At 37.5% G+C, this 144,179-nt stretch overlaps 1 protein-coding gene across 1 annotated transcript; it reads left to right on the forward strand.

Moving 5' to 3' along the window:
• The first annotated feature begins 17,851 nt into the window (after nt 1-17,851).
• On the forward strand, nt 17,852-114,463 carry LOC149244714 (alpha-dioxygenase PIOX-like). The gene is made up of 10 exons (XM_089368053.1): nt 17,852-18,104; nt 64,961-65,224; nt 65,462-65,611; nt 66,188-66,321; nt 66,419-66,632; nt 66,713-66,858; nt 112,762-112,989; nt 113,290-113,492; nt 113,591-113,834; nt 113,952-114,463. Exons 1-10 carry the CDS (start codon nt 17,994-17,996, stop codon nt 114,178-114,180), a joined length of 1,923 nt encoding a protein of 640 aa, XP_089224179.1. The 5' UTR covers nt 17,852-17,993; the 3' UTR covers nt 114,181-114,463.
• Nucleotides 114,464-144,179: the final 29,716 nt, after the last annotated feature.

Here is a 144,179-nt window from a genome sequence, read left to right on the forward strand (position 1 = left end):
AAGAGTTGAATTTCATGACCTGAGTGGTCAAAAAGTCATTTTTTAGTAGAGAGGGTTGGATCTCTCGAAGATGAGTTCTACTTCATTATTGTAATAGCTAGGAAATTATCTTATTTTAGACTAAGGCTAAGTTGTTAGCATAGGTGTGTAATAGAGCTTAAAGATAGAGATTTGATTGTTAGACTAATCAAAATAGAGATCGAGTTGTTAGTGCAGTTAGAATAGAGTATGACTCATAAAAGAAAGAAAATGTAATGGAAAAGGAATTAGCAAAGCTGAGATGATAGAGGTTTCAGTGAGAAGCGAGAGTTTGAGAGTTAGAGAGGGTTTAATATTGAAACAGAGGTCAATACATTGTTGTAATTGAGTTGAGAGGGCCAAGACTCGGTAACAGATATTATATTAATGAAATTGAATCAGTGTGTATTTGTATTGTAATCTTGGTGCAAACTCTTGTTTCTTTCAGCGTGTTTGCATCCAGACAGTTAACCGACTATTTTCTGTAATTTCACATTTAACGCAAATCTCAGTGGTTGTGGGATTTTTTTGTATTAGTAGTAAATCGAGGTCAATTAGCATTAAGGGTTAATTTCATGATTAAGCACTAAAATCAGTCATTAAGGGCTTTGCTTAATTATTAAATTAATGCACGTGGTTATATCCAAGAGCGGGTTTTAAACAGTGAAAGTGGTATTTTGAGCAGACAAAAAGTTGTAAGCTGTATTTCAAGGAAGGCCTCCGATTCCACTAACTACAAGACATGTAGCACTCGGGTGGAGAGAGAAAACCACTTTTTCAGGTGGGTACTCTCTGTGCAAGTTGTGCATCTGAAATCCTTGTGAACCATTGGATCTAGTGCGAGTTGATCGACGATGGAGGATCAACAGACTGTTTTGATTTTTCAAAGTGAATATTTATTATTGGATCTTACAATAAGAGATCTAGAGTGTGGATCAAAGCGTTGTTTGTAAAGCAAAGCCAATGTGGGACTGAAGTTTTAAAATAATAAGTGGGGACCTACGTGTAAGGCTAGCCACCAATAGAATCTACTGCATCCTTTTTTTGGTATTAGAGCATAGAGATAAAGATTGATTGCAGTAAACATGACGCCAAGGAGAGGAGTTGGCAGTGGTCGAGGAAGACCTGAAGCAAATGCAGTTCTACTGGAAGAGATCCAAAGTCTATGTACGAGAATGGAAACAATTGAGACTGTTCAGAGAAGAACACCTGATGAAGGAGCTGACAGTGCTAAAGAAGAATCTTCTGAGGAAGAAGAAGAGGAGGAAAATGAAACTACCGGAGTTATCAAGACGTTGGCGAAAGTAGGAGGAAAACCAAAGATAGAAATTCCTACGTATGAAGGGAGTCTCAATGCAGAAGAGCTAATGGATTGGATCAGCATTGGACAAATATTTTGACTATGAAGAGGAAGTTGACGAGAAAAAGAAGGTGAAATTTGCAGTTACAAGATTGAAGGGTCATGTAGCTATTTGGTGGGATGAATTATAAACATCCAGAACAAGAAAAGGAAAGTCCAAGATTGAGAAATGGGATAAAATGGTGAGTAAAATGAAAGCTAAATTTATGCCTAAAGATTATCAGTTAAATCTTTTCAAACAATTGCAGAATTTAAGGAAAAAAGGAATGTCTATTAAATAATTTATAGAAGAGTTTTATAGATTGAGTCTTAGAGCAGGACATGTAGAGGATGACATGGAGAAGGTAGCTAGATATATCAATGGCTTAAGGTATGACATCCAGGATGAGATCAGCATGTTGAGTCTGAAGGCTATTGAAGATTCCTATCAAGCAGGTTTGAAGGTAGAAGAGAAGATGTTGAGAAAATAGAATGAGAGGAATAGAGGAAGAAGTTCAATAAGAGGTAGAGGAACTACCAGACCCAGAGGTCAGCAACATCAACATGAAGCAGGAAGTTCAAGTAGTAGACCACCACAGAGAGGAGATTTTAATAGAGGAAGTTTTTCACCAAGAGGAAGAGGTCGAGGAAGAGATATTCGGTGTTACATATGTGGAGAATGGGGACATTTATCATGGGACTGTCCGCATAACAAAACAACAAGTCAAAGGAATGTGAATGTGGCTAAGGAAAAGGAAGAAAAACCTCAAGTCGCACATAAGGAAGAATCACCTGAAGTAGGATAATCCTTGTTGTTGAAAGGGGCATTGCTTAAAGCTAAGAAAAAGATTGGAGAACCAGCTCAGAGGAAGAGTTTGTTCAAAACTACATGAAAATCTAAAGGTAAATGTTGTAAAGTGATAATTGACAGTGGAAGCATTGATAACCTTATTTCTACAGAGATGGTGGACAATATAGGATTGGTAAAGACATTACACTCTACTCCTTACAAAGTGTCATGGTTGTAGAAAGGACATCAGATCATTATGATAGAATAATGCAAGGTAGAGATATAGATTGGTACTTATAAAGATGTGATATTGTGTGATGTAATGCCAATGGATTTATGCCATGTATTGTTGGGAAGACCTTGGCAATTTGATTGGAGACCTATTCATGATGGGAGGAGAAATACTTATACTCTAAAGAAGGATGGAAATAAAAATACATTGCTGCCATTGAAGGATGAAGTTGACAAGGGATCACTTGAAAACAGTTTTATGCTGATGAGTGGGAAGGTGTTGTTACAAGAGGTTGAAAAAGGTGAAGAAATGTATTTTGTTGTCATAGGGAGACCTAAGGTAATTTTGACTTCCACGAACTTAGACGATTTACCTGAAGAAATCAAAACTTTGTTGAATGATTTTGCTGATATTTTTGTTGATGAATTTCCAAATGCATTGCCACCAATCAGAAGAATAAATCATCATATTGATCTAATACCAGGAACAAGTTTTCCAAGCAAAGCAACAAAAAGACTAACTCCTCAAAGGAATGCAGAATTTGGAAGACAAGTGCAAGAATTGATGGATAAGGGACTAATCAGAGAGAGTCTTAGTCCATGTGATGTACCAACAGTACTTTGTCCAAATAAAGGAGGTGAATGGTGACTGTGTACAAATTCCAGAGCCATAAACAAGATCTCTATTAGGTATAGATTTCCTTTACCACACATGGATGATTTGATGGATTGTTTGAGTGGATCAAAGTATTTTACTAAAATAGATCTAAAGAGTGGATATCATCAAATAAGAATTAGAGAAGGAGATGAATGGAAGACTGCATTTAAAACAAATAGTGGGTTGTATGAGTGGTTAGTGATGCCTTTTGGACTCACTAATGCACCTACCACATTCATGAGATTGATGAATGAAGTTTTGAAGGAATATGCAGGCAATTATGTTATTGTGTATCTTGATGATATTCTAGTCTTTAGTAGAAGTAAATAAGAATATATGGAGCATCTTAAGTTGGTTCTAAGAACTCTGCAGAAAGAGAAACTACCGATAAATCTTAATAAATGTAGTTTCATGAAGGAAGAATTAATTTACTTGGGATTTTTAGTTTCTAAAGAAGGATTGAAAATGTATCTAGAGAAAGTCCAAGTAATTTGGAACTGGTCTATTCCAAGGAATATATTCGAGGTAAGAAGCTTTCATGGTCTTGCAAGTTTTTATAAGAAATTTATCAGAGTTTTTAGTCAGATTTGTGCACTAATTCTTGAAACAATCAAGGATACTAATCAATCATTCAAGTGGATAGAAGCAGTAGACAATAATTTTAAGTTGCTGAAGGAGAAAATCACAAAGAAACCAGTTTTGGCTTTACCTGATTTTGAAAAGGTATTTCAAGTTGAAACAGATGCTAGTGGAGTTGCAATTGGAGTAGTTTTGAGTCAGGAACAGAGACCAATAGCATACTTTAGTGAGAAACTAAATGAAGCTAAGAAAAATTATTCTTCTTATGATAAAGAATTTTATGCTATTGTACAAGCCTTAAAGAAATGGAGACATTATTTGCTAGCAAAGGAGTTTATATTGTATTCTGACAATCATGCATCGCAGTTCATAAATAACCAGCCAAAATTGAACTAGAAACATGCCAAGTGGGTAGAGTTTTTGCAGAGCTTTAATTTTGTGATAAAGCACACAAGTGGTAAGTTGAACAAAGTTGTTGATGCTTTAAGCAGGGTAAGTTTTATTGTGCAAGAATTCAAAGTTGGTGTTGTAGGATTTGAAGAAATGGTTGAAATGTATAAAGATGATGCAGATTTCAAAGATATCTATATAGAAGTTCAAAATCCAATAGTTCATAACATAAGTCAGTGGTTAGATTATCTTATCCAAGGAGGGTTATTGTTTAAAGGTAACAAGTTGTGCATTCCCAATTGTTCTGTGAGGGAAAACATAATAAAGGAGAAACATAGTGGGGGATTATTTGTTCACTTTGGACAAGACAAAACCTTTGCACAGGTAAATGCTTTTTACTATTGGCCAAAGATGTAGACTGATATTAATAGATTTTTTGAGATGTGCAGGATATGTCAGCATGCTAAAGGGAGAAACCAGAATACAAGATTGTACTAGCCATTGCCAATACCAAACCGACCATGGGATGCAATTAGCATGGATTTTGTTTTGAGCTTACCTAAAACTCAAAGGGGGAATGATTCTATTTATGTTGTGGTAGATAGATTTTCTAAGATGACACATTTCATTGCATGTAAGAAGACTAGTGATGCAACACATATTGCTAATCTATTTTTTTCAGAAATTGTAAGATTACATGGATTGCCTATAAGTATTGTGTCTGATAGAGATACAAAGTTTGTAGGGAATTTTTGGAGAACTCTTTGGAAGAAATTGGGAGTTAACCTTAGTTTCAGTTCATCATACCATCCTCAAATAGATGGACAAACAGAGGTAGTAAACAAAATCTTGGGGAACATATTAGAAGTTTGGTGTATCAAAGTCCTAAATAATGCGATTTAGCACTAGCTCAGGCTGAGTTTTCTTATAATGACACTCCAAACTGAAGTATTGGTATGAGTCCATTTCAGATTGTTTTTGGGATGAATCCAATAGATGTGTATGAGCTCAGAGATTTGGGTAAACAGGAGATCAAAAGTGTAAAAGCTGAAGAGTTTACAGAGTAGATGCAGAGACTACAAGAAGATGTCAAAGGAAAATTACAGGAAAGTAGTGGAAAATATAAACAGAGAACAAATATGAAAAGAAGAGAGAATGAATTCCAAGTGGGAGATTTAGTGATGGTGTATTTGAGAAAAGAAAGATTTCTACTAAGACTTACAATAAAATGAAAAAGAAAAAGATAGGACCATGCAGAATTATAAGAAAGTTTTCAAGTAATGCTCATGAAATTGAATTGCCAGAAGGGATTGGGATATCACCTATATTCAATGTTGTAGATTTGTATCCATACAAGGAGACAGAGACAAAGCTATAGGAGGAAACTACAGAAGATGAAGTTCAAAATTTGAACTGGGAAGAACAAATGCCAAAGACAGCTAAGAAAGAGGTGGAAGTTGTTTTGGAACAAAGAGTTACCAAAAGAACCAAAGGACAGGTTTATTTTCAATATCTATTCAAATGGAAAGGCTAATCAGTGGAGGATGCCAGTTGGTTGACAACATCAGAGTTGCAGAAGTATGGAGTAAACCCTGAAAGTTTGAGGGATAATTCTTTTCTTCCTCGAGAGTCTGATGTAGGAGCATCTGGACTTAGCCAGCAATGTGATTGTTTGTTCACATGTTGTGGTTAAAAGAGTTGAATTTCATGACCTAAGTGGTCAAAAAGTCAATTTTTAGTAGAGAGGGTTGGATCTCTTGAAGATGAGTTTTACTTCATTATTGTAATAGTTAGGAAATTCTCTTATTTTAGATTAAGGCTTGTTAGCATAGGTGTGTAATAGAGCTTAAAAATAGATATTTGATTGTTAGACTAATCAAAATAGAGATCGAGTTGTTAGTGCAGTTAGAATAGAGTATGACTCATAAAAGAAAGAAAATGTAATGGAAAAGGATTAGCAAAGTTGAGATGATAGAGGTTTGAGTGAGAAGTGAGAGTTTGAGAGTTAGAGAGGGTTTGAGATTGAAACAGAGGTCAATACATTGTTGTAATTGAGCTGAGAGGGCCAAGACTCTGTAATAGATATTATATTAATGAAATTGATCCAGTGTGTATTTGTATTGTAATCTTAGTGCAAACTCTTGTTTCTTTTGGCGTGTCCGTGTCTAGATAGTTAACTTGGTATTTTTTGTAATTTCACATTTAACACAAATCTCAGTGGTTGTGGGTTTTATATGTATTAATAGTAAACCAGGGTCAATTAGCATTAAGGGTTAATTTCATGATTAAGCACTAAAATTAGTCATTAAGGGATTTTCTTAATTATTAAATTAACACATGTGGTTATTATTTCTGGGTTTATTTGCATTGTCTTATATTTTCATATCAGATCTATAGTATTTCCGGGTTATATCTATAACAAGTGGTATCAGAGCATTTTCTTGGGCAAAAAAGTGGAGGATTTTAGAGATGAGGCGGCCACATGGTGGGGATTACTTAACCAAACGAAGTGTTACAACCTGCCTCATGAAGAATTTGAAAAATTCCTTTTAGACCGATGGTCTCATACTAGAAAACAAGATAAGGAGAAACATATGGGGTTATTTCCTACTGGTATATCTTTATTGCAGGTTCATGGATTGATTCAGAAGGAGAAAATCGCTGTGTCTATAAATCCTAGTTGCAAGCAAAATCTTATAAGTGTTAATTTGGCAAAAAGATTGCAAGTTCCAGCAAAACACATTGAAACTGCACAAATTGATAATGAGGATGTTCAATTGTATAAGGATTTGAAGATTTCTATGGATAAGTATGTGTTACATGGTGATTTTTATACTTCAGAGATGGATAATATGGATGTTGTTTTGGGATATCCTTGGATGGAATCTGTGGGTACTATCAATATTAATGTACAGAAGAAATTCCTAAAGCTCTGGTATAAAAAGAAGAAAATTATATTACAAGATATTTCCATTAATAAACAGGTAGAGTCCACGGAGGCTGAAGCAGAAGATGTTCCAGGGTCTGACATATTAGATGATGAGTCAGTGATGATAGACAATCAAACACAAACAGAGGCTGAAGCAGAAAAGGTTACAGGTGCTGATACATCAGAGGAGGGCTCAGTGGTTGAAGTCATATTGGAAAAGAAGACACCACAACAGGCACCACAGCAGGGTGAATTAAAGAAAAGGACACCGTGGGTTAAAACTTCAAAATATCATCACCCACATCACCCCGCAAGAAAACAACCAACAAGATGGCAACCAATTAGCCACAAGGACAACAACCCCCGTATGAAGGATAGCGAGGAGCGAAGATCCACCTACTACACATCAACACAGAAGAGCTGCCATGGTAAACTTCCATCTCAAGCGAGCGAGGCACCAGCGAGATCGAGGGTTCACCTTTCTCTTGGATGGCTAGATGCACGTGCATGGTACCAGTGGACTACTCTTTTGAGTAGATCTTATTATTTGTGTTCTTCCCATGTTTCGGGGACGAAACATGCTAAGGGGGGTGGAGTGTTATATACCTAGGGGGGATAATATGGGGTACCAAGGGAGGTACCCAAGGTAATAATGTAATAATGGGATGGGCCATAGTAATAAATAAGGTGGTTAACCCATATCATGTAAGGGACCACAAGTAGTTAATAATAATGTAATGGGCCCATGGTATTAGTTTGATGGTATGAGGGAACCATGGTAATGATCCATGGTATTGTATGTATGAGGCCTATATAGAGGCTAGAGACTCCACATGGAGAGATAGTCAAGGAATATTGTATGAACAGGCATATGGCTTGTGGAGTGTTCTCCTTCCTTAAGGAGTGAATGTATGGTGTTGCCCTACCTTAAGGGTTTGATATCAATAAAGAAGCATTTCTATCTATTTCTCTCTTATTGTTTCTGGGTTTATTTCCATTATCATATATTTCCAGGTTAGATATATAACAAGTGGTATCAGAGCTACAACAATATCCAACAGCGGGTTTTAAACAGTGAAAGTGGTATTTTGGGCGAACAAAATGCTATAAGCTGTATTTCAAGGAAGACCTCCAATTCCACTAACTATAGGACACGTAGCACTCAGGTGGAGAGAGAAAACCACTTTTTCGGGCGGGTACTCTCCGTGCAAGTTGTGCATCTGAAATCCTTGTGAATCGTTGGATCTAGCGTGAGTTGATCGATGGTGGAGGATCAACGGACTATTTTGATTTTTCAAAGTGAATATTGTTCGTTGGATCTGACAGTAAGAGATCTACAATGTGGATCGAAGCGCTATTTGTAAAGAGAAGTCAACGTGGGACCGGAGTTTTAAAATAATAAGTGCGGACCTCTGTGTAAGGCTAGCCACCAATAGAATCTGTTGCGTCAAGATTTGATTCTTTATGATCAGAAATTCAACACTAAACAAATAGAAAACATTCTAACTAGTAGAGGAAATATAATTTTTAGACAAAATATTTCAATACAATTTTGAGGAAGATATATATGTTTTGTTGATTAAAATGCACTTTTGAATGCATAAATGGATTCACTGCCCTAAGAAACTCTAGAAGCACTCAAAATTTGTAGATTTAAAAAAAACTTATTCCAATTATTCAAACAATTAGATCAATTACTATATAAGAAGAAAAATCAATTTCATTGTAAAATAATGTCATGTTATATGAAAAATGGTTTCCAATGCATGGAGTAGATAGTCCTATGGAATTCTTTCCATATAATCTCTATATATACTATACTTAAATGGTCCAAATGAATTTCCTCCACCATATGATTTCTATGTATACTATACTTAAATGGTTCCATATAATTTTGATATAGACTATACTTAAATAGTCCAAGTGAATTTCTTCTACCATACGATTTCTATGTATACTATACTTAAATGGTCCAATTGAATTTATGTATGTCATATATAGAGTGAAAGTAAATAGTCCTATTAAATTACCCATATAATTCCTATATAGATTCCATTATTTGTTAATCAATGTCATCCATCTCTACTCAAATGCACTTAGAGCTTTGGTTTATAAATAAAAAATTACACAATAAGCATGAAATTTTATATTAATTTTCACTTCCATATAAAATTGATATTTTATTTTAACTTTTAATTAATGATGATGATGATGATGGTTAACGTACACTGAGACCAAACTTTGGTCTATGGGACCTAAAGAAATGAATTATTTAGTTTGATTTAAGATTTTATTTCTATGCTCGAAAAGCTTGGAGAGAAGCCTCCCGAGCTCACTATAATTTTGACATCGTAAAAGGCTAAGAAGGTCAGTATTGCAACAAAGATTTTGAAACTGAGATCTAATGTGGTTGTACGTGAGGCACTCTAAGAGGAAGTGATTTTCATCCTCGATGTTCGTATTCTCATAGAGATGGCAAAACCTTTGCATCCATGGTGTTTTAGGAACTGCCCAACGACCCATTTCACTATGGAGCTCATGAGAGTTTGTTCTAATCTTGGCTATATTAATTTTCTTCATTGAGCTAGTTAAAACAGAGAGATACTTTTGATCTTCTAGGGTGGGGTTAATGACCTCCTTATAATATCTTAATTTTCTTTTCGCTGCTAAATCTTTCTCATGCCACATTTTTTCTTTGAACTTAGAAGTAACAATATTTTTAATGTTATTAATGTTTTGCAATGAAACATTCTCGTCGATCTCCCATTGGTTTAACCAGGTCCTGGTGTCTTTATACCAACCTTGTTTGAGCCTTAGGTTGCTTTTGCTGGAGTTTAAAGCTAGCTTAGAAAGTCTATGGTATCCTATGTTATTAAGTTTATGCTTGTACAAGAGAAGCCTAGTCATAGTTAGGCTCTCGATAGGGGAAAGACCCACTTCTATAAGGAAATAGGATAGGGTGTTTTTCTTTTAATTTTGAGGTTATACATTATAAAACGCTTCTAGATTTGCTCAATCTTTCTCCAAGATTCTCTAGAGATGCTACAACCCCAGACCTCACATCCATATAAGATAACCAGAGTGACTAAAGTTTCAAAGAGGAACTTCTTTCTATCCCACATTACGAGGTTTGTCGTTTTACAAATATTTTCAAGACCAAATTAAGCTTTCCATCCCCCATTAATACTTTTCTCAATGCTATAGTTCCAGTTGAGCTTATGATGAATATCAATTCCTAGGTACTTGTAGGAAAACACTTCCTCCAAGTTACTATTGTCATACATAAAATTAGCGTAAGTGTCCTTCTTGGATTTGATTATCATAACTTTTGTTTTGTCAGTGTTAACAATCATACCCATGGTAGAGCAGAAACCTTTAAGAAGTATAAGTTCCTTATCAAGATCAGATGGGCACCTTGCGAGAAGAACAATATCGTCAGCGTAGAGAATAAGGATGATGACTATCCCAGCTAAGATCATGCCAGCACATCCTGCTTCCTCTAAACAACCTTCTAGCTTGTCGATGTAAATTCCAAACAGGGTAGGGGAGAGGGTGCAACCTTGTTTAACTCCGATATTACACTTAATATCTTTCAGCCACCCCTCATTGCTCTTTAACTTAGCAATTACGTTCTCATATAACCTTATAGCAGCAGCTCACAACTCAAAAGGAACCTTTAGCTCTTCTAATCTGTTCCAAAGGTTGTTTCTAGGAACCGTATCGAAAGCCTTTCTAAAGTCCACAAAGAAACAAAAGAGATTGGACTTATCATTGCAGCATTCCTCCACAGTGATCCTAAGTGTAATGAGGTGGTATGTTGTTGAGTGCTTCTTTCTAAAACCCGCTTGTCCTTTAGCCAACTTACCTTCACTTTCAAGCCATATGTTCAACTTCCTTTCCAAAATAATACCATATAACTTGGCTAGGAGAGGGCTGATCATAATTGTCTGATAATTAGAGGGGTTATTTGTATCCCCACTTTTAAAAATAGGGATAATGAGGCTTTGATTCCATGGTTTAGGGAACCCTTGCTTGACTGCTTGATTGAAAAGCTTGTGAATTTGGGGGATGAGGACAGGACCTCCAATTTTTTAGATTTCCGCTTGGTAACCTTCAATGTCCTTAGCTTTCCCATTAGCCAAGCGATTAACCCCAAAATCAATGTCTTCTAATGAGAAAACTTCTTTCGTTGTGAGTAGGGTTTCAAAGTTATCCATGACATTTGGAGATTCATACAGCTTTTTAAGATAGGAATTCTAGTCATGTAAAGCAATTTTATTATTATCTTTAGTTTTCCTAGTTAGAATCTACCTCCAGAATTTCTTAGGAGCTACCTTAGAGAGGTGTAAGAGATTCTCTTATCTTTTACGAATATACTACCCTTTTTCCTTTTAGTTAGGGATTTGTATACTTTTATCTTGCCAATTTTAAGAGATCCATCAACAACTTCATTAATTGCTCTCCTCCCACTTTTACAGTCTTTGTCATACCATGGGTTGGTTTTTCTATTTTGTTTATTACTTGAAACTTCAATTGAGAACTTGCTAATAGAATATGAGAGGGTTGTAGTAAAATTATGATCGAGATCTTCTATGTTGTCTATACTAGATAAAGGAAGGAAATTAGTTTTTAATTCATTTGGAAAGAGATCTTTTTTATTTCTATCAAAGATTAACTTCTTTTGGCTATAAGAATTATCTTCTATGGGATCTCTATGCATGAAAAAATTAAGAGTTATAAGTAAAGGCCTATGATCAGAGTCAGGCTCGCGGTCGTTTAAGATTTCAAAATTTGTTATTTCATTGTATAGAGGGAGATCGGAGATAACTTAGACTACCACGTTGCTACCAAGCCCATGGATGCAGGTCATCTCGCTAGAATTGGGCCACTTCTTTAGACCGTTGCAAATTATGAGATCCTGAGCACTACAAAGCTTCACTAGCTCCGACCCAAAAAAATTCTCCCTGAGGTCTTCAGAGTTCCTTTTTTACCAGCTAGCCAGAGGAAGGTCTTCGTCTAACCAAAGAGGATTAGGGTTGGAATGATTGCTTAGAAGAATAGCTTGGTTGCTTGAAGTTCAAGCATTAAAGTCACCCATTAAAAGGATATTGCCTTCATTCCTTAGGCTAGAAATATCATTCAAATTATTAAATAGCCAAAATGAAATTAGCCTTTCAAATTGAAATGTAACTCTTTTTTTGAAATTTAATCCAAAATATTCTCATAATGTCATTATGACTAACTTATTTGATCCACGGTGTTATTATCACCAACCTAAAATAAACCAGCATAGATCCATCTTAGCCATGAATCTAACACGACCAACATAGATCCATCTTAACCACGAATCTAACATGAGCCGAGAGGGGCCAAATTTTTTAATGTTATAGAGATTACATAACATTTGCATCGAGTCAATAACAAGAGCAACATAGATCCATCTTAACCACAAATCTAACAAGAGCCAAGAGGAGCCAAATTTTTTAATGTTATAGAGATTACTTAACATGTGCATTGAGTCATTTTATGAGTGCACATTAAACTCATTTTTCTCATTATTGATATATTTTTAAGTGTACGTCAAAATTAATTCATATTAAAATATTTTATTCATAACTTATATTAGATATTTTATTCTATACAACATTAAAATATTTTCTTTTAATATTTTTTTCTATATTTAAATATATATGAAGTTGATATATATATATATATATATATATATATATATATATATATAATTTACTTGACATGAAATTATATTTATATTAGGTTTTATGGACAGTTAACTACTTCTATAGATATATTGTTATAGTCAACATTACTTTTTTATTTGGAAAATATTTTATTTTTATTTTTATTTTAAAAGCAATAGACATACACATCAACCACCTCACTTTCATAATAAACTGTAAAATAGACCTCTCAACTTAATCCTGTGTTCTTACTATAAAACATTATCACTAAATTAAAATAATCACTAAATTAAAATAACAAACCATGTAAGTTATGCCATTATCACTAAGTTAAAATAAGAACCGCGTGCGTTATGCCACTGTGAATTGACCAAGGAAAACGACGACGTTAGTTGGGCCATTATCACAACGAATCACGTGTTCTTATATTAATTAGAAGGAAAACTCCGAGTGAAAGACCATTTTTAAATTAACAGGATAAGGATCAAAGAGATAAAGAGATTATATTAATTAGAGAGACCACTTTAAATTAACACGATAAGGGTCAAAGGGATTAAGAGATTAGAAGTAAATGCAACGTTCATGATCTCCCCAGCCCTATATTAATGCCTCCATGATTCATCTCTAAGGTACTACCTCTGCCCGTATTCCAATTATTCAAACAATTAGATCAATTACTATATAAGAAGAAAAATCAATTTCATTGTAAAATAATGTCATGTTATATGAAAAATGGTTTCCAATGCATGGAGTAGATAGTCCTACGGAATTCTTTCCATATAATCTCTATATATACTATACTTAAATGGTCCAAATGAATTTCCTCCACTATATGATTTCTATGTATGCGGTTTCATATAATTTTGATATAGACTATACTTAAATAGTCCAAGTGAATTTCTTCTACCATACGATTTCTATGTATATTATACTTAAATGGTCCAATTGAATTTATGTATGTCATATATAGAGTGAAAGTAAATAGTCCTATTAAATTACCCATATAATTCCTATATAGATTCCATTATTTGTTAATTAATGTCATCCATCTCTACTCAAATGCACTTAGAGCTTTGGTTTATAAATAAAAAATTACACAATAAGCATGAAATTTTAAATTAATTTTCACTTCCACATAAAATTGATATTTTATTTTAACTTTTAATTGATGATGATGATGATGATGGTTAACGTCCACTGAGACCAAACTTTGGTCTATCGGACCTAAAGAAATGAATTATTTAGTTTGATTTAAGATTTTATTTCTATGCTCGAAAAGCTTGGAGAGAAGCCTCCCGAGCTCACTATAATTTTGACATCGTAAAATGCTAAGAAGGTTAGTATTGCAACAAAGATTTTGGAACTGAGATCTAATGTGGTTGTACGTGAGGCACTCTAAGAGGAAGTGATTTTCATCCTCGATGTTCGTATTCTCACAAAAATGGCAAAACCTTTGCATCCATGGTGTGTTAGGAACTGCCCAACGACCCATTTCACTATGGAGCTCATGAGAGTTTGTTCTAATCTTGGCTATATTAATTTTCTTCTTTGAGCTAGTTAAAACAGAGAGATACTTTTGATCTTCTAGGGTGGGGTTAATGACCTCCTTATAATATCTTAAATTTTCTTTTAGCTGCTAAATCTTTCTCACACCACATTTTTTCTTTGAACTTAGAAGTAACAATATTTTAAATGTTATTAATGTTTTGTAATGCAACATTCTCGTCGATCTCCCATTGGTTTAACCAGGCCCTGGTGTCTTTATACCAACCTCGTTTGAGCCTTAGGTGGTTTTTGCTGGAGTTTAAAGCTAGCTTAGAAAGTCTATGGTATCCTATGTTATTGAGTTTATGCTTGTACAAGAGAAGCCTAGTCATAGTTAGGCTCTCGATAGGGGAAAGACTCACTTCTATAAGGAAATAGGATAGGGTGTTTTTCTTTTAATTTTGAGGTTATACGTTATAAACCGCTTCTAGATTTGCTCAATCTTTCTCCAAGATTCTCTAGAGATGCTACAACCCCAGACCTCACATCCATATAAGATAATCGGAGTGACTAAAGTTTCAAAGAGGAACTTCTTTCTATCCCACATTACGAGGTTTGTCATTTTACAAATATTTTCAAGACCAAAATAAGCTTTCCATCCCCCATTAATCCTTTTCTCAATGCTATAGTTCCAGTTGAGCTTATGATGAATATCAATTCCTAGGTACTTGTAGGAAAACACTTCCTCCAAGTTACTATTGTCATACATAAAATTAGCATAAGTGTCCTTCTTGGATTTGATTATCATAACTTTTGTTTTGTCAGTGTTAACAATCATACCCATGGTAGAGCAGAAACCCTTAAGAAGTATAAGTTTCTTATGAAGATCAGATGGGCACCTTGTGAGAAGAACAATATCGTCAGTGTAGAGAAGAAGGATGATGACTATCCCAGCTATGATCATGCGAGCACATCCTGCTTCCTCTAAACAACCTTCTAGCTTGTCGATGTAAATTCCAAATAGGGTAGGGGAGAGGGGGCAACCTTGTTTAACTCCGATATTACACTTAATATCTTTCGACCACCCCTCATTTCTCTTTAACTTAGCAATTACATTCTCGTATAACCTTATAGCGGCCGCTCTCAACTCAAAAGGAACCTTTAGCTCTTCTAATCTATTCCAAAGGTTGTTTCTAGGAACCGTATCGAAAGCCTTTCTAAAGTCCACAAAGAAAAAAAAGAGATTGGACTTATCATTGTAGCATTCCTCCACAGTGATCCTAAGCGTAACGAGGTGGTATGTTGTTGAGTGCTTCTTTCTAAAACCCGCCTGTCATTTAGCCAACTTACCTTCACTTTCAAACCATATGCTCAACTTCCTTTCCAAAATAATACCATATAACTTGGCTAGGAGAGGGCTGATCATAATTGTCTAATAATTAGAGGGGTTATTTGTATCCCCACTTTTAAAAATAGGGATAATGAGGCTTTGATTCCATGGTTTAGGGAACCCTTGCTTGACTTCTTGATTCAAAAGCTTGTGAATTTGGGGGATGAGGACAGGACCTCCAATTTTTTAGATTTCCACCTGGTAACCTTCAATGTCCTTAGCTTTCCCATTAGCCAAGCGATTAACCCCAAAATCAATGTCTTCTAATGAGAAAACTTCTTTCGTTGTGAGCAGGGTTTCAAAGTTATCCATGGCATTTGGAGATTCATAAAGATTTTTAAGATAGGAATTCCAGTCGTGTAAAGCAATTTTATTATTATCTTTAGTTTTCCTAGTTAGAATCTGCCTCCAGAATTTCTTAGGAGCTACCTTAGAGAGGTGTAAGAGATTCTCTTATCTTTTACGAATATACTACCCTTTTTCCTTTTAGTTAGGGATTTGTATATTTTTATCTTGCTAATTTTAAGAGATTCATCAACGACTTCATTAATTGCTCTCCTCGCACTTTTACAATCTTTGTCATACCATGGGTTGGTTTTGCTATTTCTTTTATTACTTGAAACTTCAATTGAGAACTTGCTAATAGAATATGAGAGGGTTGTAGTAAAATTATGATAGAGATCTTCTATGTTGTCTATACTAGATAAAGGAAGGAAATTACTTTTTAATTCATTTAGAAAGAGATCTTTTTTATTTCTATCAAAGATTAACTTCTTTTGGCTATAAGGATTATCTTCTATGGGATCTCTATGCATGAAAAAATAGAGAGTTATAAGTAAAGGCCTATGATCAGAGTCAGGCTCGTGGTCGTTTAAGATTTCAAAATTTGTTATTTTGTTGTATAGAGGGAGATCGGAGATAAATTAGTCTACCACGTTGCTACCAAGCCCATGGATGCAGGTCATCTAGCTAGAATTGGGCCACTTCTTTAGACCGTTGCAAATTATGAGATCTTGAGCACTACAAAGCTTCACTAGCTCTGACCCAAACAAATTCTCCCTGAGGTCTTCAGAGTTCCTTTTTTACCGGCTAGCCAGAGGAAGGTCTTCGTCTAGCCAAAGAGGATTAGAGTTGGAATGATTGCTTAGAAGAATAACTTGGTTGCTTGAAGTTCGAGCATTAAAGTCACCCATTAAAAGGATATTGCCTTCATTCCTTAGGCTAGAAATATCATTCAAAATAGCCAAAATGAAATTAGCCTTTCAAATTGAAATGTAACTCTTTTTTTGAAATTTAATTCAAAATATTCTCATAATGTCATTATGACTAACTTATTTGATCCACGGCGTTATTATCACCAACCTAAAATAAACCAACATAGATCCATCTTAACCTTGAATCTAACACGACCAACATAGATCCATCTTAACCACGAATCTAACATGAGCCTTGAGGGGCCAAATTTTTTAATGTTATAGAGATTACATAACATTTGCATCGAGTCAATAACATGAGCAACATAGATCCATCTTAACCACAAATCTAACAAGAGCCAAGAGGAGCCAAATTTTTTAATGTTATAGAGATTACATAACATGTGCATTGAGTCATTTTACGAATGCACATTAAACTCATTTTTTTTTATTATTGATATATTTTTAAGTGTACGGTCAAAATTAATTCATATTAAAATATTTTATTCATAACTTATATTGGATATTTTATTCTATACAACATTAAAATATTTTCTTTTAACATTTTTTTCTATATTTAAATATATATGAATTATATATATATATATATATATATATATATATATATATATATGATTTACTTAACATGAAATTATATTTATATTAGATTTTATGTACAGTTAACTATTTCTATAGATATATTGTTATAGTCAACATTTCTATAGATATATTGTTATAGTCAACATTACCTTTTTATTTAGAAAATATTTTATTTTTATTTTTATTTTAAAAGCAATAGACATACACATCAACCTCACTTTCATAATAGACCTCTCAACTTAATCCTTTGTCATTACTATAAAACATTATCACTAAATTAAAATAACAAACCATGTAAGTTATGCCATTATCACTAAGTTAAAATAAGAACCGCGTGCGTTATGCCACTGTGACTTGACAAAGGAAAACGACGACGTTAGTTGGGCCATTATCACAACGAATCACGTGTTCTTATATTAATTAGAGGGAAAACTCCGAGTGAGAGACCATTTTTAAATTAACAGGAGAGGGATCAAAGAGATAAAGAGATTATATTAATTAGAGAGACCACTTTAAATTAACAGGATAAGGATCAAAGAGATTAAGAGATTAGAAGTAAATGCAACGTTCATGATCTCCCCAGCCCTATATTAATGCCTCCATGATTCATCTCTAACGTACTACCTCTGCCCGTATAATCGTAAGGCACATTCATTGCAGTCTGTGACTCTGTATTGATACTGTTTGCAACATTCATGGGTCTGCTCGATTCATTGAAGAATGTATTTTTGCTGCATCAAGTCATCGATAAGAGTCTCTTCGCTACATACTCCAGGATGACTTTGATAGACAAGTTCCTCTTTCTCGTAAGTGTACATTCCATATCTGATGATTATGAACTGTCTAAGAATTTTAATTCTGATATTCACCTCTCATCACAATCTTCATAAGAGATTAACCAACTCTTTCTTTCACAATTGCACTTTATTTCGCATACAAGAGAATAAGGGTAAATTCTAACAAATTGATTCCAAAAAAACATGCTAAGTTGATCGTGATTTCCAATTGTTGTCACCATTCGCTGCAGTGAATTTCTTTTCTCTTTATTATTGAAGTGCAAACTTCGTTATTGCCTTGACTTGGTAGAATTGCTGGTAACTAGTTTTATTTTTTATAGCCATTCTTCTCATTCATCTTATCTTGATTTGCTGCGTTTGTGTTTAATGTTAGCTCATCTTCCTCAGCTTGATCTACCAAGTTTGTCTGAGGGCATTGCCACAAGAGATCTCAAATATAGGTTCGCTAGTAGTTTATTCCTCTTTTCGGAGGGTACGTCTTTCTAATATTTTGGATCCTATACTTATTGCAAAGAAGGTAGGTTTTTATTTTCCAGGGAAAAGGATCATTAACTTCCTACAGGGATTATTAATTTCCTCCAAAAACCATTTTATATGCAGCTTTGGATGAATGTAAAACCACGGGTTGTTTCCTGATAATGCATTGATGTTTTACTTTTGCATCAACCTATTATATAGGTTTCCATTGAAACTTAGTAGATTCATCTATCTCAGAAACATTTAGAGGATAGGTTGCAAAATGCCATATTTCATAAAAAGCTCTAGAATGAAAAATAACCTATTTATAGATCAATTTTTTATTAAATTTGTTTTAAAGAATATCTTTTGCATATTTCTATTTTCGTACATATTCAAGCATATATTATGATGCTGCAATATATTGATTATGTACTTCTTTTTCTTAAATAAAAGTTATAGGAAAAATTTTCAATGACTAGAAGTTTGACCCAGCCCCAAACATTGTAACTCACAATAGTACCAAGAAAGTAAATCAGTCATTTCAAAAGGAGTCGTTTATGGTTTCAGGCATAAATCCAAAATTATGTCATTGAAAGAGGAGTCTAGGAGTCAAGGATTTTGTACATAACTCCAAGTTATCCCATATGTTTAAAATCAAACCTGATATTTACAAAATTAAAATCAACTGTGAAGATCTTCTTAACCCCTTTAAAAAGAGGATAATAATAGACGCTTTTGTCCTTTCATTATTCCAAGCGTTCCAAATCAATTTGTGTAGATCCACTAAGCAAAACCATAAGCCAAACCACACGCACACCAGACGATTCTAGTTGTATAAGACAATTTGATCTACTTGTTGCAGATAATGGAGAATATGTACACTAGCATTTGCACCTTATGTTGCAAAGGAAACGCCGTAAGGCATAGAGTGGGGAAGAATAGAGACATGTATAGAGTGGGGAAGAATAGCATAGAGTGGGGAAGAATAGGGACATGTGAATGGACATTGTTGAAAGCAAGGGTGGATGATACTGAGTTACAATTGCAATAGTTAGTTATGTGTATTCTGAAAATGAATATTTTGTAAATAATAATAGTTTGTGGAAGAATTTATAAAAAGTATGCCATCAACTACACAATTGATATCTACAAAAATAGAAGGCTAGAAAATAAGAATTTTAATTTATAAGATCCAATTTACATGGTTGGTCAACATGTAGAAATCCCTTGTGTCATCGCTCTGTCCAAGTGGGGAATAATAATATGACAGTCGAATCACTATTGTGATAGATTGTTGTTGGCTGAATGACTTGCAATTGGCTTTCAAGCTACTGGTTCACCACAAGTTGGATCTACAAAATATTAGTTTTATTTGAAGAACAAATAAAGCTAGGATAAAAGGTCCAAATTTATGAAATTACTAGTTTCTTTCTTCCCCACCTTTCCATTGTTGTTATTATTATTATAATACTAATAAAATATTATTATTATTACCAGATAGCTCCCTGGATGTCGTCAAACAATTAATATTTATTTTATTAGAACAAATCAAGGTACGGATAGAAAGCTAGAATTTCTGAAATTATTAGTTTCTTCCTTCCCCTCTTTTTCACTCTTAGCATTATGACACTTCCTTTCACATCCTACAGTGGATTGAACTTGCAAGAAAATTCGAGGTGAACCTTATACCTCTGCCTCTTCTATTCATTTTTGTACAAAAGGAGGTACATACATCTTCAGTGCATATTTCTAGCCATTATCAACACCTAGTACATGCTTTTGTATACAGGGAATTAAATTTTCATCATGTTTGAACTCAACTATTTGCCTTCCAAGCTTGGCTAAAATGGTTGTTGGGCTGAGGGCCTCCACTGCAAATATTTTTATTGACAATGGCCCTTACAGAGAGTTTATTTTCAAGAATTTTCAAGTGGCTTCTGTGGATGAAGAAAGTGCAGCAGTGGTTCTAATAAGTTGATCAGTCTATAAAAGAAATTCCCATCTGAAGCCCTGAGCAGGTTATGAGTGAGACTTTTTGCCTCTACATAAGAGTTCATTAGATATTGTGTTCTACAAACCCCTCTCACATAGTCAATTGCATGACTGCCCTATTCAAGAAGCCAGCGATTCTAATAAGCATGTGAATGAAAATCACCTATATTTTATCTTGATTTAAGTATATTTCCAGTAACAGTTCACCAAACCATAGTCAAGCTATGTGATGAAACAATATCACCAAAAGTTCAAACTAAGCATGTTACCAATAAAACTGTTGGCTAAACCTATAAACAATCTTAATCATCCACTTCTACCTGCCTTCTTAGTATTAGGCCTTTACCAACAGGTGTGTGATTAAGTTGTTTCTCATCTTTTATCAGCTACCAGGTTTGACAGAAAAGAAGTGAAAATTTCCTGCCTCCACTATCTAATAGATCTGCTAATTTCTAAATCATTCAAAACTTGAACAGGGCCAATATATTGAAATAACATTTCCTTTGCTCAAAATTGTTTCAATCTATGATTGTTTATATAATCGTCTGACAACTTGTATATTTTTATAGAGGAGTGTGGTTTCCTAGCATGCTTATGTATGAAATTAGGTCCAAGATAAATGGTAGGAATTTGATTGATTTTAACGTTTGAGCATTTTCAAAGCTTTTCAGGTTCAGCTAAATAAAATACTTAGCTTGTTGTTTGTCTACTTTACAGTTTCCAGCAGCAAACATAATTTACTTTTATACTGGAGTCTAGCCTTGAACTCTTAAATAGAACTCTACACATGTATCCTTTCTATTAAGAGTGCTGATTTTTGTTCGTTCATTTTCTTTTCGACTATGACTGATGCTTGTTCAAAACAATGTTGTCAGACTCTTTTTGAACTCCTGAATCTTGCCAAGTCCACTGAGTCGCCACTGAAAGGAGTAACTCCTAGACACTCTTCTGTCATAATCCCCACTTGCCAGACTCCTCTGAAACTTGCAAACACATATTCTGAGTATTTTTTTTTTCTCTTTGCCAAGTCTGAAAGATTCTGTTGAGTCTTCTTGAGTCACAGCCCAGCCGAGTCTTAGAAGAGTCCAAGTCTGACAACATTGGTTTGAAACAATTTCTTTTTCAAGTCAGGTCAGCACATCTTCCTGTCCTTCCCACAATATTTATGTATGTGTCCATGTGTGTAGGATGTGTATGTGGATCTATTGCCCACTTTATTTCGTTTGAGTGAATCAATCATTGTTAAGACGAACTTTACAACAAACCAGTTTGTAAGTGAGGTGTCATGAACATACCTCTCCACAAAAACGCTGAACTCTTGTGAAATACAAAAGTTGATTCATCTATGGAATGAAAATTTTGTTTGATACTACCAGAGTCAAACTGGATCGAGAGAAGTTTTTGTCCAATGTTTATTGAGAGTAAAATTAGTCTTTTAACTAGATGTTTTGTATAGGCAATTGTTAAAAATGGTCAACTAAGGTCAAATTCCACTATGGACGGCTCCTTTGTATGAGATGATGATGGCATTGGATTCCTCTTCTCGAGAGGACGAATTTTGACCTAAAGTACGATGGATTCTCACAGGAAAAAATGTATATTTGAAGTCAAACCCACAATGTTGGTTTTGGTCAAGGTCAGCCCCACAGTCATGTACGCTCATGAAGCCCAAAAGGCATGACCTTTGACCCACATTGAATTGTATAAATATAAGATGAGTTCACTCCATTTTGGCATCAGCACACATGATTTTCTCTTTCCTCTCATGATGGATTCAACTTTCTTTGAGAAACTATCTCTCTCCCATACGTGCAAATTTCTGGAGGACGGATTTCCTATGATTTTCTGCGGTTGACTTTCCTAGTACACAGAGCAGCATTGACTAGGCACTTTGACCAACTGTTTGACTGCGACTTTGATGGATTATTACTCTGCCAGCTAGGTCGCACTTGTGAGCAAAGGAACCGATCACAAACTGAGGTGTTTGACCACAGGTCTGAGGCAGGTTTAACTGCAGACTGTTGACCAAGTTTTGACCAGACTTTTGAAGGCTACCTTGACTGCATTTTGACTACCTAGAGAGGGTGAATTTCTCTCTCCTTTTACCAAATAGATTGGGCTGATTTGACTGAGCTGTTAACCGTTGACTGCTGATTGGTTAGGATAGCTTTGACTGTTGTTGACTTCTGCATATGTGACTTTGACTTTTGGACATTTGATTGGGATCATCTATGCCAAGTCAATATATTGAGTTTGACTAATGTATCATTGTACTTATGGATTTCTCTCTCTATGAACATTTGATATTATCAAGAAGAAAAGATCTGCGGGTTTTCCCCCTTGTCGGGTTTTGCCCTAGCTTTAAGTTTAAATCATGGTGTCCTCTTGTCTTGGCTTGTCTTTTGCATTTATGTTTGATGTTTTTTCATCAGTTACTGTCATGTGATAATGGTCAACGTGATTGCTAATGGATTAATGGAATTAATAATGGGCTAATGGATTAATGAAGTAACTGACCTCTGACCTAAGCAAAGAACATGTTAACTCAAAAATTAACATGGTATTAGAGCTAGCTGAGGTCAAGCCCAAGCAAGAGGAGGAATGCAATCTCAAGAGATGAAGCAGTGGACTGTTAATGTATTTGAAGTATCTTGTTGCAAGCCTTAGAAATCATGAGAGGTCTCGAAAAATAATACAAGTCTAGGTATATGCAAGAGCTGGGCTAAATAGCTCATGAAGGCCATTAATCAAATCTGAAGATGTTAAAGTCCTCCTTTAGTAGCTAAACCATGTGTCATGATAAGAAGTCAATGAAGAGTTTTGTTTTAAGAATTTGTTGATCTGAGTCCAATCTTCTCACTGGATAAAGCAGTCAACAATATGTTTGAAGATCTGATCCCTTTGGCACCTCTGCATCAGAATTCTGAAGCTAGCAGTCCTTCCATCCAGTGACCTGTGCTCACATAAGTTCAAGTCTTGTAAACAAAGATGTCCAACAAGCAAAGTTATTGAGGATCAAACAAGTGACTCTAGGGATACATATATTTATTTGGATTTGATCAATGAATTAAAGAGAGTCCTATGGAGCAATGAAGAACCAAGTTGTTGGCCTAGTTCTCTGAACCATTAAGAAGGAGCCAAGTGTTCCTATTGTTCTGAGCATAAGAAACAATAAAGGTCTGCTATGCAATGGAGCTATCTCTCTTTTACATTCTGGGCATAAGTATGCTTTTGGATAAGTCTTTTGAAAATAACTTTATTCTCCTAAGAGGCCAAGAAAAGTGCAAGAACACAAGAATATGCCAAAGGTCATTTCATGAAGCCAACCTTGGAGAAAGGATTACTCTGTTCTCGATCTTGTGGTATGGAGGCAAAAATTTTATGGCTCGATGAACTCTGTCTTAAATTCTCTCTCGCTCTTCAATTCAAACAGTGAATCCGACCTATTCATGCCTCTTTGTTCTCTGAGTTCCTGAAGAGAAAAAGTTTTGTTAATGTCGATTGTTTTATCTAAGAAGATTCCTACTTATTCCTTGTGCTTGTAATAAGGCCAAGAAGCCTATGTCACATAAAGCACTGCTATATACTATCATGCTCTGTGAATTTGGCCGACCAGTATAGGTCATTGGGGCTGTGATTTCTTGATCTCCGGGCTATAAAAGAAGAAAGGTGGTGGACTTCTCATTCCACATATTTGTAAGGAAGCGGAGAATCTTTTAAAGGACAATTCTAAGGCCCTTCATAATTTAAGGAAGTTGAGATTCTGTATGCAGATATTTGCAAGCCTTGAAAAGACAATCAGTGGGCATCCTATGTCATCTATATTAGTAAAATCAAGGAACCCTATTTGTGTATTGAAGAAAAGGCCAAGTCCTTATCAATGTTACAAGCGCATATATATATCTATATATATATATATATATATACACACACACACAAGTGTTAAAAGCCTGTTCCATTCAAGCCAACTTGCAAATCAATAAGGAATATATATTCATGTCTTTGAAACCTTCATAAGAGGTGCCTTGAAGCCAATAAAAATAGAGGATGCAGTTATGAGAAGGAATGGTCCCTTTAGACATCAATCTGAAAATGATTTTTGAAGAATAGTAAAAGCCCTCCATAATGTCATTATCTAGCAGTTGATGTGATTTTGTTGAGAAGGTTTAGTGGCAACACTCCATGTGATCCTAGTTTTGTCTAGCAGTTGAAGCAAAGGAAGTTCATCCAAGAAAAGTATGCAGCTCCTTTGTGTTGGCACCATTGGATAAGGGTGACAGTACCCTTGGAAGTCTGGAAGATAGAAGAAGTGTGAGGCACTTTGGAGCAGACCCCTGTAGTAGCCTGTATGAACATAAAATCAGAGGTATGGTATCTCTAAGGGTGCCTCATGAAGAACACATTGGAACAAGGATGTGCATGGCTGATCCTATGTCTTGGCGAGCACGATGAGCAGAGGGAACTGTGAGGACCCTGATTTTGGCATCTTGATTAGGGCATTGGGCAATTTGATGCGTTGAGCTAGGATCTTATGAAAGACGGTCTTATGAATATGGATGCCTAGATGCAAAGGACCCCTCCTCATCATGGATTAGGTAATTTAATGCATATTACCCATTTAATGCAGTAATTTAATTTTTTTAGGTACTTTTGATATGCTATTTGCGGAGGTAATATTTCAATGTTCTTACAATAGGAAAGTCCTCCTTCAGCAGCTAAACCACGTGTCATGATAAGAAGTCAATGAAGAGTTTTGTTTTAAGAATTTGTTGATCTGAGTCCAATCTTCTCATTGGATAAAGCAGTCAACAATATTTTTGAAGATCTGATCCCTTTGGCACCCCTACATCAAAATTCAGAAGCTAGCAGTCCTTCCATCCAGTCATTCTGAAGCTAGAAAATCCAGAAATTCAAATTGCAGATCTGTTTTATATATTAATATGAATATGAAAATCTTGGAGCCCTAAATCAAACCCAGATACATGAACCATACACTGAAAGTGGCACATATCTTAAAAACAGGCAAGGGCATCATATATATTCCCATAATTGAAAATTAAAATACATTACAGAGAGAAATGTTTATTTGTTTTAAGTTAAGGGACCTTAAGCCCATGAAACTTAAAACTGCATCTACAAGTAGCCTGCTCACTGCCTCTTAAGTGGCTTCTCCAAGACAGCAAAGATATACATTTCTTTGAGCTCGGACCCTCTATCAAACTTAGGGGCAACAAACCATTTCAGCTTCTTATACCCTAGATGCTCAATCATGGGCACATAGATCTTCAGCTGATCCTTTGTGCGGGAAAAATGATCTAGCCAAAACAAGCCTCCAGGCCTCAGAATCCTGTAGATATCATAGAGTACAAATTCCAACAGCTGTGGGGGAATCCAATTGCTCAAGACATGCAAAGAATGAACAATGTCCAAAGTATTTTCAAAGAATGGCATCCTCTGTGTTATAGTGATATACATGGGAATAACCCCTCTGGAGGCGATGAAACTGTTGAAGGGCCCATTCAAGTTCATGGAAGTCGTAATAATTGTTACATTCCACTCCCTCATTCTCACGGCGAAAGTTCCTATTCCTCCTCCGATGTCCAACCCAATTTGAATTGTCTTCTTCTTCAGATTCAAGACCTTGTCGATAGAGTAATCCATGGAGCCACCGCCATTAGGGTGCGACAGACTACAGGAAGAACGCAATCCTGGTGGACTGCTTAATATCCAATACGCATCATCACCCAGCCTCGCCCCTTTGAGACTCTTGCCTTTAGATAGAACACACTACAGCAAGAATGTAACCCTGGGGGACTGCCTAGGATTCAGTATCCACCATCACCCAGCCTCATACCTTCGAGATTTAGTAGACACGCTTGGACTTCTCAAAATACATTATACCCCGTCTCCTAGCCTCGTGCCTTTGAGATTTCCTACCATTTGGGTAGGGTCCATTACAGTAAGAATGTAATATGGGTGGACTGCATAGTATCCAATATGCATCGTTACCCCAATCTCATCCCCTTTGAGATTCCTGCCATGAGGATAGGGCATACTGCAGTAAGAATGGAATCCTCGTGGACAGTTTAGTTTAGAAAGTAGACACACCCACTATTCAAAATGAATATGCACCATTTCCCATCCTCATTCCTTTGAGACTTCCTGCCGTTAGGGATCAGGACAGGGCATACTACATTATGAACTGAATACTGATGGAATGCTTAGTGTCTGACATGCACCATCACACAGTCTCATCCCTTTGAAACTCCTACCATTAGTTTAGGGCAGACTACAACAAGAAAGGAATTCAAGAGGACTGCCTAGTATCTAATATGCACCATCACACATCCTTTGCCCTTTGAGACTCCTGCCATTTGGGTAGGTCACAATGGACACAACAGTGAAAAATGAAATCCTGGTGGACTGCTTAATATTAGAAAGCGGACACACTTGCACTTCTCAAAATCCAACATGCATGATCGCTGGCCTCATCCCTTTGAGGGTTACTGCCATTAGGGTAGGGCACACTACAGTAAGAATGGCCGGATGACTAATGCCCTTATGATCTTAATTAAACAAATAACTGGCTGAATTTAATTAACCAAAAATTAAATTTCAGGCCATATCATCAATCACATAATAGCTGGAAATTAAATAGTGGAAGCATAAAACAGTTTCACACATACAGAGGTAATTTCTCCTTCAAAATCAGATTTTCATTCTTTCAAAAACACTTACGAAGAAACCTTCATAGTGTGCTAAAATCCAGCAGCTCTATGGTCAACAAATCACCCTAAACTGAGCAGTACAGTTGGCCCGAGAGATACGGCATACTGTATGTCTGGACTGTGTTGCTTTATGGATTGCACGGCCCTATCTGCATGAACATATGGAACTATTTTGTAAACTACATGGAACTGCCTAGATCCGTATGAATGTACATATCTGCTCTGCATGGTCTCTCCCTGCTGTCGTATATTCTCTCTCGCTCTTCAATTCAGACAGTGAATCCGATCTATTCATGCCTCTTTGTTCTCTGAGTTATTGAAGAGAAAAAGTTTTGTTAATGTCAATTGTTTTATCTAAGAAGATGCCTACTTATTCCTTGTGCTTGTAATAAGGCCAAGAAGCCTATGTCACATAAAGCACTGCTATATACTATCATGCTCTGTGAATTTGGCCGACCAGTATAGGTCATTGGAGTTGTGATTTCTTGATCTCCGGGCTATAAAAGAAGAAAGGTGGTGGACTTGTCATTCCACATATTTGTAAGGAAGCGGAGAATCTTTTAAAGGACAGTTCTGAGGCCCTTCATAATTTAAGGAAGTCGAGATTTTGTATGCATATATTTCCAAGCCTTGAAAATACAATCAGTGGGCATCCTATGCCATCTATATTAGTAAAATCAAGGAACCCTATTTTGTGTATTGAAGAAGAGGCCAAGTCCTTATCACTGATACAAAGAGTTTGGACACAGTACACAAATTCTACATTTCACAGCGATAAAAATAACGTGATTTTACTGTATACCGTATCTGCTTGTTATTCCATTCGTAATTCAATCTCGATGAATTCCAGTTAATTTGCAGTTTCACCATTGCAGTCAAAACCTACTAAACATGGCCATTGAATTTCAGCCCTTGACCATTACAGACGAACCATCCACATTGTTTCAAAAATTAATGAAAACCACGGCACGGTAGAAAATCCAGAAATTCAAATTGCAGATCTGTTTTATATATTAATATGAATATGAAAATCTTGGAGCCCTAAATCAAACCCAGATACATGAACCATACACTGAAAGTGGCAAATATCTTAAAGACAGGCAAGGGCATCATATATATTCCCGTAATTGAAAATTAAAATACATTACGGAGAGAAATGTTTATTTGTTTTAAGTCAAGGGACCTTAAGCCCATGAAACTTAAAACTGCATCTACAAGTAGCCTGCTCACTGCCTCTTAAGTGGCTTCTCCAAGAGAGCAGATATATACATTTCTTTGAGCTCGGGCCCTCTATCCAACTTAGGGGCAACAGACCATTTCAGCTTCTTATACCCTAGCTGCTCAATCATGGACACATAGATCTTCAGCTGATCCTTTGTGCAGAAAAAATGATCTAGCCAGAACAGGCCTCCAGGCCTCAGAATCCTGTAGATATCATAGAGTACAAATTCGAGCAGCTGTGTGGGAATCCAATTGCTCAAAACATGCATAGAATGAACAATGTCCAAAGTATTTTCAAAGAATGGCAGCCTGTGTGTTATAGTGATATACATGGGAATAACCCCTATGGAGGCAATGAAACTGTTGAAGGGCCTGTTCAAGTTCATGGAAGTCGTAATAATTGTTACATTCTGCTCCCTCATTCTCATGGCGAAAGTTCCTGTTCCTCCTCCGATGTCCAACCCAATTCGAATTGTCTTCTTCTTCAGATTCAAGACCTCGTCGACAAAGTAATCCATGGAGCCACCGCCATTAGGGTGGGACAGACTACAGGAAGAACGCAATCCTGGTGGACTGCTTAATATCCAATACGCATCATCACCTAGCCTCACCCCTTTGAGACTCTTACCTTCAGATAGAACACACTACAGCAAGAATGTAACCCTGGGGGACTGCCTAGGATTCAGTATCCACCATCACCCAGCCTCTTACCTTCGAGATTTAGTAGACACGCCTAAACTTCTCAAAATACATTATACCCCGTCTCCCAGCCTCGTGCCTTTGATATTTCATGCCATTTGGGTAGGGTCCATTACAGTAAGAATGTAATATGGGTGGACTGCATAGTATCCAATATGCGTCGTTACCCCAATCTCATCCCCTTTGAGATTCCTGCCATGAGGATAGGGCATAATGCAGTAAGAATGGAATCCTCGTGGACAGTTTATTTTTAAAAAGTAGACACACCCACTACTCAAAATGAATATGCACCATTTCCCATCCTCATTCCTTTGAGACTTCCTGTCGTTAGGGATCAGGACAGGGCACACTACATTATGAACTGAATACTGATGGAATGCTTAGTGTCTGACATGCACCATCGCATAGTCTCATCCCTTTGAAACTCCTACCATTAGTTTAGGGCAGACTACAACAAGGTATCTAATATGCACCATCACACATCCTCTGCCCTTTGAGACTCCTGCCATTTGGGTAGGTCACAATGGACACAACAGTGAAAAATGAAATCCTGGTGGACTGCTTAATATTAGAAAGCGGACACACTTGCACTTCTCAAAATCCAACATGCATGATCGCTGGCCTCATCCCTTTGAGGGTTACTGCCATTAGGGTAGGGCACACTACAGTAAGAATGGCCGGATGACCACTGCCCTTATGATCTTAATTAAACAAATAACTTGCTGAATTTAATTAACCAGAAATTAAATTTCAGGCCATATCATCAATCACATAATAGCTGGAAATTAAATAGTGGACAGAGTAATTGACCTTTCATATGATGCCATTGTTCATTTTTATTGTCTGAAAATAACATTCATTCAAATTTAGTATGAATAAATAAGATACGATTAATTTCTATTTTCTGAAAATAACATACATTCAAATTTAGTATGAATATGTAAGACAAGATTAATTTTTATTTTCTAAAAATAACATTCATTCAAATTTAGTATTAATAAATAAGACATGATTAGAGTGAAAAATATTCCATTAATCACGATCCATTTCATTCTCATCGTCTTTTTCTGGGTGGTTCTGAATTAAAATCAACACTGCATTAGAAGAACAATTCGACTTTTGGACACCATGGTTTATTGGGTTTGTATTAAATATTCAGAATTCATTAATGGCATCATGCAACTCATCCGGTGATGAAGCTCAGATTGTGAAACCAATCTCCATGTGTGTTCTCTATGATCGTGCTTTTCGTTACTTGGCAGTGGAATTTCGGACAAGTAGTTTTCTTTGATGTTTCACTTTCCTTCTATCAGCACCAATTATGAAAGTACTTTTCTTTGATGTTGTACTTTCCTTCTATCAGCACCAATTATGAAATTTCACTCAGCACATCCACTGGTTGAATGTTTTGCTGGATTTACCATTTTCACAATTTCTAATGCTTTATTAAATGTGTTTCTTAACCATAGCACCTAAATCGTTGCGCAAATTTCACTCAGCACATCCAGTGGTTGAATGTTTTGCTGGATTTACCATTTTCACAATTTCTAATGCTTTATTAAATGTGTTTCTTAATCATAGCACCTAAATCGTTGCGCAAATCATTTATTTGTCAATCGAAGAGAAATTTAAATAACTTTATTATATTTTTATCACAAGAACAAAATATTTTTAATTTTAAAAATAATCACTTCATGGAAACTCAACTCATAACAAAATTAAATAAACCGCTAAACAAGTATAATGTAGAATTTCTTAAAACACAGTCAAACATTATATGTTTTCTTCTTATGATTTGATCTCAAGTTCTACAAATATAAAAAACAATCCAACTGTAAAGAAATCCATAAAAACCCACACAAGTCACTTTAAGACAAATAATGAAAATTTGAAACCTTAGGGCGACTGAAAAACCACTTAAAAAGCATCGACCGCATTGTGGGCAATACACCAGAATGTCACGGTTTTGAGTCTACCTGTATAATTTTCGAGATTAATGCATATGAAGATTTTCTGGTCGTGATGGGCGTTGAAAACGTAGTCTCGTCATGCAATCAACATAGCCTTGACGAGCCAACTTGCAAATCAATAAGGAATATATATTCATTTCTTTGAAACCTTCATAAGAGGTGCCCTGAAGCCAATAAAAATAGAGGATGCAGTTATGAGAAGGGATGGTCCCTTTAGACATCAATCTGAAAATGATATTTGAAGAATAGTAAAAGCCCTCCATAATGTCATTATCTAGCAGTTGATGTGATTTTGTCGAGAAGGTTTAGTGGCAACCCTCCATGTGATCCTAGTTTTGTCTAGCAGCTGAAGCAAAGGAAGTTCATCCAAGAAAAGTAACTAACCATATTCTTCGACGTTTCTCCTTCACTTGCATATCATCTCATCTCCTCAATGGCTACATACAAATTCGTTGTTTCTCCTTCACTCGAACATCATCTCATCTCCTCAATGGCTACGCACAAAAATTAGAAAACAATCAGAATCTGCCACCATATTGATTATATATAAATGAGATAAACAGCCCAAACGAACAAAACGTATGCAAGAAAATGTCAGCCCTTTAAATTGAAACAAAAGCATCCCTCGTATCATCTACTTTCTCAATAGTAAATCCTCTTGTTTAACCTACTGCAAATCGGAGCTTATTTCAAATCATTCGCTAGACCAAATTAATAACCAATAATTGCCAAAGGAAAATAGAGAAAAATTAAAATTAAAACACATACCTGTGTATTGAAATACGTTGAAATCGAAAAAATGGTAAAACCCTTCCGCACAATAGTAAACCCTTTTAATTTGTGACAGGTTCAGTCTGAAATCGAAATAAGAAATAATAAGCATTAACTTCTTCCAGGGTCATCGCCATATTTTAACGATTTTTTTTTGAACAGACATCTATAGGGTGAGCAGTTTACCAAATCAAAAACAGAATGACGAATTTGTATCAACGAGACGAGGTGGTATCAACGAGGCGAGTGTCAATCCGCCCTTAGACGAGTCTGTTTTGTTGCGAATGGAGTTGCAGCGAATTTACCCACAGAAATACTGAAAAAATAAAACTCTTCAATTTCACAACCCATAACGCTCCACCTTCACCTCAACCCATAACGCTCCACCTTCACCTCAACCGGATATTTGATCCAACGGTAGCAATTATTCGAATCGTCTAACATCAAATCAGACGGACGATAATGATGACAGCAAAGACCACAGGAAATTTCATTTCAGAGGAAACGCCTTACGGCGTAATTAAGAGAGATTCTGTTCACTAGAACTTTAGATTAGGAATTAGTTCTTACTTCTTAGGCAGTTATTCTAACTTCCCTACTTGTGTGAAAACTATACATATATTTTATTATAAAATGAAAGGAGTAAAACGTTCTACCAAAGACAATCTCTAAGTGGATCTCCCCACCTCTGAGCTACCCAATTTATTAATAAAATTGATTCTTCGTTTTATAACACTAATGCATTTCAAATAACACAAATGCATTTCAAATAACACAAATAGATAAAGAAAATAATAAATAAAGAAAATAATAAATTTGCCATGAAACGATTCAAGGAAACAAATGATTTATGAACCATGAAACGATTCAAGAAAATAATAGATTTTCCATGATTCTTCACAGTATCACTAAAGTCTGCCCCAAACACATCTCATGAGACGAAAGGGGATAAATATGTGGTTCCCATTAATCGTATCCTGAGAGCGTCCACAATTGGAGTAACGTTGATACGAGGCGTATCCATTTCACTGCTCAAAATACCTGCAGAACAAAGAGACGACGCAGAAGGAAACTTGAGGAGGCTGCCTCTGCCTTGAGATAAACAAACTTGAGCGCATAGAGCCAACGAAGCTAAGGAATGAATACATGAGATAAGGGTTGACAGAGTTCGGATAACAGGCCATGAGGAGCCGAACCACCAAGAGAAGACGGAGGAGATGTCGAAACCCTAGCTGTTGTCGTGCCCAGGTGCAGACCCAAATATGCATAACCCACTCTAAAACTATCATACTTTGGACGATTATTTTAGTAGAAGCAAAATAAAATGTCTATTATATTATAACATATCTGTTAGGATTCTTTCTTTCTTCCAATCCTCAATTTTTAAATAATGAATACCATTGTTACTGCTACCATATACATTAATGTAATGAAGATAATGAACACCGCTGCTATATATTAATATACAATGTGGGTTGACTCATCTAGTTACGGTATGTGAAGCACATGTTTTCACTCTATTAGTCATGTCCTATTCTGAGATGCTTTTGACTCTAAAATCTTATCTTTAAAATGTATTTCGAATTGCATAAAAGAAAATTAGTTGTTAATCAATTAAAAATAATTTTTTGAAATGATAGTGAGTATAATACTTTTTTTTCATATTGTAACAAATATTCATATGAATTTAATTTTATGAGTTAAATTTTGTAACAAATATTCATATGAATTTAATTTTATGAGTTAAATTTTGTTAGAGTGAGTATTTGTATACTGCTATCAGTGATCAAAAATCCTCTTTTCATATTATATTAGGATTCCACTTAGAAATTTTTGTTATTCCACCTAGGTCCTCATTCAAACATTTACTCACTATGGTAGCCCTAGTCAAAAACCTCACTCACTCAAAAATTCATACTTGTTGGCCCATCTTCATGTTTTACTAAGCATACATCAATTATGAAAACTCATTTCATCATGTCTTTATGTCAGTCAAGTCACCATGAAGTCTACTCGATCAAGTTTTTCATTAGGTCTCTAGGTTTCATTCTTTCAAGGTCCAATAAAACACCATTTCACAGCATAAGGCCAGCAAAAGTATGAGAGTGAACACCAATAATATCCCTTTTTCATTTAAAGAGGATTTTCCAACATGTAAAGATGGTTGTTGAAGTTCCAAATTTGATTTTAAGCAAGAATTTCATCCCAATTTGTAACTTTATTTCAAAAGATAGATGTAATATTTTTTATTTTATTTATGTAATTTTATGTTTATCATATGTAATAAGTCACCATTTTAGCTTTTTACTCAATTCCATTGCCAAAAGCTCAGCATCATCCACCTGCAGAGAGAAAAGTCAGAAGTCAAAGAGCATTAGTGTGAAAATTTGAAAAGTGACATGAAACATTAGAAAATGGGTTTTCAAAGCATAAATTAAACCCATTCAAATATAAAAGCCCTCAAATACATTAGTTCAACATTCATTTCCACTCCTACACTCTCAAAGCATCCTCATCAAAAGGAATTTTTCGATAAATTGGGCAAAATTGGGGCAGAGAGCGCGTTTTGAAACTGGATGACGCGTTCGGAACTACTGTTGTGTGTTTGCCTCAAAATGTTGAGTGTTTCCTAAGGGCGTTGTGGGCCTATTAAGAGAGGGCATGTTTGATCAGATTGCTACGCGTTTGCTCGAAAACGTTTAGAGATTGCCCAAAGAGCACTACATCATCTCCAAGCTTCTAAATGTGTCACCAACATGCTCCAGTAAACAAGTAGGTTGAAATCATATCACTCCTCTCCTCCACAGTTGAATTATATGGTGTTCCATTGTGTTTTGGTGTCCTACTAAATTCAAAACCCTAGTAACATAAATCCATTCCTAAATTTCATTTTCTAGCATCCCACTACCATTCCTACATTTCAAAACTACCCCGTGTTACCTCCCTCATATCACACATCCCCATTTTTATCTCCTCAATTTCCTCACATCATTCCATACTCCCTACACCTACATTCCATTTCATCATCTCCCTAGGGTTTGAATCCAATAACTCATGGCAGAAGAAGAGAACAAAAGTCATAGTGAGGAAGAAAGACAGGAGAGGAGGTTATCTAAGAAAGGAGGGAGAATCATTAGACATGAGCCAACCAATACCAGAGAACTCATGGCATCTCCCATCACTGTGACAAGCTTTAAGCATGTGGGTTTTTGAGTTTTGTGAGAAAGTACAAAGGATCCAACATCATCCTGTGTTGACCAAATTATTTATCACCAACCTCCATGACAACCAGGTAACCCTTGCTGGTGTCACCTTCACTATATCTCCTACTATCATATCAGCTGCCTCTGGGATCCCAAATGTTGGGGAAAAATGGTTTAAACAAGGAGAATTCAATCATTCCTATTATGATACATCTCCTAAACCAAGGTATAAGAATGAGAGAAAGAGATTTTTCCTCTCTCTTACCTCCTAGGGTAGGTTTTATAGGTTTTATTCCTATCATATTCGGCTACTCATGCATTTCACAAGAGTCAAAATGCTCAATATACCCTACTATCTTTATCGGAGCATTGACAAGACATCATTCATTTCCAAAAAGAGAGATTATGATCATCAAATGCAAAGTATATTTCACCACTCCCTCATCAATATAATAGTCATCAGTTACCTTCATCAGCTTAACATTGCATGGGACACCTTTATATCCAATGAGATTTTCACTATCCCACCTATTCAGCATGGCCAAGAAGCACCTTCATCATCTCATCCACCCACCTGCATTCCTCCAGCTCAGCCCATACATCACTCATCTTCATCTAACGAGTCAGCCACATCATCACCTCCATCGTCACCATTTTATGAGCCTATTCATTCACCTGGCAAAGATGAAGGCAGTGAGTAAGAACACATTGAGCATGGTGAGAGCAGCAAGCCTAAAAGGGTTGGTTTAGGTACCTTGACACATACCTATCAAAGAGGGCATAGGAAAGTGTTTTCCTCGCAGATTGTGGGATAGGACTTGCCTTTTTCATTAACAAAGTAGGTACAGAAGGGTAAGGAAAAGGTGACAAAGGCATAGATCCAGCTGTAGGAGGAGGACCTCCATGAAACAGAGTAGTATTTTCACTTAGTTGACCGAAGAGAAAATGATGACAGTGAGAGCATAGCCATTGTCATCAAGGAGAAGAATTCACTCATAGGAGAGCTCCAAGTCTACTTGTAAAGAGTAGGAGAACAAGCAGTTTGAGGTCAAACATGAGCTCATGGAGATTCAGCTCATCAAAGCAAAGAGAGAGGCTGAAAAGGCTAAGGCCTTACTTGATGAGGCATATGGAGAATATAGTGACCAATTGGAGCAATAGGTTTGAAGAAGAAGGCCAAGGACTAGAGGCCTAAAGAGAGGTTTGGAACTAGAAAAGCAAAGGGAGGCAGAACTAGCTAATGAGCTCACCCTAAATGAGAAATTTGCCAAAATGGTAAATGAGAACCTAGAACATTGGCTCAAGAGGATGAACGGTCATCTTGAGAAACTCCTAGACAAGGCCAAAGGGGATAATGAAATTTACAAGATGGTTAAACATTATCCCCACAGAGAAAGGATTTCTAGGGCAAAACTCAAAGCTACAAAGGAGAAGACTGAAGCCTTGACCAAGCAAGAGGAGAAAAGGAGGCTAGACATTCTTACTAAGGCATCAGTTCATGCCTCAGACACATGATCATCTATCATCCCACCAATCTTGACAAGTTTTCAGAAAATTTTGCAAGTTCTGAATTATTGTGTTTTTGATGCATTTATAACATAGTAAAAAGGTCGAACGTGCAACACCTAGGGCATGGCGGTCTTTTTTGGGACATCTAATGAGAAAAAGGTCAACATCATTAGATTTAGAGTGATGAGGACATGCACCCTATGCATTTTCTAGGCATTTGGAGACATACATGTCCACCCAAAAACCACATTTCTGCCTCCTTTCTGGCTTGGGCACTTCGCATTTACCAGTCTTGGGAAATTGAGTTTTTGACAAGGAAAATGAGCTCCATTTCGAAAATTGAAGACATGTCTAGAAAGTATACTTGAAGGGCTTTAAAACAAGCCATCTTGGAGAAAATTTAGACATCAGGGAGGTACCCAAAAGTAGTCCTAAACTTGGAGGGTGTGTTTGACACTGAGAGGGAATGTTTGACAAAGAGAGGGCGCGTTTGATAGTCTTCTCCAAGTTTCTAAGTTTCTCTCCTATTTTTATTTTTACCTTGGCAAATGATGATTTTACCTATGTAAATGATCAAATTGAATGTAATTATCATGTTTTTAATATTACCTAGGGTAAATGCATTAGGTAAATCAAGCAGACGAGGTGTAATGAATCAGTTCATTTAAGATAGGAATGAGTCATTTGGACCATCCTACAAGTTAGCTATCAATTTAGAGTTTTGTGATATATCTTCCTCACCTCATGGATTCGACCCCTAAGGATGAGGGGAAGTGGCTTTCATGTCTATTTAGTCCCTTTCTTCACCATAGAGAAGGGTAAGATCCCATTGGACGTTTGGCTATTGATCAGAGACACTAATGTAATCAGTATTTGGAAGAATTTAATGAATGAGTTCTAGCTATTTTGATGGAATACCTATTGTTGAAGTTTCTAAGTTTACTTAGTTTAGAAACCATTCATGCACTTTTTCTAATTTATTCCTACCTACTTTTTATTTTTACTTTAACAAGTTATTTACAAGGTAAATACTGAAAATAAACACCAATGCATGCTCAACATATTATTGATCAATAACTAAAAGAAACAAGAACAAACACACCACATGACACCATTATTTTTGGACCAATGTCCCCTGAAAAACCTAATGCGGGAAAACCAGTGCAGTTATTTGAGGGTTTTCTTATTAAGCAATATCATAGTACAATCTGGGTGTCTAAATTGGCCTACCAAAAAAAGAATTTCCTTAGCAACTATACCTCACAATTTGAGAGAAATCTCGTCGCTGAAACCCTAGAAAATTCTTTCGACAGCTCCTCAGCACAAAACTTCTCTACAACCCCAGCGTCTACCCAAATTTGACTATGTCAGCCACTCTCTATCTTACATTGGCCCTGCATCAGCCCCAGGAGGCCCTCTGTCATCTCTAGGAGCCTCTGCATCAGCTACGCTAACCCCTCTAGTAATCTATGCAACACTTGGTTGCCTCTGTGTGGCCCTGCGTGAGCCCTTGATAGCTTTGTGTCACCCTCCTCGACTGTTGCACTGCTCTCCCAGCACAATCTCTACCTTCTATGTTTCTCTGTACTCAATGCCCCTTAGCTGCTCTCCCAATCACTAATCCTATCTCTCTTAGGAAACCCCACTCTAGAGAATAGAATGATTGATCATCTGGTGTGCTCTCCAAGTGACCCTCAAGCCTCCTCTTATACTTTTCATGTTGACATCTCAACGGTCGAGATTAAGACCCTAATCAATGGCTGAGATTAGATGTGGCTTGATCCATGTATTTTGGACCACTCTAACACAGATTCATATTAATACACATTAATACATGTTATTTTCCCTAAGTTTAGACTTAGGGACTCCATCAAAAATATTAATTATTTTAATATTTCCTGATCTGTTTAGAATCTGCCCAAACCCTTTCTAGGTATTGAAGATCTCATGTGCCCCAACCTCTCCACCAAATTTCGTGGCTAGAGCACATCCAATGCTACCCCAAATCAACACTCCCTCTTAGCGAGGATTATGCTCTAGCAATACCCCTCACTGAGCATTGCTCTGATCATCCGACATCGGTACCTATGCTGATGCTAAGCCTTCCTGGCCACCATCCTCTACACTACTACCTCTTATACTGCTCCCATGGTTCTGTCACTGCCACTGCTGCATTTGTACGACAACTCCCTCTGCATCTGTGCTATCGCTGGTCCTTTCTCCCAGCACTGCATCTACATTTCACCTCCTCCCATCATGCTGCATTGTGTTTCCCACTACTGCACTGCAACTCAGTTACTGAGAAGTATGTAACTGATCTCCCAACTGACCTCCCTATTGGGCTAAAAACACCCACTGATGTTGAAGCTCCCTCTGCCACTGACAAGTTCTCCCTCTCTAACCTCTGCGCTGCTACAACAACTCTCCTGCATCTCACACTATTGCATACCTCTCTGTGCCTTCCTACACTGGTGTAACGGTCCTGTGCCTCTCTCATAGTTGTAGTTTGCTAGTTCTGTGTTGTCTCGGAACTCTTGCACTGTAGCATTCTCTGCTGCTCCATCCACATCTATCTCTACCTGACTCAACCAATCCTGCTACTCCTTGTCAGCGCTCCCATAGCAAGGTCTAATCCAAGAGGCTGGGTACCTCAAGGATCCTGCCCCTCATCGCTTGTAGTCCACCTGACTACAGCTCTATGTCTCCCCACTTTCACTTAAGTGGTGCGTGTGCACTCATGGCACAGTTATCGTCTGTCAGAACTTCCTTCTCTGCCCATGCTGGCACTACCTTAGTCTCGAAAGACTCTCCCTTACTTTTCTTCCATGGACACTAGGTCACATAATGACCCATCTCCCTATAGTGGAAGCACTTGATCTTGGAGAGATATTTCTTCTTCCGCTTCTCCTGCTTTCCCTCAAATGCTAGTGCCACATCCTCCTCCTCCTACTTGACCTTCATCCCTTTGTTGTTGCTACCTATCTTCTATTGTCGTTTGATCTCTTCCTGGAAAAGAGCTACCCACATCTCATCCCAAGGTAGGAGAGTCCCTCTGCCCAGGATACTCTGGGCAAACACTTCCCAATCTTCTGAGACAACATTTAGTGTTGTCCTCACCATAAGATCCTGATCCGGTGTCACTCTTATAGCAGTCAACTAGTCTCAGATCTCATTCAGCCCTCTGAAGAAGGTGTTAATCGATTGACCCTTCTTCATCTGATATGACCTCATCTAGTTCTCGAGCAACATTCTTCTCTGCACAGAAGTATGCTGGTGCAGGTTCTTGAGAGCCTCCCACATCTCAACTGCCATTTCCTTCTCATTTATATGTGGTACCACATGATCTTTGACCCCGTCAAGGATAATGCACTTGGCCCTCACCATCGCCTCTTCGTACTTGTCATTATCATTGGGGTCGACTGGGATAGCTATAACGTTCAAGGTGAAGTTCTTGACATGATTCCTGTCAAGCACTGATAAGATTTTGGCCTTCCAGACTGCAAAGTTCAATGCTCTGTCTAGTCTATCCTAGTTTCTTACCCCGTGTAGTGCCATGACGCTCCTCTACTTCCCTCATGGAATTTCTTTATTTGACTCCTCTAAGTCTCTACTTCCCATATAGAAGTTCTCTTCTAGACTCCCTTTGAGTCTTGATTTCCCTCCTGGAAATCCTTCTGTTGCTTGTCAAGATGCCCCCTACTTTGATCATCTTATGCAACTGCATTGTTGATCCAGGTTCCTCGGCTAGAAACCCTCAGTAAAAACTCCTTTTGCTATGCTCTGTTAGGTATTGTTTTTACTACAGTACCTCACCATCTCCACTCTACAATATTTCTGCAGCCTTCTATACATCAGAAATTGCCTCCCTGTGAACTGCGTCAGCCCCTCTCTGCCTCATGCTAGCTCTACGTTACACCAGATGGGTCTACGTCAGCCCTAGGATGCCCTACATCAGCCCTCTGGCCCTCTGCGTCAACAATGCTGGATTTCTGGGGCTCTGCGCAACTCTCGACTTCCTATGTGTGGCCCTGGCTAGCTCTGCGTCACACTCCTTGGCTTCTGCGTTGCTAGAAACAGATTTTATCACCTTGGGACAACAATTTTCTACTGCTATTTCTCCACTCGGCTGATGTCTTTTAGTCCTCATGTGATCTGCAATCATGCTCTAATACCATGTTGAAGTTTCTAAGTTTACTTAGTTTAGAAACCCTTCATGCACTTTTTCTGATTTATTCCTACCTACTTGTTATTTTTCCTTTAACAAGTTATTTATAAAGTAAATACAGAAAATAAACACCAGTGCATGCTCAACATATTACAAATCAGCAACTAAAAGAAACAAGAACAAACACACCACATGACACCATTACTTTTGGACCAATGTCCTTAGAAAAACCCAATGCTGGAAAACCGGTGCAGCTATCTAAGTATTTTCTTATTAAGCAATATCATAGTACAATCTAGGTGTCGAAACTAGCCTACACAGTAGAGAATTTCCTTAGCAGCTATACCTCGCAATTTGAGAGAAATCTCCTCGTTGAAACCTCAAAAAATCCTTCTAGCAACTCCTGAGCATAAAACTGCTCTGCAACCCCAGTGTCTACCCAAATTGGACTGTGTCAGCCACTCTCTATCTCACGCTAGCCTAGTGTTAACCTTTCTAGGCCTGCATCAGCCCCAGGAGTCCCTACGTCAACTTTGGGAGCCTCTACATCAGCTGCAGTGGCCCCTCTGGTACTCTGTGCATCACTTGGCTGCCTCTGCGTGGCCCTGCGTGAGCCCTTGTTGGCTCTACGTCACCCTCCTTGGTTTTTCTGCTACTCTCCTGGTATAATCTCTACATTCTCTATTTTTCTGTACTCAATGCCCCTCAATTGCTCTCCCGATCACTGATTCTATCTCTCTTAGCAAATCCCGCTCTAGAGAATAGAATGATTGATCATCTGGTGTGCTCTCCAAGTGACCCTCAAGTGCTGAGATTAAGTCCCTAATCAATGGCTAAGATTAGATCTGGCTTGATCCATGTCTTTTGGACCACTCTAACACAGATTCATATTAATACACATTAATATTTTATTTTCCCTAAGTTTAGACTCAGGAACTCCATTAAAAATATTAATTATTTTAATATCTTTTGATCTGTTTAGAATCTGCCTAAACCATTTCTAGATATTGGATATCTCATGTGCCCCAACCTCTCCACCAAATTTGTGGCTAGAGCACATCTGATGCTACCCCAAATCAACACCTGTGGTATGGAATTTTGACATAGTTTCTTCTTATGTTTCATATGTTTGAATGTTTTGTACTCCCATATTTCATTTCACTTCTATGATATGTTGATTTTCAAGTTGATGAGCATAATACATCTTATATGCTCTGTTTTGGGGAATTCTTCATAATTTGTCCATTTTATTTAGTTTAGGAAGAATACATGCTTGTCTTGCTCTTTCTAGCACCTCACTAGTCTTATCCATCTCACTTTAGAACCTTAAAGTGTTTGAGTACCTACCTACCTTGCTCCATCAGATGTCTGCAATCATACCCTTATTTTCCCTTACCTAGTCTCTTTGACCTAATCCTCTTCCAACAATCCCACCAAATAAAATTAAACAACCTCTACACATCATATCTAGCCCAAAACCCTAATATATCTAGCCCTATTGGCTGTGATCCTTTGGAGAGAGCCCTCTCCAGCTTGGTAGGGCTAGCTACTAAGTCAAAAGATTGGTCTGTGGTTAACTCAACTGGACTCTTTCTCAGCCTTGGAGATCCGGAGGAGTGATAAAAAATTCCATATAACTTTATTTATTTAATTTCATATATGAAGCTTATTTTTAAGTTATAGGTATTTCGAAATAAGATTTCAACAATTTTAATTAATTTATTAATTATTATTAAGTGGATGATATGAATTTAACCTCTATATAATATTCTTTCATATTCGTAGTTGTATACATAAATAAAAAATTAATATTTATTTATAAAGCAATTATATTTTTTTTTCTCTTTTAACTAAATTGATTAATTAAAAAAAATTACATATAAAAAAATTTCATATGAAATAAATTATGGATTTTTTGGACATGTGGTATTAATAAGTCATGGTATTGGCCCATAATATTGTAACAAGGTTTATTTAGAAATTAAAAATATTTATATAAAGTAAATAAATCTTCCTCGTTAAAAATATTAATTTCTTACATCTATATATATATCTATATCTATATATATATATATATATATATATATATATGTATATATATATATGTATATATATATATGTATATATATATATGTATCTATCTATATATATGTATATACATATATATATATATATATATATATATATATATATATGCATATACATATATATAGATAGATACATATATATATATACATATATATATATATATGTATATATATATATATATTTTCATTTTGTATTTGTTATCCAAAATAAAGATTACATCTTTATTACATAAATTGATTACATCACATGACTTTTACTACACTTGTGGATTCAAAGACCAAGGGGAACCATGGGTTTTTCTTTTTCCCCTTTCTTCTATGGGCATCGGTCCATCCTAAAGAGCCATCTATCACAATTATTTTCTTGAGAAGTTAGCATGGCCACCTGACCAGCCAAGAATGGCGTGTCTTTCTCGCCATCAAATTAGTCTAACTCATGATTCTGCTTTTTCCCACAAACTGCACGGGCTGTTGAAACTGAAGATCTCTCCTCCTTTGGCTACCCTGGATCTTGAGATGTTATATTGTTCATTGTTGTATTTTGTTGTCGAGATCTATTCTGTGTTTGATCTACATAATCCATGGCATCTATTGTTGTCTTTGGATCTTGTCAGCCATGATTTTTTCTCTTCACCTCTTGTGATCTGACAATCCCTTTAGGAAAGGGATACACATGTTGAAGTTGTCCAAGTTGTTAGAAATTTCTATACACGAATGTAGTGTTTTCATTTTCTAGATGTTGTGAATACTCCTTGTCTCCCCACTTGAGGATAATTTTGTCTAGGAAACCTTCGTTGAGGTTCACTTCCACACATATGTAGACGAAGCTTATAAAACCCTTTGACAATCAATTATTATCAACCTTGATAAAATGGCTTATGGAGTGTTTAATGTCCTCTAAAATATCTAGCAATATCCATTGAAGGGGCAAGTTTGGGAGCCTAACCCCAACGGGTATAGGAAGGGACTTCATAGTAAGCGGATTAAACTCCTGAAACCATGGTTTAATTGAGAGACATGGTCTGCCCCAAAATTAGGGATCCTAGTCTAAAACCCTCTTATGATCTTTAGGATCTTTAAAGAAAACTACAAAGAAACCCTTCGAATAAAACAACAACTCAATATTTTGGGACCAATTTTTATGAACCTAGTCCCGCAGAGCCAAAGACAAGGGTCAAAAACCATTGAAACAACATATAATCATCTGAGTTTTAAAATTCTATCATTTTCTTATTGATGAGCTCATTCAGTTCTAGTGTGGGAGTGTTTGATGAATGCTCTACCATAAACTCATTACCCAAGAGCTCTTTGTGTGACTTAGGATTGAAATTTGGCTTTAGATCCTCCTTCAAAGACATGGGCATTGATGTAGAGGATCCCCCACCACCCCTGGCACATCTTTTTAGACTTGCAACCAAGAAGTTAGAGGAGTCATTCTTTATGCCATAATGTATAAGACTTTTAACCATCACTAATTGTCTCCCCTCATGTAAGAATCCCATTTCACTCACAAGGTCCCTATCATCATCTATATGTTATCTCCAAGCCATTATACTACATTTGATTCACTGACCATAATGCAAAGGGGATTTTCATATAAGGACTTGACAAAGATTATGAATTTTTGAGGATTTAATTCCCCACTACCATTCTTAGCCAGATCCCGTCTAGCAACTAGGCATCATGGAGCAGATGTGTCAATCCCTAGAAATCCCAAATGTTGGGGAATTAACTCAAATATTTTGCATGCTTTAACATATCCGTGATGAGATTCCCTTTGAGGCATCTTATCGAACAATTTTCTAACATCCTCGTAATAGTGGGAATGCCAAAGCTTTTGTTTTTTTTTAGGGAGCACTTCAAACAAACACTTTGACGAGCACGGCTAGTATTTAAATCATTCACACCACATACAATAAATCCTCATTCACTTTAGCCAAGTAGAGGGTTGTTTCAAGCAACTTCTTCCCTTCAAACTGGGTCAAAACTACCTCAATTGAAAAGCTTGGAGCACATCCTCCAAATGTATCAATTAAATTAAGATAAGTTGGTTGTAGCTTGGTGGTCAAGGTCATCTCTACCATATCCTTCGTGATTCTCTTCTCTTTGTTGTAAGAAGTTTGCATTTTTGTTGTTATACTATCCCTTCGATTGGGTTGGTCAAGGTCCACTTTTATAGATAGAAGTTACAAGAACATTTTTTATAAAATAATAATTTAAATAGTTTTTATGATTTTTTTTTTTAATTGTTTCATTGAACTACCCACCCGCAAACATACAAATCTAGTGAGCAAGCTCAAGAAGCCAAAACCATTGGCTTTCATTCATCTGGTTATGTTGGAAAAATAATCCCAACCACCACGTTAAATAACCTGGTACACAAGTAAATCAAGCAAGGTTGCATATTTTGTTTGCAGGATGAAGGACATGGATTAAATGAAGTTATGGGCTATAGTACAAACTTCCCATTACACAAACACATTAGATAACTAAAATAAATGAGCATTTTAATGAAAATTTGGTGAAACGTATGGTCTAGACATTTATTCCGCAACTAACATATGTACTCTGCATCATAGAATATCATTTTTGTACAATCGTGTATCCCATGTCTTAATATTTTGACGTTGTAGTGAATTAATGTATTAAAAACTTGTATGTTTGAATATATATGTATGTAGAAATCATTTTCTATGTAGCGGAGCTATTTCTAAGAGGTAAAAGAGAGAAATTGTAGAGAAATTTGTGGTGGGTTCTTAAAACAATTTAGTTACAAGGTTTTACAGTGAGTTACTCCACAACTCCTGGTGAAGTGTAAATAAGAACTCGTGTTTTACTTGGTGAAAGAGATATAGCCACTATATTTTATCTGAATGCATTTTCTTTTGTTTTGAAATTATAATCTAAAGTATGGTACGTTTCGATATCTTTCTCTAAACCTCATGCCTGGTTTTTACGAAACCACTATGTTTTTACTTTGTTGTGCGTAAATTTTCTTAAGTTGTTTAGCCTTGTTTTGTTTTGGAAATCAACTATGTGATTTAATCCTAATAGCTACTGTAGTCTCGAGGAAGACTCCTCTACCTAAACTTTCAAGTAGTATCAAAGTGAGTGTAAAATTTTATTAGTGTAAGTGCCAGTGTTTTTATTGGGAGTTAAAAGTTGTTCTGAAGGCAATATTTTCGGAGCATATTTTACTAGCGGGGAGAATTTTTTTTTTAACATTAAAAAATGGAATCATACGTCAATTTAATGGGAAAAATTATGATTATTGGGCTATTACAATGAAGGCTTTGTATTCTTCTCAAGGTATTTTGGATTGGGTGGAGAATGGTTTTCAAGAACTAGAAAATGCAACAACATACAATGAGTTGAGACAAGAAGAAATAGTTTTATTGAGGGACAACGGGAAGAAGGATTCAAAATCCCTCCCTTAAATTTTTCAATCAGCTCATGAAAGTATTTTCCCAAGGATTGGAGAAACAACAAAATCCAAGAAATCATGGGATACCTTCTAGACAACCTACCAAGGCATGGAAAAAGTGAAGACATCAAAGCTACAAATGCTAAGAATATATTTTGACACAATTTGTATGAAAGAGTCTGAGAATATAGACTCATTTTTACACAAGTAATTGGACTGGTTACTCAAATGATGTCTCATGGTGAGAAACTTGAGGAAATAATAATAGTTGAGAAAATTTTGAGAAGTATTCTAGTAAGATTCGATGCCATTGTTGTGGTCATAGAAGAGACAAAGGATCTCTCACAATTTTCAGTGGATGAGCTTCATGTATCACTAATTTCTCATAAGCATAGATTGAATAGAGCAATAAACTCCTCATTAGATCATGCCTTCAAGACGCGAGTTTCACTTGGTCAAGGTAGAGGCAGAGGAAGATCAACTGCTAGAGGAAGAGGAAGAAGCCCACACAAAGGTGGAAAGAAAGCCCTTCAAGCTCAAGTGTAAGGGGCATCGATCAAAACCAAAGTCAAGGCCCAAGAAAAAATGAAGCACAAGGTCATGGGTATGATAAATCTCAATTTCAATGTCATTATTGTAAGAAGTATGGTCATTATGAAAATGAATGTAGAAAGAAGGAACATGACATAACCAAGTGCAAATTTCATAAAGAAAAATTGTAACCAAGATAGCATGTTTTTTAGCTTGTAATGTAGCACAAGAAAAACAAAAGAATGTATCGTTTCTAGATTCAGGGTGCGACAATCACATGACAGTGAACATAGAAATGTTTTCCAATTTAGATCAAAGTGTGAAATCTGAAGTGACCTTAGGGACGGATAACAAAGTTTATGTCATGGGTAAAGGAAGAGTCAACATTCTAACAAAGAAGGGGGAGAAGAAGTACATTTTAGATGTTTATTTTGTCCCTGGTTTGAAGCATAATCTCATAAGCATTGGAAAACTCATGCAAAAGGGCTACAATGTCTTTTTCAAGAATGGAGAGTGCACAATTTTGGATAAGTCTCCAAGCAAATAGTTGATTACAAAAGTTCAGATGACAAGCAATAGAATGTTTCCCCTAAAGATAAAACCATATTTGAAGGAAGAAGGTGCACAAGCACAATTGTCAACAAATTCACAAGAGGATGGAAGAAAATTTGATGTTGTCACACAAGTAAACTTTCAAGCAGAATTCAAATATGAAAACTGGTTACGGAATTTTGAGATTTGATCACCTTAATTTTGGAGGTATGAATTTGTTGCATAGGAAAGGCATGGAGAAGGGATTGCTACTCATAAAAAATCTAGACAACCAATGTGGAGGGTGCATCTTGGGCAAACAACATAAAGAGACATTTCCAACAAGAAAGTCAATAAGGGCAAAGGCAACTTTGGAGATTGTCCATTCAGACTTATGTGGACCAATGCAGACACCATCAATTTGGGAGAGCTATTATTCTTGAATTTCATAGATGACTACACAAGGAACACATGGGTCTACTTCCTAAAATAGAAAAGTGAAATGTTTGAGTGCTTCTACCAATACAAATCTCTTGTTGAGAAATAAAGTGGACACTACATCAAAGTTTTGAGGACTCACAAAGGTGGCGAATACATCTCAAATGACTTCCTATGTTTTTACAATGAGGTATACACCTCAAGAAAATGGTGTCACAAAAAGGAAGAATAGGAATATTATGGAAATGGCGAGCAGTATGAAAAATCAAAGCATTTCCCAAATTATTATTGGATTGAATTTGTCGCTTGTGCAGCATATATCATTAATAGTTATCCAACCAAAAGTGTCAAGAATATGGCTCCTGAAGAGGCATGGAGTGGAAGAAAGCATAGTGTCATGCACATAAGAGTGTTTGGATGTGTGGCTTATGCACATGCCTTGGATGAATTAAGGAAGAAGTTGGATAGTGATGGGGGTAAATGCATATTTGTTGGATATAGTGATGAATCCAAGGCATAGAAGCTCTACAATCCATTAACTAGGAAGGTTATAATCAACAAACATGTGAAGCTCATGTTGAAAATGGCAACAAGAAATGCTTAAAATAGAAATGCTATAAATAGAATTGCTATAAATAGCATCTTAGGTACCAGTGTTGCATATAGCAACTACGAATGAAAAATGGAAGTGTTAAAAATAAAATTGATATAAATAGTACTTCGGGATAGATTCCAATTTTAATTAGTCCCTAAATTAAAATTGAGAATTAAAATTCAAATTTGATCTCAGCAGTTGTTTGAAAAATAATTAATTAATTCATCTTGAATTAATTAGTTGGAGAAAATCAAACATGAAGTATATGTGAAGACATGCAACAGTTATCCGTTTGATTGAGGAAGTTATCCCTTAATTAAGGAGATAAGGATGAGTTGTAACTGAGTTGTAATTAGTTAGCTTAGTTAACTGAGTTAAGTCCAGTTAGACTAGTTCAAATAGCTTGTCGAACTAATTGTTAGTTCAGTTAGTTAATGCTTGCATGCATGTAACTACTTCTCCAGATAACTGAATATTCTCTCATAAATAACCCATGCTTGTCAGTTCAGTTAGAGACCTAGTTGAGATCAGAGAAAGGGACAATGTACTATCAGTTGGAGGATTTTTCATATATAGGAAACTCATCCATGCAGAAGGAATTATCTCCTTCAAGATTTTGCAGTTATTTCAGAAGTCATTGTTGTGTGTGAGAGGATTATTCACATAGGTTGCAGCCGGAGGACCCAGGAGAAACTGCACAAGGAAATAGGATGCTTGGAGGACTAAAGGAAGGCACAGGTGTTGTCTATTCTATCTATGAGCAGCAGTGAGGGATTGTACTGAGAGCTGGATAGATTGAGAGCTAAAGATTTGTGTAATCCTGAGATATTTCCACTTATATGATAATACAGAGATCGAGGTTTTTAGCTGAGGCTTTCCCCAGAGTATTCTTCTATGTTTCATGTGTATGATTTCTTCTTTTCTGTTATATGTGTTCTGATTGATCTAGCTCAAATTGATTAAGCTTCCGCAAAGTTTGATTGTATAAGTATATCTAGTATTTTGCTTTAGTATATTGCATTATCTGGTGATCTGCAGTGGGAAATTCTATGTGGTTTCAGAGCAAAGGTGACCAAAGTGAAGAACAGTATACAAGAAGGGAGAAGTTTGAAGTTTGAGGTTCTTGAATATAGAAATCGAAGTCTTATCACATCTCAATTTCACCAATGGCGTTCAATGGTTTAAGACTTGAGTATTCCCTTGATGGTAGCTCAAATTATATAACCTAGAAGGATCGCATGGAAGTAGTATAAGAGGATAACAGTCTAAAGGACTTCATTGATCAAGAAGTCCCCAAGCTGATAGAAGCCGATGCTACAGAATTGGCGGAATGGGAGAAATGTGTGGCTAGAGCAAGGAGAATCCTCCTGGAGGGAGTTCGAGACCACATTTTCTCAAGCCTCCATGGGAAGGAGACACCTTCTTCGATGTGGAAAACACTGAAAGATCTATATCAGAACAGTAGCAATCAAAGGAAGTTAGCGCTGAAAGACAAGCTTCGAAAAATCAAGTGTGAAAATGGCGACACGATCTCTACATATCTAAACAAGCTCACCACCTGCAGGGATGAGCTTGGAAGTGTGGGGATCACAACATTCAATGATGACATGGTGAGTCTTGTGCTCCTCAGTCTTCCTAAGAGCTAGCATAGCTACCAAGACTCGGTAAATGGAAGAGAAAAACTATCAAATTGGGAACGACTTTGGTCGGATCTGATGTAGGAGGAGATAAGAAGAAGCACCAGAGATGGTTCTTCATCCAAGGAGGATGAAGAAAATTTCACCTTAGCTAGTACAACAAAGAAAGGGAAGGAGAAGTCCATTCTCATCCCAAATCGAGTTCTTCCTATGGTGGGAAGAAGTTTGACAAATCAAAAGTGTGACGCTTTCATTGTCATGAGGTGGGCCATTTTACTACAAATTGTCCACTAAAGAAATCCAAGATGGGATTCAAGGAAGGATCTGAAGGCGAGGCATTGGCTTCAAAGTTCGAGTTGGATTTCACACTCTTCGCATGCATGGTTTCATCCATTGTGGGATGTGGTTGGTTTCTTGACAGTGGAACTTCTTTCCACATGACCGACGATAAGAGTTTGTTCAGTACCTTGGAGGAGAAAGGTCTCCAGATACTCATAGCGATGGGTAATGATGAAAAGTATAGTGTCTCAGGTGTAGGCACAACTGTTTTTCAAAGGGAGCATGGAGCTCGCATTACCTTGACCAATGTCAAGTATGTACCAAGACTGAAGAAACATTTGGTGTTGATTTCAATGCTAGAAGACAAAGGCTATGATGTAGTCTTCAGTAAGGGAAAGATTTTCCTTCAACACATCACCACGAGATAGGTGAAGCAGATCGATTCACGAGTCAAGAACCTGTATGCTCTTGAGGTTCAAGATGCATGCAAAGCCTTGAGGAGCAAGGCTACTATTGGAGACTTGGTGGTTGAGAGGGAGAGTACATTAACTCTCGACATGCAGCGCCAGAAGAAGTCTCAGAAAATTGTGGAGGAGCCATAATTGGTGAAGCAGCTTCAGGATGTTGTGGAGTAGCCACAACTGGAGAATTCGAGAGTAGATCAAGTGGAGACATCTACTCATGTAGAGACCTCCTGTAGGGGAAATTTCGATCCAAATGGGTAGAGGGATCACATGCATCCATACCTCCAAGTAGGAGGTGGGGCGATGTGGAGTGACAATCCCAAGAAGGTTGGAATAGGGGTGGGATCATTGAGGTACCCAACCTCTTTAATTAGACCTTGATATGGGAGCCCTGAGAAGGAGTAGCAGAACTAGCTGAGTGGGTAGATATAGATGCGAATGGAGCGGCAGAGAAATCTACACTGTAGGAATCCCAAGACAGTGTAGAGCTAGCACGTTGCAACAATGCGAGAGGCACACGAGTGTTGCACCAATGCAGGATGGCATAGAGAGGTGTGAAATGACACAACATGCATGGAGTGTTGTAGTAGCTTAGAGGTCAAAGAGGAAGCACTTGTCAATGGCAGATGGAGCTTCAGCATCATAGGGTGTTTCTAGCCCAACAGAGAGGTTAGTTGGGAGTTTTTTTGTTTCTAGAGTTGTTAGAGCAATAACACTTGGGAGAAGTGTTGCATGAAGAACATTCCAAAGGTTCAAGATCAGGTTCAAGCTGAATGCCTTTGTTGTTGAGAGGGAGTGTTGAAAATGGAAACACGAAATGCTAAAAATAGTGTTAGGCCCCTATACTACTAGTGTAACCCCTTATTGTTATTAGTACAACCCCCTTATTATATTTTTGTACCCATGTAGTCCCCATATTGTTACTATTGTGCCCCATAGAAGCCCACTATTGTTATTATTGTGCCCTTACATTATTATTGTTATGTCGGCTCTAATTATATTATGACCCCTTAAACTCCTATATATAGAAAGGAGGTCTTTTCATTTGTATCATCCAAGAATTGTTCATTTGTGTAATATAAAGGAGGTTTCCCCCTCGAAGAGGTTGAATTCTAAGGCGTTTATCTCTCTTTTCTATATTTTTGTGAGCTGGTTTCATAACATTTGGTATCAGAGCTTTGGATTCTAGGGTTTCGCTGCTCCAAAGAGGACATTGTGGCATTCTCACTATAACTTTTTTATGCACTGTTTCAGATGCTAAAAAAAAAACCATTTGGTTTGAAATCATTCTGAACCTCGAGTCCAAATTTCAGATCTTTTCATGCTATATTTGCGGAGATATGATCTGATGAAGTTGGTCTTTTTTGTAGACTCCCGAATTACATTCCAAACAGGTGACCTAGGGAAAATAGTCATAACTTTTGTTTTGAGCATTAGATTGAAATTTCATAAGAAGTTACATAAATAGGACGGACTATAGTTTCTTATGCATATTTTTCAGATCCTAAGGTCAAAACTGTGACACGTAGCACTTCATACAAGTTCAATCTTCTGAAAAGGTATATAATCAGGTCATCTTGGGAGATTGTGCATAACTCTTTCTTGGATAATCGAAGTTCGATTAGACTAGTGGCATTGCTATAGATAGCATCTCAGGTACCAGTGTTGGATATAGCAACTAGGAATGAAAAATGGAAGTGCTGAAAATAACATTGCTATAAATAGTATTTCGGGATAGATTCCAATTTTAATTAGTCCCTAAATTAAAATTGAGAATTAAAATTTGAACTTGATCTCAGCAGCTATTTGAAAAATAATTAATTAATTCATCTTGAGTTCATTAGTTGGATAAAATAAAACATGAAGTCTATGTGAAGACATGCAATAGTTATCCCTTAATTAAGGAGATAAGGATGAGTTGTATTTGAATTGTAATTAGTTAGCTCAATTAACTAAGTTAAGTTCAGTTAGATTGGTTCAAATAGTTTGTTGAACTAATTGTGAGTTAAGTTAGTTAATGCTTGCATGCATGTAACTGTTGCTCTCTAGATAACTGAATATTCTCTCATAAATAACTCATGCATGTCAGTTCAGTCAGAGACCCAGTTGAGATTAGAGGAAGGGACAATGTACTATCAGTTGGAGGATTTTTCCTATATAGGAAACTCATCCATGTAGAAGGAATTATCTCCTTCAAGATTGTGCAGTTATTTCATAGGTCAGTGTTGTGTGTGAGAGGATTATTAACACAAGTTGCAGCTGGAGGACCTAGGAGAAAATGCGCAAGGAAATAGGAGGCTTGGAGGACTGAAGGAAGGCACAGGTGTTGTCTATTTTGTCTATGAGTAGCAGTGAGGGATTGTACTGAGAGTTGGATATCTTGAGTGCTAAAGCTTTGTGTAATCCTAAGATATTTCCCCTTGTATGATAATATAGAGATTAGGGCTTTTAGTTGAGGCTTTCCCCAGAGTATTCTTCTGTGTTTCATTTATATGATTTCTTCTTCTCTATTATATGTGTTCTCATTGATCTAGCTCAAATTGATTAAGCTTCTGTAAAGTTTGATTGTAGAAGTATATCTAGTATTTTGCTTTAGTATATTACATTATCTGGTGATCTGTAGTGGGAAATTCTATAGCTCATAGAAGAGGAAGCATGGGATGGGTGTTTAGAGAAGACAATCAATATGAAAACATATATACCACATGAAGACAAAGAGAAATTGACCAGAACAAGTAATTCCTCAATGGTGATCCTTCTACTCCTATTCAAGTGCAACAAAGTAGTCAACAAGTAACACCATCAACAAATAGTAGGACAGTGTCACGAAGTAAAGCAAGTACTACTCCAAGCACACTACAAATACCCACAATGTCACCTACCTCAAGCACAACATCAAGTGACATGTCAAGCCCATCTTCCGCAAGCATAAGAAGACAAAAATTCAGAAATTTAAGTGAAATTTATGAGAAAAATGAAGTTGATAGTAGTGATGGTCTGAATTCCTTATTTCTGTTATTTTGTTATGTAGATGACCCAATCCATTTTTAGGATGCAGTCGAAGATAAAAAATGGATCGTAGAAATGGATGGAGAAATAGAAGCAATAGAAAAGAATGATACATGGGAGTTAGTGGACCTTCCGCAAGGAAAAGAAGTCATTGGAGTGAAGTGGGTCTATAAGACCAAGAGAAACATTGAAGGAAAGATTGAAAGGAATAAAGAAAGGTTAGTTGTAAAATGATACAAGCAACAACATGAAGGAGATTATGCAGAGACATTTGGGCTAGTTTCAAAGATGGAGACAACACATACAATGTTGTCAATTGTTGTGCAACATAAATGAAAAGTGTATCAAATGGACGTAAAATCAACATTCTTGAATGGATTGCTAAAAGAGGAAGTATATGTTGTGCAACCACCTGGTTATGAGGTAGAAGGCCAAGAAGAAAAGTTGTATAGGTTAAGGAAAGCTCTTTATGGGTTGAAGTAGTAACACAGGATAGACGCTTACTTGATGGAAAATGGCTTTGACAAATGTGACGGTGAGCCTACTCTCTACATTAAAGAAAGTGACGATAAGCTTCTTATTGTTGTTTTAGATGTATATGATTTGATTTTTATAGGGAGTGATTATTTTCCCATCGTTGATTTCAAATAAGTCATGAAAGGTGAGTTTGAAATGACTGATTGGGGTTGTTAAAGTATTTTTTGGGCATAGAAGTGAAGCAAACAAAAAATGGGATTTTTATTTCTCAAGCAAAGTATGTAACAAATATTTTGGAGAGGTTCAATATGCAGAACAATAAGCCCACACCAACTCTGACTATCATGGGGTTGAAGTTGAGCAAAGAAGATTGCAGCAACAATGTCAACTCGACATTATACAAACGTATGGTGGGAAGTTTGATGTATTTGACAACAACTAGGCTAGATATAATGTATGTCGTAAGTCTTGTGTTAAGGTTCATGGAGACACCCTAGGAGACGCATTGGCAAGCAACGAAAATGATTTTAAGGTATGGCAATGGAACAAAGGAATGTGGTATTTTCTACACCACAACAAATGATTTTAGGCTGGTTGGTGACACTAATGGTAACTGGGAAGGAAGTTTTGATGATAGAAAGAGCAAGTCAGGATATGTTTTTTATTTAGGTTTGGGAGTCATTTCATGGGCCTCCAATAAGTAGCCAATAGTGTCGTTGTCAACAGCATAAGTTGAATATGTCGTTGCAACAACAGTCAAGAAGTTTGGATGAGAAGAATGTTGAGGGATTTATGCCATGAACAAGAGGGAACAACAATTATTTTCTGTGACAACATTTCCACAATTACACTATCAAAGAATTCTATTTTTCACAAGAGGATCAAACACATTGACATTAAATATCATTTTCTTAGATAATTGATTAACAATGGTGAACTTAGGTTGCAGCATTGCAGGTCACGGGAACAATTTGCAAACATATTCACAAAGTCATTGGCACATGAAAATTTTGTCTAGCTAAGACACTGTTAGGGAATTGTCAATGGTAGCAGTTGTGAATAAGGGGGAGTGTTCAATGGTGGAATTTGTGATTAAAGGGGAGTGTGGCAGTTTTGATTAAGGGGGAATGCTCAATGGTGGAAGTTGTTATTAAGGGGGAGTGTTGGAAAATTAATCCCAACCACCACATTAAATAACTTGTCAACAACCGTACTTGTGGTACACAAGTAAATCAAGAAACTGCAGGTTGCGGATTTTGTTTGCACGATGAAGGACATGGATTAAATGAAGTTCTCACTGGTGTACAAAATTCCCATTACACAAACACATGAGATAATTAAAGCAAATGAACATTTAATAAAACCCATTACACAAACACATGAGATAATTAAAACAAATGAGCATTTAATAAAAAGTTGGCGAAACCTATGGTTGAGACATTTATTATGCAAGTGACATTACTTCACAACATAGAAAATCATTTTTGTGATATAATATTTTGACTTTGTCATGAATCAATGTGTTAAAAACTTGTATGTTTGAATATACATGTATATAGAAGTCTTTTTCTATGTAGTTGAGGTATTTATGAGAAGTAGCAGAGGTATTTCTGAGAGGTAAAAGAGAGAAAATTGTAGAGCAATTTGTGGTGGGCCATAAAACAGTTTAGTTACAAGGTTTTACAATGAGCTACTCCGCAATTCCTGGTGAAGTGTAAATCTTAGTAAGAACTCGTGTTTTACTTTTTACTTGGTGAAGGAGCTTTTGCCTCCATATTTTATCTAAATATATTTTCTTGTGCTTTGAAATTATAATCTAAATATCAAGAAGTATAAATCTTAATAAGAACTAGCGTTTTACTTGGCTAAGGAGCAACAACCTCCATATTTTATCCGAATGTATTTTCTTATATTTTGAAATTATAATCTAAAATATAGTAGGTTGCAATATCTTTTTGGAAACTTCACCGCTAATTTTTACTGCCCAACCACTCTATTTTTTCTCTGTTTTGTTGTGCTTAATTTCTCTCAAGTCTTTTAGCTTTGTTTTGTTGTCGTTGTTAATTGCGTGATTTAATATCCGCAATTGTATTCTTGAGGAAGACTCCTCTTCCTAGACTTTCAGCTTACACATACCCACTACTCCCACATATGTTGGAAATCAATCAAGACATCATTCTCCAAGTGGCTTCACAAACCAACCTTGGAAAAGCTAATCATCTCCGGGGATAGCATGAGCAACCAGAGAAGAACTTCGCGGCAAGGAGGAAGTTCGAAGAAGGCAGTAGGTCTCCACGTCACAAGGTTGATGAGGGCAATGAGTCAAGCAGGAGAAGGGAGGCAACAATGTGTAGCATGGATAAATGCCTATTCATCTTTAGCAATATTTTCTTTATATGACTTATAATGAAATAAATCCCAAAATAATTAGCATTCCATATTTTACATCATAACTAAAATAAAAATTATATTGTATCAAATATTCTCATGAATTTAACTCCATACGTGAAGCCTTAATACTATACCTGATTGCATTTTTACATATTTAAGTTAAATATCTATCATATCCTCAACCCAATTGTATTACTTTTTCTATTATTATGATATTTTTGTTGGGAATAATGCTTAATTTTGTTATGTAAATTGTTGACAAATTAGTCAACAGATTTTGTGTTCTCTCTGCAAAATTAGGGCAGCAAATTATTAGGGTGGTCAAGAAATTAGCTTTCACAAGATTGGTAGTGTCAGTAGATTTGTTTCAAATTAGAAGTTGATTGATAATCATATTAGTAATAATTTTACTATATAAGAATGTAATTAATGGTTTAATTATATATGATATTTATAGCAGGTTTGAGCTCACACAGTAACTATGTTTTATTTGTTCATTTTTTTTATATGTATTTTTCTTCATAGTTATGTTGGCTTATCAACTGGCTTAAAGAGGCCATTTCATATTCTACAAGTGGTATCAGAGCAGGTAAAAAGATTTTGGGTTAAAGTTTTATTATTGCAATTTCGCCAAAGTTAATCATGTCAAATTCTAACAAGATGCCAATTTTATAATTTGATGGGAATGATTATGATTATTGGTTCACTAAGATGCTAACCTTTTTTATTGGAAAAGATTTGTGGGAGATTGTTGAATCAGGTTATGAGGAGCCAACGGATTGGAATTCCCTTACAGACAATGAAAGAACAGCGAGAAAGGAAGCAAGGAAGAAGAATGCTCAAGCTTTGTTTCACATTCATATAGCTCTTGATAAGATTTTATTTCCAAGAATATCAGGAGAAAAAACTGCCAAAGATGCTTGGGGGACTCTACAAGAAAATTACCAAGGTAGTTATAAAGTTAAGGTGGTCAAGCTTCAAACATTGAAGCGAGAGTTTGAGAATTTGAAGATGCAAGAAGTTGAAAGTGTGAGTGACTATTATGTGAGAATCAAAGATGTGGTCAATAAAATGGCTACACATGGAGAAATTGTAAGTAATTAAGTTTTAATTAAAAAGGTATTGAGATATTTAACACATAGATGGAATCACATTGCCATAATCATGGAAGAAAGTAAGGATTTGACAAAACTACAATTTGATCAATTTGTTGGATCCTTGATGTCTCATGAAGAAAGATTGAAAGACACTTTTGAAGGTGTAGAGAAAAAATTTTCCTCTAAGTTACAAATTACAAAGAATGAATATGCAAGCAACATTAGTGCCAAAAGCAAACAAGGTCAAGGTAAATGGCAAAGCCAAAATTATTCAAGAGGTAGAGGAAGAGGTGGCTCAAGTGGAAGAGGTAGTTTCAGAGGAAGAGGTAGAGGTAGATTGTATAAGAGAAATGTTCAATGTTACTATTGTAATAGGCATGGCCACTTTGAAAGAAAATGTGGATTGAAAGAAGGTAAAAATGTTAACTATGCTCAAGAAAGTGGTGAGTATCTTCGAGATCATTTATTTTTATCTTATGCCAAAGGTGAAAATACTAGTAAAGATTTTTGGTACCTAGATTCTAGATACTCTAACCATATGACATGGAATGAGAAGTTGTTTTCAGCAAAGGATGGAAGTTTCAAATCCAAGATCTAGCTTGGTGATGATAAATCATTCGAGGTTGCTTCCAAGGGAGCTATGGAGGTCCAAACAAACGAAGGTATAAAGAGTATTCATGACATTTATTATACTCCATAATTGAAGCATAATTTTTTGAGCGTTGGGCAACTATGTGAGAAAAATTATAAAGTAGTCTTTGAAAATAAGACATGTACTATCTATGATAAGAATAAGGGACATAGGGTGATCACTGTTGTGCCTATGACAAGAAATACGATGTTTCCCTTGAGGTTTGATGAACATAACAAAAATATTTGTAAATATGGTTTATGAGGATTCAAGTTGGTTATGGCATCTCAGGTATGGACATTTAAATTTTCACAGCTTGAAGTTTCTAACCTCACATGCATTAGTTTCTGGTTTGCCCAAGGTAGAAGAGAAAAAGGAGGTTTGTGAAGGATGTGCTAAAGGAAATCATGCAAGGGAAAGGTTTCCAAAGGGCACTGCATGGAGGTCTCATCACACACTTCAGCGTTTTCATTCAAACATATGTGGTCCTATGTAGACTAAGGGTTTGGGTAATTCATCATATTTCATCACTTTTATTGATGATTACTCACAAAATTGTTGGGTATATTTTTTAAAGGCCAAAAGTGAAGCCCTGCATACATTCAAGAAGTTCAAAACCCTTGTGGAAAATGAGAAAGGATGCAAAATCAAATGTTTGTGGACTAACCATGGAAGAGAATTCTTCTCAAAATCTTTCCAGAGTTATTGCGATATGAATTGCATCAGGAGGCAACATACTATGGCATACACACCCCAACAGAATGACATAGTTGAAAGGAAGAATCGTACTGTGGGTGAAATGGAAAGATGCATGTTCCAAACCAAGGGGTTGAGTAATTCTTATTGGGGAGATGCAATTGCTACAGTAGTGTACATCCTCAACTGTAGCCCCACCAGTGCACTGGAAAAGATGACTCCTTATGAAGCTTGGTATGGAAAAAGGCCTAATGTTAAGCATTTCAAAGTTTTTGGTTGTTTGGCTTATGTGCATATACCTGATCAGAATAGAAAAAGTTTAGATGCAAAGAGTGAGTTATGTATTTTTATTAGGTATAGTGAGACAAGCAAGGCTTATAAATTGTATAATCCTCTAAATAATAAGCTTATTGTCTCAAGAGATGTAATTTTTTATGAAGGGAGAGTTTATGGTCATCAAAATGGCCATGTTGAGAAGACAAAATATGTTTTGAATGATGATAACAATGTAAACTTTGAAACGGGAACTGATACGGTTACCCGTTTTGTAGAGATAGCAAAAAAGTGACCCGATTTTGAAAAGGGATGATGCAGAATACACATGTTTTTTAACAATGTTTTTTTTTATTAAAAAAAAATGAAAATTACATTTACATTTTTTTTTAACAATGTTTTTTTTAATTAAAAAAAAAAAAATGAAAATTACATTTACATTTTTTTTTAACAATGTTTTTTTTTATTTAAACATAGGGTGATCACTGTTGTGCCTATGACAAGAAATATGATGTTTCCCTTGAGGTTTGATGAACATAACAAAAATATTTGTAAATATGGTTTATGAGGATGTAAAAATAGAGAAATTAATAAAAAAACATTAGAAAAAATTGGAAAAAAAAAACAAATTAAAAACAAACTAGTTTAAAAAAAAATAGAAATTAATGAAAAAAAATTAAAAACTAATAAAATTAATATTAAAAAAACAAAAAAAAATTCAAATTATGAAAAAAAAAAACAAAAAAATGTGTATTTCTTATTTTTTTTAAAAGTGTAATAAATTTTTAATAAACATAGATATTTTATTTAAAAAAAATTAAAATTAATTTTTTTTTTCAAAACAATCTATTTTATTATAAAAACAATTTTTATTTTTAGTTTTATTTAAAAATAGAATTATTCAACATATATTTTATATTTAAAAAAAAGGTTACATTTACATTTTTTTAACCATGTTTTTTTTTATTAAAAAAAAATGAAAATTAAATTTATTTTTGTTTTTAGCAAACTTTTTTTTATAACATTTTTTTGTTATAATAAAAAAATTTTTTTTTTTTTAAATCATTTTTTTTAATTTTAAATTTTAAAAATTATTAAAACAAATTAAAAATTTTAAAAATTATTAAAAAATGGGTGGAGGGGCCGCGCGCACTCCGCCCACGGCAGGGCGATTACACACATCCGACGGCCTCTTTAGATTTCTTATCTCTAGCAGGGTGGCACTTTTGAACAATCTCAGTACGCTCTCTGCATGATCGGATCACTGCATGGCATTATAGTACAAAGCAAAGGATGCAGCATGAATTGCATCATCATGTCTAACTGCAATACTCATGCTGCATCATATCAACACGGCATCAAGCCTATTTCTCTCGGCATTTGACATTTTTGACAGTTTGGCAGAGTACATTCCTGAAGTTCCCTACGGAATATACATGACTGTAACATATACATACAGATCAAATCAAAACCAAGTGATTTCTTTTTACTGGATATTCTTATGGTTGAAATTCATGCTTCTATGTTTACGGGCATTAATATTAATTGATTTTACATTAATAATTTTATATAACATTTTTATAATATTTAATCATTATATGTATCCAGAAGCAAATAAAAAACTTAACGATAAGTAATTAACTCTGTATATCCGCAATCAACATCTTTAGAGTTCTTGAATTGCTAATGTTTTCCTACCTTAGAGAACCCTACCTTAGAGATTCAATGAACGATTCAGTGAGAAATTTAGCGATTCAACAATGAACTCAGAATTTGATTAGGATGACAACTATACATATTTAAATTAAATTAGGATGACAACTATATATAATTTTAAATATATATTTAAACGTGCGTAGTTGATTTGAAATGATCTTTGTAAGAGTATTTTTTTTTGTTAATTTGAATTAAAAATTTGGGAGAGATTTTTAAAAATCTAGATTATGTGGTTTAATTTATAAAATTTAAATGTCTCACAAATTTATTAGAATATTAAATTTATTTATATATTAAAAAATGTATTTATTAATTATTATTAGATGATTTAAAAATATATATATATATATATATATATATATATATATTTTAATAAAAAAAAACATTGTTAAAAAAAATGTAAATGTAATTTTCATTTTTTTTAAATAAAAAAAACCATTGTTAAAAAAAATGTAATTGTAATTTTTTTTTAAATATAAAATATATGTTGAATAATTTTATTTTTAAATAAAAATAAAAATAAAAATTGTTTTTATAATAAAATAGATTGTTTTGAAAAAAAAAAAAAAAAAAAAAATAATTTTTTTTTAAATAAAATATCTATGTTTATTAAAAAATCATTACACTTTTTTAAAAAAAAATAAGAAATAAACATTTTTTTTGTTTTTTTTTTCATAATTTAAATTTTTTTGTTTTTTTAATATTATTTTTATTAGTTTTTAATTTTTTTTCATTAATTTCTATTTTTTTTTTAAACTAGTTTGTTTTTAATTTTTTTTTTTTTTCCAATTTTTTCTAATGGTTTTTTTTAATTTCTCTATTTTTACTTACTTAATATATATATATATATATATATATATATATATAGTCTTTTTGGTTTTCTAAATTCTTTTATGGTTTATGAGATAATTTTTTTAACATTTTTTGTTTTTTGTTTTTTTTGTTATTTTATATATTTTTATATTTATTTTTAATTTTAATTTTTAACTTTTTTGTTTTTTTTTTTTTTTTTCTATTTTCACCTACTTAATTTTTTGTTTCTTTTAAATGTTTTTTTTCTTTTCCATATATATTTTTTTTGCCCAATTTTTTTTGTTTACAAGATAACTCCTTTTTCCCCTTTTTTGTAAATATTTTTTTTACTATTTAATTGTTTATAAATTTTATTTTTTTTAGTTTTTAAATTCTTATCATTAATTTTGTTCTTTTTACATTTGATGATTGATTTTTTTTTTCGTCTTTTATTTTTGTTTTATATTTTTCTTTTAATATATATTTTAATCTATGTTTTGTTTTTTTGTTTTTGTTTTTTTTACTTTTTTGTGTTTTTTCATTGTTTTAATTTTTTTTTTAATTTTTATTTTATTTTATGTTTTCATTATTTTTTTAAATTTAGTGTTTTTTCGGGGTCATGATAAAATATTTCATGCCATTATTTCGAAATGTTGAAATTTTACTTTGGAAAAAAAAAATGTTCTTCCAGAATCAACCCTTTTCATTTTGAGGGTGTTTTTTGGATAATTTTTGAGCAAAAAATTGGTTTTCACCGCCATTTTTTAAACATGTTGAAAATTTACCCAAGAAAAGAAAATGTGTTATTCCAGCATCAACACTTTTCACTTTTAGCACTGTTTTTGATGTTTTTTCGGGGTTTTTTGGCTAGAGTTCCCGTTTTGAGTTTATAGTTCCCGTTTCAAAGTTTACATTGTTTGATATAATTGTTGATATTAATCATGAGTAGCCAACTAATGTTTCTATAACTAGTGGGTTAACTCCACCATGCAACCCTTGATCAATTTCATCAAAATCAAGTTCAAGTCCAACTTCTTCTCCAAGTTCTACAAGGAAGGTAAGAAGATTGAGTGATATTTATTAGAGGAGTGCAAATCAAGCACATGAACAAAGCCAATTAGGTGAGATAGTCAATTTCACTTTATTAGCCAAGGTTGATTTTGAACTATCATGTTTTGAAGATGCATGTACTAATGAGGTTTGTATGAAAGCCATGCAAGAAGAGATGGATTCCATTCAAAGGAATGACACTTGGAAGTTCGCAAAGCTTCCACATGACAAAAAAAATATTGGCACCAAATGGGTCTAGAAGACTAAATTTAATAGTGATGGGAGTGTTGAAAGACACAAAGCAATATTAGTTGCTAAAGGATTCACACTGAAATATGGAATTGATTATGAAGAGACATTTGCACGAGACAGGAGACCATTAGAATGTTGATTTCATTAGCAGCTCAGAAAAAGTGGAGCATACTTCATATGGACGTGAAAAGTGCCTTCTTGAAAGGGTACTTAGAAGAGGAAGTATGCGTGGAGTAGCCACAAGGTTTTGAAATGGAAGGAAAGGAGAATAATGTCTACATGTTGAAGAAGGCTTTGTATGGTCTTAAGCAACCACCAAGAACGTGGTATGCTAGGATTGATGGATATTTTCAGGAAAATGACTTCCAGAGAAGTAAAACACTGATCCTACCCTTTACTACAAACAAGAAGGTGTTGTTATTCTAATCATAAGTTTGTATGTTGATGATATATTGTATATGGGTAGTAGTTCTAAGATGAATGATAAATTCAAAATTGCTATGATGAATGAATTTGAGATGAAAGATCTAGGCATCATGAAATATTTTCTAGGAATGGAGGCTTATCAAACTAATGATGAGATTTTCATTTGTCAAACAAAGTATGCACACGATATGTTAAATAAATTTGATATGGTTGATTGTAATCCATTCTCTACTCCAAGCACTCATAGAGAGGTGTTATGTAGAGATGATGGTGTTGATTTAGTTGATGAGAAAACTTACAAAAGTATTGTGGGGAGCTTGATATTTCTAATCCACACAAGGCCTGATATTACATATTCAGCTTCACTTGTTTCAAGGTATATGACAAATCCAAAGCCAAGAGGATTTTAAGGTATGTGAAAGGCACTCTAAATTTCATTACTACTCTTCTGAAAAATTCAATCTTGTTGGATTTAGTTATTCAGATTGGAGAGGTAGTATTGATGACCGTAAGTCCACATCTAGAAATTGTTTCTCTTTTTGTTTTGGTTTGATTACATGGAACTCAAAAAAACAAAGCATTGTTGCCCTCTCATCCATAGAAGTGGAGTATGTTGCAGTTACCTCAATAGGTACACAAGCTCTCTCCCATAGAAGTGGAGTATGTTGCAGTTACCTCAACAGGTACACAAGCTCTCTCCCTCAGAAAATTTTTGGAAGAAATTGGAGAAAAACAGCCTACAATGATTTATTGTGATAATGGTTAGAAAAGAATGACAAAGCATTTTGACATGAAATATCAATTCATGAGATTTGCTGCTGAAGAAGGATATTGAATTGAAGCATATAAATATGCATGATATATCTTCACCAAAGCTTTGGCACTACGAGATAAGATAGTAAATACTCATTAATCATTAAGGGGGAGTGTTGGGAATAATGCTTAATTTTGTTATGTAAATTGTTGACAAATTAGTTAGCAGATTTTGTGTTATCTCTGCAAAATTAGTGTAGCAAATTATTAAGGTGATTAGGAAATTAGCTTTCACAAGATTGGTAGTGTCAATAGATTTGTTTCAAATTCTACAGTTGATTGATAATCATATTATTAATAATCTTATAGTTCAAACATTAATTGTGTTTTATTTGTTCATTCTTCTTTATATGTATTTTTCTTTATAGTTATTTTGACTTATCAGCTGGCTTCAAGAAGCCATTTCATATTCTACAATTTTCCCAAACTTTTCATTTTAGTTCAAGTAATCTATATCAACCTGACTACTCTGTGTGCAATTACAATTACAATTACAGAACAAAGTATATAATCACCCTACTGATAATGCGCTTTTGCAGATCATACATCTAGTGGATCGATTCTATGCGTGGCATAAATTGCCTGTGTTTCTGGGACTGATCTACCTGGAGATAAGGCGTATGTTGCACCAGCGTTATAATCTTATCAACGTAGGAACTACACCGGCGGGTGTAAGATATAATCCAATCGATTACCCATACAGAACAGCCGACGGGTCTTATAATGACCCGTTCAATTCAGAAACAGGGAATGAAAATACATTTTTTGGACGAAACATGATGCCTTCTCCTCAAAATGATCAGGTGATTACAGATATATCTCTCCAAGTCGTTGATGCATCCTCAAATATCTGGTACCATCATATTGAATGACTTATGATTAGGTTACAACTTATATCTACACTTACTGGGTCAAATTGTTGTGTAAATAGCTGCTGAGGCCAGATCTCACCACATATCTGACACCATTATATTGAATGACTTCTGACTAGGTTACAACTTACACTTTCATTTTTTTTTGAGTAAAATTGGTGTAAACAGCTGCTGAGGCCAGATCCCATGGTAGTTGCTACCAAGCTGCTTGTTCGCAGGAAATTAATTGATACGGGCACACAATTTAACATGCTTGCTGCCGCTTGGATTCAGTTCATGATTCATGACTGGGTCGATCATGTGGAAGACACCAAACAGGTAGAGATAACAATGTCTTCTACCATGGTTCCAATAAATTTTTGTAGGAAAATAAGTTCAGGAGATTTTAAAACTTCATCCACTATTTCCTACAACCTTCTGCCGATTTCCCTTCACCATTAATGTATTTCACTTCAATGGTTCATTACGTTATGTGGATTTTCATTTATCAGGTAGACACTCTATTATTCATAAAGTTAATTATAATAGTTTGGAAATTACTAATGTTCTAAAGATTCCAAAGTTAATTATAATGATGTGAAAGATTACTGATGTCCAAAAATTTCAGTGTAATGGAAAATTCACTGATTTGGGTTTGATCCAGGTATTGAATTTTCATACAGATCTCATGGAGTCAAGTCAACTGTAGTTAGTCTGAGATCCATTTTTAGAGTACCCAAAAACCTAATAATAATAGTTTGGATCTTTACTAAGACCTAAAATTTAACTAAAAAAACTCAACAAATTAATATATTCTGTGTTTTACTTTATCCAGTCTCTCATATTTTGAGGCATAGTTCAATGGCTATTTTTTTAGCTCAAAGATAATATCTCCCAGTATTTGAGTTTTTTCAGGCAGAGATAAGTACCCCGTCGAGGGTTGCATCACAATGCCCACTCAAAGAATTCATATTTTTCGAAAGCAAAGAAATTCCTACTGGTTTCTACGATATCCAAAAAGGATACCTTAATAGAAGAACTGCCTGGTGGTAAAGATGCCATCTCTAATCTATGCAGTTCATTATCACATTTGAAGATTAGAGATGGACATAAAATATGAATTCCATGTATCTGTGTGCTATGTAGGGATGGGAGTGCAGTTTATGGAAACGACATTAACGAGTCACGAAAAGTAAGGACGTTCAAGGATGGAAAGCTGAAGTTGGGTGAGGATGGCCTTCTTTTGCACCAGAGTGATGGAATTGCTGTCATTGGAGATGTTCGTAATTCATGGGCTGGCCTATCAATTCTCCAAGCCTTGTTCATCAAAGAACATAACGCAGTGTGCGACATGCTGAAGGTAACGATAAGTCTATAATATATAATGAATATTCAAATCAAACGGACTGTAAATTAACATATTTTATTTAAACAATGCAGCACCATTATCGCGATCTGGATGACGAGGAACTGTATCGTCATGCAAGATTGGTTACTTCTGCAGTAATTGCTAAAATCCATACAATTGACTGGACGGTAGAGCTCCTTAAAACGGACACCCTACTTGCTGCAATGCGCGCCAACTGGTACATATTTTCTTTGCGTCATATAATATTTCAGTCACACCGTTTGAACTCCAGGTTAAAAGTTCATAAATCAATGATTCAGGTATAAAATTCATTCATCGTCGGTTCTCTCTTAAAACTTTAAAATACCATATTAATTTAAGATACTATATTAGTACAAAGATAATGTGGTTGATATAGCTAAACCCTATATAAATATATATAAAAAAATATTTCAACCAAAAAAAATTATCTCGGTACAAAGAATGTTTTAAAAATGTATATATTTATTTGATTAATAATGTATAAAAAGATTATGGGTTAATGTTAACATGAAAAAAATGAATTACACATCTTATTGTAAAATAGATTATTCTAATACCATATAATCGGTTCTCTCTTAAAACTTTAAAATACCATATTAATTTAAGATACTATATTAGTACAACCATAATGTGGTTGATATAGCTAAACGCTATATAAATATATATAAAAAATTATTTCAACAAAAAAAATTATCAGAGGTACAAAGAATGTTTTAAAAATGTATATATTTACTTGATTAATAATGTATAAAAAGATTATAGGTTAATGTTAACATGAAAAAAAATGAATTACACATCTTATTGTAAAATAGATTATTCTAAATAAAAAAATATATATATAAATTCACTAGTTGAATTACAATAGGAACTTATTAGAATTGGAATAATGTCAAACCTTTAAGAAATTAGTGATGCTAAACAGAAAATAATTACACATCTTATCGTAAAATAAACATTAAATAAAATTTGCTTATATATTAATTTCCTCATCTAATTAAAATATAAATAACACACTACAATCATTGATAAATATTCCCACAAATCATTAAAAGAAAACCTTCCCTTCCCTGACAACTACCATAAAATAATTAAGAATAAATGTAAAAGGTAATAATGAATTTATTAATACCATAGGTACCATTCTAATATTGGTATGAAAAATTACTCCAAATTATATCGTCCATTAGCCGAAGAATTGTGATTTATAATTTGCATTGAAAAAATATCAATTAAAAAAATAACAATTAGACCTCGTGAGGAGCTTTCCGAGCATATAGGCATAAACCTTCATGAGAAAGACTTGATATAAACCTTTGGCAGAGCAATTAACTCATTAGAAAAACACTTAATTCATTGAAAAGAAATTGTAAAATATTGGCATTTTAAGTTGTTGATATATATAAAAGGTGTTGTAGTGCAGTTTAGTTGTATCTAGAAATTATAATTTTAGAAAATTTCTAAATTAATATATAAAGTTGGAAATTTATTTTTTTATTGATTTTGGTTATAAGTATGCATATTTACATTTTTACTCTTATTTATTAAAATGTTAAAACACATATAAATAATGGTGAGTAGTAACAACTTCAAGTAAGTATCTTTATTTATGTCTTATTTTTATGCAAATAGTTTCTTAAATTATGATGGGTACTATATAATCATATATATGTTATTTAAGTGACCATGAGCTATTTTCAATGATTTTAATTTTGAAACTTAAAAACTAAAAATTTAAAAACATCTAAAGTCATTGTATAAATATTGCAATTGGATCCATAAATTATGGAAGGACAATATGAGGTAGTTATCCATAGAAAAAATATTGTTATCTTTATTATTCATTTAATACTTTTACTTGAGAATAATGAAGAAAGTTTGTTTTATTGTTTTGATTATGTCTTAAATTAAAATTAGATCTTATTTTTCAAGATCTTATTGTGATCTCCCAAACAAAATGTACTCGTTCATATTTGTGTATGATTGATTGTTTCATTAATAAGAAATCAAAACTTGTGACAGCCTCAGGGGCTCCTCACTTGAGGGCTACAAAGTTCATCATCTTTTGTCTTCCTATTTCTTTCAGTTGGTATTAGAGCAATAAGGTTGGAGATGTGTTTACTTAAAACTTCGTTGAGGTTGTTGTCTTAAAGATCATCGTGGCAAAGAGAGTTGTGAAAAATGTCTTTTGTGAATCATTATTTGTGGAGAATTTTGAAACATTGTGCGTTGTGGAGCATCATGGAAGAGTGTGAAAGCATTCGAGAACTGTGGACTTTCTTGTGTAGAAAGCCTACAAATAGAAAATTGCACGTAGAGATGCTAAGCTTGTAGTCTACAAAACAAATATGGATTTGCATTCTATGCAAAGGAGGAAGAACCTTTGTAATTTATTATGATCGCCTATTCAATATACTATTAAGGTTGTATTATATTCATGTATTAATTTTTTAACTCATGTAGCGACCCAACAGAGGGGGACCGTGTTAGCATTAATGGAGAAAGTTAAGCTTTCTTATGTTTAGGTGTTTGTTGCTTTAGATAGGATTGAGATCCTATTTGTTAGGGAGTGGTTCAAACCACCTGATTGTGTGAAAGCCTATATGTACTAGGTTGTTCTCCTGATTGATATAGAGCGTGTGTATGAGTGTTTTTACACTCTCCAAGTATCTCACTTGAAGAGCCATTTAGATAATAAATTCTATTTTTTATCATGGTATCAGAGCTTCAGGGTTGTCGATCCTGTAAGTTGAGTGGAGGTAGTGACTGATCCAAAATCTTCGAAAGTGTTGGGTGCACAAACACGTTGATCCCACTACTACCCTTCCACATTTTTTCATTTTGTCGCTCGTCGCAGCTATCTGGTGTACAGTCGCGTACATCTTCGCGAGACCGTGGTGCTAATTCACGCCGACCTTGAGCTCGGAGGAGCATGCAGGAAATTGAGACCTTACTACGTGGTGGGCCGCCATCTGAAGTTGGTGTGTTGGAGCACAACATTGTAATTGTGAATCTGAGTGGTTGGTTAGAGCATAGGAGAGTTGTGTGTGGTCGAGCACTGTGATGAAGAGAGAGATTTATTGTTCATATCCTGAGCTGTGTATGGTGAGTGGCTTGTTCGCTTGAACATTCCGTTGATTTTGAGTACGCCACTCCTGCCAACAGAATGATCTGAGTGAGAGATCTCAAAGGGAGTATGTGAGCAAACAAAGGAGGAGCCCTCTCTCTCTGTATCGAATCAGGGTCGGTGGCGTTTGTCGTGTTATTGATCGAGGAGGCAAAAAGTTGACCTCTGTTCAGAAAGTGCTATCTTGTTCCCTGAAATTAGCCTGGTGTGGTTGTTGGGAGGACGCAGGTGTTAAATTTGTAATTTCAACCGCAGCGGTAACAGTTGCCAGAAACCGGTCAACAATCTCGTCGGAAAGCTCTCGGGTTGATTTTAGGCAAAGGTACTTTTCCGATGTTTGAACCCGAGAAATTTTGGTGATGACACGTGGTTCACCCCTGACGTAACGCAACGTAAGAATCTCGGGTGATAAAGTTCAGCACTTGTTGGTCTTCCGATATTGCCCTCCACCGTCGGATGTGCTCCACCTTCTTCAACCGTTGATTGCCCGAAGCTGCTCCAAACCTGCATACGGCAAATATTAAATTCAATGCATTGCGTGGAGTAAAAGGTTTATGGTTGACCGTCGTAGGTGAGAGAGAGTCATTGAATTTAATGGTGCTACGTAGATTTAGGCGGGCCTTTTTATTATGGGTATGGGCACATATAATATATGTCTTTTATATATATTTCTTATATACGGCATGTATTAAATGTGAAAACATATGTAATAAGTTTTTTATGTTTTTGAGTGTGTTGACTTTTTTTTGTATGAATCGCACATGGGAGAGAATAGAGTTGTTTTCTACAGCAGCGTAAGAAGAACGATGGCACAGTAAAAGAAATACACACAGCAGTGTGTAAAATGAGAAGAACCAGGTGATGTAATTTCTGGAATAGCAAAAACCATGTGTGGTTTTGCACAACCAGTGCATAAAGAAAATGGTGGAGCCTAAGTTGTTTTTACACCAGTGAATGTAAATTTTGTTTTACAGCAGTAAGCTCATGTAAACTTTTTTTTACAGCAGTATGTAAAATTGTTTTACACCAGTAAATGTGAATGGAGGTTTTACAGCAGTAAATGTTAATGGGAATTTTTCCAGCAGTGTAAATTCTCATATGGAGACACAGTGAATGTTTTTTTTGTTTTAATGAATAGAAATATTTTATGGTGAAATCCTCTGTTCCTCAGTGAAATTTTTTTTAAGTCTTCTGTGTGCACAAAAGATCCTGGAGCAAAAGAAACAGAGCATTGCCTCTGTGTGTTTGAATATTTGGTTTTTGGTATTTTCCCCATTAAAAAATACCCAACAGTGGTATCAGAGCAGGCTTAGGCTCTTTGAAGGAGACAAAGAAGCTGAAGGGAGAAGGTTGTTGCAGCAGCAAAACTTCTCAGGCAGACAGAAGACTCAGACAACAAAGGATTCAGGTATTCTTCATAGCTATCTTGTTTGTTATTGAAGAGACAGTCAGTGTTTTAAATACACAGTCAAGGAATGGCCAGCACAAGCACTGGTATGGGTTTGTTTAACACCCAGCTCCCACAGTTTAATGGGAAAAACTATGACTACTGGTCAATAACTATGACAGCCCTGCTTGCTTCCCAAGATTTATGGGAAATAGTTGAAGAAGGTTTTGAAGAACCAGCAGATGAAACTGAGTTCAATGCATTAACTCAGGGAGAGAAGGATCTGCTGAAGAACAATAGGAAGAAGGACTCAAAAGCCCGTGTGTTGTTGTATCTAGCAGTAGACCAGAGTATGTTTCCAAGGTTAGCAGCAGCTAAGACAGCCAATGAAGCATGGCAAACCCTTAAGACAGCCTATCAAGGCATGGAGAGAGTGAAGACAGCAAAACTACAATTGCTGAGAAAGGATTTTGAGAACTTGAACATGAAGGAGTCAGATAACATTGACTCATTCTTCACTCATGTGATTGGTGTAATCACACAAATGAGAACTCATGGAGAAACCATTGAAGACAGAAGAATTGTGGAGAAAATATTGAGGGTCTTACCCTCAAGGTTTGATGCCATAGTCACCACCATTGAAGAGACAAAGGATCTCTCAAGCTATTCAGTTGATGAGCTACATGCATCACTGATAACACATGAGCAGAGGTTGAGTAGGAATGAAAACTCATCTCTTGAGCAAGCCTTCAAGACCCAGATGTCCTTTGGAAGAGGCAGAGGTCAAGGCAGAGGAAACAAAAGAGGAAGAGGCAGAAGCCAGAATAGAGGTGGAAGGAACAACTCATCAAATGCACAAGGAAGAGGCAACAATCCAAATCAGAACCAAGGCCAAGGCAGCAGCCAACGAGGACAACATCATGCTCAAGGACAAAGGTATGATAAATCTAATGTTCAATGCTATTATTGCAAAAAGTATGGACATTATGCTAGTGATTGTAGAAAGAAACAGCATGATATGAACAGCAGACAAAATGCAAATGTTACAAGAGAAAACAGCAGTCAAGAAAATGTCCTGTTAGCTTGTAACATGGCTAAAACACATAGTGAGGACATATGGTTTTTAGACTCAGGTTGCAGCAACCATATGACCGGAAACATAGCCTTCTTTTCTGCCCTAGATAAAAATGTGAAATCAGAAGTCACACTAGGAACTGATAGTAAAGTGTCTGTTATGGGAAGAGGAGAAATAAAAATACTTTCAAAACAAGGAGAAAGGAAAACCATAGCAGATGTATACTATGTCCCCGGAATGAGATGTAATCTCTTGAGTATTGGACAGCTTGTCCATAAGGGCTACAATGTTTTCTTTAAAAATGATGTGTGCACCATCATGGATATACCACCCAGCAAAAGATGCATTGCTGAAGTGAAGATGACAAGGAATAGGATGTTCCCTCTCCGGATCAGGGCAGACATGAAGAACAAAAGGGAAATGGCAGCAGTCACCGAAGAGGCCTTCCAAAGCGTGCCAAAGGATGAGAACTGGTTATGGCACTTGAGACTCGGGCATCTAAATTTTGGAGGTCTAAACTTATTGAGCAGAAAAGGAATGGTAAAGGGATTACCATTGATAGAGAAGTCGGACAGCCTTTGTGAAGGTTGTATATTGGGCAAACAACATAGAGAGAGTTTTCCATCAGGGAAAAGTATAAGGGCAAAGGCACCCTTAGAGATTATCCACTCAGACTTGTGTGGACCAATGCAAGCTCCATCATTAGCAGGCAGCCTATATTTCTTGACATTCATTGATGATTTTACAAGAAAGACTTGGATATATTTCCTCAAGAACATAAGTGAAGTCTTTGAGAAATTCCAAAACTTCAAAGCACTTGTGGAGAACCAAAGCGGGCTGCACATAAAAGTATTGAGAACTGATAGAGGAGGTGAGTATATCTCAAATGAATTTCTAAAGTTTTGTAGAGAAAATGGGATTCATAAACAGTTTACAACTCGGTACACCCCACAGCAAAATGGAGTTGCTGAAAGGAAGAACAGAACCATCATGGAGATGGCAAGGAGCATGTTGAAGGCAAAGCATTTGCCAAATGAGTATTGGGCTGAAGCTGTACATTGTGCAGTTTATATATTGAACAGGTGTCCTACAAAAGCAGTCATGAACAAAGTGCCAGAAGAGGCATGGAGTGGGAGAAGGCAAGTAGTCACCCACATGAGAGTTTTTGGATGTGTGGCCTATGCACACATTCCAGATAAGCTAAGGAAGAAGTTGGACAGCAAAGGGGAGAAATGTATCTTCATTGGATACAGTGATGAATCCAAAGCCTACAGGCTGTATATCCCATCTACCAAGAAGTTCTTTGTCAGCAGGGATGTTCAATTCATTGAAGAGGAAGCTTGGGATGGAAGCATAGAGAAAACAGTGAATGTTAAAAATTGTTTGTCTCATGATGAAGATGATGAGGAGGTGGTTGAGATACATCCCCAAACAGCAGCGCCAACACAAGGACAACAAGGGACACCATTGAGGACAACACAAGGACAGCAAGGTACACCATTGAGGATCAATGAGAGTGCTTCTCCAAGCACACCACAAGGAGGAAATTCAAGTGCATCTTCAAGCACTTGCACACCAAGTGAACGAGGTAAGAAGTTTAGAAATCTAAGTGAAATTTATGAAGAAGGAATGAATTCCTTATTTGCCTTGTATTGTCATGTTGATGATCCTATTCATTTTGAAGAAGCTATTAAAGATAAGAAATGGATAGAAGCTATGGATGAGGAGATGAATGTCATAGAGAGAAACAAAACATGGGATTTGGTTGAGTTACCAAAAGGCAAAGAAGTCATTGGTGTGAAATGGGTCTACAAGACCAAGAGCAATGCTGAAGGCAAGATTGAAAGGCACAAGGCAAGGCTGGTTGTCAAAGGCTACAAGCAGCAGTATGGGAGAGATTATGAGGAGACTTTCGCCCCGGTTGCAAGAATGGAAACCGTGAGAGCAGTGCTGTCCATAGCAGCTCAAAATAAATGGAAAGTCTACCAAATGGATGTGAAATCAGCATTCCTAAATGGAGTGTTAATGGAAGAGGTCTATGTGGAACAGCCTCTCGGATATGAGAAGAAAGGTGAAGAGCACAAAGTGTGCAAATTGAAGAAGGCTCTTTATGGGCTGAAGCAAGCGCCAAGAGCATGGTACAGCAGGATAGATTCATATCTATTGGATAATGAATTTGACAAGTGTGAAGGAGAACCCACAGTCTACATCAAGGAAAAGGATGGTAAGATTTTAATTGTTGTTTTGTATGTTGATGATGTGATTTTCACAGGTAATGATGATCAGCTCATTAAAAATTTTAAATCAGTCATGAAGGATGAATTTGAAATGACTGACATGGGTTTGTTGAGATACTTCTTAGGCATAGAAGTAGATCAAAATGAAAAAGGAATTTTTATATCTCAAGCAAGATATGTCAATCAAGTTTTGGGCAGATTTAAAATGGAAGAATGCAAGGCAGCCATCACTCCCACAGTAATGGGATTAAAGCTCAGCAGAGAGGACAGCAGCAAGGATTTTGATCCTAGCTTGTATAAAAGTATTGTAGGCAGCCTTATGTATTTAACAGCTACTAGGCCTGATTTAATGTATGCTGTTAGTTTAATTTCCAGATTTATGGAGAGGCCAAAGGAGGCACATTGGCAGGCAGCAAAGAGAATTTTGAGGTATGTCAAAGGCACCAAAATGTTTGGAATTTTATATCATGCCTCAGAACATTCAGATTTGGTTGGATACACAGACAGCGATTGGGCTGGAAGTGTAGATGATCGGAAGAGCACTTCCGGTTATGTTTTTAATATGGGTTCAGGAGCCATTTCATGGGCTTCTAAGAAGCAGTCCATTGTAGCATTGTCTACAGCAGAGGCTGAATATGTGGCAACTACAGCAGCAGCATGTCAAGCAGTTTGGATGAGAAGAATGTTGAGAAGCTTAGGCCAAGAGCAGGAAAAAGCGACAGTCATCTTTTGTGACAATAGCTCAGCTATTGCATTGTCAAAGAATTCAGTGTTTCATAAGAGAACGAAACACATTGATACAAGGTTTCACTACATCAGAGAATTAGTGAACAATGGAGAAATTGTCCTAGAACATTGCAGGACTCAAGAACAGGTAGCAGACATCTTGACAAAGCCACTTGATCAGAAGAGCTTTGAATTTTTGAGAAAGTGTCTGGGTATGACCGAATGCCCAGCTGTTGAAATTAAAGGGGAGTGTTAAATTTGTAATTTCAACCGCAGCGGTAACAGTTGCCAGAAACCGGTCAACAATCTCGTCGGAAAGCTCTCGGGTTGATTTTAGGCAAAGGTACTTTTCCGATGTTTGAACCCGAGAAATTTTGGTGATGACACGTGGTTCACCCCTGACGTAACGCAACGTAAGAATCTCGGGTGATAAAGTTCAGCACTTGTTGGTCTTCCGATATTGCCCTCCACCGTCGGATGTGCTCCACCTTCTTCAACCGTTGATTGCCCGAAGCTGCTCCAAACCTGCATACGGCAAATATTAAATTCAATGCATTGCGTGGAGTAAAAGGTTTATGGTTGACCGCCGTAGGTGAGAGAGAGTCATTGAATTTAATGGTGCTACGTAGATTTAGGTGGGCCTTTTTATTATGGGTATGGGCACGTATAATATATGTCTTTTATATATATTTCTTATATACGGCATGTATTAAATGTGAAAACATATGTAATAAGTTTTTATGTTTTTGAGTGTGTTGACTTTTTTTTGTATGAATCGCACATGGGAGAGAATAGAGTTGTTTTCTACAGCAGCGTAAGAAGAACGATGGCACAGTAAAAGAAATACACACAGCAGTGTGTAAAATGAGAAGAACCAGGTGATGTAATTTCTGGAATAGCAAAAACCATGTGTGGTTTTGCACAACCAGTGCATAAAGAAAATGGTGGAGCCTAAGTTGTTTTTACACCAGTGAATGTAAATTTTGTTTTACAGCAGTAAGCTCATGTAAACTTTTTTTTACAGCAGTATGTAAAATTGTTTTACACCAGTAAATGTGAATGGAGGTTTTACAGCAGTAAATGTTAATGGGAATTTTTCCAGCAGTGTAAATTCTCATATGGAGACACAGTGAATGTTTTTTTTGTTTTAATGAATAGAAATATTTTATGGTGAAATCCTCTGTTCCTCAGTGAAATTTTTTTTAAGTCTTCTGTGTGCACAAAAGATCCTGGAGCAAAAGAAACAGAGCATTGCCTCTGTGTGTTTGAATATTTGGTTTTTGGTATTTTCCCCATTAAAAAATAACCAACAGCAGGTGTGTGCTGTTAGACGTGCATTTGACCACAAATACGGGACAGATAGAGGAGAGCCAGCGAAGGAGATTCGCTCAACAGTCAATGTGTCGAATTTGCATTGTGTTTGAATCAATGACCTGAGACCGGATCCTTGAATAGAATTCGACTGCGTAGGATCCTTTCATTTGGTGAGAGAGATGCATACTAGCTTGGGCATGGTTGAATCCAAGTTTCCAAATAACCCTTGACCAGTGTGAGCGTGGCAATAGCTGCGGGTGGAATTGTGCAGAGGAATTGCGTGCTAACCCAGCCACATGCCTGAAGAGTTCGTGGGAGGCTCAAATCCATCGCTTAGCTGCAGTGGAGATTGAAATCGAGTTAGCTGCATAGAGGTCGAAGTGGAGCAGCGAAGGTCGAGATCGTGTTGGTTGCGTAGAGGTTAGGCACTAGAGCTGCGTAGAGTCTCGTCCCCACAAATTTGCTATTGTAGAAGCTGAGTGGAGGCCAAGAGAAGGCTACGCCTTGGCGGTGGTTGTTGGATGCCGAGGTGAGGTGCAAAGGTAGAGTGTGGATGTGTGTATTGGGGGACACAGCGGCACAATGATTTTGGCTGGCATTCCAAGACTAGTAAGGGGCTTTGATCCTCATCCACCCCCTTCATCTAACAACTTCAATTATCTCCATAGAAAATTAATAACGAATCGACTATGGAATGAGCTATGGATCGACGATTTTTTTTGTCGATATTGTGGTAAATCGTTCAGACGCAAGTAGGGTTTAACGTTTTTCCACGCAGGATTAGGTTGTATTTTTTAAAAATCTAGTCCCTAGAAGCAACTACTGTGGAGGTTTTGTGGTATGCAAAAAGCCAAACTTATGAGGGAAAGGATCTGGATCGGGATCTAATAACAAAGAAACATGTATTGTTTGCAATAACTTTCATTTTGGTGGAATTTTGTGGAAATTTGTAGCATCAACATGGGGACTTAGACCCTTGTAAATCCCACAAGATGTATTTCAATTCAATATCGTTGGTTTGTGTACAGTTTAAGTGCTTCAACTCTCTGGAGAGGTTGAATTCTGCTGAGAAACCCTTCGAGTTCTATATATGTTGAGGCTTCAACTTGAATGCCCCAAGGAAAGTGCGGTGGGTAGCGAACTATTCCTGGTCGAAGTGTTCTTGTGTGCTTGATGGAAGGAAGAAAATGGGTCTTCAAAGTAAACTGAAAGAGTCTCGTAGAAAACTAAGCAGAAAGCATCAAAGGAGAATTGCGAAATATTATTTTTCGGAATTTAGTGATGTGTTTCAGGTTGACACTTATGGACCCGTAGCTGATCAAGATGTAGATTTGGAACTTGGTGAGATTATTAAATGGTTAATGCCAGATTTACCATCTTTTTCAGGTATGAATTATGAAATATGGGCAAATGAAATGAAAACAGTATTATGGAAGGTAAATTTACTGGATTATGTTGAAGATGTTATTAATGATAGTGGAGATGCATCAGCATTAAGTCTTATAACATCTACATTAGATGACAACATCATACTCAGCATAATATATGAATATGGAGTGATTCTTAGTACAAAATTTTTATGGGAGGCTTTAGAGATGAAATACTGTTTGAATGAGGGCAATGATGCTAAAGATATTGATCTTGAAAATGATCCCATATTTGATTGTGAAACTGAAGATGCAATGATGGGTGATGAATGTGTGTTTGTAACTGAAACTTGTGATGATGAAAACACATCCATTATTGTAGAACCTGAAAGTTTTCTAGATGCAGAAATCAAGTTTGATGAGACTTATATACCTCATGATGAGTGGATCAATTTGATGATTGAAAAACATCTTATTGGTGAATTACTGTTTGGTGAGAATAAAGGCCTATCCTCACATACAGATCACATGCAAAACATGCCTGCAGCAACAAAACTGAGTGAAGAGGCTGAAGGCATAACTGTGATAGCAGAAAGGGATGAAGTAGGGAGAGATGGAGAAATGAAAGCTCTCCAGAAGGAGCAGGAAGAAAAAAGAAAATGTAGTCCTCTTTATAAATCTAACAATGTTTTTTGTGCAGATATTGGGAGGCAAGAAAAAGCAACGAAGTTTGAAGAAGAATTAAAGTTTCTTGAAGCATGGCTTGAAACACCATGTCTTTATGAAGTCAACACAGAAGTTGCATTAATGAATGATGAAGACATCATCGCTGACGTTTAGATGGTTGACACTGGAAATATTGAGAAGGAAAATTCTCCTATCCAGCCTGCCATAATTTTGAGATGGGCGAGAATTATAATTCAATCTTTCCTTCATAGGGGAGGAAATGAGGTGAAGATACAACACTACCTCATGGCAAAGAAAGTGAAGATGGAACCTCATCCACAAATGAACAAGTATGGGCTCTGTGCAAGAAGACAAAAATGAAAGCTTTCTCTTTTACAATTGTAAGCCTAGCTGAGACTGAGACCAGCAAGCGTTGTACGTCATTTGAGTTTTTAGTGAACCCTTTCTCCATTAAGGGTGAGTGTTAGCATTAATGGAGAAAGTTAAGCTTTCCTATGTTTAGGTGTTTGTTGCTTTAGATAGGATTGAGATCCTATTTGTTAGGGAGTGGTTCAAACCACCTGATTGTGTGAAAGCCTATATGTACTAGGTTGTTCTCCTGATTGATATAGAGCGTGTGTATGAGTGTTTGTACACTCTCCTGGTATCTCACCTAGAGAGCCATTTAGGTAATAAACTCTATTTTTTATCAGACCGAACTCGGCTTCCATGGTCTTCTAGTCTCCATGTATTAGATGAGCACCATTAATCAGATTTTCAACATAGTGAGTGGGAGAAACTCACTGTGAGTTGGTGTAACCAACGGTGAGTGGGGTGTTGTTGGTGTCTAGGTAGGCGCGATTTATCCACCTTATGCTGAAATTAATTTATCAATCCGGGTGCATATCCTTTCAAGGCAACACGCAAGGTATATGCAGGGGCAAACGTGTAATCCATTCTGACCAAGGGTTCATGGTTTAAGATTCAAAACATGGCTGTAAGATTAACTAATTACAGAACTTTAGAAATAATCATAAACAGTAAAGAATTATAACAACAAACATAAACTGATAAATCTCACACACACAAAGACGCAGCACCTAATCAAAAGAGCGATCCCAGCTCTTTGATCAGGGTTGTGTGAGCCGCGGAAAAGACTAAAATAGCAAAACAGATTATATTTTATTACTCGGTAACAAATGATTACAATACTGATGGGAGAACGCCCATTCACAGGAACAACCTACAATTTATACATAGCGAGGGAGATTAACAGATCTCCCTAAAACATAGTAACTGCAGATACAAAGATGTACATCGGTTGGAACAGTATTGGCATCAGATGTCTAGGATGGCAAGAAGGCCTGAGAATAGTTTTAGGGAACCTGTTCCCGAGCTGCGCGACCTCCTTCTGGCTAGCCGTTACCAGATCTGTTGCGATATGCTGAAGTGAGGGTTCCTGTTCTCCATGCTACAATCAAACACATAATTTAGTACCGCAAATAGATAGACTCTGTGCATTTTACTTCATTAATTAAAATATGCCAATTGGACAAGTAAGGGGGTATTTACCTTGTGATTTTAACATAACAGCATAGGTAAATGAGCACAAAAAGGTCAAAAAGGATAGTAGAAATGGACGGAAAGATGACCCTTGGAACATCATAAGTTGGAGTGTAAGTTTTGGTAGGCAACCAAAGAACCGGAAACTAAAACCAGATTCCCATCCACCGAGCCCCACATGTCTAGACACATGCCACATATCTAGGCACTCTGGCAAGTACTCATGCAAAATTTAGTGCCCCAAAAGGTTCCCTGTTCTGGATAGCTATAGGTGACATCATCCACCTTCTCTGACAACAATCAAGGACCTCTTTTTGAAATGTGGTGAGTTGCTTGACACAAATATCAAGACACCATCTTTGTGTCCTTACCATTCTATCTATGTTCTCCCCCATTCCCAAGAAGGTGTTATGCTTATTGAACATTGTGACTGACCTCTCATGCTCTCCCCTTACTATAAATGGACTTATAACTTGATTGGATTCGAAAGTGTTACAAGTCTTCTGCCAGTGAATCTAATTAAGAGCATAAGAGGTGAGGGCCCTTAAATGAATTTCCCCTACATACGGAACGAGGTTAAAATATCTGTCTAGACACAGTAGATACCTGTGCAGGTAAAACTCACACATCAGATGTTGAGTCGGCACGTCATGACTCCTCAATATTTGGAGGAATTGTACTATGTCTTCTATCTCATAGCTGACCTCATTTCTAATGCTTTCCATGCAAAATAAAAGGAAACATTCATGCAAAAATAAAGAATAACAAGAAGCAAGGGGATGACATTCCATAACCTCTTGCACCAGACTGAACATCTGCTCCTTGTCGGCCTTCAGTTCTGCCACTTGCTTTTCCAACTGCTCTGTCTTGAGTTGCTGCTTTGCATGCCTTAGTCTCATAACATCTATACACTCCACATATCCAAAGATGGTTGTGGAGGCTCTTTCCTCGGTCCTTCTGATCTCATTTTTGTATTGAGTCGCGGTGGATTTCCAGGACTGTATTTCAGTTATTAAGGCATATTCTTGGTCTTCGAACAGTTGTTCGACCAGGTCTGTTTGAGTGGCAACAGAGGTTGTGGCTATCAAATCCACTTGATTTTTTGCTTCAACCCTAATGGTCTTAGGCTTTTTGGCTTGCTGCTTACACTTCTTTATTTTCTTCTTCATTTGTGCACCTTATTTCTTAGTTTCCTTACCTCCATTTTGAGTCGCATCGTCTCCTTAAACTGTAGTTGATACTTCTGCTTGACTGGAAGTCTTCGCTGTTCACACAGCTCGATCCATTCCTACTTAATCAGTACTTCCTCCGTTTCGGCAGCTGGAGGTAAATCCCGTGAAACCTCTTCTGCTATGCCCACTGTTGGGTTTTCCTCCACTATCTGCCTTCCTTCAATTACTTCGCGCTTCACGACCTCCTCACCAGGCTGTGTCGTTGGCTCATTCGTCAGGACCACTTCGCTTGGTCCCTCCTCTTCGCCAACAGCGATTTCTTCTTCGTGTGCACTCATCGCGACTGGTGATGCCCTGGCGAGATGCTCTCCTGCTACTGTGCTTGTTGGGATCCCTCCCGATTCTTCAGCCTCAAGAATCTCTGTCTCTTCTCTCCTTTCTGGCTCCGAGGTGCCTACTGCTTGTGTAGCATTCACCCCGTATGGTTGTGGCCTTTGTGACAGATTCAGAGCCACGGGAACAGTAAACTCTTCTTCTTCTTTCTGATGTGGGGAACGAGTTACCCTCACTCCTCTTAGAATAAAGAAGGAAAACTGGAACGAATCAACATTCAGCCTCGAAGTCGACGCTAGTTCTTGTGGGTCAATGTCAACTTTACAATTTAATTCTCCCACTGCTTCCTCCACGAGTCCCCTATTTTCCTCAACTCTGGGCCCTTCTTGTCTCTGTTCTCTCTCTTCCATGGGTTCCATGGTTGGACTGGTCACGACCTCCTCTTCAATCGTATTCTCCTCCTCCATCAGCTCCAAGGTGGTAGGAGATCCTTGTGGAGTGCTCTCGGTCACCATATCGACCATTTCGTCCATGTTGGCCTGTTGTGGGTCTGCTTCCGTGGTTGCCATGTTATCAACTTGCTCTGCTAGTTCCATGGGTGAGGCTGGTTCTTGTGGGATAGCCTTGGCCATGGTACTAGTGGGCCTTTCTATATCAGTCCCCACATCTGCCATTGACTCCACAGTTCCAGCTTGCTCTTGGGGACCCGCCTCATCTTCAAGTTCTTCTATTTCTATCTCCATTTCTTCCGACTCTTCCTGGTCAATATAGTCCTCATCTTCTGCATCCTCATCTTCTGCATCCTCCTCCATAGCTTCAGGTTCTTCTACCCTGGCAGCCACAACAACTGCTATTTGTTCCTCTGTGGAATCCCTAAATAGATCCCATGGAATCGGGATTTGTCCAATAGCATTCATTATCAACAGCTGAACTAACCCATGGTGAGTGATGACCGCCAATACCTGCTATGCCCCCTGAGTCAAATGTGCCATTAAGTGAAGGCTCCTTAGTAGAAAATAAGGCATATTCATTGAAAAAGCTTCCACCTATGGAAATCGCAGGTGAGTTAATATGCGGAGATGGTATTTGAAGACAGTGGTGTATCTTCCTTCGCACATCATATATTTGCTGACGAACTCTGCTACTCCTCCCCATGGATGTGGTAGCGAGTTCTTGTCATACCCTCGACCCTTTTGTGCAATACTCTTGCCCACTTGTAGAAAAGCCTCGGAAAATTCTAGAAGGGCGGTCCTTCTCAAAAATGATTGCTACCCGACCTGAGGAAGCCCACTGACTTTCACGATGATTCTTTTGTTACAGGGATCTCAATTCCATGGACTCGAGAGCCTCCTTCTCCCAAGTTCAATGCAAATTCTGCTGTCATTTCTTCAATCAACCCCCTCAATCTATCAGAATAAACATCCCAGCCTACGTTCTCGAAAACCTGCCACACCTCCCAAGTGTTCTGAATTCCCCCTATATTCTCAGGTTCATGGTGAATAGATTGACCACCCATTGTTGTAGAGGTGAAATCAGTGCGATGACTGCAATTGGCTGGCAAGGGAGAGTGATAGGTCTCCAAATCGTTGGAAACTGAAATAACGTCATGGTTGATTTGGAAACAATCGGATGAATAGTACTGGTACGTTTGGGAATGATGACAAGTTAAGGTGGTACTGTGGAATATTTCTGAAATTTAATGCAGCATGTTGGGAGGGTGAATGATACGACTCGGCGTGTACAAATACGCATCCCAACACATCAAAAATATGATTACGGAGTACTTAAATCAAAGATTCGGTTAGGTAAGGATCATGTGTCATAAATGCTTTTTCGAGGTGCGCTGTCATTCATTATGACGGTTCCCCCCTCAAACTTAATGACGGTCATCCACGACACGTTTTAATGTCTTTTTTGGATTATCTAATTAAACCCATAAAATCGACAGAGACGTACCTGCAGCCCTACTTGTGGTGGAGTAGTAGCAAAAGTTTTGACGGAGTAGCAGCAACATGAAGTAATAGTACAGGGAGTAACAACAACAATGGATAGTAGCAACAGTGAGTAACAACACAGCGAGTAATCGCAATAGTGAATAGCAACTACAGTGAGTAACAGCACAACGAGTAACAACATCGGGAGTAACGGCAACAGCGAGTAATGGCAATTACAGAGTAATGGCACCAGTGGAGTAATGACAGTTGCAAAGTAACGGCACCGATGGAGTAACAACAGTTGCGGAGTAACGGCATCGGCAGAGTAACGATAGTTGCGGAGTAACAACATCGGCAGAGTAACGGCACTGGCGGAGTAATGGTAGTTACGGAGTAACAGCAGTTGTGAAGCAATGGCATCGATGGAGTAATGGTAGTTGCAGAGTAACAGCATCAGCGGAGTAACGGCAATTGCGGAGTAATGGCACTGGCGGAGTGACGGCAATTGCAAAGTAACGACAGTTACGGAGTAACAGCAGTTACATAGTAACAACACTTAGTAAAATAACAACACTTAGTAGAGTAACAGTACTTAGTGCCTCTCACCAGTGGAATACAACAACATCTTCATGACAGCACTGATTGTTACATTTCTCCTCGCCATATTTCTTTGTTATTCCTGCAAAAGACAAACAAATAAGTAGCAATAGTATTATATATATATATATAGATATATATATATATATATCTTCTTCTTCTTCTTCTTTTTTATATGTATTTTCTTCTTCTTCTTTTTTTTAAGAACAGAGTGAGAGTATCCTCTTTTCCATTGACCATTAAATCAAATAAGGCAAAAAGATTTTTAACAAAAGCGTCTTTAGAAGCTCGATGGTGGTATAATTTAAGACGGTGTCCGTTTACCAAGAACAAGGTATGGTTCTCATCTATTGTACTCAGTCTAACCATTCCATTGTCGAACACTATGTCCACTTGATATGGACCCATCTAGCGAGTGCAGAGCTTGTCTTTAAAATCCTTAAATATGGAGTCATACAGTAACACCCAGTGCCCCACATGAAACACCTTAGTTTTGATAATTTTATCGTGCCATTTCATTCTCTTCTGTTGAGCAGCAGTAGTTTTCTAGACAGCCACTGCTTGAATCTTGTCCAACTCATTCAGCTGTTCCAGTTGGTGTTTCTGTGCTTCTAATAGATCTAGGCCTACTTCCAGAGCTATTCTGAGTGTACTAATCTCAAATTTCACTGGAAACATGGGGGATTTCCCATAGACTAATTCATATGGTGAAAACCCTATTGTATTTTGCCATGTTGTTTTGTATGCCCATAGAGCTTCTGGAAGTTTCTATGCCCAGTCCTGGTGATGGCTTGCTATTGTCTTTGTTAAGATATTTTCCAATACCTTGTTTGTGCTTTCTACCTGTCCATTCGCCTAGGGATGATAGGGGGTTGTCACTCTATGTTTGACCCCATATTTCTGCATTAGCTTTTCTATCATATGAGATGAGAACTGTGATCCATCATCTAATAAAATTTCTCTTACAGTCCCGTACTTGGCAAAGATTTCTTCAAAAGGAAAGTCTGCCACTACCTACTATGTTGCTCTCGTGACTGCCCTAGCTTCCACCCATTTAGTTACATAGTCGGTACAGACCAGGATGTAAGAATTCTGATGCGAAGGTGGGTTGAAGGGCCCAACAAAATTGATGGCCCATTTCTCAAATGGTTCAAGGACTATCTGGGGCTGAAGAGGCATTTCATCTGCTTTCCCAGGTTGTCCCATCCGTTGATAGCTATCACACCTCCGAACATAATCCCGAGCGTCACGAAAGATGGAGGGCCAGTAATATCCTATTTGCAGCACCTTATGACCTGTTCTTTTGTCTTCAAAATGTCCCCCACAAGGCCCATCGTGTGCAACTTTTAATATCTCGAAAATATCATCTCTTGCCACACAACACCGAATCTGTTGGTCAACCCCTGTATGGAAGAGATATCTTGCCGTCCATGAATATCAGGTACTCTGGTTAATGATCTTCCTTTGATCCTTATAGGATAGATGACGAGGCACTTTACCTATAGCAAAATAATTAGCAATATCATCATACCACGGAGTGTTAGTACACACTGCAAAAATATGCTCATCTGGAAAATCATCTTCAATTGGTGTCTCCTTACCATCATATTCTATCTTAGATAAAAAATCTGCGACCACATTGTCATTCCCTGGTTTGTCTACTATAGTAATATCAAATTCCTGTAGTAGCAACAACCATCTTGTAATGTGACCAGGGGTAACAGGTTTGTTCATTAAATACCTGATGGCTACATGATCAGTATGCACAAAAGTAGGATACCCGGTAATGTAGTGTCGGAACTTATTGATGGCATAAACGACAACAAGGAATTCTTTCGCAGTCACCGTGTAGTTTAATTCAGCAGGGGCCAAATTTTTACTAACATAGTAGACTATGTAAAGTACCTTACCCTCTTGCTATCCCAATACTGCACCGTATGAATCTAAAAAGGTAAAGCCCAGTCTGGTCCTTTAAGGATCAGAACATTGCAGACTAATTATTTAATTTTTGTAAATGCTACATCACAGTCACTTGACCACACAAATTCTGAATCTTTTGTTAGTAATTGAAATAGTGGGTGTGCTAATTTTGCAAAATTTTCTATGAAACATCTATAATAACCAGCACAACCAATGAAACTATGTACCTGTGTGACCATTTTAGGTGTTGGGAAGTGTAAAATTACCTTTACCTTTGTTGGATCCATCCTAATCCCTTCAGCTAAGAGAAAATGTCCCAGAACAATTCCCTCTCCCATCATCATGTGGCATTTCATTGTACTCAGAGAAACACGCGCTTGTATACACCTTGCGAGAACTTTTTCCAGATTTTTCAACCCAACCATAAATGAGTCCCCATATGGAGTAAAGTTATCCCTATAGATTTCAACACTGTCATCTATCAAGTCAGAGAAGATTCCCAGAATTTCCCTCTGGAATGTTGCAGGAGCATTACACAGGCCAAAAGGAAGGACCCGGTATGCAAATGTCCCCTAGGGGCATGTGAACGTGGTCTTGTCCTGGTCCTCAGGAGCAATCTGGATCTGGTTATATCCACTAAACCCATCCAGAAAAGAGAAATACTTCTTACCAGCCAATGTGTCTAACACTTGATCAATAAATGGCAAGGGAAAATGGTATTTCTGCGTCACCTTATTTAACTCTTGATAATCTACGTAGATCCGCCATTTGCCATTCTTTTTGGGGACCATTAACAATGATGAGACCCATTGGCTGTCTTAGATAGGGTAGATGAAACCTACATCCAGTAATTTCTAAAGCTCTTCTTTCACCACATTCTTCAATGCAGGGTTCATTCTTCTCTGAGGTTGTCTTATCGGATGACAATCTTCCTTGATGTATATGTGATGGGTGCATAAGTTGGTAGGGATTCCATTCATATCTACATAATCCCAGGTGAAGGCCTCTTTTTGTTTCCGCAGAATGTTTATAAGCTGCTCCTTCTGGGATTCCGACAGGTTCGGATTAATATTCAAAGTTTTCCCAGGTTCCAATTCCACTTGAATGCTTTCATGAGGTGCATCAGCAGGTGGTTCCTCTAATCCTTCTGTTGTTTCCATAGTTTCCTGAGTCTCGTAGCTTAGGATAGATTCTAGGATCTGTTGGTTTGGTTCTGAAACGGAACAAGGATCATCCATGAAGGAAGTGATTACATCATCTTCCGATTCCATTTTCAACTGCAGGGCTTGTCCAATAGTAAGGACTGGTCTCACTTCTTCATCTTTCATTTCCACCTGCACCGGAGATATAGCCTTCTTACCACCTGCTGGTTTTATGGGTGAGTTTGGTTCTGTAGGTGGATATAACACTAAATTCTTAGTGTTATGCCCATTAGAAATGACCATATTCCCTAAGCAGCACCCAATGTAAGAGTCTGCAGTGGCCAACCATGGCCTACCCAAAATTAAGGGATGACTGCCCACTGAATATTGTGTATGTAATACCAGGAAGCCTATGGGGTAATGCCATGAATCCACTGAAATTGTCACATCTTCCAACCTCCCTACAAGTTTAACTATATATCGATCTGCTAATTCCAGTACTATAGGTGTATTCTTTAAATTACGAAGACCTAACGCATGCATAGTTTCAGTGGTGATGACATTGATGGTAGTACCCAGGTCTACCAACACATTTGGAATCTCTACCCCATTAATCTGCACTGTCAAGATTGGGTTCCCTGGGTCTCCATATTTCACTGGCATTGATTTTCCCATCATAAATTCCAACAATTTTCCCATAACATGCATAGTGAGGGGATATTTAATCTTTTTTGAAAGTTTCTTTGAACAATATTCCCTAAGAGTCTTTGCATAGATTGGCACATCCTTCATAGCTTGTAACAAGGGGATTTTAACAAATAAGTTCTACAATTCTCCTAATAAATCAAAGTTAAATTGAGGACCTGGTTTACTCATGATTAATCTCTCTGGGTAAGGTGGTTCAGATTGATGCTACTTGACAAGAGGTGTCTGGGTTCTATCGGCTTGCTTTAGCTTTTTACTAACCAGCTCTGCCTCCTTACTTTCACTATCAAGTTGTTCAATGATAACTGGAGGAGGTTGGATGTCAACTGTCCGACTTGATCGCAAATTCATTTCATACAACTCTGCAGTGGAGATACTATATGAAGGCAGGTTAAGAACATCAGCTTGATGAGCTCCCTTATTGTTAGGGTTAGGGTTAGGCTGAATTGGAAGTTGAGGACGAGTAGGCTGGTTACCAGGAGGCACATTGGAGGGTAGTTGAAGCTGCTTCTAGGGCATCTGTTGTGGCATCTACTGAGGAAACTGACCAAGAGTGGATCCTCGCTAGGTTGGAGCCCATGAAGAGCTCGTACTAGATTGGGGATTCCACTACTGCCAAGGTGGGTACTGGTATTGCAGCCACATGGGAGGATAAGTCATGGTCTGAGGATTCATATTACAATTATTAAAATGTTGAGATGGATCCAGGTACATACCTTGATTTCCCATCTGTGGTTGAGGCTACTATGGCTTCCTAGATCCCATGAGGTACAATTGCTCCGTGTCCTCCCCCATTCCTTGAAATAATGCTTTCAGGCCTAGCAATGAAGGGCATGAACTTTTCGTGTGATTGAGTTCACACAGATCGCACATTCCTCTATGGAATTTAGTGGACATTCCCTCTCCGGGTGCTTCTTTCTACACTTCAGACAAAATATTTCCATAGTCTTGTGCAACTCTAGCTACTTTTGTTTCACTTACAAAGTGTCCATTTGTGCTGACAATGTACTGAGCATATATGTTCTTAGGTTGTCTAGCAAGTTTCCAATTTCTACTTTTGTAACACCCCTGCCAGATCCCTTTGCTGAACGGATCCCCTGCTTGTTTCTCGCAAGCCCCCTTGAGCACTGAATACATAATTTGCAAATATATTTGAATTTCTCCTTGCAGATGTCTCCCTTTCCCACAATGTTCAATAGTTCCATCGAGTCTTCTCGAAGGGATCGGAGGAGGATAATCTTTAATATTTCCTTATCCAGTTCAGAATGACCTGACCTCTGTAAGGTGTAGCTAAACCTTTCCACACAATCTTCCAAGCTTTCATCTTGTTTCTGTGTGAACTTGAAGAGTTCCTCCTTAATGTTCTGAGATTTACAGTAATCCTGGTATTTTTCTAGGAAAGCCATATGCATATCCTCCCATGTGGAAATGGATTTTCCTCTAAGGCCCATGAATCATCGTAGAGTCATTCCTTTTAGAGTAGAAGGGAAAATCTTCAACTTCTGGGCATCTTTTGTGTAGTCATACCCTCGGCATACTATATCAAATTCAAATAGAAATGTGTCAGGGTCTTCGGAGATAAGCCTATGGAAGTTTGGTAGAGCTGCCAATGGAATAGGCTTTGTAGGCGCATCGGTTCCCAGATCTCCGACAGGAAAATCGATGGTGGAGTTTGTAGGATCCATGAATATTTTCCAATAATCACTGGGGATTTCAACAGGCTCTGTAGAGGGTGGCTGAGGATTCTTTGCTACCGGAACTCGAGCTCCTTTAGTAGCACTTCCCCGGTCCCTTGGTGATGTAAGTATCTCCTCGTTTCCTTCTCCTGTGACCTAATGGCTTGATCCTTCAGCTGCAACTCCCTTTCCCTTTACTGGAGCAGTCTGACCCTGTCGCTACTCTGCTTGCGACTTCCTCTTCTGCTATCACCAGCACAAGATTCTCCAGATCAGGTCTACTACTAGACGTTTCCTCCATTGTTAGAGGAACCTACTATGTTAAGTCACCAAAGAATGTCGAAGCCGATACTGGATGTTCCACTGATTTTCCTTCTGACTTCACCCTTATTGCTCCTAGTCTCACAGTTGCATAAGAGGATGCTTTAGATTCAGCCTTTGCTATGATCTCTTGGATATAGGTTTTTCTTCCTAGGTTTCGTCTTCCCTTCTTTGGGGCTCTCCCTCTGTCCCTTTTATTTGGTTCTTTGTTCATACAAAAGTTGGTTTGATGGAGGGTCTTAGTATGAACCTACAATGCTTCAATCTTCGAGTAAGGTGTCAAAGGACCATTCCTTCCCCAAGATGAAAGAACTCACAAAAATAAAAGCAGTTATAAACAAAAATCTAGGGTTTCAAGCCTGGAGCAGGGTGTCAAAGGACTCCTCCCTCCCTGGGACAAGAACCAAAAACAATCACAAACCACAAGAAGCCCTAATACTTCCAGATCTGAAGCAGGGTGTCAAAAGACCTATCCCTCCCTAGGGTAAAAGCTAGGGATTTCCCAAAAAGAAAGCACACACAGGTTAAAAAGAAATAAATCTAGCTCAAGGCCTGGAGTAGGGCGTCAAAAGACTCCTCCCTCCCCAGGGAAAGAGAATGGCCCAAAATCAATAGAAAAGCAAAAATAAACAAGCAAAAAGAGTACCTATGCTCAGGACCTGAAGCAGAGTGAGAAAACTCATTCTCCCCCCAGGACGAGAGATTGAACCTCTAGTTGGTCCGAATCGTTGTTTGCACCTTGTTAGCCTCCCTAGAAACGGCGCCAAAATGTTGGTGTCAAAGTAGGAGCAATTTATCCACCTTATTCCGACATTAATTTATCAATCTGGGTGTGTATCCTTTCAAGGCAACATGCAAGGTATATGTAGGGGCAAATGCGTAATCCATTTCGACCAAGGGTTTGTGGTTTAAGATTCAAAATATGGCTATAAGATTAACTAATTACAGAACTTTAGAAATAATCATAAACAGTAAAGAACTGTAACAGCAAACATAAACTGATAAATCACACACACACAAAGATGCAGCACCTGATCAGAAGAGTGAGCCCAACTCTCTGATCAAGGCTGCGTGAGCTGCGAAAAAGACTAGAACAACAAAATAGATGATCTTTTATTACTCGGTAACAGATGATTACAATACTGATGGGAGAACCCCCATTCACAGGAACAACTTGTAATTTATACACAGCAAGGGAGATTAACAAATCTCCCTGAAACATAGTAACTACAAATACAAAAATGTACATCAATTGGAACGGTATTGGCATCAGATGTCTAGGATGGAAAGAAGGCATAAGAATAATTTCAGGGAGCCTATTCCCCAAGCTACGAGACCTCCTTCTCACTCGTCGTTACCGGATTTGTTGCGATATGCTGAAGTGAGGGTTCTTGTTCTCCACGCTACAGTCAAACACATAATTTAGTACCTCAAATAGATAGACTTTGTGCATTTTACTTCATTAATTAAAATATGCCAGTTGGACTCTGTGCATTTTAACATAATAGCATAGGTAAATGATCACAAAAAGGTCAAAAATCATAGTAGAAATGGACGGAAAGATGACCCGATTTGGTACCCAACAGGTGTGATCATACTTCCTAAGATGAATTTTTTTAACTCATTCCCTGCCACCGTAACTATCAGTCCAGTGAATCAAGTCAATGATAGCTCAACGTGAGAGGAGTGGGAAACATCAATGTTTTTAACAATCTTCTGGCATGGTCGAGGCAAATTGGGTGACTGTCATATTTGTTGAGGCAAAGTTATGCAGTGTGGGAGGTGATCTGCCCCCTTGATCTTCAATATTGGGTATACGGTAGTCGAATTGCATTATTGCATTAGAACCCTTGTCATTTCGTGGGAGGTGATCTACCCCCCTTAATCTTCAATATTGGGTATGCAGCAGTCGAATTGCATTACTCAAGTGGAGCCCTTGTCATTAAGCACTTGTAGAGAATTCATGATCGATGTGAAGGCGTGTGATAGAATTTTGTGAGCTCTATTGATGGATGAGTCATCTGAAGATTATTGTTGACCTAATTCAGGATCAACACAGGTCAATACACAGTGAAAGGTGCGTTGAAGAAGGGAAAGTTATGAAATTGCCAAATTGTGCATTGCAACACACCCTAGTGACAACGAAAGGTGCCCTGATTGATTCTAGAGTGGACCTCCACTAGGCAAGCAGTAAGATCCTAATCAAAAGGGTATTCTTGGAACACGATCATGTGGAATTTTTTCTAAAACCTCTTGAGCGCCCACCTATATTTTTTAAATGAGGGAGACTTTATTTTTTTTTTTTATGATACATGAATTGAGTCTCATCAAATTTTTTCTTTCAAGCCTTATTAGTATATACATTTGAAGTTGTTGGAGGTTGTCCTGAAATATATTGGGAGAAGATAGTGAATCCACTTATAGAGACATACTTTAATGAAGCTAATAAACGCGATGGCACAAACTATGTCAATTGGAAATTTAAGCTATAAACAGTATTCGAGGGTTATGGCACTTGGACCATCACGAAGGGAGAAGAAGAAAAACATGGTGCATGCTCAATAGCCACATCGTTTCAGGACTGGGAGAAGAGGGAGAAAAAAGAAAAGGTATTATTAAGAATTTCCATGAATGATAATGTAATTCCTTATATTTGTGATTGTGATACCTCTAATGTGACCTGGAATGCATTGAAGGAGTTGTGCGAAACTAAAATACAAATTGAGTCATGTTTCTGAAGAGTAAGCTCCTGTATATTAAAAAGGAAGAAAATGAATATGTTAGTGCCTTTATTTTCATAATTAAATACTTGAAAGATAAGTTGGGTGATATAGGAGAATCAGTACCTGCTATTAATATTATGGAAATCACCTTAAATGGGATGTTAGAGGACTATTAGATGTTTATCATAGGTCTTGTAGCAAGGTAAAAAGTACCAAACTTTAAGGAATTTAAACATATACTGTTGCAAGAAGAAGAAAGGCGCAACAATTTGAAACCTCAGAATCCAAATTTGACACTTGTGGCAAAGAAGAAATTATTCAAAAGGAAACAAGGAGGAGAAAATAAAGGTGGAAGCTCATCTCAAAAAAGGTTGTTTTCGAAATAAAATCTAAGTATGTCATCTGTTAGAAATGATTATGGAATAAAATTATTTTACTGTGGTAAGAAGAAAAGTGATGAATATAGACATAAACATAGAAGGCAGTCAAGACATTTTGCAATAGAAGCTCTGAATTATGATCTCAAAAATATTAAGTTGTTTGTGTCTAATATTACGCTGGCTGCTGAAATGGATGATGCCAATACATGGTTTGTGGACTCTGGAGCTTCGATTCATATGACATGTAATAGGAGTTGGTATGAGAATTTCAAGGAGGTATGCAATGGTGCTAATATCTATCTTGACGATGATTTCCCATATTAGATCAAGGGATGTGGGGATATTCATATAACATTTCCAAATGGAAATGTTAGGCACATTCATAATGTTATGTATGTGCCTGGGATCAAGAAAATTTTGATCTCTGTGTCTACAATTATAGATCAAAATCTAAAGGTTGAATTCTTCAAAACACATTGCATAGTGAAAGATTTGTTGGATCATTGTAAACTTGTTGCTTCAAGAGTAAGAGTTGGAGGCATGTACAAGCTTGATGTCACCAGCAAAAGTCATCAAGCACTAAATTCTATAACTATGTCAAAAACAATTCTTTGGCATCAGATGTATGGTCACATCAATTATCATGATTTGTTATTATTACATAAACAAAGAATGGTTGAAGGACTCCCTGTGTTAAAGAATGAATATGTTGCTTGTGAAAGTTGTGCATAAGGAAAATTTCATAGAGATGAATTCCCCTCTAATTATGATAGGATAAGAAGAGATGTATTAGAAATTGTGTATTCGGATGTTTGTGGCTACATGCAGACCAGATCCCTAGAAGGTACCTATTATTTTATGTTGTTTATTGATTATTGCACAAGGTACACTTGGGTGTTCTTCCTCGGGAAAAAGAGTGATGTTTTTTAGTATTTCAAAGAATTCAAAAACATGGTAGAGAAGAAAACAGGGAAGTTCATAAAGATCATGCATTCAAATCAAGGAGGAGAGTACATATTGGGTAACTTTACCAAGTATTGCAAGGATCATGGAATAGTGTAGCAATTCACAGTACCCTAAACTCCACAGCAGAACAAAGTTGCAGAAAAGGAAAACATGACATTGGTGGAGTGTGCACAGAGTATGATCAAAGATATGAACCTCTCCAATTATTTTTGGGCCAAAGACATTAGTATTTTTTTTTATTTAAATAATATATGTACAACAAGATATCTTGATCTCAAGACTCCATTCGAAACTTTGTATGGTTTTAAACTAGCAGTTCATCATGTGAATGTGTTTGGGAACAAGGCCTTTTCACGTATTCTAAAGGAGAGTATAAATGATTTTTTATAGGATACTGTTCAAAATTTAAAGCATATAAAATGCTTGGTCCATCTACTCACAAACTATTTGCTAGTAGAGATGTAATTTTCCATGAATAGGTAGAAGAAGTCAATAAGAACAAAAGTTATGAAAAGTGACACATTCTTCTTAAAGTATAATACAATAAAGCAAAAGAAAAAGTAGAACATAGTGAGCAACAAAAGCTTGGGGAAGAATTCATTGATATGCACACCACCATTAGCCATAGCCCACCCAGAGGTGGAGAAGTTCCTTCAAAGAACAAGGGTGAATATAGTGAAGTACGAAGGAGGTCTACTCAATGTATTCACATACCTGAAAGGTATAAGGACTATTCCCTCATAAATAGTGTTTTGAATGTCATAGAGCCCATGAGTTTTAATAAGGCTGGATTGGTGGAAAAAAGGTACTCAAAAAAGGAGGGCATTGATTATGCGAAAACATTTGCACTTGTAGCTAAACTAAATACTATTAGATGTTAATTGCATTAGCTAAAAAGTACCATTGGAATCTGCACCAGTTAGATGTAAAATCTTATTTTCTGAATGGTGGTTTAAAGGAGGAGGTGTATTTGACATAACCTGAAGAGATTGTAAAAAATAGGAAGGAACGTTTAGTTTGCAAATTGAAGAAGGCCTTGTATGGACTGAAACAGGGACCTAGTGATCCAAATCTTTTACTTCAAGGATTCATATAGAATTGCATTTAAAATATCATGTAACAAAGTGACACATACACGTAAAAGAAAAGGAAATTAAAAGAAACCATGAGATCAGAGGCACACAAACAACTTGACAACAGAGTTCACCTAGTGTGGGTTACGTCTTCGGGCCTTGCTCAATGTGGGGAGGCCTCTTTCATTAATTGGCAACGAAATCAACTTACAAGAAATTATAAAATCGCACATTATACCTCCACTTCTGGGAATGACCTAAAAATGTAGACCTATACTAAAGAAACATACTACACAGTTGGATTCCTGACGAAATATTGTGAAAAATGACTATAAATTCGGCCTTGTTCTGTGTTGGTGACCTTTGGGGCTCCAAAAAATATTTTAGATTTCTTGCAAGATTCTCTACAGAATATTCCCTCCAATATTCCTTGGAATATTTCTCAAAATTCATGCCCAAGTGGGGCATGGTTCGATTTTAGGTTCTGCAAGCAGTAGGCATCGAGTTTCGTCTGTCACACTTTGCTTGCCCATCACATTAGTTTGGTTTAAATACATTTTGGATCGTGGATATTACAAAGCTCACTGGTGGGCATGGTTGTTACGGTTCGCGGGTTCAAACCCCCGGACCTACCCACCGATCAACATAATTTTTATATATATACAAAATAACCACTTGTCGGGCCTTAACCGCGAGCGGTTTTACAGATATATCCCAACCGGATCTGACCAGTGGCTAAACAATTTTTTTATTTTTTAATTCAATTTGGCCACAATGGCCTCTTTTCTCGCCAATGTTTTTTGGATTTACTAGACATTTTAAATAGGCATCAATTTAGTCACTGCCAATGGCCAGAAAGGTGCAATTTGTCGACTCCTTTGTAGAATCTGGTGATGTTAACTGGGTTTCCACTTGTCGCTCTCTGATTTGTTTGTACGCCTGACTAGGTTGCTGATGTCAACTACTACATGTCACATTCTGGTTGGCTCTCATCCATCCATACGACCACACCACTTGCTAACATCATCATCCATATGGCTTACATGAGAATTTGTACTACTGACGTCAGCATGCCAAGTGTCCCTGTGGGTCCTGCCTACAAAAGCTTTAGTTTTTCTCGATGCAATGTCACATTGAGGTGTCACCTACGCCATTGGATTCAAAACAAAGAGCTCTTTGATTTTAAGTGTCATCTACGTCGTTAGGTAAAGTGTGTTTCTTTACTATGTACATTTGTAACTTACAATCCGACGGTCATGATATGTTCTAGACATGAAGTGATATGATGGTTCATTCTCTCCTCGGTATTACCGACACTTCATCTATGGCTTAACACCCGATTGGTCCATGATCTCTATTTAAAGAGCATGGAGGTTCATTTGTAGTGTGACCGTTCATGAGAGAAGCTTATGTAAATTTTCTTTCCTTTATCAATAAATTTCCTCAAGTGGCCACGTTGGCTCAGGCCGTGGACTGTTTCCCTCTTTGAGGGCTTTAACCATGTCCAGAATACTAGTGTATTGATTTGTGAGTGGTGTCTTTGGTGTTCTATCTGAGGAACTTACCCTGTAAATTACTACATGGTATCGGAGCTATTTGAGGGCTGCATTCGTTTCTGATCCAAATCCGAAGCCGATACAACTCCATCCAACTGTTGTTTCCTAGCTCTATTATTTCTCACTACTTTCGGGCCAAGAGGACTACTCTATTGTGATGGAGCATCTATTCTAGTGAGGAACCTCTTTCGTTTCACATGAAAAGGTTTCTGGTAGCCCTAGGTACGTCATTCTTAAAATCTGGAGGTATACAGTCTTTATTTGCAGTTTTAGTTATTTTATCTCTATTTATTTTAGTTTATTTTTCTCTCTGTTTATTTCGATTTGTTTTTCTCTCTGTTTATTTCAGTTTATTTATCTCTATGTTTTTTATTACCAAATCTATACCTTTCATTTCTGCATATGCTATTTTCCTCGTGACTCTATGCAATCTAGGTAAATCAGAAACAGAAAGGAAGGATTTTTCTCATGCCTATGCTCTTTTCTGCTCCACCTTAGTGTGATCTTGAAAAATCAGAAACATTGAGGAAAATATTTAGTTTCTGACAAAAGCTAACTTCAAGCCGTAAGGTTTTGTATTTTTTTGTATGTCCGTGTTGGGTTCTGTGGTTTTTGTTTTGTAAGAAAAAAGGATTTTTTCAAGTAAGCACACACCCCAAAGCTTCAGTGACTAAAAAAAAACCCTTCCTCTTTTCCAAAAATTACTAATCTTTTAAATTAGCTCACTTGGTCCAAAGTTACTCTATGAAGAATAAAGGTTTTGAGTTCGAGTCTTCTTTTTGTTGAGTTACTTTTTCAAAAAGCACATGTAACTTATGTTTTAAAGTTACTTTATGTAAAAGTGTTCTCACCCATTATAAAAAGTGAGTCACTTATAATTCTAAAGTCTCTTTATCTTTTATTTAAGTTACAATTTAGTGGGTAGCTCTAAAAGTACCATTGTAAAAGTGACTTCACTTATTTATAAAAGTGAGTCACATAAAATCTTTTTTTAAAGTGAGCTAATTAGATTAAGTTTGGAAAGGGGTGGATATTTTTTAAAATATAACATTATCATTCACTTCCACACATTCACGCACTTCGTCTGCATCTTCAACAACTTTTCTTCAAAAAGTCATAACTTCTTCATCTGGAAGCCGTTTGCAGAGCTATTTTTTTTTAATCGGCCTAATTTTTCGAGGTCGCTCCATTAGAATACTTAGTTTCAACATCTATAGCTTCAGTTTCTGTTAAAATGGAAAGTCCATGCCAAAGTATTCTTGACAGCACCAACTACTTCGAATGGTGGTCCTACATTGTGGATTTACTTAGAAGTAAAGATCTTTAGAGAATAGACTTAGGCCAAAAACTAAACCTAAAGATGAAGATAAGGTAGCCAAATGGGAAAGTAGGCAAGATCAAGAATGTGGGTTGATAGGGATGTCTATTTCTCTAGACATTAGATTCCATATCGCAGAACTTGATACCCCTAATGAAGCAATGAAACAACTCACTAAAGTTTTTGGAATTAAAAATGAAATTAGAGCCCATCAACTTGAAAATGAGTTGCTTGCATTGGGCTCCAATAGTTTTTCTTCCATTGAAGATTTTTTGTCCAAGTTCAAGACCCTTAGACTTCTCTTGGAAGGTGTTAAGGTTAAGAAAGAATATCGTAGCTTTATCTATTCCATTCTTACTAAGTTGGGACCAGCATACTCTGTGTTTTTTTCCACCTTCCATTCTACTAGAGAAGCCTTTATTTCTCAAGGACAAGACTACAAGTCCCCCTCTTTTGATGCCTTTTGTGATTCTTTAATAAGAGAACAACAAAAACTCTCACATCTTAGTCTTCTTAATCTTGCAAACTCTTCTAAGAAAGCTTTAACCACCCAGAAACAACCAAATTCAAAGAATCCTAAGAAGCAATATCCTTAAAGGAATGGTCCTAAGAAATTTCAGTCTCAAAATGAAAAATCAATTCAACAAAATGATAAGGCAAATAAAAACAAAGGGAAGAAGACTGATAGACATTGCAACATTTGTACTCGAGATGGCCACTTAGAATCTAAATGTTTTAAGAAGATGGAAGCCTTGGAAGAAGCAATGAAGAATAATGACATCCATTTGGAGCACTCTTCAACTTCAACTTCATCTTCAGGAATTGCACTTTATGCATGTGGTTGCCAAGCATCTCGGTCTGGTTATGCACTAGATGTATCTTCTTCTTTTCATTTTCATGAGTGGCTCATTAATTCTGGAGCTTCTTATCACATGGAAAAAAACAAAGCCATGTTTTCTTATTTAAATGATTGTAACAACAAAAATATATATGTTGGTGATGATAGATCTCTTAGTGGTATAGGGACTGGAACTGTTCAGCTAGAAAATGGTCAATTTAATGATGTATTATGTGTTCCAACCTTATCTTGCAACCTTCTATCTATATATCAGATAACTCATTTAGGTGACGGTAAAATCGTTGAATTTTCACCTTATGATGTTGTAATTAAGGACCTAAGAGATCCTAGAAAGATTTTAGCTACTGGCATTGCTGATGATTCTACAAGGTTGTATAAGTTTAACAACTTTGGGTCATCAACTCTTCCCTCGGTATTTTTTTCTCATAATGATGAAGTGAGAAAACTTTGGCATCAACGATTTGGTCACTTAAACTATTGCTCCCTTCAAAATCTATGTAAAGAAAATATGGTGACAGTTCTTCCTATGGTATCTTGCAGAGATGGTGTTTGTTCGGAATGTGCACTTGGAAAACATCATCGTGATAGTTTTGAAAAATGTGCCTCTTGGCATGCCTCAACCCCTTTACAGATTCTGCATAGTGATTTATGTGGTGCACTTCCAGTTGTTTCATTCTCTAGCTGCAATTATTTCTTAACTTTCATTGATGACTTCTCCAGACGCACTTGGGTATACTTCTTAAAACTCAAGAGTGAATTATTTAACATGTTCTTGGCCTTTAAGGCCTTTGTTGAGAAACAATTTGGACATCAAATTCTTAAGATAAGATCTGATAATGACGGAGAATATGTTAACAAAAAATTCATCAACTTTTGCACTGAGCATGGAATTCAAATGCAACATATTATTCCATACACTCCACAACAAAATGGTGTAGCTGAAAGGAAGAATCGCACCTTAAAGGAAATGGCTAATTGTATGCTTCAATCTAAAGGACTTAGTCTTTTTTTTTGAGCAGAAGCAATTAATTGTGCAAATTACATAGTAAATCGCACTCTTACTAAGGTTTTAAAGAATATCACTCCAAAGAAGCATGGAGTTCAATTAAACCATATGTAAGTCACTTTCATGTTTTTGGAAGTGAAGCATGGGCCCATATTCCAAATGAGAAACATAAAGCCTTAGAACCTAAGAGTGAAAAATATATTTTTTGTTGGATATTTTGAAGATGTCAAAGGATATAGACTTATTCCACTTAAGTCCAAAAAAGTTATCATTAGAAGAGATGTAAATTTTGTTGAAAATATATCGGCCTATGAGCCTAGTTCGGCGGATGTGCCACCTCTCTCTATCCCTTCTACTTTTGAAAATATTTCTTCTTCAGATGACGACAACGAGGATGAAAATCCTCCCCCACCTTCTCAGGATCCTCCTTTAGCTCCTCAGCTTCCAAAATGGGTCTATGCTACTCGAGATGCAGCAGGTTCTCTTGCAAGCGATCCTACAAATCAACAACGTACACATTCTCAGTTTGATAGAGCCTCTTCTTTACTGGATTAGGCTTCAGCGAATTATGATCTCGACACCTTTGCAGAAGCTTCAAGCCATCCAGATTGGGATGCAGCTATGAATGAAGAATATCGTTCATTATTGGCAAATGATACATGGGCTCTTGTTCCTCTTCAAAAGGAACAAAAACTTGTTAGATGCAAATGGGTTTACAGAACCAAGTTTTACCATATGGAAAAATTGATAAACATAAAGCTCATCATGTTGCTAAGGTTTCTTCACAAGTTGAAGGCATTGACTATACTGAAACCTTATCCCCTGTTTCCAAAATGAACTCTATCCGCCTTGTTCACTCCCTTGCTACCTCTTTCAAATGGGAAGTCCATCAGATGGATGTTAAATCTTCCTTCTTGCATGGGGAATTGTATGAAGAAATCTATATGGAACAACCTCCTTGCTTTATAAAAATAGACTCCAACCTTGTATGTCAGCTTAAGAAATCCCTTTATGGTCTCAAGTAAGCCCCTCGGGCTTGGTATGCCAAAATGGATAGCTTTCTTTTAGATATCGGCTTTTCTAGGTGTCATTCTAACAATACTGTCTACACCAAGAAAGTGGGTAAGTCTCTTATCATTCTTGTTCTTTATGTTGATGATGTTATCCTTATTGGTAGTGATCCCAACCTTATAAACCATGTGAAGTCTATCCTTAAAAAGATGTTTCAAATGACAGACTTAGGACACTTGCATTATTTTCTTGGTCTTCATGTCTTGTAAACCAAGGAAGGTATTCCCTTTCCCAATCCAAGTATACCTGTGATCTTCTATGCCACTTTCACATGGAAGCTGTAAGCCAGACCCTTCTCCCTTTTAGTCTCAATCCAAACTTTTAGTCACTTCTACTTCCTTTGAATTTGATGCTACCTTATACTGTTAGCTTGTAGGAAAACTTTTGCATCTGACCCATACCCATCCTGACCTTTCCTTTGTTGTTGGCCTTATTGCTCGGTTTATGAAAAACCCACATGAAAGTCATTGGAAAAAGCAGCTAAAAGAATACTTCATTATGTTCTAGGTACAGTTCAGTTTGGGATTCATTACAGTGCAGAAGAATCTCCTCTATTGGTTGGTTTCACTAATTCTGATTGGGCTAGTGACCCTGATGATCAGAAGTCTACTCCAGGTTATGTGTTCACTCTTGGTTATGGACCTATTACATGGGCTTGCAAGAAACAAAGTGCCATTTCTCTTTCTTCAGCAGAAGCAGAGTATCGTGGTGCCGTAGAAGCTAATAAGGAAGCCTTGTGGCTTCGTCAAATCTTGTCAGAGTTTGGCTTTCAGTAGAAACATTTGACTACATTTGGTGTGATAATCAAAGTGCCATTCAATTATGAAAAGATCTAGTCCAACGTCAGCGTAGCAAACACATTGAAGTACACATGCACTTCATCAAAAAGCTCATTCATGACCATGTTCTTGGAGTACAATATTTTTCAAATGATGATTAAGTTGCAGACATCTTTACAAAGGATCTCACATAGGCGAAGTTTACTAAATCTCAATTTATGGTTGGAGTTCAAGAAATTGTCACTAAGGGGGGGATAAGTTCTAATTCCTCCTTCCTTATCCTATTGTGTCATCTTTGTACATCCTTCAATCCTATCCCAAGTTGTTCTTAAGGGGGGATGTTAGGATATTCTGACACATAGGAAATAGTTAAGTATAACTTGGTCTAGTGTAGATTTAGGTAAAGTGTGTTTCTTTACCATGTACATTTGTAACTTACAATCCGATGGTCACGATATGTTCTAAACATCAAGTGATCTGACGGTTCATTCTCTCGTCATTATTACCGACACTTGATTCGTGGCTTAACACCCAATTGGTCCATGATCTCTATTTAGAAAGCATGGAGGGTCATTTGTAGTGTGACCATTCATGAGAGAAGGTTGTGTAAATTTTCTTTCTTTTATTAATAAATTTCCTAAAGTAGCCGCGTTGGCTCAGGTCGTGGACTGTTTCCCTCTTTGATGGTTTTAACCACATTAAGAATATTGGTGTATTAATCTGTGATCTATTTGTGAGTGGTGTCCTTTTGTGTTCTATCTAAGGAACTTACCCTGTAAATTCCTACATGGTTGGGTTGTTGATATCAGCTGCTACATGTCACATTCTAGTTGGCTCTCATCCATCTGTACGACCACGTCACTTGCTAACATCATCATCCGTATGGCTGATATGAGAATTTGTACTACTGACGTCAGCATGCCAAGTGTCCCTGTGAATCTTGCCTACAAAAACTTTAGTTGTTTTTGAAAAACGTCAGTGGGCCATAACTTCTTCATGTGATGTCAGATTGAGGTGTCATCTACGTCGTTGGATTCAGAACAAAGACCTCTTTGATTTGAAACTAGTTTCACTACATTTCAAGTACTTTGAAAAATTGCCTTCTAGGATCCTCCTGGATCACCTAGGTTGTGGTAAGAGAAGATAGATTCCTTCTTTCTTCAACAGGGTTTTATGAGAAGTCAAAGCGATCCAAATTTGTATACCAAATTTGATGAAACAGGGCATGTAGTACCAAATTATTTGTATGTTGATAACTTAATTATTACAGTAAATTCAGTCAAACAAATTGACAAAATTAAGGAGCAGATGCCACAAGTAATTGAAATGAAAGATCTCGGTGAGTTACATTACTATATAGGTCTTGAAGTGTGGAGAGATGTTGGTCAGACTTTTGTTTCTCAGGGTAAGTATGTCAGAGAAGTGCTTAAAAGGTTTAAAATTGATCAGTGCAAAGTCGCTTTTGTTCCAATGCAACATAATGTGAAACTTCAGTTTGATGGTGGATCAAAGGAGGTTGATGGTACAATGTATAGACAATTAGTGGGAAACTTGAATTATCTTACTACAACTAGACCTGTCGTAGCATACTCTATGAGTGCGTTAAGTCAGTTTATGGCTAGACCTCTAGAAAACCATTGGAGAGCAACAAAAGGAGTACTCAGGTATCTTAAGGGAATGATGCAGGAGCATCTAGGCCTAGCCAACAATGTGATGCTGTGGTCGCATGTTGTGGCTAACGAGAGTTTGGAAGAAGAATTGGTTATTTAATTTATATTAATTGCAAAGTATGTAAGTAGTTATATTGTTTCCAAATACTAAGGAAAAGAGAGAATAGGTGGCAAGTTGATCTTCCTTGCATGGAGATCAAGCCAAGAAGTTAGAATTATTCAGATTAGGATAGGATTTGATTTCTAAATATGTATTCTATCCCTTCAATTTTGAATGAGATTGTTAGATAGGACATATATGTATTTCCATTTCTTTTATGTGGAGGAGGAGAGAGAAGATTCGATGGGATTCACGATGGAATTGTAAACCCACCAGCAGATTAGAAATAGAGGCTCTAACTAGAAGAATTAGGTTAGAGAGGGACAGAGAGCCTCAAGATGTAATTACTTGTTTTTATGTTTATATACAGAGAGTTGATTCTGAGTGTGGAACTGTGTATTGTGCATTTTCGAATTTTGTTATATTTATTTTCGTAGATGACTAAAATTCCATTTGTAGGAATGTTGATCGACCATCGATCACTGTAGGATTGATGGCGATCCATTGAGTAAATTTATGATTTTTATGTATATGGAGTGTGTGTGTTTAACTAAGTATGGCAGGGGAACATGTTTTAACGTAGAATCCATTAAAAGGCAAATGAAACCAAGCCAAAGGGAGAACTGAAAGAGTAATACACAGTAACCGTTAGATCTGGAAGATCAATGGCCTGGATGGAATAGATGTGGAGCAAAACATAACCATCGCATCAGCGAACTTTGATGAAGAAAGGCGGGTTTATACACAAAGGTGGTATTTCGGGCAAGGTAGAAGTGGTAAGTGGTAATTCAGGGTGAGCAGCTGATTCCACTAACCAAGCGACACATAGCACTCAGAAGGAGTGAGAAAAATGCCTTATTGGATGAGTATTCTCTGTGCTACTTGTCCACCCGAAATCGTTGTAGACCATCGGATCCGTTAAGTGCAGATCCACGGTGGATGACTATCGAACAAGTATGTTGATCAAGAATAAGTACAGCCGTCAGATCGGAGCCAGGTTCGACAGTCCTGATTTGATCGGTGATCGAATTTCAGGGAATGCGATGTGCCGATGGCCGATAATCGATATCGCCGATAGGCCAATATAGCGTTAATCGGATATCGGAGGTTTCGGAGATCGAGTGTCACGCTGTGGAAAAGTAATAAGGGTAACCCTAATGAAGTTTATGGATGCGAGTGTATAATATTTGAGATCCAGATAAAGTGTTTGGAGTGGGGTTTTCTATGGTTTCCATGTAATTTTGGTAAAATTGTGTAGTCCAAGTTTATAATAGAAAAAGCGTGATAATATGGAATTGTGTGTTAAGTCTGGGTATAGCCAAAGTAATAAAAGTATTATGAGGGTTGAGAGTCCCAATAAGTTATTTTGATTGTGGCAACCATATGGTTACATCATTTGATATCAGAGCAAGGTTGTCTTGCTTACGAAGTTATGATTACAAAGGTATGACAGTAGCAGCAATTGAATGAATGACAAATTTTGGCACCAGACTATAGTAGTAAGATTATAGGAAGAACTTTTGAGGAGTTATTAGAGATTGTAGCAGAACCTCATTCTAGCTGAGGCTTGGAATAGATAGGAACAAAGGAGTACTTAAGAGTAGTGAGTGTAGCAACCAGAGAGAGAGAGCAAGAGTGCTTAGTGCAAGTTCAACGGAAAGAGGACGGGAGACCAGGCAGAGGAGAAGCTTGGTGAGAAGATCAACCTAGAAGGAATTTGATTGGTTGCAAGTGTAGGAACTCACACAGAAGAGAAGATGGCTATGGAAAGTCATATGGAAGGTTCAGAAGAAGGCGACAAGATGAAGGAGAAGGGTGCTCAAACAACCCATAGGAAATGGATGAGTTAAGCAGAGCTTGACAAGGAAATGGCTGAGATAAGGGAAGAACTTAATGCATTAGTAATTTTGCTAGAGGAGAACCAAAGACAAGGTTGGGTCTTGAAGAGTAAGCTAGTGAAGTGGCCTAAGTTGTAGAGAAGGCTGCAACAAGAACAGGTAAATTGGTTGATGGAAAACCTCAAAGAAGGAGAGGCAGAAATGGAAGTTTCCATTTGTAAACTAGAACAGGGTGAAATGTTGGGTGAAGAAGGTAATGGGAGATCAGCTGAAGATCTCATGGACTATTGGCATAGTTTATAACAATTAGAAGATATGATTACAAGGGAAGTAGATGAGGCAATGAAGCCTTGTGATTTTAATTCTCATAGTTTGTGTATGTTTGCAGGATATGCAAAGGATGATGAACAATCTAGTGAAACTGTCACAAACAGGAATGAAACTCTTGAGGTGAAGTATGATGGAGAATTCCTTTTAGAGGAAGAAGGTGTTGATTTATTGTAGTAGAAAGAGTTCATAGATAAATTTCTATTTGATGTAAGACAGTCAGATGAAGTTGATATGGACCAAAAGTCTAATGAAAATGCCATAGTAGTGCTCAAGGAACTGAAGGAGAAACGAAGCTTTCAGAACCTGATAAAGAAAAGAATATGGTTACTATGCATGATAAGGATAAAATGTCCTTAACATTTATAGAGTTAAGTAAATGTTTATACTCTTCAGTTAATGATGTGACTGTAGGTACAAAGGACAACATTAATAAGTATGATGCTAAAATAAAGGAAATTGAACAGAGATTAACTGAAGATGAGATGAAGGATCAGGGGCAGCAAGGAAGTTATGTCCTTAGGGACACGAAGGAAATAGAAGTATTAATCTAGTAGGATGAAGATGGAAGAAACCAACAATTTAAAAGAGATGATCAGCTACATGAGAGTGAATTTGAGGAAGGCATTAGATTGTAGGAGTATAGCAACTGCAGCAGAATGAAGAACATGAGATTAGTCTGGCAGTAATGAGAGCAGAAGTGAATATAATAACAGAGGGCCTACAAAGGAAGACAGATGAAGACCGAAGATGCAGATGGAGAACAAAGAAATGGGTCAAGTGGAAGCTATTGCAACAGAGGTGGAATGGCAAGCTGATAAACGAGTTCAGGGAACTTGAAAAAATTCATATTGATTTGTTAGAGAAGAAGAGACTCAAAGTAATGGAGTCACAGCAAGAAGGATCTACTGAAATCTAGAAGATCTATGATGGAAGATTGGTGCTTGAAGCATCAAAAGAGGATGAAAGGTATTGTATTTTTAAAACCGATGATTGTTGTGTGCTTGCAGGTCATGTAAGCTTAGGGAAAAACAAGCAGTTATTGGAAACTGTCATATCAACAGGTGGAAGGATGACTAACCACAGTCTTATGAAGAATAAGGAGAAAAGTTACAATCAAGTGAAGGAAGACGTCCAGTCAGATGACATCCAAAGGATAAGTCAAAAGGACAATGGCAAAGGAATTATTGAGATCAAAAAATTGTTTGGAAAGGAAGAGATCCATTCATATGAACATAGAACAAAGAGTTTTCTCAGGAAAATTGATGAAGCTGATACAAACCAAATGGAGAATCTTATGGTGTATTCAGGAAGTGGGATTCAACCGGAAGAACTGATGATGAAATTATTTAAGGATACCTTGGTGTCTCATAGTTTTGAAACTAATATTTTGTGTGTAAATGCAGGATACACTGAAGTAAGGCAACTGTTTAATGTTGTCATAAGGGAAAGGAAAAGCAAAGATATGATTTTTTAGAAGTTAGAAGAAGGAAATTCACATAATCTTGTGATGCAGAGGAAAGAGTAGCTGTTAAACATCGCTGTACTGAATTATGCAGATATTGGACAACTATTGAGGACTAAAGCCAAAGGTGAGAAGATATTGAAGGTTGATATAGAAGACTTTGTAAATGTTAAATAGTTATTTAAGATTATTGATCTTGAAGAAATCCAAAGTAGAGAAGGACTAAAGATAGATGTTGCAGACAATGAAGTTAATAAAGATCTTGCACGGCTCTTGGGGGAAATTCCAAATGAGATGACAGATTTGTGGCATAAGTCAAGTCTTTGGAGAAGAGGCAAGAAAACCAAAGAATAAGTGATCAGACTGCACAACCAAAACTGAATGAGAATGAAGTTGTCATGGATGAAAAATATGGAAAAGAAGTTGTCAGAAATGTTGGCATAATGAAGAAACAGGATAAAGCATTCGTGTTTAATGAATTTATTGATTATGGTGAAGATCTATATGCAGGAACAAGACAATGTGAAGTGAATTTGAAACAAGGAGTTCATTCTGAAGATCAGATTGAAGTAAGGAAGGGTGAGATCAGAATGTCTCAGAAAGATGGAATGATGTTGAATTTACAGTATGGAATTGTTGAACTAGAGATGAGTTCAAGAGATGATAGTAACAGGATTACTATTGTGCAACAGGGAGTTATTGATGAAGAAGAGGCTGAAGATGACATTTCAGAAGTAGACAAATATGATGCCATGATCCTTAAGGGTGTAGAAATTAAGTTACTGGAAGAAGATGTATTCCAAGTACCTAAGCAAGCAGGAAGAATTCTTAGTTTTCAAGAAATTTTTGGAAGTGCAAGTATACTGGAAATTGAAGTAAAAAAGTGATGAAACCATGAATGAGAAACTAGAAGAAGGAACTGGAATTATTACGGGGGATCAACGGAGAAGGAATTTGTACGTTTGAGAAATGTATATGGGAAAATATTGGCATATGAATTATGATATTCTTATGCAAGAACACATCTAGCTGTAGAAGAATAGTATTCATCATCTGAGAAGTGAAGTGGAAAAATAAATTGATGAGTTGTGGATACTCATACAACAACATTCCAATAGAATAAATAAAGGACAAAAGGAGAAAGGAAGATTGGCTTGAAAAAATGGTACAGGTGAAGGTAATGGTAAATTGCAAATTAAGGTGTGGAAGCCTGGTATAAATTGTGATGATGAGCAAAAATAATTAAGTTATATGAAAAAGGTAGTAGCAAACACTGAGAGCATAGCTAATGGGGCAATACAGCATAAAGTATGGAGACCTGGAGAATGACAAGCAACAACAGCAGTAACCAAGGACAAACTATCGAACAAAATATGGGATCCAGGAGGACACAGATTAGAAGCGCATGATCAGGAGATCATGATTATTTTTAACCGTAGGAGTCTGATGCAGGAGCATCTAGGCCTAGCCAACAATGTGATGGTGTGGTCACATATTGTGGCTAACGAGAGTTTGGAAGAAGAATTGGTTATTTAATTTCTATAAATTGCAAAGTATGTCAGTAGTAATATTGTTGCCAAATACTAAGGAAAAGAGAGAATAGGTGGCAAGTTGATCTTCCTTGCATGGAGATCAAGACAAGAAGTTAGAATTGTTCAGATTATGATGGGATTTGATTTCTAAATATGTAGTCTATCCCTACAATTGTGAAGGAGATCATTAGATAGGACATATATGTATTTCCCTTTTTTTGTGGAGGAGGAGAGAGAGGATTCGAGAGGATTCATGATGGAATTGGAAGCCCACGGGCATATTAGAAACAGAGGCTCTAACTCGAAGAATTATGCCAGAGAGAGATGGAGAACCTCAAGATGTAATTACGTGTTTGTATGTTTATATACAGAGATTTGATTCTGAGTGTGGAACTGTTTATTGTGCATTTTCAAATTCTATTATATTTATTTGCGTAGCATCTGTAGGCATGTTGATTGACCATCGATCACTGTAGGATCGATGGTGATCCATTGAGTAAATGTATGATTGTGATGTATATGGAGTGTGCGTGTTTAACTGAGTATGGCAGAGGAACATGTTTTAACGCAGAATCCATTAAAACACAAATGAAACCAAGCCAAAGGGAGAATTGATAGAATAATACACAGTAACCGTTAGATCTAGAAGATCAATGGCCCGGATGGAATCGCTATGGAGTAGAACATAACCATCGCATCGGTGAACTTTGATGAAGAAAGGCGGATTTATACACAAAGGTGGTATTTCAGGCGAGGTAGAAGTGGTAAGTGGTAATTCAGGGTGAGCACCCGATTCCACTAACTGAGCGACATGTAGCACTCGGAAGGAGTGAGAAAACCGCCTTATCGAGCTAGTATTCTCCGTGCTACTTGTCCACCCGAAATTGTTGTAAACCGTCGGATCCGTTAAGTGTAGATCTACGGTGGAGGACTATCGAGCAAATCTGTTGGTCGGGAAGAAGTACAGCCCTCGAATCAAAGCGAGGATCGATAGTCCTAATTTGATCGATGATCATGTTTCAGGAAATGCGATGTGCCGATGGCCGATAAGCAATATCACCGATAGGCCGATATAGCGCCGATCGGAGATCGGAGGTTTCGAAGATCAGAGTGTCGCGCTGTGGAAAAGTAATAAGGGCGGACCCGATGAAGTTTATAGATGCGAGTGTATAATATTTGAGATTCGAATAAAGCGTTCGGAGTGGGGTTTTCTATGGTTTCTGCGTAATTTTGGTAAAGTTGTGTAGTCCAAGTTTATAATGGAAAAAGCGCAATAATATGGAATTGTGGGTTAAGTCTGGGTATAGCCAAAGTAATAATAGTATTATGAGGGTTAAGAGTCTCAATAAGGTATTTTGATTGTGGCAGCCATATGGTTGTATCAAGGAACAATTGATTTTGATATTAAGTATACTGATTCATTTGATGTTGATTTGACATGTTACTCAAATTCAAATTAGGTTGGTAATCTGGATGATAAAATATCTACTACAGGTTATGCATTCGGTATTAGATCTGGGATTGTTTCATGGAGTAGCAAGAAGCAACTACTGTATCTTTGTCATGGTTGAGGATAATTCTTCAAGATGTTGGAGAAGAACAAAAAAATGCTACAATTATCAAATGTGACAAAGAGATCTCGATCAAGTTGGAAAATAATTCAAGCTTTCATGCAAGGACAAAGCATGTTGATGTCCAGTTTCACTTTATTAGAGAGAAGATACAGTGTAAGGAAATTTTTATTGAATATTGTAATACTTGTAAAAATATTGCTGACATTATCACAAAGCCCCTTGGGAAGATGAAATTTGAGTTGTTTAGGGAGATATTAGGTGTGGAAATGAATCCTTTCTATATTAGGGGGGAACTTGAAAATAATGGAAAAAGTTTGTTTTATTGTTTTGATTATATCTTAGAGCCTATTTTCTAAGATCTTGTTGTGATCTCCCAGACAAAATGTACTCATTTATATTTGTACCTAAAAATTGCAAATTTCATCCTCTTGTCTTCCTATTTTTTTAGTCCCTTAAGTTCATGATAAAAATATCAAAGCATTAGATTTTTTTTTAATTACTAATTTTTTAATAATGTAATATAAAATTGATATAATGATAAAATGAATCGGATCAAAGTATCATATCACATAAAGATTGATATAATGAAACATATCAAAATATGAGAAATTAAAGAAGTAAATTAACTTGATATATTATCATGAGTCCTTGGATATTAAGCATAAAAATAATATAAAATGAAATTATATCAATACGAAATTAAGTCAATGAACACATAATAAAATAATAGGAAATACATCAAAGACCTAATATATAAAATGTTTAAAATTCAATAATTTAATAAAGAATATAGATTCATAAATGGTATTCTTATCCATCATGCATCTAATAATGTAATATTAAGATGAAAAAATAAGAACCTAGTGCCCTAGAGTGAGCATTGGTTTCCCATTTGAGAGTGAGTGGAAAAGTCTGTGTGCCTACGTCTAATTTGAAGCCGAGTTTTTCATGCTCAATCCCAGAGAGGAGAAGATAAAGGTTAAAGATTGTTTGTGTAAAGATGTGACAGTCATTGTGTGCAAAGAGCCCTGTAGAAGGTCACCTATGTGATTGGAGGAGAGCCCCATGGAAAGTTACATATCTTGATTGGAGTACAATGAGTGGGATAATGTTAGATACTAATTTTTTTGATGATGCATTTTTAGAGAGCCCATTTGGAAGTACTTTTGGGCTTTGTAATATTTTTTATTCAAGTAGTATTTTTGAGTCACAAGAAATATTAGATCAACATAATGATTTTATTGATAACCATAAATATCCAGAGCTAGAGTCCATTCCACATGAAAGCAAAACTCGCTTGTCCCTAAACCCAATTGCTAATAATGTGATTGGATCCACTTCTAAGATGGCTGCGATAGTAGAGGATACTACCATGGATGTTGTTCGAAGGCCGCTCATGTTCGAAGATGAGTGCATTTTAGTGGCTCCCAATGGAAGGTGGGGAGAGCATGGATTGGATTATCTTGTTTTCACTATTCAGGATGTTGCCTTGCATCTCAATCCAGAAAAAGTTGTTGATGTTAAGTATGTAAGCAGCAGAGGAAGTTCATAAGGAAATCCAGAAAGGTGAAGATGAAACTGTTGAGATTTTCTGTTTTATTAAATTTGGGAAAAATCTCATGTATCCTATATTTATATTTGTTGTGAGGGAATTTATGATTCAGTCAGCTATATAGAAATGTAATCTGTAAAGGATTGAAAGAGTGTGTAGAGAAAATAGAGAAAATAGGGGAGAGATGAGAGTATGTGTGAATTATTAGATTTGTTGTAATCTCCTTTGAATAATAAGATTGCCGATGCCTCTGTTCTGGTGGACGTAGCCCAGATTGGTTGGGTGAACCACGTTAAATCTCTATGTTATGGTTTTGTGTGGTTTTTTGTATGTTTATATTTATTTCAGCTGCGCTTTGTTTAGTCTAACAGAAACTGCACGAGCAAATGAACAAGCATGGACCCTTTAGCAAAAAGACAAAAATGAAATGTTTTGTTGTAAGCCTAAACTTAAACCAAAGGAAGTTCATAAGGAAATCCAGAAAGGTGAAGATGAAACTGCACGAGCAAATGAACAATCATGGACCCTTTAGCAAAAAGACAAAAATGAAATGTTTGGTTGTAAGCTTAGACTTAAACCATAAGGGGAGGTGTTAGAACATTAATCACGACAGCGCCAACACGCCCCCCACTGTTCCCATGTCAGAAAGTTTAATATTTTCGATAGTCCGCGGAATTAGATAGAAAGTTAATGATCGCTCTATAGATTTACCAACTGAATTTTATATAAATGTATGTACTTTGTAATGCAATAAACAAGCTCTTTGATAGAGTCTTTGAGTGTGTCTATCAAGCTCTTTCATAGAGTCTCCAGTTTCTTTTATTAATAAAACCTAAAAGTTTAAACAGTTTAAATAATTTGTTAAAGGTGCTATTTAAACTCAATTGTCATAAACAAAGGACAAATCCCGGTTATATTAAGAATATTTGAATGTTTCGACAAGAATCTTTACATCAGATATTTTTAGTAGAAAATAGTTTATATATCTATATAGACACTTCACAAGATACTTTATTTTACTCCGTTCTGTTGAAACATGTTTGATGCGCAGGTATGGACTGTTGGGGAAGAAGTTCAAAGATGCCTTTGGCCACACAGGAAGTTCTATTCTAAGTGGCTTTATTTCTTTGCCGAAGCCTCAGAATCATGGAGTCCCTTACTCTTTGACGGAGGAATTCGTTAGTGTCTACCGAATGCATAGCATGTTGCCAGACAACATCCTCCTCAGAGACATTCATGGAACTTCAACCACTTCCAAAACACCTCCGGTGCTTAAACAGTGAGTTTATAAAACACTTTCCCTGCTCAAAGAGTGCATTTATAGGAAGATAAAAACACTTCCCCTACTCAAAGAGTGCATTTATGGGAATTCTTATATTGTAATTTCGTTCCATTTAGTTTGTTGATCTTAAGGACTGTAAACACCATCATCATCTAATGAAAAGATGATGTTTTTTCGACTGAAAAAATACACCATCATCACTTACAGAAGAGAACAGACGCTTACTCTCTTTAACAGTTTCATGGATTACCCAGAGCACGTAGCATTTACTTCGTGGATTTAATTTTCATGTTACAGGATAGACATGAGGAAGCTCCTCGGAATTTCTGGAGAAAAAACGTTATCAGAGATTGGTAATGAAGCTCAAATTGTATCAATGGGCCATCAAGCCTGTGGTGCCCTCGATCTTTGGAACTACCCTGTGTGGATGAGAAACCTCATTCCTCAGGACCCCAGTGGCCAGGACAGACCTGATCGTGTAGACATGCCTGCACTTGAGAGTAAAATATCATTAACTCATATCCCTCTCTCATAATCATATTAAAATAAGTTGAATTTCGGATGTGATGTTATGATCTGATGGCTTCTTTTTTTTCAGTTTATCGTGACAGGGAGAGAAGTGTATCAAGGTACAATCAATTCCGTCGCAATATGCTTATGATTCCCATTGCTAAATGGGAGGACCTTACAGACGATAAGGAAGCTATCCAAACCCTGCAAGAGGTTTATGGTACCAACGTTGAAGCCTTGGATCTGTTGGTAGGCCTGATGGCAGAAAAGAAGATTAAAGGTTATGCAATCAGCGAAACAGCTTTCTTTATCTTCGTGCTCATGGCATCACGGTGGGTAGCATAATAACTCCTTTATTATATTCAATCCCTTCACAGAATTATAAAAGTGGTGGCTATACGAATATGTACAGTTTCTTATTGTGGGCATGTTGTATATTATTATTGCAGTCGATTGGAAGCAGATCGATTTTTCACCAGTGATTTTAACAAGGAAGTATATACAGAGAAAGGCCTGGAATGGGTAAACAAAAAGACAGAGAGTCTGAAAGACGTGTTATATCGTCACTACCCAGAACTGGTAGAGAAGTGGATGAATTCATCAAGTGCATTTTCTGTTTGGAGTGCCGGCCCCGAGCCTATAAGCCACACTCCACTCTATTTTCGCATTCCTCATTAGGCTTTAAGAACGCCTTGCCATGTTGTAATTTCGTTAGTTGAATAAGTACAGCGATCAAATTCAAGCTATTTGCCTGTCGATTCCATCGATGAAGACCTTGAAATAGTGAATTTGATATGCGTTTCGGTAGGGCCCTGCTGATGAAAGTGATGGATGTTCTTAAATTATCAATATTTAAGATTATCATACATTTTTATACAGTAGTGTTTAGTGCTATTTTTTGGAAGTTAGGTGATGAATCCATATATGCAGTGAAAAAACCAGTTTAAATAAGGTAAATCAAGATTTCACCTCAAATTTTTCTTCTAATTCTGGAAAGTCCAAAAAATCTCACTAGAGACAACTCTCATTTTTATATTTGATTGACTTTTTAAATTATATTTTATTTAGTAATATCGTATTGTATATTTCATCTTATTTTTTTGTTAATATTATGTCCACGTATTTCCTCATTTATTTTTATGGTTGTATTTTTTTAAATTATATACACTTTATCTTCTTTCGAAGACTTTTTTTAAAAAATTTACTGAGTGTGGGAGGAATTAAATGCAAAAATATTTTTTGAGTGTAAAATTTGAAAAAGTTTTGCATTTTGAGAAATTTATTCCTTTTTGAAGCTAAAGTTATTTATATTCATTCTTAATAATATTATATATTTTTATATAAATTCCATATCTTTATATCTAAAAGTATTTTGTTTTTAATTTTAACAAAATATTTTTTTAAACCTCAAAGAGTATTTATATTATATAATTATGCTAGTGGTTCATAGTAAATACATCAAACATTACATAGATAATTCATGAAAATTTTCCAATTTTTTTCTCATTTCCAATAGGAATACATGATTTTCTTGAAGAATTTATCTAAGCATCAAAAAAAGGGAGTTTCTAGGTGAATACCTTACAAATTTCCCCAACAAAACACAAAATTTACAATACTTAACTCTAATAGGAATTGTTTCTAGTAGACACATTCACCATTAGGAAATTATGTGGTTTGACCATTAATCTTTAATTCACCTATCGTCAATTTACACCACCTTGTCTATATTTTTGTTGAATTCTCTTAGGACATGTAATATGATTTGACGAGATATCTTCAATTTACACCTAGTCTTTATTTTTGTTGAATTCTCTTAGGACAAGGAATATGCTTTGATGAGATATATTCACCAATACTCCTGCTTCTTTTCGTGATGTTTTTCATTGATTTCTCCTTGGGGATGGAGCATGATGCAGGATTAGTAGAATATCCCATAACCTTAAGTTTATCTATCTACTTTCCTTTGCCTAACAAAATTCCCTGGTAGAGAATTTGCTTGATTATTTTTCATATGACCAAGACCCCAAAGTACATGAACACTTTGTCCTCCTTGGGGGAGTACCCTTCCCCCTCTTTCCACTCCTAATTTTGACAAAACCTTAATACATATAATTGCATGGATTTTTTTACATGCTTTATATATATTTTGTAACTAAATTTTTTAATATGATATACATAACACTATTTATATAGAGAAAAATAGCCTAGAAAAGAATTTATTGTAAGTATTACTTTTTAATATGCTTATAAATAAAATTTAAATATGAGATTCTCAAATATATTTATTAATAATATAAATCATTACTTAAAAGTATCATAGATTATAGCTATTATATATATGTTTTACCAATATGAGTTGTTATGATTTTTTATGGAATTTTTCATTCGATTTCTTACCTTTACATTTTAACTTAAGATCCAAAATATGCTTCAATTATAAATAAAGAAAAAGGAATAAATTGTCACTACAAATGAAATATTAAAGAGATTAAATGAAAACACTTATGATAAAACACTATTGAAAAATTGTGAACAAGTACAAATGCCAAGATACAAAATTAAAGCTTCCATTGAGAGAAAATGTGCTAGAACATTATCCTCCCTATAATCTTGAAGGATTTGAAGATCATCAAAGTGTCTAATCTTATGTTTTCATGATTCCAACTAAAATATTATAAGATCCACCTTTCCATTTGTTGTAGCGGCTGCAACACCCTCCAAAATTTTGGCCTACATCCAATTTCAGAGCCTTACTTGGTTTTTCTTTGATGATTACAAACACTCAAGCTCATCCCAAGAGCTCGTGTCGAGTCTTTACACCATTTTTGCTTGACTGTTCACCAGCCATCTTTTAGCATATTGGTTGCAATGTCATGCTTGCGGTCTTGTTCTGGCTATGTTCAAGGTCTATCTTCGTGTGTACAAGCTTTGTTCACTATGTAAACATCTATTGCACTCACACATGAACTTGTATGCAATGTCGCACAAGTATCGTCATGGTCATTCAATGATTTATCTCAAGTGTCACACTTGTCCCTCGCACCCTTTAGTAAGTCACATTGAGCATGTTGTATTGTTGGTTTGAGGTGTCTTGTCATCGAGTCATGTTGATTGTGTGTTCGCAAGGTCATGTATACATGAGTTCACTCACTCACACACTTAAGCATTTTGCCAAAGATATGTCAACCAGACCACCCTCCATCAGCCGAACCTCCACTAAGTTGAACTGCAAAGTCTCAACCCTCAATGACCAAGCATTATTGCCCAGAATTGCATAAAGCTTAAGGCTGGATCCCAAACAATCTGCACTGCGTAATTCTCGAATCAAGATGGCTGAATGTCACACAGAACAACGCAAAAGTTACCCAAGAAGCTATCTCAATCTTCACTTCCTGCAAGCTTATCCATCAAGCCTGTTGCTGGTCAACTGGAGAATTTGACTGGGCAGTGACCCCGGACTTCACTCCTCCCAAAAATTGTGCAGAAGTTGCCAGCCTACCTGCCTGCATTGACTGAAGGAATTGCACAGATAAGAGGGATAAGCATATGCTACCTGTTAGTGCATTGGCTCTGGAAATTGCATAGTTTTGTCAGTCAGTCCCCTTGCCGGCCTCCCTGCCACTCCTACTGAAAATTCGTAATTTTCTTGGACAGTCCACTAGCTACATGACACCTGTTCAACCTGGAAATTGTGCAGACATGTCCTGGATGACTACCATCTAGCTCTACGCAGTCTTGGCCAGCAAGTTCATACAACTCGCTCCCTACCTCCTTTGAAAATCTACACAGTTTTCACTGCCAGTGCTTCTTGTTGCCCACACTGCCTTCCTAGGAAAAAATGTGCAGTTCTGCCTCCCAACTGATCTAGATGTCGTAGATGTCACTACTATCCCGACCTGCTCAACCCAGCCTCTTAGTGACCTCTGCACAGTTCTTTCCTAACAGTGCCTTAGAGCCTCGCATCCCGACCTAAAATGTGCTCTGCGCAATTTTAGAGCCTTTTCCTCTCTCACGGTTACCTGCACCCGAAAAAAAAAAACATGATGCATCATGGTAGACTAGGGGATTTCTGGATTTGATGTCGTCTCGTCATTAGTGATTTCAGAAACAGGCACATGGATGAGACATGGCGCGACGACGAATGGGATGAACAAGGAGCGCATGCTAGGGAACATGTTCACGAATGGATGAATGCATGAAGCATGCCAAATACCAGTGAAGTGGATACATCCACATGCAACATCAAGCGGACACTAATACCATCGAAGACTCTGCACACCTTGTCATGTAAAGGTGAAGCTATGATACACCAAGAGCACACTCATCATTCAACAACACTACAACTCGACATCGAAACCACTATTAGCATGAACATACCAGCACTGTCATGTTGAGTCATGTTGGCCACATCACTATTGTGGGCCATACTGCTATAATCAATGTAATGTAACGTGGAAGTCCAAGAGACCCACATACGAAGTTGAAGATTCATTTTAGTTGAAGAGTCATGTAAGTCAAACTGTCATGAGGGAAGTCGAAGAGTCACAAGGGTCAAGTTCACCCTTGGCTATATATACCCCTCATTTGTACATGAAAAATACTTTTCACCTTGGCTCCTCCCACATGGAGTTGAGATTCTGTAGTCTTTTCTTTTAAGAGTGAGCAGTGGCTCCAATGCGACTCTATCGGGGCTAGCGATGTATGGTGTATGGATGTGTCTTTGGTAGGTCCCTATACTACTAGTGTAGCCCCTTATTGTTATTAGTGCAACCCCCTTATGATATTGTTGTGCCAAAGTAGGCCCTATTTTGTTATTATTGTGCCTCATAGAAGCTCATTATTTTTATTTTTGTGCCCCTACAATATTATTGTTATGTAGGCTCTAATTATATTGGGACCACTTAGACTCCTATATATATAGAAAGGATGTATTGTCATTTGTGTCATCCAAGAATTGTTTATTTGTGCAACATAAAGGACGTTTCCCCCTCGAAGAGGTTGATTTTTAAGTCGTTGATATATCTTTTCTATCTTTTTGTGAGTTGGTTTCCTAACATTTGGTATCAGAGCTTTGGATTCTAGGTTTTCGCTACTCCAAACAAGTCACCGTGGAATTTTCGCTATAATTTTTTCTCTACAACGTTTCAGAAGCTAAAACAAAAATCCATGTGAGCTGAAATCATTCTGAACCTCGGGTTTGAATTTTAGATCTTCTCTCACTATAGTTTCAGAGATATGAGCTGAGGAAGTTAGGGTTGTTGCAAGCTCTAGAATTCCATCTCAAACAGGTCATCGTGGAATTTTCACTATAATGTTTTTTCTACGAATGTTCAAAATATGAAATTAAAACCCATTGGAGCCGCAATCATGGTGAAGCTTGGGCCTGAATTTCAAATCTTGTTGTGCTATATTTTTCAAGATAAGGTCCAAGACATTTAGAGTTATTAAAGGCTCCTGAATTACAATCCCAAACAGGTGACCTTGGGAAAACATCATAACTTACTCTCTGAACATCAAATTAAAATGTCATAATAAGTTATAGAAAGAGGATGGATTTTAATTTTATGTGTATTGTTTTCAAGTCCTAAGGTCGAAAAATTGACACTTGGAACTTCGTACAACTTCACTCTATTGAAAAATTATATAATCAGGTCATCTTGGGAGATTGGGCATAACTCTTTCTTGGAGAATCCAATTTCAATCAAAATGGTGGCATTGGAAAGAGGATGCAGAGGGCTACTGCAGGTTGCAATGTTAGACCTTGGAGATACTAAATTTCATAGATACAATAGATTCAATATCGAGTTGCTAAACGAAAGAAAAAGAATGACTCGAATCAAGAAAATAGAAACACCTAGTAAGAAAAATTTGATGAATGATTTGAGGAATGTGACCAAAGCTAAGATAAATACTTGTATATGTTCCATGGAAGCTAATATCGATGGTAGGGAAGAAGATTTGAAGAAAGGCATGGAAGATTTGAAGAAATTCATGAAATTTTTGAAGGAAGGTGGGACAAAGCTTCTATAAGAAAGGCCTCCTAATGACGAAAAGGTAGTAGAGGAAATCATGATGAGAAAAAAATAAATGTTAACCATGATTTCATAGAATCTAACATTGGATTGAAGACCCACCATATTCCAAAGATCGATATGAGGAAGTTTGATGGCAAGGATCTCATAACAAGGATACTACAGATATAGAAACATTTTGATCTACATGATGTGCAACTGTTACAAAAGGTATGTATTGCTAGTCAATTTTCATGAAGAAAATGATAGCAAATTGTGAGGATACAAAGAGAAACACCTTCTTTAGCTAATCGATAAATCTCAAAAAAAAGGGTTCAATGTCAGAGCACGTTGAGGACTTCTAAAAATTGAATATAAGGGTAAATGATATTCCATAGAAGCAGAGGATTGATGTCTTCATAGGGAAGAAAAGGGAGAAAATGACCTTTGTTACATTTGTGATAGCAAATACACTAAAGGTCATAAGTGTGCTAAGAAGAAATTATTTTACATTGATTGTGAAGAGGAGGAAGAAAAGGATCAAGAAACGTCAAAAGAAGAGGATCAGAAGCCTGTTAACAGCCCAGCATGTTTTCACACATGTATTGTATTCATTTGTAAGATTATTCTTTGGACGCTTGTAATACATGTTTCTTTAACCCGTACTAAGATAGTTTAACTATTTCAGCTGTTTTAGTACATATGTTTTTTGAAATGTGTTATATTAGTTATTAACGTTGTCTCGCCCATGTGGACTATCTGTTCTCTTTGTGTTTGTGATTGTCGCATCCATGTGGATTACTTCACCAAAAGTTGCACATGTCTTGTTGTGTTGTGCGTCTCTAATTAATTTGGGACTATTCCCTTTCGACTTAAGACTCACTCTCACCCTCTCCCTCCGCAGTGAAATAACTTAGACACAAGTTACAGTAAACACTCAACAGGCACATGAACCTCGTTGTTTGAAGTCTAAGTATAACACTCTCATGTGCTAACAAGAAATAGCTAAGGCATATCTTTAAGATAATCGAAACCAGGTCATCATACTTGATGAGACTCATACACCAAACAGTGTGAGGTCTAGTTGGGACTTCATACCAGGGAAATCCCCTGAATGTTGGCATGTTCAGCACTGTCAACATTTCTGGTGCTAGAAGGAGGGCTGTGATTTGTCTATGGCTAAATTTCCTCTCACCCCCACTCATCAATCATCTGGTCAAGGCAGTAAATCACACTCCCTCTCACCTACGCGCAACTCTAAATTTGGTTACTCCTCACCTCGTAGAAGTGAACACGAAATCTCATATCATCACCTCCACTCTATCCATCCCATCACCCCTTAGTTTGCCAAGGCAGTCGGACTGATCCCAAGAATACAAGATCTTCCATATGCATTAAAGAAGCCAAATACCACTCCCACAAGAGTTGTTGTCTCATCGGTTGAAGAAGTAGCTCTTTCCACTCTCGAAGGTCTAGAAGGAGTTGTTTATAATGGAGAGGGACCTCCAATATTCCGACAGGGAGAACAAGACACACTCGTGTTCTTGGGCTTAGTTTCTGATACAAGAGGCAGAGGGGAAGGAAGCATAGGAGGTGGAGGCAGAGATGAACCAACTGACTCTGAGGCAAAACCATTAGATTATGAAGAAGAGGAGGAGGATGAAGAAGAAGAATACATGCCTGACCAAAACTTGGAATGGATGACTCAGGGACCATTGGCTCTCTCAGGTTCTTTGTACAAGATGCCAAATCGTTCAGAGAGGATTTTCACAAATTATGACCCTAACAGAACAATGAAGGCAGAAGACCACTTGGAAAACTTCTACCTAAAACTATAGACACTCTAGGTACGGTATGACAACGTTGCATGTAGATTGTTTCTGCGTACCTTGGATGGCTGAGCAGTGGTATGGTATCACAACCTTCCTGTCAACTCCATCCAGAACTGCGGTATGTTCAAAAGAATGTTTTTGGAAAAAATTGTTGATCACAAGACTCATGCCATGTTGCTCAAAGAGTTGGGCAGCCTCAAGATGGAGTCAAAAGAAAAAGTGAAAGACTTTAATCAAAGGTTTTTATGCATCTTGAACAAGTTTGCAGTAGACACAAAACTTGATGACTTCATCACTATTGACTACTACACGTATGCACTACAAAATAGTATTGTGCAGTTCGTCAAGCAGGCTGTGAAACCAATGTTACTTGAAAATTGAGAAGAGGCAATCGTTTTCGAAAAGGACCTGGGTGCCATTGGAGTCATCAAGGATGATGAAATAGCAAAAGACTCCAAAGATGTGAGCAGGAAGCCCCAGGATGTTGCAAGTAAGGGGAAAGAAAAGGAAGCAAGTCAAACCCTTACTTGTCTTGTCAAGAACTTGACAACAGAGGTGTTTGAGCTAAAGCAACAAACATTCGAGACATCTGCTAGCAGTCGACCTCCTAGACACTAGAAGAGGAGCATGTCATCAAGCAGCAACAGCTTCCTAGCTAAAACTGTGTAGAGCTCCAACTCAGTGTTTCAAACAAAAATGTGCGCAAACTCCAAGTTTTTCTCATTCCATGAAGACCGTCACCTGGAAGGGACTTTTCTAGAATGGAAATGAGTTGCGGACTCGATGTGAAACAATTTGACAAACATGGTAAAAAATGCATAGTTTCAATCAGGAGATGAAGATGATGAAGAAGATGTTGCATCTGATGAGGCACCAAGTACTGTGCAGGTGATCAACATGTATTAATGCTCATGTGCAACATAGAAAACAAACACCAAGAAGAAACCTCCAAATCAAAATGGTTGATACAATCTCAAAAGTCAATGGGTTCCCCCTATTGTTGGGGAGATGCAATAAAATTTGAAATTTTTGATGAGGAAGGTTGATCCACCAGCCGTCCCAAAGCAGAAAGCTCAAAGCAAGCCCGGGAAGACAGCTACAAACAAGGGTATGTCCATGAGAAGTAAACTTCACAACACTCCACTAGACAGTACAAATACGAGTCTAACCTTGGACACCTCGGTGATTTTACTCACTCTTGACTACAATATTGTTGAAGAAAACTCATGAAAACATCTCTTTGTTCAAGTTAGCTAAGCACAAGGGTCAGCGAGATATTTGTTGTGTGCTTTGGGACAAACATCCACAAACAGCACAACCTCTACCAACAAGGGAGCAAGCACATGTTACCGGGAAAAGTGTCTATTTAGAACTGCTCTATCCCACCAAGGTGTGACAGCTACCTTAGAAACAAATAGAGAAAACTACTTTTGTATTTCCTTTATGAATTGAAGATAGAGGGGGATAGAAAGAACCGACCTGTGTCTTGCGCTAATCCTTTGATCCAATCCCTCTCTTCTTTGACAGCTTCCAGCTACTTGCTCCCTTACTTTCCCAGCTTCACCAAGTACCTGTAAGATCACAGAAGAAGAAAACTATACAAAGACATGGATCTATATTCATAAACAGCTTAGGATCAAATTTAAGCTAACCATACAAATGTAACAAGCATCAATGATACAAAAACATGGAGGAAAAACTCAAATAGTTTTTGTTGATATACAAGAAGATCCAGGAGGAGTTACAACCGATGATTCCTGACCCAGCATCAACCTCCCAGCAAAGAAGCCCCTCTTCACCTCCAACAAATCATAAATCACCCAATACTCTGATATCTATCTCAAAACCAATAGCAATTCCTTACAATGTGCAAAATTCCAGCCTCTGGATCTCTGGGATGAGGGATCCATATATAGATGTATGCAAGGAGGATGAGTGAGCTTGTGATTTGATTAGTGTCTTCTCTCTGTCAGTTCTTGCTTCCACTTGGAGACTGAAGGCCTCTTACTCATCCTTTGTCGAATTCAGTGAGGCAAGTGTCATAGGAGAAGATTCTGGAAGCTTCCATTGTCTTTCCACCTCGCGGAATGGCACTGCCATTTGTCATTTCCTGCTCAACGCACCCTCATAGTGCATTTAGGTGCGTTGCAACGCACCTTGCTAGTGTGTTTAGGTGCTATACAACGCAACTAGCCAGTGGAGCAGTTGAAATGATCCTGTTTTGACTTATTCTGAGCAGTTTCTGGTGGAGAACTTCTGGGAGAAGCTGTAATTTGTTGACCTTGTTCCTTTAGGGGTTAGAAAAACACTTTTAGGGACTTAGGAACCCTTGGTTTATGGAAATTTCATGCTTGGAGCTGAAAGGCACAAAAATGTCTATAACAGTTGCCCCCTAAAGTATGAGGCCGTTAATCGGGTGAAATGCTTTATTATGAGGATCCGAAGTTCTTTCAATGTTGGGAGGAGACCTGTAATAAGATACAATACAATGCATTATCTTCATATTGTTTTTTAGGATCTAGCTGAGGCGGGCATTCCCATGCTCAGCTTTATAAATTCATTTTCATGCACATAGGACAGACAATCGTCTGATGTAGACTGATGATTCTGATAGAGCCACCATCCTTTTGGTAGGATGATTATCTGTGCTGCAATGTTGTACATTTAATGTCTTTATTTTCCTGAATATATATCGCAGCCCGGATGGATGAAACTAGATCCGGGGTCTTCAATCTCGTCCGATCTTCACTTGAAGTACAAGTCGATCCATGTGAGAAATGTTCTGAAGTCGAACATGGAAAGACATCGCTTGATTACCAGTCAATGATGTAAACTGTTAACAAGCGCGAGAGGAATCACCGATAATGATAATGACCCTCAAGGTACTACAGTACAATTCACGTGGTGTGAATAAAGGACTTGGCGTCGAACACCACGTAAAATCTTTTGGTCGAAGGCCATTGATGTAAACCTGTCGCCGGAAGTGAGAAACTTGCCATTAAGGCATGCAAGCTTCAAAGTACTGAATGGGGTGTTCCTAGACCAACTTCTTGGATAATGAGTTGATGTCGACAAGAAGTGATCCGTCACAGGAGGGCCTTAATGAATCCCACATCAATGACACGGAACGGAGCAAATGATTTTGATGGAGGTGAAAACAATCTGATGATATACGGTTCAGGGTGGCGGTCATGAAAGTATGGAGTATAATGTATGGTAGTGGGTGGGACACAGGTGACTTCTCTGGATGACTTCTCTTGAACATGTCGGTGACACTGATGTGATGGATTGGTAGCATTAACCCCAAATGTGGATGGTATGGCGTGACCATGGCGATGTGACTGGTGAATGAAACAACCCAACCCAACTCGGACACGGAGTGGAAGTGTCATGTTCAAGAGCGACTTGCTACCAATAAATATTCTTTGAGTTCTCTTCCCAATTTTTCCCTAGTCATTGCTGACCAGTACCTCTTTATTTTTGTCAAGCTTGAGGAGGATAACATATGCTTGTTCTATAATTTTCCCTTCGGGCAAACCCATCGCTATGTTTTAACGAGCCTAGCGATAGTGAAACTCGTTCTCGTCTAAAGACAAGTTTGTCACTATTAATCTTTTTAACGAGTTTAACGACAAAGATAACTCGGTCCTTTTCATTTTTAGAGAGTCTGAAAAGGTACGTAAAGGTAACTCCAAAATTCCTTTTTCGTCATCTAATCCCTTAAGTCTGAAAAAGTATAAAACAATACAGAAGGGATGAATTTTCGATAGCTTTAACGAGCCGAACAAAACAAGCGCTCGATCTTTTTGTGCAATAATCCCTCAGGTCCAAAAAGATTAAAATCTAGATGAAGGATAGCACTTCCTATCCCTTTAATGAGCTGGAAGGCCAAGGACTCGGCAATCTTTTCATATTTTACGATTCAATTGAAAAGAGCTTAAAGAAGACTCGTCTTTTGAGGAACGAGTGATAAAATGGGTAGCAGCTGATTCCAGGTAAGGTTTGGAATTTTCCAATCACGACAGTGTCACAAGGATGGCTAGTGAAATCACTCTTCGCAGTTGTTCCTCAAAATGGGTAAACAATCAAATGGAGGTGAATGATCGGCCAATGAAAAAGTGGAGGTGACGGTGCAAACACGACCAAGGTTTTAATGGCTGAAGTACTGCATTCACAGTGGTTATTTACCAGAGGATAGTTCATTTTTTAACGAGCTTAAACGCAAGTGGAAACATTTGCTCGGTGCGGGTTTATTTTTTAACGAGCTTCAACCTTGCGGTAACACTGCTCGATTAATCCAGTCATATGATAAGAATGCCTCATATAAAAACTGAAACTTTTAGAGTTTTGCCCCACATCCTTTCTTTATGCAAGTTAGGTAACGACCAATCCAAAAAACAGATAAATGATCGCTCTTTGCTTGCACTCCAAAAGGTTTGCATGCCCCCAGGTATAAAACAGAGTTTCAAGGTTACCTCTACTTCTATCCACCAAAACATTTGTTTTACCGAGAGAGGCCTACCTCTTATAGGTTACCCAAAGATTTTTCTATTCGCAGTGCAAACAAAACACTTCTTTGGCAATATCTACCGAAATAAAAAAAGGTGAGTGGCGACGCTTGCCAACTCACATAACTTTGACAAGAGAATCCTGTACTAGAATAACCCCCTCTTCCAATCACGGACGGGGGTACAGACTAGGCATATTCTCCCACGGAAACCTACCCTATACCCGAATTTTTCCTGCCGAAGCAGACCAGGATGCATGCCCCCTGGGTTTCAGTCATATCCCTCCGAATTACTCACACTCATCGCGAGGACGGACTGGAGATTGAGACATTTCTTGCGTGAAAAGACCATTTAGGGACGGTATATGACTATTTGCTATGCGTGATCCGGGAAATGAAAGCTGGTCCACGAGCTTGACCACTCTTCCTTCGTGCGGAAAACACATTACTCTAAAGAGTGAGGAGACAATTTCTCCCATGCAATAAATATAGTCTCGTCCAAGGAGTAGATTGTAATCTAGGGGTCCTTGAACTACCATTACGTTCATGTGAATGATTTTCCCTCTCAATGTTATGGGCACATTGGGAAGCATCCCTAAAGGTCGACTAGTTCCTTTATCAAAGCCCGTCAGATTTCTCATCTCAGGCAAAAGCGATGGTGAACCAAGCGCTTTCCAAGAAGTTGAGGAAAGGATACTCACAGAAGCCCCCTCATCTATGATGGTACCAGCCATAACCATTCTATATATTTGAACGATAATTCGGAATGGTATGCTAGCTGGTAAACGGGGTCTGCCTAGTTGATTCCAGTCGAAGGAGACAACTAGGTTGCTTGGAGGTGGGACCGAATAGACAGCCGGGTACGGCTCTGATGAACTTCCTTCCTGCGGTAAAGGAACGGGTAAATTGCCCCCATGTTCGTCGGAGTCTGTGTTTATGAAGAGAATTTGGATGGTGTCATCCTTGTTCTCTTCAGTGACTGTATCATCTGAAGATAAAACCTCTGAAGGCAAGACCGGGTCAACTGCTGCCTCGACCTTTTGACTTTCGTCTGGTATGGATTTAGATGGTTTATCTTCAATGATAGGTGCTTCAGTCGACCACCTGAGCAGGCCAGCCGGATTTTCAACTAATGACGGACTCGGCAAGAGTTTTTTATATCCAAGAGGAAGTCGTAACGTGAAACTGGACGATCATCCAAAACTCTTTTAGCTTCGTTTAAGAAGAGACAACGGTGGACGGCATGATCGCCTTCACACAGTTTACAAGGAAATCTATATTTTCCTTTTTGTCCTAGGGATTGTTACACTAAAAAATGTCACCTTGACTACTTACAGTTAGTATGGCTCAAATCAACAGTCATGCTACCCTCTTAGGCAAGTCTCATGCCTCTGTTATCCATCTCAAACTCAAAGAAGAGAGAAAGTCTTGTAAAAATTATGTTTATCTCTGGGGTCGCAGGTTCTCTCTAGTCTTACCTGCGGGGACGCGGACCTTGTTCACAAAATCTGCGTCCATGGACGCTCTGTATGTTAAGGGACAGGTGCGTCCCTCTGTAAAAGGCAAAATGCGCGAGTTTTATCTTGAAAAAGTTACTTGTGGTTACTTCTAGAACATTCTAGAGGTCGGTTTGATGAAATGGATGCGCCTCCAGTTGGTTCATGTATCTCTATTAAGGGGGAACTTATCCCATCAATAAGGGAGCTATCCCACCCATAGAGGGGGATGATCCCATTGATAGTGGACCTGAATAACCTCTTTACAGCACTATAAATAAAGGCATTGAGCCAGAAGGAGAAGAGGTTGGAGCTATACATTTTCTTTGGGTAAATGCTGCAGGATTTAGGTCTTCCATTAGAGCCTTTGTGAGGAGAGATTGTCTTCACTTGATTCTACTTGGGAGAGGGTGAGCTTTGTCAAAGTAGAGGAAAACCCTTGATGGACCCTGGGAGGAACTTGCACAACACCAAGGCCAGGTTGTAAGAGTTTCTTTGTTTCGTTATTAATACAAACTGGTTTATTTTTCTCAATAGCTTGTGTTAATGAGTTATTTCATGTGTTCCTTGGTCTGCATGTTGAATATATGTTTTATTATATGAAATGCAAGTGCTTGGTAATTGTTTGATTGTTTGTGGTTGCAGGAATTGACTTGAAGGAGGAGCTCATCCGGATCGTCAAGAACGGACTTCAACAACAGCGTTTTGGAATAAGGTAAGCCTAAACACTTGTAGTTTTCATGTTGTAAAAGGTGTATTTAGAGAAAGATCACTCCATTTTGTCTTGTTTGTCATTAGAATGTCTTAGACTTCTAGGAAGGTCAGTCGTGTCCGCACCCTTGACAGATTCCGTGTGACAAATTGGCGACTCCGCTGGGGAATCCATTAATGAGAGTCTTTTCCTTTATATGAACTTTGCTTTGAGAAAATCATTTTTATTTTCTGGTTTTTGACTGTGAGAATTAGTATTTGGGTGGCTTAGCTTTAGATTTAGTTAGATTTGGTTTTTCTTCATTTTTCCAGAAGGACGCACCCTCTTAGTACTGCACAGTGCGTCTTTGGACGCGCTGTTGCCGTCTGCACAGAGCGGGGCCGCACCTGTGACAACGGGTTGCCTGCGTCTTCCTGTAAAACTTAAGAAAATTCCATTTTTGCTTTAAATTGCTTTTAGATTTTGTTTTTCCTTAGTGTTTTCTGCCCAGATCCTTTAGTACCCTGTCAAGAATTTTCACCTGAACTAGTTTTGTGAGCTTTGAGTGTTTTAGTGGTTTTCAACGAAGTTTAGACCTAGGGTTTGATTTTTGGAAAGGCTTTGTAGTGACTTTGATAGTAGAAAGTTGTCCAGCCTTAGATCTCTCTGGTTAGTCAACCTTCTTAGAAGTCGGGCCTGTCGTAAAGTCTCCTTTTGTGAGCAACTTGCCATTTGAGTTGTTTTGGGTCAAATTTCGAATTACTTGTTTATAAAGTATTGATTTCCATTTTACAAAAAGAACAAAAAGATTAGAGTTTTGTTTTGGCTAGTTTTTGGTTCTGCAATAAGCTAGTCCTTGATTTGATTGTGATCAAGTAAAACACCTTAGAAATAATCATTGTTAGTTTTGGCCTCGTTAAGATTGCTTAGAGTAAATTTGCCTTTAGTTTGCTTATGAGTGCATTTTCATAGATTTTAAGAGTTGTTAAGATTGATTTTTGGTTATATTAGATTTATTTGCTTTATTAAAAGAAAAATACAAAAACATCTTCTTAAAAAGTCTTGTTTCAAGTAGCTTTTTGTTTTCGAAAGAAGAAAAGAGTTTTTTCGTGCATGTAAAGAGAGGTTATGTTTTTATGCTTGGAAAAGAAAAACGAATTGTTTCTTTGATTGTCTTCAATTAAGAAGTTGCTTTTATAAAGATTGCATTCTCTCAACTTTTTAGTTAAGCAATTCATCGAAAAAGTAAAGTAGTGGATAAATCATTCTAGGTGCATTTTGTAGTGGTTTCGAGTCGAGTCAACACACCACTAGTTTCACTTCCATCACCTTTTGACTTAAGAAACAACCTTAAAAGTAACGCTTAAATTAAAATCAATCTAGTAATCTTTATTTTTCTAGGGCTCTGAAGCACCAACATAGCTTAGGCTAGGGTCTTGGAGTAGGTGAGTACTTAACTCTCCAAGACTACAAAACCAAACAGATAGTCTATCTTGAGTAGAACAAATCCAATTGTTTCAGTTACATTCTGGGAAAGCTCCTCTTAAAGGAGAAACACGAGCTCGTGTCCGAACCAGTGAGGGGATCATTCCTCCCTCGTTGGGAACGACGCCAGGCAGTACGTATTACAAACGGTAAACCTCGGATTAACCATTGTCGAGGAGCCAGGGGTCACTTATCGGTAAACCTTGGATTGTTGTCAAGGAGCCGGTAAGGGGATTGGAGCTTGCTACTCTGCCCTTGCGTGCTGTCGGAGTTTAGACTGTTCCCCCAGGTGTAATTGTTGTGATTGGTAACCTTAGTGGCCATAATATCTAGGATTCTACCCAAGGTGACGGTGGAGGGAAGGTCCCACTGTACCTGGAGCAGACGTCGGTTATACTCACTTGGATTTTCTGGGGGGTTCGCTTCACTTCGAGACGGTTAAAGTGGAGGAACTTGGTCCAGTCTATTCATTAAGCAGGTTGCCGGGGTAACTGTTCCACCCACTATTTCTGTACTGAATCCTGCGAGGTTGGGCCTAATCACCAACTAGCGCTTTTGGTCCGGAAGACTACTGTTTGTGTGTGGTTTGACGCTCTAGATTATTTAGGCGTGTGCTTCAAATTTGATTGGTTCTTTAGAAGACTTTAGGTGGTTTGATTTGAAATTTTTTACTTTGTTTTCGTGTGTTGTAGTTAAAATCTTTAATTGTGGCGGAATTACCGAGAAGGTCCCGTCGAATTGCGGGCCAGTCTCCTGAAGTTGTTTCTGTGGCCGAATTGTTGAGAAGATCTCGTAGACTTAGGGGATCCCCTCCTCGAGACGACCCAGGTAATTTAGAAGGGTTAAAGGTCCTTGTAACTCCTCCTAGTGGCAGTAGAGTAGGATCACCTGAAGAAGGAGAATCTTCCTTGGTAGTCCATCCAGATTACCAAAGTTTAGAAACAGGTTACAATCCCGAAGCTGTTACAGTTTCCGAGCTTGCTGGTAGTTTTTCATCTGCCAGTGAAACAGGCGAAGAACCTGAAATTTCAGAACCTGTTACTCCAACTCCTAGTGTTCCTGATTCACCAAGAATAGAAAGAATTATCACCGAAAATCTTCCTGTTGGATTAATTGCTATAGAAGAACTTGTTCCAGAGGAAGAAATAGGCGTTTCTGATTCTGAAGATCTAATTACCCTTGATCTAAGGGAGCGTGAATCCATCTTTTACAGTCCTCCTAGAAGTGAATCTTGGTACCTTGCATTAACCAATTTTTTAGACAACTCAGTAGGTTTTTCTACACCTCGTACTCCGGTTCCACCTAGAGGAATTCATTCTCCTGTAAATATGTCTGGTCAGTCATCTGTGTTTTCACAAAGTCCTGAATCATTTTTACATGGCGGTCCTTCTGTTCCTACTGGGTATCAATCACTTTCTGGTACCTTTGCGGGAGCATCTCCTCAACCTGTTGATCATGGGTTATTAGTTGGAAACAGTGGTAATGTACCATTGAGTATAGGTGACGTTTATATGATGTCAGGTTCAACTCCCATTAACCAACCTCAAGGTGGCCAATTACCGCCTGGGGGGCAACCTTCGTTAATGCCTGGGGGGCAACCTCAAGGTACTTCATTCGTGACTGGGGGGCAACCTCAAGGGTATCAACCCCAAGGGTATCAACCCCAGCCTCAATATGTACCCCAAAGTCAACCTCAGTATCAGTATCAACCTCAAGGATGGCAACCTCAAGGATGGCAACCCCAAGGGTATCAACCCCAAGGGTATCAACCTCAAGGATACCAACCTCAAGGTCAAGGTCAACCCCAGTATTCGTATTTACCTCAAGGTTATCAACCTACGGGTCAATACCCTGGTCAAGGTTATCAACCACCTCAAGGGCAATCATATGGGACTGCACCTTACAGTTATCAACCCTATCCTCAATACGGCTATGGATCTCAGTATCCTCAACCTGTTACGAGTCAATACCCTGGAATGTTAACATGGGATCCGTCACAGGGTCAACAGATGTCGCAACCAAGTATACAGTCGGTACCTCAAGCAGGACAACCTGCAGTTCCTGGTCCACCCCAGCAACCGCAACCTGTCCAGTCAAGTGTTCAGACCCCTGTAACTTCTGTAGTTACTCAGCCGCCAATTGCACCTGGTACTCCACCTCACACGGCTGCAGCAACTACCGCTTCATCTACCATGCTTACTTCTGGAGTATCGGCAGCTCCGGTTTCTACTGTCCCTGTAACCACTCCTCAGACATCTGTACCGTTGTCTGGACCCACGGTTCAAACCACAGTCCAGATGCCTGTAGGCCAACCTGGTACAAGTACGGTTGTTACTACTCAACCTCAATTTGTTCAACCTCCGTACCAGGGACAGTATCAACCTGGGCAAGCTGCCCAACAACCGGTTTACCAGTATCAACCGTATCCTGGGTACACTTATCAACCACCTCAACAACCCCAGTACGGTCCGGTTAATCCTGGTTTTCCAGGAGGATATAATATCCCCAATGCGACTCCTGTTCCTAGTTATCCTGGATATCCTCCTCCTGGGGCTGGTATTGTGACTCAGAGTTTTAGAGATCCTAACCGGCAGTTACCATTTATTGCGACTTTAGATTTACCCGACTTGACGCGCCTAACGAACGATCCAATTCAATATCTTCCGTTCTGGCCGCCAATGCCAAATAAGTTGCCCAGCGATATACCCAAGTTCGAAGGTAAGTCTGGAGAGGATCCGTCTAATCACGTGATGACTTACCACCTCTGGTGTGCATCAAATTCCATCTCAGATGATTCCATCCGCTTACGTCTTTTCCAGCGTACACTCATTGGTCTCGCAGCCAAGTGGTACATTGAGTTACCACGGGCCTCTTTTTACAACTTTAGCCAGTTAGCTACCTCGTTCTTAACTCATTTTCAGTTACCAGTCAGATACGATAATGGTACAGAATTATTAACTTCGCTAAAACAATCGACATCCACGTACATTTCTGATCACATCCATGAGTGGAGACGTCGAAGAAGATTAGTGAAAGTTTTTATCCCGGACCAAATCTTAGCTGAATGGTTTGTCAAATCATTATTACCAAGAATTACTGAAGATGTAGCTAAGGCCGGAGTAGTTACTGAGGAGCAAGTCATTGCTCAGGCACAATACCTTGACTTAGTTTACACTCAGTCGGGTACGTTACACGAGAAAATTCCGGATCTTCCAAAGTCAAACCAAATCGCTGCTGCTCCTTCGGGATCTCATGCCGCTGATGGTATGATCGGTATCGTGACTACGAAGAGTAAGAAGAAGTCTTCCAAGGCCTCCAATACTCCAATTATCACTTTGCCTGATTCTCCGACAGGAGAGTCTTCTCCTCCTGAACTTACCGCCGACATTCACGCTGTAGAGTCATCTACGGCCAAATCCAAAAACGGTGGAAAGAAGAAAGGAAAGAAGAAGGCTAAAGCAGACAAGGCTCCAAAGGAGAAAACGGAAAAGTCGGAAACCAATGACGAAAAGCGCAAACCTCGATATCCTTGTCTTATTTGTGAAGAAGATCATTTTACGAGAGACTGCCCTCATCGGGCCGAGGTAGTGAAAATAGTCAAAGGTTCTCCCACTCCTGCTGTGTTAAAAAATCCATTTCCAGAGCAGGAGAATAAGATGATAGGTTCTTCTTCGAATGCCAGTGAAGAACCCATTTTGATGATGTCTCATGTCAGGATTGCGACTCGATCGCAAGATTATGGTAGTAAGGCTCCTGTTGATGGTAAAGAAGCAGAATCTTCTCACTCTAACCCATCAACCTCAGCTCCTGGTTCCGATCCACTACAGATCGAAAAACCTAACCCAGACTTAGTGATTAAGCCGCCCGCCAAGGGTGTACTTCGAAGGTCTGCTTTCAATCCACATGCGAGAGCAGCCCAGAATTACAACATTGTTGAAGACTTAGCTGTTTCACCTTCAGCAATGTCGGCACTCGAAGTGCTGCAATCATGTCCAGCGCAACGAAAATTGCTTTTGTCGGCTATTGGAGCTGTCGATGTTCAGGACCCGAACCTAATGATCTTTGATCTAGAAAGTAGTACACCACGTCTCCCCCATCAAATGGCTTTCCAAATTCCAGTGATAGTCAAAAACAGGCCTATTCATCGGACTGTGATTGATGAGGGAGCTTCTACGTGTATTATGTCGATTCAATGTTGGAGATCGCTTGGTTCTCCTTCGTTGAACCAATCCCCCACCATCCTTAAGGCCTTTGATGGCCGTGGGTTCCGTCCGTTTGGTATTCTACAAGAATTGCCTATAGGGGTCGAAGGTAAAACCGTTAGTCTGGATGTGGAAGTGGTTGATGCCCCTCTAGACTACAACCTTCTTTTGGGTCGAAGTTGGTCATATGCTATGACAGCGGTCGTTTCATCGGTCTTCAGAGTCATTAAGTTTCCACATAACGGTAAGATCGTGACTATTGATCAGCTGACATACTTTTCATCCGACCCAACCTCTTTAGAAACTATCCAGCATGTTGGTAAAACGACAATCCCTTATAGGGACATTGGTGTAGGTTTAGTTAAGGATTCCGGTTTACTGGGAACTTTTCCTCTCCCTCCACTCAATGCAGACCCTTCGTTCGCAACAATTCATATGATCACGTCAGAAAACATTATTTATGATGATCCTTGGTATGTTCCCTCTGACTCTGAGCTAGACTCACTCGGTGATGTTATGCCGTTGAGTCCGTATGAGATTGCTTATGAAGCTCTTATGTCTTTTACCGACTTTCATTCAACCGACCAAATGAATGTGGTCAGTGAAGAGTCACTTTTCACCTCACCCTTAGAACGGATAACGTTTCCCGAAGAAGTGTCATCTGACGAACAACTTCGCGAAATCCTAAGTGTAGATGATCTACCATGGGAAGATCTCCATCACAGATCTTCGTTTTTACCTAAGGATGATGCATTTGAAAATGATTTTTCATCTATCTTTACCGCTGAATATGTCAAAGACGCTCAGGATCCAACGAAACATTCTGATTCAGAGCTGAATTTAGGGAATATTTCTCGTACTATTCCCATTGATATTTCAGTGAAGCCCGGAATCGAGGAGAACATTCATATAGGTGCCGCATGTACTGAAAAGAAATCCAAACTTACAAGGCCCTATTCCAAGAATTCCGCGACGTGTTTGCCTGGTCTTACGAGGAAATGCCGGGAATTGATCCTGCCATTGTTGTTCATGAAATCAAAACCTACCCGGATGCTAAACCCATTCGGCAACGGTTGCGTCAGATTCACCCTCGAAAAGCGGCTGCAATTAAAGCAGAAGTCGAAAAGCTGTTGAAAGCAGGTTTCATTTATCCGATCCCGTTAACGGATTGGGTATCGAATATTGTTCCCGTCAATAAAAAACAAGGAACAATAAGAATCTGTATCGACTATAGGGATATCAATCGAGCTTGTCCAAAAGACAACTATCCTACGCCTTATATCGATCAAATTATTGATGATTGTGCCGGAAGTGAGATGTTTTCCTTCATGGATGGTTTCTCAGGCTATAATCAAATCAATATTCTACCTGCCGATCAACCAAAAACGGCATTCATTTGTCCATGGGGGACATTTGCTTATTGCAAATTACCTTTTGGACTTAAGAATGCCGGGGCCACTTTTCAACGGGCGATGTCTTATGCATTTCATGACATCAAGCACATTGTGCAACCCTATCTCGATGATTTGCCTGCTCATTCTTTACAACGAGCTGATCACCTTGTCCACCTACGAGCAATCTTTATGAGGTGTAGGCATTATCGAATTCGGTTGAATCCCCACAAGTGTGTTTTCTGTATAGAAACAGGTCGATTGCTGGGATTTGTTGTTTCAAAAACCGGCATTCGCGTCGATCCCTCGAAAGTCGAGGCTATCATCAAATTGCCTCCTCCTTCGAGTTTGCGCCAACTCCAAAGTTTGCAAGGGAAAGCGAACTTTTTACGCCGATTCATCCCAAACTACGCCGAGGTCACTAAAGGTTTTACACGGTTGTTGAAACAGAACGCACAATTCTTTTGGGACGAGATTGCCCAACAATCTTTTGATGCACTAAAACACGCGTTGACCCATGCACCGTTATTGCATCCTCCCAACTACAACCAGGACTACTTCTTATACCTCGCAGCTTCGCATTCCACCATTGGAATGGTGTTAGTTCAAGAAGATGAATTCAAAGCAGAGCATGTGATATATTATCTTAGTAGAACCTTAAATCCCACTGAGTTAAAATATTCGCATGTGGAGAAATTGGCCCTGGCAGCCGTTCAAGCTGTCCAGCGTTTTCGTCACTACATTCTTCTCCGCAAGACTACAGTTATTTCGGATTGCAACCCTATGATTTATATTTTGACAAAACAACTGCTAGGGGGCAAGTACTCTAAATGGATTGTTATCCTGCAAGAGTTCGACTTGGAGTTCGAGAAGTCCAAGTCTAAGAAATCTTTAGTTTTTGCGGAATTGATGTGTGATTTCCCGAGTGCTGACACAGAGACTGTGGCAGAGGAGTCCATTGCGGACGAATCTTTGTTTCTTATTAGCACTTTAGATCCGTGGTATGGGGATATAATCATCTATCTCCAAACCCAAACCTTTCGGCCTGAAGCTTCCAAGGAAGACCGTCGAAAAATTCGGTTTCGATCCCAGCAATACAGAATTATTGGAGATACACTTTATCGCCGGGGGGCAGACTTAGTTTTTCGACGTTGTTTAACTCACGAAGAGGCTGAGAGAGTTTTGAATGATTGTCACTCTGGAGCATGTGGCGGTCATATGTCTGGGTATGCCACAGCTCAGAAGGTGTTGCGCGCTGGCTATTTCTGGCCGTCTATGTTTAAAGATTGTATCCTTGCTGTCAGAACATGCCACAACTGTCAAGTGTTTGATCGAAAGATGCGCGCTCCACCTGCTCCTCTCCACCCTATAATTGCCGCTGGTCCATTCGCCAAATGGGGCATTGACTTTATTACTTGTAACCCTCACTCGGCCGGGGGGCATGCGTATATCATCCTCGCGGTTGATTATTTTACAAAATGGGCCGAGGCGATGCCTACATTCGACGCAAGCGGCAAGACAGCTGCAGTTTTCGTATTCAATCATATCATAACTAGGTTTGGTGTCCCACAAGCAATCATTACTGACCATGGGAGCCATTTTCGAAACGTCATGATGACTGAGCTTACAAGCCAGCTTGGTTTGCGCCACGATAGCTCTACTCCTTATTATCCGCAAGCCAACGGTTTGGTTGAGTCAATCAACAAAGTTCTAGTCATCATGATTCGACGGATCATTGGTATCCATCGAACGAATTGGCATAACATGTTATTTTCGGCGCTATGGGCATATCGAACTTCAGTGAAAAATTCAACAGGTTTCACCCCTTTCCAGCTAGTTTATGGCTTAGAAGCTGTGTTACCTATTGAATGCGAAATCCCATCACTTCAAATGGCTGTCGAATTACTTCCAGCTACTTCCGAAGAGGAGAAACGGTTATTATACTTGGCTAAATTAGATGAGACTCGACGTGACGCTACTTTAGCTATCGAGACTCACGCGAAACGAATGAAAGCTCAGTACGATAAAAATGTAACCCCTCGAAGTTTTTCGGAAGGAGACCTAGTACTATTATATGATCAAGCTAACGATAAGCTAGGTGCCGGAAAATTCGTTCCCATGTGGCATGGGCCCTACATTGTAAAGCGAAAGCTAGCAAAAGGGGCTTATGAGTTAGTTGATTTTGATGGGGACTCTTTGGGTAAACCCAGAAATGGACTTTACCTAAAGAGGTATTATGCTTAAAATGATGGGTATGGAGAAATTTTTAGATAGGTTAGATTTTCTTTCTAGCTAGCAAGTGTGTTAGTTTAGTCAGTGTGCTTAGCTTAGCAAGTGTGGTTTTTCGTCATTATTTTGGCTCATCTTGGTTTTACTCTTGATATTGTAGATGTCGACGCCTCTCCAAACATACATTGGATTTGCTGATGGTGCTTGTCGTAGTACACGGAATATCTCTTCCGCAGCTTGGGTTATCTATTCGCCCTCTGACGAGTTAGTTTCTATGCATGGGGTAAGCCTCGGTCAAACAACGAATAACATTGCAGAATACAGTGCAGTGGTTGAATTATTATCCGAATCTATTTCATTTGGAATTCGACGTTTGATAGTGAGGTTAGATTCTGAACTTGTTGTATTACAGCTTAATAGAGTTTATGCCATTAGAAATCCTGTGTTATTAAGGTTGTTTTTGAGAGTGCGTCTCTTGGAACGTGAATTTGATTACATTGAATATCAACATATTCCAAGGTCTTTGAATACATTAGCAGATGCAATTGCTTCTCGAATGTTGGACAGACATTTACGATAATCATGCAAGTAAATTTAAAAACATTTCATCACATATGTTAAACAAGATAAGCCGGTAATAGTGATATATATAGATAGAAGTGTGTCAAAAAATATATACATCGTCTTCGATCATAGGTTTAAAACACCTTATGATCGGCAAAATGATAGTACAAAAAGTCAAAATGTCACATGTGACTACAAAAGTGACTAGTCAATCACTGGTGGTGCTCTCTGTACGACACCACTGCGCGGGCTACCTTACGCAAAAATCTCCTAAACGGTCCAGGGACCGCGACTACGAAGCGCTGAAGCCTCATAGGAATGTCGTCCATAGTAGTCTCAGGTATATCTGCCGTGAGACGCTCTAGATCATGCTCCAACTCAGCTAGTACTTCTGCTGTCGCATCCTGTGGGGCCGGTACCGGTGCAGCTGGATGTAGTCTATCATAAGGCCGGAGGTTGGCTGGACGCTGTGGACCAACATCTGCATTTTGAAATATTTACTATTAGTTTTGAGACGATATATATAAAAAATACAAAAAATACATAACTAGAAAACTTGTGAAAATAAAAAGTACCTCTGTCGTCCCATTGTTCTCCCTGTGGAAGAACCATGTCCGGATCACCTCTGAAATCCATTCCGGCATACGGAAAGTCCTGTATCACAAAAAGCTGGCCCTCTAACCAGTCAAAATAACTATCTGAGAATCGAACTACTGTCGCGCCCTCGTCAGGATGCCGGGCCATCACCGCAACCCATCGTATCAGCTTTGGCTGCTGGGGACCCAAGATATCAACAGTGAGTTGCTGAGGGATCAGCATTGGAATTCTCTCCAAGGCAAAGCTCACGACTATAGGCCCATATCCAAAAGTCTTTAGTCGTCCGTTCTTTGCCTTGGTCAGTTGGCTCTTCATATGAGCCGACACAGCTTCACACCAGTTGAAAATGGTGCCTTGGTAACAGTCAATTGCCATCCGCATTTGGGATCCGGAAGCAATGTGTAAAGCGGCCGCGCCGCAAATTCTGGTAACCGTGAACGCTATGACTTTGAGTTCCGGCAGAGTGATGTGTTTTATCTCTATGCCTTTTGAATGGTGAGCCCCAGGTGTGCACCAAGTCTCGCGGAGACTATCAAGGGATTGGCCACCCGGCCTAGTCCCCGCAAGACTGAGTTGCTCACCTCTGTTTGGCAAGCCAGTGAGAAAGTATACATCCGAGGGCTCTATCTCGAGCTGGTGCCCTCCTATGTAAAAGCATTGTTCTTGTACGTTCCATCGCTCAACCAGCCATTCCAAGAATCTTACCTGGCCCCTCATGCCCGGTATGGTCCAATATTTGTATAATCCGCATGCTCTTAGGGCATCCAGGGAAGGTTGATGATTTATTGCAGCTTCATCTTCCTCTACATGCTCTCTTTCTCTCCAGTCTAACATGATTAATGCCCTGCATATCAAAAATAGCAATTAGAAATTAATTTGGGAATTTTTGGTGGTTTTTTGAGAGAGTTGGGGTTTTGAAATGCGCGTTTCTCGGAGGACGCACCCCGGCTTTGTAGCACAGGGCGCCCGGACGCAGCTGGCCTGAAGGCGGGCTGCGTCTTCCGACCGTTTTCCCGTATGAGAAAAAGTCGGGGGACGCAGGTCACCCGAAGGGCACCTGCGTCCGCCGAGAGGCGCATTCCAAAACCAAAACCCCCCAAAAAATGAAACTAAAACCTAAAAATTGATTCTAAACGGATAGAAATGCAGAGTGGGATGTGTAAAATACCTGGATGAGACGGCGTTCGATTCCACGGTCAGATTTTCCGCAGCGACCACGGGAAGTTTCTTGTCAAAAGCTCTTTTTTCAACCTCAACAGTGAAACGGTAAAAATGACATGGTAAAAGGTCTTTTTATAGGTTTTTTGGATGAATTAGTTCATTTTTTACCATGAAAAGATGTTTTTGAATGTATTTTTGCCTATTTTAAACAGGTATGAGTAATGTGTCGCTTTTGTGCAGGACAAAGGGATTTCGAGGGAAATTGTAATTTTTCACAAACAAAATTTCAGAGTCATCTTTTAAGCCCTTTTCTGACTCCTAAAACATGAAAAGATCGCCGAGTGTTTCTTTTTCACTCGTTAAAACGGAATTAAAAGACGGTCCCCTTTTAGCTCTTTTCTGACCGCAAAATCAGGAAAAGATTGCCGGGTTTTTGTCGTTTCGAACTCGATAAGGAAATAAAACGACGTGTCCTTGATCGCTTTTTACTTTTCAGGTTAACGACACTATTATGAAAGTACTCCTTGGTCGCAAGATCAAGCGGTTCCCCCAGGTATTATTTTATACTTTTTCGGGCTTGAGGGACACAAATATACGAAAAAGTTCAACGTGGAGTCTCCTTTAGTTTTTTCAGACTCTCTAAAAATGAAAAACGCCGAGTTTCTCCTATACTGGGCTCGTTAAATTTTTACAGTAGAGGACCTGTTCAATTACAAACAGGAACGAACCACTCCTTCCTAGGGTTCGAATTTAAACTAGGTTGGACTCGTCCGAAGGATGAGCTTATAATCAAGCATATGTTATCCTCCTCAAGCTTGTTAAAAATAAAGAGGTACTTGCCAGAAATGGTGGGGGAAAAAAGAGAAGAATGAACCTATTTGTCACCTTTTGTCTCAGAAGAAACTTTATTACCGCTCTTGAACACGACACTTTTCATTCACCTGGGTTGGGAAATCTTTTACCTCACAGTTGACCAAATCACTTTGAAAGTCTTTAACCGGGTTTCGGGGATTAACTTTGAGTTATTCGTCACCAAGCCATCTGTTGTGTCGTTATGTGTTCAAGAGGTCTGCAAGCAAAAACTTTCATCTGCAAAATACTTGTCATCCATTTGACCATCCCTGAGTCAGTCCTTACAGCAACATTTCTTCAACTTGAACAATGATTTCGTGTTGCGGGCTTGCCTGCAACGGGTCGCTTTCTATCGACATCGACACATTATCTAGAAAGATGACTTAGGAATCGACAGTACCTTGAAGTCTGCATGCATCAATGGCAGGTTTCTCGCCTTTGACGTCAGTTTACATCATTGACTTTCGATCAGAGGATTCCGTGAAGTGTTCGACATCAAAACATCTATTCACATTTCACGGGTTGTGCTTGGTACTTTGAGGACCATTGACATTACTGGTGGTTTCTCTCACGCTTGTTAACAGTTTACATCATTGACTGGTAATCAAGTGGTTTCTACCATGTTCGACATCGAATCATTTAATCACATGGCTAGAATCGTACCAATTCGGGAAGTAGAAGTGAAGACCCTGGATCTAGTTTCTACCATCCAGGCTGCGAGGAGTTTTGTATTCATTATCTATGTAGACTAATCATAAACAGATGGCTGCGTCCATACTGTGTCTACAAAAGTCTATAAAAATGATGTACTGCAAGATCATTCCTGTATCAGAATAGTTAGTCCATTAGTTAAAGTTTTGAATCTGAGTATGGGAATGCCTACCTCAGTGATGATATAATCTTATCCATGTATTTTGTGTTGAAAATTGCAGGTTCCAACCAGGCCATCCACAAGGCAATCCTTGAAATGATAAAGCGCTTCACCCTTCCTAGAATTACAAAACCCTATTCTATTCCAGGCTTCGCACTTTAGGGGGCAATCTGTTACACTAAAAAATGTCACCTTGACTACTTACAGTTAGTATGGCTCAAATCAACAGTCATGCTACCCTCTTAGGCAAGTCTCATGCCTCTGTTATCCATCTCAAACTCAAAGAAGAGAGAAAGTCTTGTAAAAATTATGTTTATCTCTGGGGTCGCAGGTTCTCTCTAGCCTTACCTGCGGGGACGCGGACCTTGTTCACAAAATCTGCGTCCATGGACGCTCTGTATGTTAAGGGACAGGTGCGTCCCTCTGTAAAAGGCAAAATGCGCGAGTTTTATCTTGAAAAAGTTACTTGTGGTTACTTCTAGAACATTCTAGAGGTCGGTTTGATGAAATGGATGCGCCTCCAGTTGGTTCATGTATCTCTATTAAGGGGGACTTATCCCATCAATAAGGGAGCTATCCCACCCATAGAGGGGGATGATCCCATTGATAGTGGACCTGAATAACCTCTTTACAGCACTATAAATAAAGGCATTGAGCCAGAAGGAGAAGAGGTTGGAGCTATACATTTTCTTTGGGTAAATGCTGCAGGATTTAGGTCTTCCATTAGAGCCTTTGTGAGGAGAGATTGTCTTCACTTGATTCTACTTGGGAGAGGGTGAGCTTTGTCAAAGTAGAGGAAAACCCTTGATGGACCCTGGGAGGAACTTGCACAACACCAAGGCCAGGTTGTAAGAGTTTCTTTGTTTCGTTATTAATACAAACTGGTTTATTTTTCTCAATAGCTTGTGTTAATGAGTTATTTCATGTGTTCCTTGGTCTGCATGTTGGATATATGTTTTATTATATGAAATGCAAGTGCTTGGTAATTGTTTGATTGTTTGTGGTTGCAGGAATTGACTTGAAGGAGGAGCTCATCCGGATCGTCAAGAACGGACTTCAACAACAGCGTTTTGGAATAAGGTAAGCCTAAACACTTGTAGTTTTCATGTTGTAAAAGGTGTATTTAGAGAAAGATCACTCCTTTTTGTCTTGTTTGTCATTAGAATGTCTTAGACTTCTAGGAAGGTCAGTCGTGTCCGCACCCTTGACAGATTCCGTGTGACAGGGATTCACTTTCACTAGTCGATGGTGTACTTTCAACATGGTCATCAGAGGTTGACGACACTGGGTTGTGCAAACGAGGAGACCAGTCCCTTAATATCCGAGGGATGCAAGGACAATCTTTGTGAAAGTGGTCTCCTTTGCAAATGACACATGGCGATTTAGGCCTGGTCAGTGCAGTGTGTGGATTTTTGTTATACGACACTCGTTTTCCCCCATTCGCCTTTGGCTCCTTCTTCTTCTTCTCTTTCTTCTTCTTTTCCTTCTTCTCCTTAGGAACTTGACTTTTGGCTTTACTAGCCCCATCAAGCGAAGAGGAAGGAGGAGAGGAAGAATTAGAGGAAGTAGAAGGCTGGTGGGAAACTCTGGACTTGTCTAATTGTTGATTTGATTGTTCAGGAATAGTGGTGCTCTGAACGACAGAAGTTGAGAAGAGCCATATTGGCAAACCAATTGTCAGCCCTGGAAGTGACAATGTGGCCATATGGGGTGCACCAACATCTCCCCAAGAGGAGAAGGGACTAGGATTTCCACCAAGGGGAATTCCTTGGTTGGTAGACTCCATTTTCTCAACCCAAGATCAATGTAGGAAAGGGGTATGAATATTCCATTTAAAATAATTTTTTATACGCTTTGACACAACCTGTTTTTTCAGTTTTTAAGAGTCGAGAAAAAACAAAAGATGACTCTAGTCTCCTTCGATTTTTAATGAGCCTGAAGTGACAAGTGCTCAGATGGACCTTTTCTGTTAAAGAGTCTGAAAAGGAACGAAAGGGACTGCTCTGGAGGTCTAGGTAGAGGGAGTACCAAACCAATCGCAAAACTACATAATACTTTTTACAGTACGGCAGTCAATCTTCCCGAATGTTGTGTTCAGTGCATTGTGATCAGTAGGGCGGCCGACACGGCTTCCTATAGATAAAGGATTTAAGCCTATAGGGGTCTCCCAAAATATACTCGATGGTATGTGGGAGCACAAGTCCGTACTGGCACTTATCGTCTCAAAGTGGAGGAATCACCCAACCATCAGTGAGGACAACAGTTACCAGGCTTTACGATGCCGGAATACGTCTCTAGCCTAGACTTCTAAATGTTGTGCGTTAAGTTCCAAAGTGTTGTTAGATTCATTGAATTTATTTTAAGTTGATCTTTCTTATGAAGTTTTCCTGTTGGGTTCACCACGAGATGTAGATGTAATTCCTAAAATGCAATCTAAAGATGATAGACAAACTTTTATCTCTTTTCGGCAATGAAAATCCTAGCTACTAGGGGAAAAGAAAGACACAATCTTTTCACAAAGAGAAAAGAGAACACTGTAAATGCACTTTCCTAAATCATGCCAAACAGACTGTCTATATGCAAATGCACATGCATGTATTTGTTTTTCACTTCCTTAGTATTGATGCTAAAAAGAAATTTGATGTACAAATCTGAATTTGCTTTGAAGCGTCAAACACAAACAAGCTTCTTTTCAAAATCAAAAGATAGAGATGATTACGACACTTTATGATTTTGAAATGAATACTCATTTTGACACTAGAAATTCACAAATTCAGACCAAAGG

The sequence above is a fragment of the Pinus tabuliformis genome, chromosome 8 (genome assembly GCF_031772625.1).
Source record: "Pinus tabuliformis cultivar Carrire ecotype Pingquan chromosome 8, CPIR1, whole genome shotgun sequence".
Classification (NCBI taxonomy): Eukaryota; Viridiplantae; Streptophyta; class Pinopsida; order Pinales; family Pinaceae; genus Pinus; species Pinus tabuliformis.

Excerpts from the sequence above, each read along its gene's own strand:
- LOC149244714 (XM_089368053.1), top strand. The coding sequence starts at position 17,994 with ATGGGTCTGCTCGATTCATTGAAGAATGTATTTTTGCTGCATCAAGTC. Across the intron at positions 65,225-65,461 it reads CTTCTCCTCAAAATGATCAG|CTGCTGAGGCCAGATCCCAT; the intron begins GTGATTACAGAT and ends TGGTGTAAACAG. Across the intron at positions 113,835-113,951 it reads TTCGTGCTCATGGCATCACG|TCGATTGGAAGCAGATCGAT; the intron begins GTGGGTAGCATA and ends TTATTATTGCAG.